Below are 144,179 nucleotides of genomic sequence, written 5' to 3'. Positions count from 1 at the left end.
ATCCTACGTTGGACACGTTCAAGTAAATTTATATCCATTCTATAATACGGCGACCAAAACATAAGAACATAAGAACAAAGGTAACTGCAGAAGGCCTATTGGCCCATACGAGGAAGATCCTATTTATAACCACCCAATCCCACTCATATACATGTCCAACCCATGCTTGAAACAATCGAGGGAACCCACCTCCATAATGTTACGCGGCAATTGGTTCCACAAATCAACAACCCTGTTACTGAACCAGTATTTACCCAAGTCTTTCCTAAATCTAAACTTATCCAATTTATACCCATTGTTTCGTGTTCTGCTTGTGTTGATACTTTTAATACCCTATTAATATCCCCTTTGTTATGTCCATTCACCCACTTGTAAACCTCTATCATGTCACCCCTAAATCTTCGCCTTTCCAGTGAATGCAACTTAAGCTTTGTTAATCTTTCTTCATATGAAAGATTTCTAATTTGGGGAATTAACTTAGTCATCCTACGCTGGACACGTTCAAGTGAATTTATATCCATTCTATAATATGGCGACCAAAACTGAACTGCAAAATCTAAATGGGGCCTAACTAGAGCAAGATATAGCTTGAGAACCACACCAGGTGTCTTGTTACTAACGCTGCGATTAATAAATCAAAGTGTCCGATTTGCCTTATTACGAACATATATGCATTGATCCTTTTGTTTTAAATTCTTACTAATCATAACTCCCAGATCCCTTTCGCAATCCGACTTCGCAATCTCAACACCATCTAGCTCGAATCTTGTAACTCTATCATCATTACCTAACCTCAGAACTTTACATTTATCAGCATTAAACTGCATCAGCCAATCCTTTGACCATTTCAAAACCCTATCTAGATCAACTTGAAGTGATAGTGAGTCCTCCGAATTAATTTCCCTACCGATTTTCGTATCATCGGCAAATTTGCAAATGTTGCTACTCAAACCTGAATCGAAATCGAAAGGAATCCCGATCATATGTGGCATTCTTCCAAGAAAGGGAGTGGGAAATGAATGGATGTCGAGGGCACTTGGTGTCAATTGCCGCCTGGAAAGATATTGCAAATCAAATGCAATATCTTTCAGAGACAACTGGGAACGCTTCTATGGAAGAAATGAAATGTATGCTCGCGATGGGGTGCATCTATCGAGGGCTGGGGTTGTTGCTGTTGCGAACTCGTTGGAACCAGTGGTTAGAGGTGTTTGTTTGGGTTTAAACTGTTAGCAGATAGTGGTATGGGAATTGATTTGGAGGAAGGAGGTAATAAAAGTATGTGTTTGTGGGAGAAAAGAATGGGCAAAATGATCAGGGAAAGAAAAGGGCCTCAAAATAACAATTCAAGGGTATATTACACTAACAGTAGAAGTCTAAGAAATAAAATTAATGAATTAAATGCTCTTGTCTGCACAGAAAAAAATAGATATTATTGCACTTACCGAAACGTGGATGAACGTAGAAAATAGAGAACTATTAGCTGAATATCATATAAATGGATTTAAACTATTTCACACAGATAGATATATTAGACGAGGAGGGGGAGTAGCCATATATGTTAGGGACAATTTGAAATGTAGTCTCAAAGAGGGAATCAAAACTGAGCCACACACAGAAACTATTTGGATAGAATTGAACGAAAAGCAAATAATATTATAATAGGAGTTATATATAGGCCACCAAATTTAGACAGAATGGAAGCAAAGCATCTATGGAATGAAATTTCTAGAGCATCTAGATATAACAGTATTTGTCATGGGTGACTTTAATTTTAGTGGAATAAACTGGGTGAACAAAACAGGGAATAGTGAAGCAGAAGATTTTCTAGAATTAATTGACGATTGCTTTCTTACGCAACACATTAAGGAACCAACGCGGGAAAATAATATTTCAGATTTAGTGTTAACTAACAGGGAAACACAAATTAATGACATCGAAATAGGGAGTGAGCTAGGGAACAGTGATCACAAAGTAATCAGATTTAGCATAGAATGGAATAGACCTGTAGGAGAAAATTCTGTTAAAGTGCCTGATTTTCGAAAAGCTGATTTTAATAGCCTAAGAAATTTTTTGGGTCAAATAGATTGGAAACTCTTGGGTATGGGGTGTGGGCCGGTCTTAGAGCGAGACATGAACCCAGCGATAGGTGACGTAAAAGGGGATTTCGATGTGGATTTAATATATAACTTATTTAAGAATATTCTAAACAAAGCACAGGAACGTAGTATACCATACAAATTGAATAGGTCGAATACTATAGGTGCTAGAGAGAATAGAGAGAATAGGTGCTAGAGATAGGGGGAACAGGTTAAGGGTTTGCTATCCCGGAGCTGGCATTGGTGATATTATAAACAACATGAATGATATTATGGCTGGTAATGGGAACAATCCCATTATTTGCATTAGCGTGGGAGGAAATGATGTTGGTCGAATCAGGAGTGAGGAACTGATTCAGAGGTATAAAACAGCCATAGAGTTAGTTAGGAGCAAGGGAGGAATCCCGATCATATGTGGCATTCTTCCAAGAAAGGGAGTGGGAAATGAATGGATATCGAGGGCACTTGGTGTCAATTGCCGGCTGGAAAGATATTGCAAATCAAATGCAATATCTTTCATAGACAACTGGGAACACTTCTATGGAAGAAATGAAATGTATGCTCGTGATGGGGTGCATCTATCGAGAGCTGGGGTTGTTGCTGTTGCGAACTCGCTAGAAGAAGTGGTTAGAGGTGTTTGTTTGGGTTTAAACTGTTAGTAGATAGAGGTATGGGAATTGATTTGGAGGAAGGAGGTAATAAAAGTATGTGTTTGTGGGAGAAAGGAATTGGCAAAACGATCAGGGAAAGAGAAGGTCCGCAAAATAACAATTCACTTAGGGTATACTACACTAACAGTAGAAGTCTAAGAAATAAAATTAACGAATTAAATGCTCTTGTCTGCACAGAAAAAATAGATATTATTGCACTTACCGAAACGTGGATGAATGTAGAAAATAGAGAACTATTAGCTGAATATCAAATATATGGATTTAAACTATTTCACACAGATAGATATATTAGACGAGGAGGTGGAGTAGCCATATATGTTAGGGACAATTTGAAATGTAGTCTCAAAGAGGGAATCAAAACAGAGCCACACACAGAAACTATTTGGATTGAATTAAACGAAAAAGCTAATAATATTATAATAGGAGTAATATATAGGCCACCAAATTTAGACAGAATGGAAGCAAAGCATCTATGGGATGAAATATCTAGAGCATCTAGATCTAACAGTATTTATGTCATGGGTGACTTTAATTTTAGCGGAATAAACTGGTTGAACAAAACAGGGAATAGTGAAGCAAAAGATTTTCTAGAATTAATTGACGATTGCTTTCTTACGCAACACATTAAGGAACCAACACGGGAAAATAATATTTTAGATTTAGTGTTAACTAACAGGGAAACGCAAATTAATGACATCGAAATAGGGAGTGAGCTAGGGAGCAGTGATCACAAAGAAATCAGATTTAGCATAGAATGGAATAGACCAGTAGGAGAAAATTCTGTTAAAGTGCCAGATTTTCGAAAAGCTGATTTTAATAGCCTAAGAAATTTTTTGGGTCAAATTGATTGGAAAGGCTTGGGTATGGGGTGTGGGCCGGTCTTGGAGCGAGACATGAACCCAGCGATAGGTGACTTAAATGGGGATTTCGATGTGGATTCAATATATAACTTATTTAAGAATATTCTAAACAAAGCACAGGAACGTAGTATACCATACAAATTGAATAGATCGTATACTAATGACCCAAAGTGGATAACAAAGAATTTGAAGAACCTTATAGGTAAAAAGAGAGCTTGGTACAAAAGGATTAAAAATGGGGAGGTCACTTTAGAACAGGAATTCGTACAACTGGTTAGAAATGTTAAAAAAGAGATAAGGAAAGCAAAAAGAAACTATGAAGTTCGCATAGCAGGGCAAGCAAAGACAAATCCTAAAGGGTTTTTTCAGTTATATCGTACTAAGACTAGGGAAAGGATAGGTCCATTAAAAACTGAGACAGGTCAAATAACAGATAGTGATGAAGAGATGAGTAGTATTTTTAATAAATATTTTGTATCTGTATTTACTAAAGAGGAACTTAACAATATGCCTTCAGCCGAACAAGTCTATGTGGGTTGGGACGAGGACAGGTTGACGAGTTTAGCAGTTACCAGGGAGGATGTTCTTAAACAAATAGTAAAACTCAAATCAAACAAATCCCCAGGGCCGGATGAAGTGTTTGCTAGGGTGCTTAAAGAATGCAAAGAGGAGCTTTGTGACCCACTGTCAACCATATTTAATAAATCAATAGAGTCAGGCAGAGTGCCAGAGTTTTGGAAAGTTGCTAATGTGATACCAGTTTTTAAGAAAGGAGATAGATCACTTGCGTCTAACTATCGACCAATTAGCCTAACGTCTATTGTGGGAAAGTTACTCGAATCTATAATAGCAAATAAAATTCGTCTTCATCTTGAAAAACATAAATTAATAATTGAGTCGCAACATGGTTTTATAAATGGCCGTTCATGTTTAACAAATTTGTTATCTTTTTATTCTAGCATTGTTGAGGCAGTTGATAGTGGTAAGGATTGCGATGTTGTATACCTTGACTTTAGCAAAGCTTTTGATACAGTGCCACATGAAAGACTGATTAAAAAAATAGAGTCTCATGGTATTGGGGGTGCTATATTAAGCTGGATTAGGGCATGGCTATACCAAAGGAAACAGAGAGTTAGTATAAATGGAATCAAGTCAGAGTGGGAAAATGTTGTAAGTGGAGTGCCTCAAGGCTCTGTCCTGGGACCTCTGTTGTTTATAATATATATAAATGATTTAGATTCAGGTTTGAGTAGCAACATTTGCAAATTTGCCGATGATACGAAAATCGGTAGGGAAATTAATTCGGAGGAGGACTCACTATCACTTCAAGTTGATCTAGATAGGGTTTTGAAATGGTCAAAGGATTGGCAGATGCAGTTTAATGCTGATAAATGTAAAGTTCTGAGGTTAGGTAATGATGATAGAGTTACAAGATACGAGCTAGATGGTGTTGTGATTGCGAAGTCGGATTGCGAAAGGGATCTGGGAGTTATGATTAGTAAGAATTTAAAACAAAAGGATCAATGCATAAATGTTCGTAATAAGGCAAATCGGACACTTGGATTTATTAATCGCAGCGTTAGTAACAAGACACCTGGTGTGGTTCTCAAGCTATATCTTGCTCTAGTTAGGCCCCATTTAGATTATGCAGTTCAGTTTTGGTCGCCATATTATAGAATGGATATAAATTCACTTGAACGTGTCCAGCGTAGGATGACTAAGTTAATTCCCCAAATTAGAAATCTTTCATATGAAGAAAGATTAACAAAGCTTAAGTTGCATTCACTGGAAAGGCGAAGAGTTAGGGGCGACATGATAGAGGTTTACAAGTGGGTGAATGGACATAACAAGGGGGATATTAATAGGGTATTAAAAGTATCAACACAGGACAGAACACGAAACAATGGGTATAAATTGGATAAGTTTAGATTAAGGAAAGACTTGGGTAAATACTGGTTCAGTAACAGGGTTGTAGATTTGTGGAACCAATTACGGCGTAACGTGGTGGAGGTGGGGTCCCTCGATTGTTTCAAGCGCGGGTTGGACAAGTATATGAGTGGGATTGGGTGGTTATAGAATAGGAGCTGCCTCGTATGGGCCAATAGGCCTTCTGCAGTTACCTTTGTTCTTATGTTCTTATGTTCTTACTAATGACCCAAAGTGGATAACAAATAATTTAAAGAACCTTATAGGTAAAAAGAGAGCTTGGTACAAAAGGATTAAGAATGGGGAAGTCAGGTTAGAACAGGAATTCATACAACTGGTTAGAAATGTTAAAAAAGAGATTAGGAAAGCAAAAAGAAACTATGAAGTTCGCATAGCAGAGCAAGCAAAGTCAAATCCTAAAGGGTTTTTTCAGTTATATCGAACTAAGACTAGGGAAAGGACAGGTCCATTAAAATCTGAGACAGGTCAAATAACGGATAATGACAAGGAGATGAGAAGTATTTTTAACAAATATTTTATATCTGTATTTACTAAAGAAGAACTTAACAATATGCCTTCAGCCGAACAAGTCTATGTGGGTGGGGATGAGGACAGGTTGACAAGTTTAGCAGTTACCAGGGAGGATGTAATTAAACAATTAGAAAAACTAAAACCAAACAAATCCCCAGGGCCGGATGAAGTGTTTGCCAGGGTGTTTAAAGAATGCATGTCCTCCATGTCCTCCTCCGAATTAATTTCCCTACCGATTTTCGTATCATCGGCAAATTTGCAAATGTTGCTACTCAAACCTGAATCTAAATCATTTATATATATTATAAACAACAGAGGTCCCAGGACAGAGCCTTGAGGCACTCCACTTACAACATTTTCCCACTCTGACTTGATTCCATTTATACTAACTCTCTGTTTCCTTTGGTATAGCCATGCCCTAATCCAGCTTAATATAGCACCCCCAATACCATGAGACTCTATCTTTTTAATCAGTCTTTCATGTGGCACTGTATCAAAAGCTTTGCTAAAGTCAAGGTATACAACATCGCAATCCTTACCACTATCAACTGCCTCAACAATGCTAGAATAAAAAGATAACAAATTTGTTAAACATGAACGGCCATTTATAAAACCATGTTGCGACTCAATTATTAATTTATGTTTTTCAAGATGAAGACGAATTTTATTTGCTATTATAGATTCGAGTAACTTTCCCACAATAGACGTTAGGCTAATTGGTCGATAGTTAGACGCAAGTGATCTATCTCCTTTCTTAAAAACTGGTATCACATTAGCAACTTTCCAAAACTCTGGCACTCTGCCTGACTCTATTGATTTATTAAATATGGTTGACAGTGGGTCACAAAGCTCCTCTTTGCATTCTTTAAGCACCCTGGCAAACACTTCATCCGTCCCTGGGGATTTGTTTGGTTTGAGTTTTACTATTTGTTTAAGAACATCCTCCCTGGTAACTGCTAAACTCGTCAACCTGTCCTCGTCCCCACCCACATAGACTTGTTCGGCTGAAGGCATATTGTTAAGTTCCTCTTTAGTAAATACAGATACAAAATATTTATTAAAAATACTACTCATCTCTTCATCACTATCTGTTATTTGACCTGTCTCAGTTTTTAATGGACCTATCCTTTCCCTAGTCTTAGTACGATATAACTGAAAAAACCCTTTAGGATTTGTCTTTGCTTGCCCTGCTATGCGAACTTCATAGTTTCTTTTTGCTTTCCTTATCTCTTTTTTAACATTTCTAACCAGTTGTACGAATTCCTGTTCTAAAGTGACCTCCCCATTTTTAATCCTTTTGTACCAAGCTCTCTTTTTGCCTATAAGGTTCTTCAAATTCTTTGTTATCCACTTTGGGTCATTAGTATTCGATCTATTCAATTTGTATGGTATACTACGTTCCTGTGCTTTGTTTAGAATATTCTTAAATAAGTTATATATTGAATCCACATCGAAATCCCCATTTAAGTCACCTATCGCTGGGTCCATGTCTCGCTCCAAGACCGGCCCACACCCCATACCCAAGACATTCCAATCAATTTGACCCAAAAAATTTCTTAGGCTATTAAAATCAGCTTTTCGAAAATCTGGCACTTTAACAGAATTTTCTCCTACTGGTCTATTCCATTCTATGCTAAATCTGATTTCATTTCTTCCATAGAAGTGTTCCCAGTTGTCTATGAAAGATATTGCATTTGATTTGCAATATCTTTCCAGCCGGCAATTGACACCAAGTGCCCTCGATATCCATTCATTTCCCACTCCCTTTCTTGGAAGAATGCCACATATGATCGGGATTCCTCCCTTGCTCCTAACTAACTCTATGGCTGTTTTATACCTCTGAATCAGTTCCTCACTCCTAACTCCACCAACATCATTTCCTCCCACGCTAATGCAAATAATGGGATTGTTCCCATTACCAGCCATAATATCATTCATGTTGTTTATAATATCACCAATGCCAGCTCCGGGATAGCAAACCCTTAACCTGTTCCCCCTATCTCTAGCACAAAACGTTCTATCCAAATACCTTATCTGGGAATCTCCCACAACTAATGTTTGCTTAGGTACTTCCTTTACTTTCTGAGGGGCCTGCGCTTCCTTTCTCTTCGTTGCTTTCCCTTTTGCGCGATCCACAGTCTCTCCACAGCACTCGTCCTCCAAATGGTCAAATGATTGGCAAATGCAATTTAATGCTGATAAATGTAAAGTTCTGAGACTAGGTAATGATAGAGTTACAAGATACGAGCTAGATGGTGTTGAGATTGCGAAGTCGGATTGCGAAAGGGATCTGGGAGTTATGATTAGTAAGAATTTAAAACAAAAGGATCAATGCATGAATGTTGGTAATAAGGCGAATAAGACACTGGGATTTATTAATCGAAGCGTTTGTAACAAGACACCTGGTGTGGTTCTTAAGCTATATCTTGCTCTGGTTAGGCCCCATTTAGATTATGCAGTTCAGTTTTGGTCGCCGTATTATACATTGGATATAAATTCACTTGAACGTGTCCAACGTAGGATGACTAAGTTAATTCCTCAAATTAGAAATCTTTCATATGAAGAAAGATTAACAAAGCTTAAGTTGCATTCACTGGAAAGGCGAAGAGTTAGGGGTGACATGATAGAGGTTTACAAGTGGATGAATGGACATAACAGGGGGGATATTAATAGGGTAATAAAAATATCAACACAAGACAGAACACGACACAATGGGTATAAATTGGATAAGTTTAGATTTAGGAAAGACTTGGGTAAATACTGGTTCAGTAACAGGGTTGTTGATTTGTGGAACCAATTGCCGCGTAACGTGGTGGAGGTGGTGTCCCTCGATTGTTTCAAGCGCGGGTTGGACAAGTATATGAGTGGGATTGGGTGGTTATAGAATAGGAGCTGCCTCGTATGGGCCAATAGGCCTTCTGCAGTTGCCTTTGTTCTTATGTTCTTATGTTCTTATCATTAAAATTGTAACAGGACTACAACATGAGTTGGTACATAATAGGAATTTGAAATAATTCTTGCCTTCGTGTACAAATATTTCTCTAGAGATGTAAATATAATTGTCAGTTTCCAGTTTCTAACAATGCTGTTAGTCGTTAGTTAATGCTGAATGAATGTCGATAGTTCCTTCATCGTATGAATCACTGAGACTCCTCTACAACGACACTCTGCAGAGTTAAGTCCTCTACAACGACACTCTGTAGAGTCAACTCCTCCACAACGACACTCTGTAAAGTCAACTCCTCCACAACGAGAAGTAACGAAGGAGGAGACCAGCAGTAAAGGGACCTCGTCTTGGAGAGTTGTGAAAGACAGGGGTTTAAGAAGACTTTGATAAAGCCGCCTTCAAACGCCATAGCAACTTCTAATTCATTTGACGTTTTGGAGGACGAGTGCTGTGGAGAGACTGTGGATCGCGCAAAAGGGAAAGCAACGAAGAGAAAGGAAGCGCAGGCCCCTCAGAAAGTAAAGGAAGTACCTAAGCAAACATTAGTTGTGGGAGATTCCCAGATAAGGTATTTGGATAGAACGTTTTGTGCTAGAGATAGGGGGAACAGGTTAAGGGTTTGCTATCCCGGAGCTGGCATTGGTGATATTATAAACAACATGAATGATATTATGGCTGGTAATGGGAACAATCCCATTATTTGCATTAGCGTGGGAGGAAATGATGTTGGTCGAGTTAGGAGTGAGGAACTGATTCAGAGGTATAAAACAGCCATAGAGTTAGTTAGGAGCAAGGGAGGAATCCCGATCATATGTGGCATTCTTCCAAGAAAGGGAGTGGGAAATGAATGGATATCGAGGGCACTTGGTGTCAATTGCCGGCTGGAAAGATATTGCAAATCAAATGCAATATCTTTCATAGACAACTGGGAACACTTCTATGGAAGAAATGAAATGTATGCTCGTGATGGGGTGCATCTATCGAGAGCTGGGGTTGTTGCTGTTGCGAACTCGTTAGAAGAAGTGGTTAGAGGTGTTTGTTTGGGTTTAAACTGTCAGTAGATAGGGGTATGGGAATTGATTTGGAGGAAGGAGGTAATAAAAGTATGTGTTTGTGGGAGAAAGGAATTGGCAAAACGAAAACAGGGCTCCCACTCTAGCACGTTTTGTGCTAGAGATAGGGGGAACAGGTTAAGGGTTTGCTATCCCGGAGCTGGCATTGGTGATATTATAAACAACATGAATGATATTATGGCTGGTAATGGGAACAATCCCATTATTTGCATTAGCGTGGGAGGAAATGATGTTAGTCGAGTCAGGAGTGAGGAACTGATTCAGAGGTATAAAACAGCCATAGAGTTAGTTAGGAGCAAGGGAGGAATCCCGATCATATGTGGCATTCTTCCAAGAAAGGGAGTGGGAAATGAATGGATATCGAGGGCACTTGGTGTCAATTGCCGGCTGGAAAGATATTGCAAATCAAATGCAATATTATGGGGATTTCGATGTGGATTCAATATATAACTTATTTAAGAATATTCTAAACAAAGCACAGGAACGTAGTATACCATACAAATTGAATAGATCGTATACTAATGACCCAAAGTGGATAACAAAGAATTTGAAGAACCTTATAGGTAAAAAGAGAGCTTGGTACAAAAGGATTAAAAATGGGGAGGTCACTTTAGAACAGGAATTCGTACAACTGGTTAGAAATGTTAAAAAAGAGATAAGGAAAGCAAAAAGAAACTATGAAGTTCGCATAGCAGGGCAAGCAAAGACAAATCCTAAAGGGTTTTTTCAGTTATATCGTACTAAGACTAGGGAAAGGATAGGTCCATTAAAAACTGAGACAGGTCAAATAACAGATAGTGATGAAGAGATGAGTAGTATTTTTAATAAATATTTTGTATCTGTATTTACTCAAGAGGAACTTAACAATATGCCTTCAGCCGAACAAGTCTATGTGGGTGGGGACGAGGACAGGTTGACGAGTTTAGCAGTTACCAGGGAGGATGTTCTTAAACAAATAGTAAAACTCAAACCAAACAAATCCCCAGGGCCGGATGAAGTGTTTGCTAGGGTGCTTAAAGAATGCAAAGAGGAGCTTTGTGACCCACTGTCAACCATATTTAATAAATCAATAGAGTCAGGCAGAGTGCCAGAGTTTTGGAAAGTTGCTAATGTGATACCAGTTTTTAAGAAAGGAGATAGATCACTTGCGTCTAACTATCGACCAATTAGCCTAACGTCTATTGTGGGAAAGTTACTCGAATCTATAATAGCAAATAAAATTCGTCTTCATCTTGAAAAACATAAATTAATAATTGAGTCGCAACATGGTTTTATAAATGGCCGTTCATGTTTAACAAATTTGTTATCTTTTTATTCTAGCATTGTTGAGGCAGTTGATAGTGGTAAGGATTGCGATGTTGTATACCTTGACTTTAGCAAAGCTTTTGATACAGTGCCACATGAAAGACTGATTAAAAAAATAGAGTCTCATGGTATTGGGGGTGCTATATTAAGCTGGATTAGGGCATGGCTATACCAAAGGAAACAGAGAGTTAGTATAAATGGAATCAAGTCAGAGTGGGAAAATGTTGTAAGTGGAGTGCCTCAAGGCTCTGTCCTGGGACCTCTGTTGTTTATAATATATATAAATGATTTAGATTCAGGTTTGAGTAGCAACATTTGCAAATTTGCCGATGATACGAAAATCGGTAGGGAAATTAATTCGGAGGAGGACTCACTATCACTTCAAGTTGATCTAGATAGGGTTTTGAAATGGTCAAAGGATTGGCAGATGCAGTTTAATGCTGATAAATGTAAAGTTCTGAGGTTAGGTAATGATGATAGAGTTACAAGATACGAGCTAGATGGTGTTGTGATTGCGAAGTCGGATTGCGAAAGGGATCTGGGAGTTATGATTAGTAAGAATTTAAAACAAAAGGATCAATGCATAAATGTTCGTAATAAGGCAAATCGGACACTTGGATTTATTAATCGCAGCGTTAGTAACAAGACACCTGGTGTGGTTCTCAAGCTATATCTTGCTCTAGTTAGGCCCCATTTAGATTATGCAGTTCAGTTTTGGTCGCCATATTATAGAATGGATATAAATTCACTTGAACGTGTCCAGCGTAGGATGACTAAGTTAATTCCCCAAATTAGAAATCTTTCATATGAAGAAAGATTAACAAAGCTTAAGTTGCATTCACTGGAAAGGCGAAGAGTTAGGGGTGACATGATAGAGGTTTACAAGTAGATGAATGGACATAACCGGGGGGATATTAATAGGGTATTAAAAGTATCAACACAGGACAGAACACGAAACAATGGATATAAATTGGATAAGTTTAGATTTAGGAAAGACTTGGGTAAATACTGGTTCAGTAACAGGGTTGTTGATTTGTGGAACCAATTGCCGCGTAACATTGTGGAGGTGGGGTCCCTCGATTGTTTCAAGCACGGGTTGGACAAGTACATGAGTGGGATTGGGTGGTTATAGAATAGGAGCTGCCTCGTATGGGCCAATAGGCCTTCTGCAGTTACCTTTGTTCTTATGTTCTTATGTTCTTATATCTTTCATAGACAACTGGGAACACTTCTATGGAAGAAATGAAATGTATGCTCGTGATGGGGTGCATCTATCGAGAGCTGGGGTTGTTGCTGTTGCGAACTCGCTAGAAGAAGTGGTTAGAGGTGTTTGTTTGGGTTTAAACTGTTAGTAGATAGAGGTATGGGAATTGATTTGGAGGAAGGAGGTAATAAAAGTATGTGTTTGTGGGAGAAAGGAATTGGCAAAACGATCAGGGAAAGAGAAGGTCCGCAAAATAACAATTCACTTAGGGTATATTACACTAACAGTAGAAGTCTAAGAAATAAAATTAACGAATTAAATGCTCTTGTCTGCACAGAAAAAATAGATATTATTGCACTTACCGAAACGTGGATGAATGTAGAAAATAGAGAACTATTAGCTGAATATCAAATATATGGATTTAAACTATTTCACACAGATAGATATATTAGACGAGGAGGTGGAGTAGCCATATATGTTAGGGACAATTTGAAATGTAGTCTCAAAGTGGGAATCAAAACAGAGCCACACTCAGAAACTATTTGGATTGAATTAAACGAAAAAGCTAATAATATTATAATAGGAGTAATATATAGGCCACCAAATTTAGACAGAATGGAAGCAAAGCATCTATGGGATGAAATATCTAGAGCATCTAGATCTAACAGTATTTATGTCATGGGTGACTTTAATTTTAGCGGAATAAACTGGTTGAACAAAACAGGGAATAGTGAAGCAGAAGATTTTCTAGAATTAATTGACGATTGCTTTCTTACGCAACACATTAAGGAACCAACACGGGAAAATAATATTTTAGATTTAGTGTTAACTAACAGGGAAACGCAAATTAATGACATCGAAATAGGGAGTGAGCTAGGGAGCAGTGATCATAAAGAAATCAGATTTAGCATAGAATGGAATAGACCAGTAGGAGAAAATTCTGTTAAAGTGCCAGATTTTCGAAAAGCTGATTTTAATAGCCTAAGAAATTTTTTGGGTCAAATTGATTGGAAAGGCTTGGGTATGGGGTGTGGGCCGGTCTTGGAGCGAGACATGAACCCAGCGATAGGTGACTTAAATGGGGATTTCGATGTGGATTCAATATATAACTTATTTAAGAATATTCTAAACAAAGCACAGGAACGTAGTATACCATACAAATTGAATAGATCGTATACTAATGACCCAAAGTGGATAACAAAGAATTTGAAGAACCTTATAGGTAAAAAGAGAGCTTGGTACAAAAGGATTAAAAATGGGGAGGTCACTTTAGAACAGGAATTCGTACAACTGGTTAGAAATGTTAAAAAAGAGATAAGGAAAGCAAAAAGAAACTATGAAGTTCGCATAGCAGGGCAAGCAAAGACAAATCCTAAAGGGTTTTTTCAGTTATATCGTACTAAGACTAGGGAAAGGATAGGTCCATTAAAAACTGAGACAGGTCAAATAACAGATAGTGATGAAGAGATGAGTAGTATTTTTAATAAATATTTTGTATCTGTATTTACTAAAGAAGAACTCAACAATATGCCTTCAGCCGAACAAGTCTATGTGGGTGGGGACGAGGACAGGTTGACGAGTTTAGCAGTTACCAGGGAGGATGTTCTTAAACAAATAGTAAAACCCAAACCAAACAAATCCCCAGGGCCGGATGAAGTGTTTGCTAGGGTGCTTAAAGAATGCAAAGAGGAGCTTTGTGACCCACTGTCAACCATATTTAATAAATCAATAGAGTCAGGCAGAGTGCCAGAGTTTTGGAAAGTTGCTAATGTGATACCAGTTTTTAAGAAAGGAGATAGATCACTTGCGTCTAACTATCGACCAATTAGCCTAACGTCTATTGTGGGAAAGTTACTCGAATCTATAATAGCAAATAAAATTCGTCTTCATCTTGAAAAACATAAATTAATAATTGAGTCGCAACATGGTTTTATAAATGGCCGTTCATGTTTAACAAATTTGTTATCTTTTTATTCTAGCATTGTTGAGGCAGTTGATAGTGGTAAGGATTGCGATGTTGTATACCTTGACTTTAGCAAAGCTTTTGATACAGTGCCACATGAAAGACTGATTAAAAAAATAGAGTCTCATGGTATTGGGGGTGCTATATTAAGCTGGATTAGGGCATGGCTATACCAAAGGAAACAGAGAGTTAGTATAAATGGAATCAAGTCAGAGTGGGAAAATGTTGTAAGTGGAGTGCCTCAAGGCTCTGTCCTGGGACCTCTGTTGTTTATAATATATATAAATGATTTAGATTCAGGTTTGAGTAGCAACATTTGCAAATTTGCCGATGATACGAAAATCGGTAGGGAAATTAATTCGGAGGAGGACTCACTATCACTTCAAGTTGATCTAGATAGGGTTTTGAAATGGTCAAAGGATTGGCAGATGCAGTTTAATGCTGATAAATGTAAAGTTCTGAGGTTAGGTAATGATGATAGAGTTACAAGATACGAGCTAGATGGTGTTGTGATTGCGAAGTCGGATTGCGAAAGGGATCTGGGAGTTATGATTAGTAAGAATTTAAAACAAAAGGATCAATGCATAAATGTTCGTAATAAGGCAAATCGGACACTTGGATTTATTAATTGCAGCGTTAGTAACAAGACACCTGGTGTGGTTCTCAAGCTATATCTTGCTCTAGTTAGGCCCCATTTAGATTATGCAGTTCAGTTTTGGTCGCCATATTATAGAATGGATATAAATTCACTTGAACGTGTCCAGCGTAGGATGACTAAGTTAATTCCCCAAATTAGAAATCTTTCATATGAAGAAAGATTAACAAAGCTTAAGTTGCATTCACTGGAAAGGCGAAGAGTTAGGGGTGACATGATAGAGGTTTACAAGTGGATGAATGGACATAACCGGGGGGATATTAATAGGGTATTAAAAGTATCAACACAGGACAGAACACGAAACAATGGATATAAATTGGATAAGTTTAGATTTAGGAAAGACTTGGGTAAATACTGGTTCAGTAACAGGGTTGTTGATTTGTGGAACCAATTGCCGCGTAACATTGTGGAGGTGGGGTCCCTCGATTGTTTCAAGCACGGGTTGGACAAGTATATGAGTGGGATTGGGTGGTTATAGAATAGGAGCTGCCTCGTATGGGCCAATAGGCCTTCTGCAGTTACCTTTGTTCTTATGTTCTTATCAGGGAAAGAGAAGGTCCGCAAAAAAAACAATTCACTTAGGGTATATTACACTAACAGTAGAAGTCTAAGAAATAAAATTAACGAATTAAATGCTCTTGTCTGCACAGAAAAAATAGATATTATTGCACTTACCGAAACGTGGATGAATGTAGAAAATAGAGAACTATTAGCTGAATATCAAATATATGGATTTAAACTATTTCACACAGATAGATATATTAGACGAGGAGGTGGAGTAGCCATATATGTTAGGGACAATTTGAAATGTAGTCTCAAAGAGGGAATCAAAACAGAGCCACACACAGAAACTATTTGGATTGAATTAAACGAAAAAGCTAATAATATTATAATAGGAGTAATATATAGGCCACCAAATTTAGACAGAATGGAAGCAAAGCATCTATGGGATGAAATATCTAGAGCATCTAGATCTAACAGTATTTATGTCATGGGTGACTTTAATTTTAGCGGAATAAACTGGTTGAACAAAACAGGGAATAGTGAAGCAGAAGATTTTCTAGAATTAATTGACGATTGCTTTCTTACGCAACACATTAAGGAACCAACACGGGAAAATAATATTTTAGATTTAGTGTTAACTAACAGGGAAACGCAAATTAATGACATCGAAAATTCCCTAAATTCTAGGGAAATTAATTCGGAGGAGGACTCACTATCACTTCAAGTTGATCTAGATAGGGTTTTGAAATGGTCAAAGGATTGGCAGATGCAGTTTAATGCTGATAAATGTAAAGTTCTGAGGTTAGGTAATGATGATAGAGTTACAAGATACGAGCTAGATGGTGTGATTGCGAAGTCGGATTGCGAAAGGGATCTGGGAGTTATGATTAGTAAGAATTTAAAACATAAGGATCAATGCATAAATGTTCGTAATAAGGCAAATCGGACACTTGGATTTATTAATCGCAGCGTTAGTAACAAGACACCTGGTGTGGTTCTCAAGCTATATCTTGCTCTAGTTAGGCCCCATTTAGATTATGCAGTTCAGTTTTGGTCGCCATATTATAGAATGGATATAAATTCACTTGAACGTGTCCAGCGTAGGATGACTAAGTTAATTCCCCAAATTAGAAATCTTTCATATGAAGAAAGATTAACAAAGCTTAAGTTGCATTCACTGGAAAGGCGAAGAGTTAGGGGCGACATGATAGAGGTTTACAAGTGGGTGAATGGACATAACAAGGGGGATATTAATAGGGTATTAAAAGTATCAACACAGGACAGAACACGAAACAATGGGTATAAATTGGAGAAGTTTAGATTTAGGAAAGACTTGGGTAAATACTGGTTCAGTAACAGGGTTGTTGATTTGTGGAACCAATTGCCGCGTAACGTGGTGGAGGTGGGGTCCCTCGATTGTTTCAAGCGCGGGTTGGACAAGTATATGAGTGGGATTGGGTGGTTATAGAATAGGAGCTGCCTCGTATGGGCCAATAGGCCTTCTGCAGTTACCTTTGTTCTTATGTTCTTATGTTCTTATGAAATAGGGAGTGAGCTAGGGAGCAGTGATCACAAACATAAGAACATAAGAACATAAGAACAAAGGTAATTGCAGAAGGCCTATTGGCCCATACGAGGCAGCTCCTATTCTATAACCACCCAATCCCACTCATATACTTGTCCAACCCGTGCTTGAAACAATCGAGGGACCCCACCTCCACAATGTTACGCGGCAATTGGTTCCACAAATCAACAACCCTGTTACTGAACCAGTATTTACCCAAGTCTTTCCTAAATCTAAACTTATCCAATTTATATCCATTGTTTCGTGTTCTGTCCTGTGTTGATACTTTTAATACCCTATTAATATCCCCCCGGTTATGTCCATTCATCCACTTGTAAACCTCTATCATGTCACCCCTAACTCTTCGCCTTTCCAGTGAATGCAACTTAAGCTTTGTTAATCTTTCTTCATATGAAAGATTTCTAATTTGGGGAATTAACTTAGTCATCCTACGCTGGACACGTTCAAGTGAATTTATATCCATTCTATAATATGGCGACCAAAACTGAACTGCATAATCTAAATGGGGCCTAACTAGAGCAAGATATAGCTTGAGAACCACACCAGGTGTCTTGTTACTAACGCTGCGATTAATAAATCCAAGTGTCCGATTTGCCTTATTACGAACATTTATGCATTGATCCTTTTGTTTTAAATTCTTACTAATCATAACTCCCAGATCCCTTTCGCAATCCGACTTCGCAATCACAACACCATCTAGCTCGTATCTTGTAACTCTATCATCATTACCTAACCTCAGAACTTTACATTTATCAGCATTAAACTGCATCTGCCAATCCTTTGACCATTTCAAAACCCTATCTAGATCAACTTGAAGTGATAGTGAGTCCTCCTCCGAATTAATTTCCCTACCGATTTTCGTATCATCGGCAAATTTGCAAATGTTGCTACTCAAACCTGAATCTAAATCATTTATATATATTACAAACAACAGAGGTCCCAGGACAGAGCCTTGAGGCACTCCACTTACAACATTTTCCCACTCTGACTTGATTCCATTTATACTAACTCTCTGTTTCCTTTGGTATAGCCATGCCCTAATCCAGCTTAATATAGCACCCCCAATACCATGAGACTCTATTTTTTTAATCAGTCTTTCATGTGGCACTGTATCAAAAGCTTTGCTAAAGTCAAGGTATACAATATCGCAATCCTTACCACTATCAACTGCCTCAACAATGCTAGAATAAAAAGATAACAAATTTGTTAAACATGAACGGCCATTTATAAAACCATGTTGCGACTCAATTATTAATTTATGTTTTTCAAGATGAAGACGAATTTTATTTGCTATTATAGATTCGAGTAACTTTCCCACAATAGACGTTAGGCTAATTGGTCGATAGTTAGACGCAAGTGATCTATCTCCTTTCTTAAAAACTGGTATCACATTAGCAACTTTCCAAAACTCTGGCACTCTGCCTGACTCTATTGATTTATTAAATATGGTTGACAGTGGGTCACAAAGCTCCTCTTTGCATTCTTTAAGCACCCTAGCAAACACTTCATCCGGCCCTGGGGATTTGTTTGGTTTGAGTTTTACTATTTGTTTAAGAACATCCTCCCTGGTAACTGCTAAACTCGTCAACCTGTCCTCGTCCCCACCCACATAGACTTGTTCGGCTGAAGGCATATTGTTAAGTTCCTCTTTAGTAAATACATTTTAGTAAATATTTTCTAGAATTAATTGACGATTGCTTTCTTACGCAACACATTAAGGAACCAACACGGGAAAATAATATTTTAGATTTAGTGTTAACTAACAGGGAAACGCAAATTAATGACATCGAAATAGGGAGTGAGCTAGGGAGCAGTGATCACAAAGAAATCAGATTTAGCATAGAATGGAATAGACCAGTAGGAGAAAATTCTGTTAAAGTGCCAGATTTTCGTAAAGCTGATTTTAATAGCCTAAGAAATTTTTTGGGTCAAATTGATTGGAAAGTCTTGGGTATGGGGTGTGGGCCGGTCTTGGAGCGAGACATGAACCCAGCGATAGGTGACTTAAATGGGGATTTCGATGTGGATTCAATATATAACTTATTTAAGAATATTCTAAACAAAGCACAGGAACGTAGTATACCATACAAATTGAATAGATCGAATACTAATGACCCAAAGTGGATAACAAAGAATTTGAAGAACCTTATAGGTAAAAAGAGAGCTTGGTACAAAAGGATTAAAAATGGGGAGGTCACTTTAGAACAGGAATTCGTACAACTGGTTAGAAATGTTAAAAAAGAGATAAGGAAAGCAAAAAGAAACTATGAAGTTCGCATAGCAGGGCAAGCAAAGACAAATCCTAAAGGGTTTTTTCAGTTATATCGTACTAAGACTAGGGAAAGGATAGGTCTATTAAAAACTGAGACAGGTCAAATAACAGATAGTGATGAAGAGATGAGTAGTATTTTTAATAAATATTTTGTATCTGTATTTACTAAAGAGGAACTTAACAATATGCCTTCAGCCGAACAAGTCTATGTGGGTGGGGACGAGGACAGGTTGACGAGTTTAACAGTTACCAGGGAGGATGTTCTTAAACAAATAGTAAAACTCAAACCAAACAAATCCCCAGGGCCGGATGAAGTGTTTGCCAGGGTGCTTAAAGAATGCAAAGAGGAGCTTTGTGACCCACTGTCAACCATATTTAATAAATCAATAGAGTCAGGCAGAGTGCCAGAGTTTTGGAAAGTTGCTAATGTGATACCAGTTTTTAAGAAAGGAGATAGATCACTTGCGTCTAACTATCGACCAATTAGCCTAACGTCTATTGTGGGAAAGTTACTCGAATCTATAATAGCAAATAAAATTCGTCTTCATCTTGAAAAACATAATTTAATAATTGAGTCGCAACATGGTTTTATAAATGGCCGTTCATGTTTAACAAATTTGTTATCCTTTTATTCTAGCATTGTTGAGGCAGTTGATAGTGGTAAGGATTGCGATGTTGTATACCTTGACTTTAGCAAAGCTTTTGATACAGTGCCACATGAAAGACTGATTAAAAAGATAGAGTCTCATGGTATTGGGGGTGCTATATTAAGCTGGATTAGGGCATGGCTATACCAAAGGAAACAGAGAGTTAGTATAAATGGAATCAAGTCAGAGTGGGAAAATGTTGTAAGTGGAGTGCCTCAAGGCTCTGTCCTGGGACCTCTGTTGTTTATAATATATATAAATGATTTAGATTCAGGTTTGAGTAGCAACATTTGCAAATTTGCCGATGATACGAAAATCGGTAGGGAAATTAATTCGGAGGAGGACTCACTATCACTTCAAGTTGATCTAGATAGGGTTTTGAAATGGTCAAAGGATTGGCAGATGCAGTTTAATGCTGATAAATGTAAAGTTCTGAGGTTAGGTAATGATGATAGAGTTACAAGATACGAGCTAGATGGTGTTGTGATTGCGAAGTCGGATTGCGAAAGGGATCTGGGAGTTATGATTAGTAAGAATTTAAAACAAAAAGATCAATGCATAAATGTTCGTAATAAGGCAAATCGGACACTTGGATTTATTAATCGCAGCGTTAGTAACAAGACACCTGGTGTGGTTCTCAAGCTATATCTTGCTCTAGTTAGGCCCCATTTAGATTATGCAGTTCAGTTTTGGTCGCCATATTATAGAATGGATATAAATTCACTTGAACGTGTCCAGCGTAGGATGACTAAGTTAATTCCCCAAATTAGAAATCTTTCATATGAAGAAAGATTAACAAAGCTTAAGTTGCATTCACTGGAAAGGCGAAGAGTTAGGGGTGACATGATAGAGGTTTACAAGTGGATGAATGGACATAACCGGGGGGATATTAATAGGGTATTTAAAGTATCAACACAGGACAGAACACGAAACAATGGGTATAAATTGGATAAGTTTAGATTTAGGAAAGACTTGGGTAAATACTGGTTCAGTAACAGGGTTGTTGATTTGTGGAACCAATTGCCGCGTAACATTGTGGAGGTGGGGTCCCTCGATTGTTTCAAGCACGGGTTGGACAAGTATATGAGTGGGATTGGGTGGTTATAGAATAGGAGCTGCCTCGTATGGGCCAATAGGCCTTCTGCAGTTACCTTTGTTCTTATGTTCTTATGTTCTTATGTTCTTACTACCCATCTCTTCATCACTATCTGTTATTTGACCTGTCTCAGTTTTTAATGGACCTATCCTTTCCCTAGTCTTAGTACGATATAACTGAAAAAACCCTTTAGGATTTGTCTTTGCTTGCCCTGCTATGCGAACTTCATAGTTTCTTTTTGCTTTCCTTATCTCTTTTTTAACATTTCTAACCAGTTGTACGAATTCCTGTTCTAAAGTGACCTCCCCATTTTTAATCCTTTTGTACCAAGCTCTCTTTTTACCTATAAGGTTCTTCAAATTCTTTGTTATCCACTTTGGGTTATTAGTATACGATCTATTCAATTTGTATGGTATACTACGTTCCTGTGCTTTGTTTAGAATATTCTTAAATAAGTTATATATTGAATCCACATCGAAATCCCCATTTAAGTCACCTATCGCTGGGTTCATGTCTCCCTCCAAGACCGGCCCACACCCCATACCCAAGCCTTTCCAATCAATTTGACCCAAAAAATGTCTTAGGCTATTAAAATCAGCTTTTCGAAAATCTGGCACTTTAACAGAATTTTCTCCTACTGGTCTATTCCATTCTATGCTAAATCTGATTTCTTTGTGATCACTGCTCCCTAGCTCACTCCCTATTTCGATGTCATTAATTTGCGTTTCCCTGTTAGTTAACACTAAATCTAAAATATTATTTTCCCGTGTTGGTTCCTTAATGTGTTGCGAAATCAGATTTAGCATAGAATGGAATAGACCAGTAGGAGAAAATTCTGTTAAAGTGCCAGATTTTCGAAAAGCTGATTTTAATAGCCTAAGAAATTTTTTGGGTCAAATTGATTGGAAAGTCTTGGGTATGGGGTGTGGGCCGGTCTTGGAGCGAGACATGAACCCAGCGATAGGTGACTTAAATGGGGATTTCGATGTGGATTCAATATATAACTTATTTAAGAATATTCTAAACAAAGCACAGGAACGTAGTATACCATACAAATTGAATAGATCGAATACTAATGACCCAAAGTGGATAACAAAGAATTTGAAGAACCTTATAGGTAAAAAGAGAGCTTGGTACAAAAGGATTAAAAATGGGGAGGTTACTTTAGAACAGGAATTCATACAACTGGTTAGAAATGTTAAAAAAGAGATAAGGAAAGCAAAAAGAAACTATGAAGTTCGCATAGCAGGGCAAGCAAAGACAAATCCTAAAGGGTTTTTTCAGTTATATCGTACTAAGACTAGGGAAAGGATAGGTCCATTAAAAACTGAGACAGGTCAAATAACAGATAGTGATGAAGAGATGAGTAGTATTTTTAATAAATATTTTGTATCTGTATTTACTAAAGAGGAACTTAACAATATGCCTTCAGCCAAACAAGTCTATGTGGGTGGGGACGAGGACAGGTTGACGAGTTTAGCAGTTACCAGGGAGGATGTTCTTAAACAAATAGTAAAACTCAAACCAAACAAATCCCCAGGGCCGGATGAAGTGTTTGCCAGGGTGCTTAAAGAATGCAAAGAGGAGCTTTGTGACCCACTGTCAACCATATTTAATAAATCAATAGAGTCAGGCAGAGTGCCAGAGTTTTGGAAAGTTGCTAATGTGATACCAGTTTTTAAGAAAGGAGATAGATCACTTGCGTCTAACTATCGACCAATTAGCCTAACGTCTATTGTGGGAAAGTTACTCGAATCTATAATAGCAAATAAAATTCGTCTTCATCTTGAAAAACATAAATTAATAATTGAGTCGCAACATGGTTTTATAAATGGCCGTTCATGTTTAACAAATTTGTTATCTTTTTATTCTAGCATTGTTGAGGCAGTTGATAGTGGTAAGGATTGCGATGTTGTATACCTTGACTTTAGCAAAGCTTTTGATACAGTGCCACATGAAAGACTGATTAAAAAGATAGAGTCTCATGGTATTGGGGGTGCTATATTAAGCTGGATTAGGGCATGGCTATACCAAAGGAAACAGAGAGTTAGTATAAATGGAATCAAGTCAGAGTGGGAAAATGTTGTAAGTGGAGTGCCTCAAGGCTCTGTCCTGGGACCTCTGTTGTTTATAATATATATAAATAATTTAGATTCAGGTTTGAGTAGCAACATTTGCAAATTTGCCGATGATACGAAAATCGGTAGGGAAATTAATTCGGAGGAGGACTCACTATCACTTCAAGTTGATCTAGATAGGGTTTTGAAATGGTCAAAGGATTGGCAGATGCAGTTTAATGCTGATAAATGTAAAGTTCTGAGGTTAGGTAATGATGATAGAGTTACAAGATACGAGCTAGATGGTGTTGTGATTGCGAAGTCGGATTGCGAAAGGGATCTGGGAGTTATGATTAGTAAGAATTTAAAACAAAAGGATCAATGCATAAATGTTCGTAATAAGGCAAATCGGACACTTGGATTTATTAATCGCAGCGTTAGTAACAAGACACCTGGTGTGGTTCTCAAGCTATATCTTGCTCTAGTTAGGCCCCATTTAGATTATGCAGTTCAGTTTTGGTCGCCATATTATAGAATGGATATAAATTCACTTGAACGTGTCCAGCGTAGGATGACTAAGTTAATTCCCCAAATTAGAAATCTTTCATATGACGAAAGATTAACAAAGCTTAAGTTGCATTCACTGGAAAGGCGAAGAGTTAGGGGTGACATGATAGAGGTTTACAAGTGGATGAATGGACATAACCGGGGGGATATTAATAGGGTATTAAAAGTATCAACACAGGACAGAACACGAAACAATGGGTATAAATTGGATAAGTTTAGATTTAGGAAAGACTTGGGTAAATACTGGTTCAGTAACAGGGTTGTTGATTTGTGGAACCAATTGCCGCGTAACATTGTGGAGGTGGGGTCCCTCGATTGTTTCAAGCACGGGTTGGACAAGTATATGAGGTTGCTCATATACTTGCACGGGTTGCTCTAGTTAGGCCCCATTTGCTCTAGTTAGGCCCCATTTAGATTATGCAGTTCAGTTTTGGTCGCCATATTATAGAATGGATATAAATTCACTTGAACGTGTCCAGCGTAGGATGACTAAGTTAATTCCCCAAATTAGAAATCTTTCATATGAAGAAAGATTAACAAAGCTTAAGTTGCATTCACTGGAAAGGCGAAGAGTTAGGGGCGACATGATAGAGGTTTACAAGTGGGTGAATGGACATAACAAGGGGGATATTAATAGGGTATTAAAAGTATCAACACAGGACAGAACACGAAACAATGGGTATAAATTGGATAAGTTTAGATTTAGGAAAGACTTGGGTAAATACTGGTTCAGTAACAGGGTTTTAGATTTGTGGAACCAATTGCCACGTAACGTGGTGGAGGTGGGGTCCCTCGATTGTTTCAAGCGCGGGTTGGACAAGTATATGAGTGGGATTGGGTGGTTATAGAATAGGAGCTGCCTCGTATGGGCCAATAGGCCTTCTGCAGTTACCTTTGTTCTTATGTTCTTATGAGTGGGATTGGGTGGTTATAGAATAGGAGCTGCCTCGTATGGGCCAATAGGCCTTCTGCAGTTACCTTTGTTCATATGTTCTTATGTTCTTATGACACTCTGTAGAGTCAACTCCTCCACAACGACACTCTGTAAAGTCAACTCCTCCACAACGACACTCCGTAGAGTCAACTCCTCTACAACTACACTCTGTTGAGTAAAGTTCTCGGCTACGACCCTCTGTAGAGTAACGTTCTCGGTTACGACACTCCGTAGAGTAAAGTCCTCGGCTATGACACTTCTACAACACTCTGTAGGGTAAAGTCTTCGGCTACGACCCTCTGTAGGGTAAAGTCCTCGGCTACGACCCTCTGTAGGGTAAATCCTTGGCTACGAACCTCTGTGAGTGAGAGGTTGTGTTAGCTGGAGCTCCGATTCTAATAACATTATTATTGCAATAATGGAAGGATTTGGTGAGTCTGGTTGGAGCTCTGAGAGCAGAGATGGATTCCCTGCGGGAGGAGGTACGACGGCTAAGACTTCGGGAGGAAACGAAGGAGGAGGCCAGTGTTGACGGGAATCTCATTAAGAAGGACTGACGGGACCAGTATTAAGAAGTCCTCGTCTTGGCAAGTTGTGAAAGACAGGGGTCTTAAGAAGACCTTGGCAAAACCGACTACTAATAGCCTACACCTAAGGACTTTCAATGCATTTGACGTATTAGAGGACGAGTGCTGTGTTGAACCTGTTGTTCAACGAGGTGGCAAAGACAAACTAACGGTGAGCACTGAAGCGCAGGCCCCTCAAACTGCTCAAAAGGAAAAGGGAGAATCGAAGCGAATTTTGGTTGTGGGAGATTCCCAGGTGAGGTATTTAGACAGAACGTTTTGTGCCAGAGATAGGGGGAACAGATTAAGGGTTTGCTATCCGGGAGCTGGAATTGGTGGTATTGTTGGAAACATGAATGATATTACGACAGGAAATGGGAACAAACCCATTATTTGTATTAGTGCAGGGGGTAATGATGTTGGACGAGTTAGGAGTGAGGAACTAATACAGAGATTCAGGACAGCCATTGAATTAGTTAGGAGCAAGGGATGAATCCCGATCATATGTGGCATTCTTCCAAGAAAGGGAGTGGGAAATGAATGGATGTCGAGGGCAATTAATGTCAATTGCCGGCTGGAAAGATATTGCAAATCAAATGCAATATCTTTCATAGACAACTGGGAACACTTCTATGGAAGAAATGAAATGTATGCTCGTGATGGGGTGCATATATCGAGAGCTGGGGTTGTTGCTGTTGCGAACTCGTTGGAAGAAGTGGTTAGAGGTGTTTGTTTGGGTTTAAATTGTTAGTAGATAGAGGTATGGGATTTGATTTGGAGGAAGGAGATAATAAAAGTATGTGTTTGTGGGAGAAAGGAATTGGCAAAATGATCAGGGAAAGAGAAGGGCCTCAAAATAACAATTCACTTAGGGTATATTACACTAACAGTAGAAGTCTAAGAAATAAAATTAACGAATTAAATGCTCTTGTCTGCACAGAAAAAATAGATATTATTGCACTTACCGAAACGTGGATGAATGTAGAAAATAGAGAACTATTAGCTGAATATCAAATAAATGGATTTAAACTATTTCACACAGATAGATATATTAGACGAGGAGGGGGAGTAGCCATATATGTTAGGGACAATTTGAAATGTAGTCTCAAAGAGGGAATCAAAACCGAGCCACACACAGAAACTATTTGGATAGAATTATACGAAAAAGCAAATAATATTATAATAGGAGTTATATATAGGCCACCAAATTTAGACAGAATGGAAGCAAAGCATCTATGGGATGAAATATCTAGGGCATCTAGATCTAACAGTATTTACGTCATGGGTGACTTTAATTTTAGTGGAATAAACTGGTTGAACAAAACAGGGAATAGTGAAGCAGAAGATTTTCTAGAATTAATTGACGATTGCTTTCTTACGCAACACATTAAGGAACCAACACTGGAAAATAATATTTTAGATTTAGTGTTAACTAACAGGGAAAAACAAATTAATGACATCGAAATAGGGAGTGAGCTAGGGAACAGTGATCACAAAGAAATCAGATTTAGCATAGAATGGAATAGACCTGTAGGAGAGAATTCTGGTAAAGTGCCAGATTTTCGAAAAGCTGATTTTAATAGCCTAAGAATTTTTTTGGGTCAAATTGATTGGAAAGTCTTGGGTATGGGGTGGGGGCCGGTCTTGGAACGAGACATGAACCTAGCGATAGGTGACGTAAATGGGGATTTCGATGTGGATTCAATATATAACTTATTTAAGAATATTCTAAACAAAGCACAGGAACGTAGTATACCATACAAATTGAATAGATAGATTACTAATGACCCAAAGTGGATAACAAAGAATTTGAAGAACCTTATAGGTAAAAAGAGAGCTCAGTACAAAAGGATTAAAAATGGGGAGGTCACTTTAGAACAGGAATTCGTACAACTGGTTTGAAATGTTAAAAATGAGATAAGGAAAGCAAAAAGAAACTATGAAGTTCGCATAGCAGGGCAAGCAAAGACAAATCCTAAATGGTTTTTTCAGCTGAGGTACTTCCAGAAAGTAAAGGAAGTACCTCAGCAAACATTAGTTGTGGGAGATTCCCAGATAAGGTATTTGGATAGAACGTTTTGTGCTAGAGATAGGGGGAACAGGTTAAGGGTTTGCTATCCCGGAGCTGGCATTGGTGATATTATAAACAACATGAATGATATTATGGCTGGTAATGGGAACAATCCCATTATTTGCATTAGCGTGGGAGGAAATGATGTTGGTCGAGTCAGGAGTGAGGAACTGATTCAGAGGTATAAAACAGCCATAGAGTTAGTTAGGAGCAAGGGAGGAATCCCGATCATATGTGGCATTCTTCCAAGAAAGGGAGTGGGAAATGAATGGATATCGAGGGCACTTGGTGTCAATTGCCGGCTGGAAAGATATTGCAAATCAAATGCAATATCTTTCATAGACAACTGGGAACACTTCTATGGAAGAAATGAAATGTATGCTCGTGATGGGGTGCATCTATCGAGAGCTGGGGTTGTTGCTGTTGCGAACTCGCTAGAAGAAGTGGTTAGAGGTGTTTGTTTGGGTTTAAACTGTTAGTAGATAGAGGTATGGGAATTGATTTGGAGGTAGGAGGTAATAAAAGTATGTGTTTGTGGGAGAAAGGAATTGGCAAAACGATCAGGGAAAGAGAAGGTCCGCAAAATAACAATTCACTTAGGGTATATTACACTAACAGTAGAAGTCTAAGAAATAAAATTAACGAATTAAATGCTCTTGTCTGCACAGAAAAAATAGATATTATTGCACTTACCGAAACGTGGATGAATGTAGAAAATAGAGAACTATTAGCTGAATATCAAATATATGGATTTAAACTATTTCACACAGATAGATATATTAGACGAGGAGGTGGAGTAGCCATATATGTTAGGGACAATTTGAAATGTAGTCTCAAAGAGGGAATCAAAACAGAGCCACACACAGAAACTATTTGGATTGAATTAAACGAAAAAGCTAATAATATTATAATAGGAGTAATATAAAGGCCACCAAATTTAGACAGAATGGAAGCAAAGCATCTATGGGATGAAATATCTAGAGCATCTAGATCTAACAGTATTTATGTCATGGGTGACTTTAATTTTAGCGGAATAAACTGGTTGAACAAAACAGGGAATAGTGAAGCAGAAGATTTTCTAGAATTAATTGACGATTGCTTTCTTACGCAACACATTAAGGAACCAACACGGGAAAATAATATTTTAGATTTAGTGTTAACTAACAGGGAAACGCAAATTAATGACATCGAAATAGGGAGTGAGCTAGGGAGCAGTGATCACAAAGAAATCAGATTTAGCATAGAATGGAATAGACCAGTAGGAGAAAATTCTGTTAAAGTGCCAGATTTTCGAAAAGCTGATTTTAATAGCCTAAGAAATTTTTTGGGTCAAATTGATTGGAAAGGCTTGGGTATGGGGTGTGGGCCGGTCTTGGAGCGAGACATGAACCCAGCGATAGGTGACTTAAATGGGGATTTCGATGTGGATTCAATATATAACTTATTTAAGAATATTCTAAACAAAGCACAGGAACGTAGTATACCATACAAATTGAATAGATCGTATACTAATGACCCAAAGTGGATAACAAAGAATTTGAAGAACCTTATAGGTAAAAAGAGAGCTTGGTACAAAAGGATTAAAAATGGGGAGGTCACTTTAGAACAGGAATTCGTACAACTGGTTAGAAATGTTAAAAAAGAGATAAGGAAAGCAAAAAGAAACAATGAAGTTCGCATAGCAGGGCAAGCAAAGACAAATCCTAAAGGGTTTTTTCAGTTATATCGTACTAAGACTAGGGAAAGGATAGGTCCATTAAAAACTGAGACAGGTCAAATAACAGATAGTGATGAAGAGATGAGTAGTATTTTTAATAAATATTTTGTATCTGTATTTACTAAAGAGGAACTTAACAATATGCCTTCAGCCGAACAAGTCTATGTGGGTGGGGACGAGGACAGGTTGACGAGTTTAGCAGTTACCAGGGAGGATGTTCTTAAACAAATAGTAAAACTCAAACCAAACAAATCCCCAGGGCCGGATGAAGTGTTTGTTAGGGTGCTTAAAGAATGCAAAGAGGAGCTTTGTGACCCACTGTCAACCATATTTAATAAATCAATAGAGTCAGGCAGAGTGCCAGAGTTTTGGAAAGTTGCTAATGTGATACCAGTTTTTAAGAAAGGAGATAGATCACTTGCGTCTAACTATCGACCAATTAGCCTAACGTCTATTGTGGGAAAGTTACTCGAATCTATAATAGCAAATAAAATTCGTCTTCATCTTGAAAAACATAAATTAATAATTGAGTCGCAACATGGTTTTATAAATGGCCGTTCATGTTTAACAAATTTGTTATCTTTTTATTCTAGCATTGTTGAGGCAGTTGATAGTGGTAAGGATTGCGATGTTGTATACCTTGACTTTAGCAAAGCTTTTGATACAGTGCCACATGAAAGACTGATTAAAAAAATAGAGTCTCATGGTATTGGGGGTGCTATATTAAGCTGGATTAGGGCATGGCTATACCAAAGGAAACAGAGAGTTAGTATAAATGGAATCAAGTCAGAGTGGGAAAATGTTGTAAGTGGAGTGCCTCAAGGCTCTGTCCTGGGACCTCTGTTGTTTATAATATATATAAATGATTTAGATTCAGGTTTGAGTAGCAACATTTGCAAATTTGCCGATGATACGAAAATCGGTAGGGAAATTAATTCGGAGGAGGACTCACTATCACTTCAAGTTGATCTAGATAGGGTTTTGAAATGGTCAAAGGATTGGCAGATGCAGTTTAATGCTGATAAATGTAAAGTTCTGAGGTTAGGTAATGATGATAGAGTTACAAGATACGAGCTAGATGGTGTTGTGATTGCGAAGTCGGATTGCGAAAGGGATCTGGGAGTTATGATTAGTAAGAATTTAAAACAAAAGGATCAATGCATAAATGTTCGTAATAAGGCAAATCGGACACTTGGATTTATTAATCGCAGCGTTAGTAACAAGACACCTGGTGTGGTTCTCAAGCTATATCTTGCTCTAGTTAGGCCCCATTTAGATTATGCAGTTCAGTTTTGGTCGCCATATTATAGAATGGATATAAATTCACTTGAACGTGTCCAGCGTAGGATGACTAAGTTAATTCCCCAAATTAGAAATCTTTCATATGAAGAAAGATTAACAAAGCTTAAGTTGCATTCACTGGAAAGGCGAAGAGTTAGGGGTGACATGATAGAGGTTTACAAGTGGATGAATGGACATAACCGGGGGGATATTAATAGGGTATTAAAAGTATCAACACAGTACAGAACACGAAACAATGGATATAAATTGGATAAGTTTAGATTTAGGAAAGACTTGGGTAAATACTGGTTCAGTAACAGGGTTGTTGATTTGTGGAACCAATTGCCGCGTAACATTGTGGAGGTGGGGTCCCTCGATTGTTTCAAGCACGGGTTGGACAAGTATATGAGTGGGATTGGGTGGTTATAGAATAGGAGCTGCCTCGTATGGGCCAATAGGCCTTCTGCAGTTACCTTTGTTCTTATGTTCTTATGTTCTTATGTTCTTATATCGTACTAAGACTAGGGAAGGGATAGGTCCATTAAAAACTGAGACAGATCAAATAACAGATAGTGATGAAAAGATGAGTAGTATTTTTAATAAATATTTTGTATCTGTATTTACTAAAGAGGAACTTTTTATTTATTTATTTATTTATTTATTTATTTATTTATATATATACAAGAAGGTACATTGGGTTTGTGAGAATACATTGGATAGTACAGTATTTACACTCTTGTAAAGCCACTAGTGCGCGCAGCGTTTCGGGCAGGTCCTTAATCTAGCAGATAATTTTAAGTAGGTAATTTCAATCAGAATTGATAAATGAAAGATACATTACAAGAGAAAAATGAGATGAGAGAGATAAGTAAGTATATTAAAGCACATTGTTATATTAAAGCTCTGATTGATTACATTGACAGCTTGATTAGTAATTTAAACAAGATTAATAGACGCCATACAGCAGATTGACAGCACATATAAGACAGCAATGATCACAATGGTAAAGATGTTCAAAATGGGTACATAAAGATTGGGAGACTGGGTAGCAAAAGATACAGATAAACAAGATTTATAAACACTATACAACAGATTGGCAGCACATATAAGAAAACAGCAATGATCACAATGGTAAAGATGTTCAAATTGGGAACATAAAGGTTGGGAGATTGGGTAGTAATAGATACAGTGCAATTTTAAGGCAAAAAGTGAAAAACTATGAAGATGAAATTAGGTACTTTTTAGTATTGATTTTGAATGATGTAAAAGTTGGACAGCTTTTCAATTAAGTAGGGAGTGAGTTCCATAAACTGGGTCCCTTTATTTGCATAGAGTGTTTACACAGATTAAGTTTAACTCTGGGGATATCGAAGAGATATTTATTTCTGCTGTAGTGATAATGGGTCCTATTACATCTGTCCAGGAAGAGTTTCAGACAAGGATTTGCATTTAATCAATTTGCATATCAACTTAACAATATGCCTTCAGCCGAACAAGTCTATGTGGGTGGGGACGAGGACAGGTTGACGAGTTTAGCAGTTACCAGGGAGGATATTCTTAAACATATAGTAAAACTCAAACCAAACAAATCCCCAGGGCCGGATGAAGTGTTTGCCAGGGTGCTTAAAGAATGCAAAGAGGAGCTTTGTGACCCACTGTCAACCATATTTAATAAATCAATAGAGTCAGACAGAGTGCCAGAGTTTTGGAAAGTTGCTAATATGATACCAGTGTTTAAGAAAGGAGATAGATCACTTGCGTCTAACTATCGACCAATTAGCCTAACGTCTATTGTGGGAAAGTTACTCGAATCTATAATAGCAAATAAAATTCGTCTTCATCTTGAAAAACATAAATTAATAATTGAGTCGCAACATGGTTTTTATAAATGGCCGTTCATGTTTAACAAATTTGTTATCTTTTTATTCTAGCATTGTTGAGGCAGTTGATAGTGGTAAGGATTGCGATGTTGTGTACCTTGACTTTAGCAAAGCTTTTGATACAGTGCCACATGAAAGACTGATTAAAAAGATAGAGTCTCATGGTATTGGGGGTGCTATATTAAGCTGGATTAGGGCATGGCTATACCAAAGGAAACAGAGTTCGTATAAATGGAGTCAAATCAGAGTGGGAAAATGTTGTAAGTGGGGTGCCTCAGGGCTCTGTCCTGGGACCTCTGTTGTTTATAATATATATAAATGATTTAGATTCAGGTTTGAGTAGCAACATTTGCAAATTTGCCAATGATACGAAAATCGGTAAGGAAATTAATTCGGAGGAGGACTAACTATCACTTCAAGTTGATCTAGATAGGGTTTTGAAATGGTCGAAGGATTGACCAATTCCATTGACCAGAAGGATTGTGTTGAGTGAGAGGTTGTGTTAGCTGGAGCTCTGATTCTATTAACATTATTATTGCAATAATGGAAGGATTAGTGAAGGATTTGGTGAGTCTGGTTGGAGCTCTGAGAGCAGAGATGGATTCCCTGCGGGAGGAGGTACGACGGCTGAGACTTCGGGAGGAAATGAAAGAGGAGGCCTGTGTTGACGGGACCTCATTAAGAAGGACTGACGGGACCAGTATTAAGAAGTCCTCGTCTTGGCAAGTTGTGAAAGACAGGGGTCTTAAGAAGACCTTGGCAAAACCGACAACTAATAGCCTACACCTAAGGACTTTTAACGCATTTGACGTATTAGAGGACGAGTGCTGTATTGAACCTGTTGTTCAGTGAGGAGGCAAAGACAAAGTAACGAGGAGCATTGAAGCGCAGGTCCCTCAAACTGCTCGAAAGGAAAAGAGAGAATCGAAGCGAATTTTGGTTGTGGGAGATTCCCAGGTGAGGTATTTAGACAGAACGTTTTGTGCCAGAGACAGGGGGAACAGATTAAGGGTTTGCTATCCGGGAGCTGGAATTGGTGATATTGTTGGAAACATGAATGATATTATGACGGGAAATGGAAACAAACCCATTATTTGTATTAGTGCAGGGGGTAATGATGTTGAACGAGTTAGGAGTGAGGAACTAATACAGAGATTCAGGACAGCCTTTGAATTAGTTAGGAGCAAGGGAGGAATCCCGATCATATGTGGCATTCTTCCAAGAAAGGGAGTGGGAAATGAATGGATGTCAAGGGCACTTGGTGTCAATTGCCGGCTGGAAAGATATTGCAAATCAAATGCAATATCTTTCATAGACAACTGGGAACACTTCTATGGAAGAAATGAAATGTATGATCGTGATGGGGTGCATCTATCGAGGGCTGGGGTTGTTGCTGTTGCGAACTCGTTGGAAGAAGTGGTTAGAGGTGTTTGTTTGGGTTTAAACTGTTAGTAGATAGAGGTATGGGAATTGATTTGGAGGAAGGAGATAATAAAAGTATGTGTTTGTGGGAGAAAGGAATTGGCAAAATGATCAGGGAAAGAGAAGGGCCTCAAAATAACAATTCACTTAGGGTATATTACACTAACAGTAGAAGTCTAAGAAATAAAATTAACGAATTAAATGCTCTTGTCTGCACAGAAAAAATAGATATTATTGCACTTACCGAAACGTGGATGAATGTAGAAAATAGAGAACTATTAGCTGAATATCAAATAAATGGATTTAAACTATTTTTCATACAGATAGATATATTAGACGAGGAGGGAGAGTAGCCATATATGTTAGGGACAATTTGAAATGTAGCCTCAGAGAGGGAATCAAAACTGAGCCACACACAGAAACTATTTGGATAGAATTATACGAAAAAGCAAATAATATTATAATAGGAGTTATATATAGGCCACCAAATTTAGACAGAATGGAAGCAAAGCATCTATGGGATGAAATATCTAGGGCATCTAGATCTAACAGTATTTACGTCATGGGTGACTTTAATTTTAGTGGAATAAACTGGTTGAACAAAACAGGGAATAGTGAAGCAGAAGATTTTCTAGAATTAATTGACGATTGTTTTCTTACGCAACACATTAAGGAACCAACACGGGAAAATAATATTTTAGATTTAGTGTTAACTAACAGGGAAACACAAATTAATGACATCGAAATAGGGAGTGAGCTAGGGAACAGTGATCACAAAGAAATCAGATTTAGCATAGAATGGAATAGACTTGCAAGAGAAATTTCTGTTAAAGTGCTAGATTTTCGAAAAGATGATTTTAATAGCCTAAGAATTTTTTTGGGTCAAATTGATTGGAAAGTCTTGGATTTGGGGTGGGGGCCGGTCTTGGAGCGAGACATGATCCCAGCGATTGGTGACGTAAATGGGGATTTCGATGTGGATTCAATATATAACTTATTTAAGAATATTCTAAACAAAGCACAGGAACGTAGTATACCATACAAATTGAATAGATCGAATACAAATGACCCAAAGTGGATAACAAAGAATTTGAAGAACCTTATAGGTAAAAAGAGAGCTTGGTACAAAAGGATTAAAAATGGGGAGGTCACTTTAGAACAGGAATTCGTACAACTGGTTAGAAATGTTAAAAAAGAGATAAGGAAAGCAAAAAGAAACTATGAAGTTCGCATAGCAGGGCAAGCAAAGACAAATCCTAAAGTTTTTTTTCAGTTATATCGTACTAAGACTAGGGAAAGTCCATTAAAAACTAAAACAGGTCAAATAACAGATAGTGATGAAGAGATGAGTAGTATTTTTAAAAAATATTTTGTATCTGTATTTACTAAAGAGGAACTTAACAATATGCCTTCAGCCGAACAAGTCTATGTGGGTTGGGACGAGGACAGGTTGACGAGTTTAGCAGTTACCAGGGAGGATGTTCTTAAACAAATAGTAAAACTCAAACCAAACAAATCCCCAGGGCCGGATGAAGTGTTTGCCAGGGTGCTTAAAGAATGCAAAGAGGAGCTTTGTGATCCACTGTCAACCATATTTAATAAATCAATAGAGTCAGCCAGAGTTTTGGAAAGTTGCTAATGTGATACCAGTTTTTAAGAAAGGAGATAGATCACTTGCGTCTAACTATCAACCAATTAGCCTAACGTCTATTGTGGGAAAGTTACTCGAATCTATAATAGCAAATAAAATTCGTCTTCATCTTGAAAAACATAAATTAATAATTGAGTCGCAGCATGGTTTTGTAAATGGCCGTTCATGTTTAACAAATTTGTTATCTTTTTATTCTAGCATAGTTGAGGCAGTTGATAGTGGTAAGGATTGTGATGTTGTGTACCTTGACTTTAGCAAAGCTTTTGATACAGTGCCACATGAAAGACTGATTAAAAAGATAGAGTCTCATGGTATTGGGGGTGCTATATTAAGCTGGATTAGGGCATGGCTATACCAAAGGAAACAGAGAGTTAGTATAAATGGAGTCAAGTCAGAGTGGGAAAATGTTGTAAGTGGAGTGCCTCAAGGCTCTGTCCTGGGACCTCTGTTTTTTATTATATATATAAATGATTTAGATTCAGGTTTGAGTAGCAACATTTGCAAATTTGCCGATGATATGAAAATCGGTAGGGAAATAAATTCGGAGGAGGACTCACTATCACTTCAAGTTGATCTAGATAGGGTTTTGAAATGGTCAAAGGATTGGAAGATGCAGTTTAATGCTGATAAATGTAAAGTTCTGAGGTTAGGTAATGATGATAGGGTTACAAGATACGAGCTAGATGGTGTTGAGATTGTGAAGTCGGATTGCGAAAGGGATCTGGGAGTTATGATTAGTAAGAATTTAAAACAAAAGGATCAATGCATAAATGTTCGTAATAAGGCAAATCGGACACTTGGATTTATTAATCGCAGCGTTAGTAACACGACACCTTGTGTGGTTCTCAAGCTATATCTTGCTCTTGTTAGGCCCCATTTAGATTATGCAGTTCAGTTTTGGTCGCCATATTATAGAATGGATATAAATTCACTTGAACGTGTCCAGCGTAGAATACCTTGCCTTGAGGTTACCTTGAGGTGCTTCCGGGGCTTAGCGTCCCCGCGGCCCGGTCGTCGACCAGGCCTCCTGGTTGCCGGACTGATCAACCAGGCTGATGGACGCGGCTGCTCGCAGCCTGACGTACGAGTCACAGCCTGGTTGATCAGGTATCCTTTGGAGGTGCTTATCCAGTTCTCTCTTGAACACTGTGAGGGGTCGGCCAGTTATGCCCCTTATGTGTAGTGGAAGCGTGTTGAACAGTCTCGGACCTCTGATGTTGATAGAGTTCTCTCTCAGAGTACCAGTTGCACCTCTGTTTTTCAACGGGGGTATTCTGCACATCCTGCCATGTCTTCTGGTCTCATGTGATGTTATTTCTGTGTGCAGGTTTGGGACCAGCCCCTCTAATATTTTCCACGTGTAAATTATTATGTACCTTTCCCGCCTGCGCTCAAGGGAGAAATGTTAAAGGTTTTAGAGTTTTAGGCTCTTTAGTCGGTCCCAATAGTTTAGATGTTTTACTGAGTGGATTCTAGCAGTAAAGGATCTCTGCACGCTCTCCAGGTCAGTAATTTCTCCAGCTTTGAAAGGTGCTGTCATTGTGCAGCAGTACTCCACTCTAGAGAGCACAAGCGTTTTGAAAAGTATCATCATCGGTATAGCATCTCTAGTGTGAAAAGTTCTTGTTATCCAACCTGTCATTTTTCTTGCAGTTGTGACGGCTACTTTATTGTGTTCTTTAAAGGTAAGGTCTTCCGACATGAGTACACCCAGATCCTTTACATTGCCTTTTCGTTCTATGTTATGATTTGCCTGAGTTTTGTACGTGGTTTCCGTTTTTATATTTTCATTTTTTCCATAGCACATGAGCTGGAACTTATCTTCGTTAAACACCATATTATTTTCTGTAGCCCATAGAAAGACCTGATCTACATCTGACTGGAGGTTCGCCGTGTCCTCTATGTTGCCTACTCTCATGAAGATCCTAGTGTCATCTGCAAAGGATGATACAGTGCTATAGGTTGTGTTCTTGTCTATGTCCGAAATGAGGATGAGAAAAAGTACTGGAGCAAGCACAGTACCCTGGGGGACTGAGCTCTTCACGGTTGATGGGCTGGATTTTATTTTGTTGACTATTACACATTGGGTTCTGTTGGTCAGGAAATTGTAGATCCATCTGCCTATTTTTCTGGTAATTCCTTTTGAACGCATTTTATGTGCAATAACACCATGGTCACATATATCAAAAGCTTTTGCGAAATCTGTGTAAATTACATCCGCGTTATGTTTGTCTTCCATAGCATCTAATGCCATATCATAGTGGTCCAGCAACTGCGACAGGCAAGAGCGCCCTGTTCTGAAACCATGTTGTCCGGGGTTATGGAGTTGCTGTGATTCCATGTATTTTGTGATTTTACTTCTTAGCACTCTCTCAAAAATTTTTATGATGTGCGATGTTAGCGCTATCGGTCTGTAATTTTTTGCCTCTGCCTTATTTCCTCCTTTATAAAGTGGTGCTATCTCTGCTGTTTTTAGTATATCAGGAATAACGCCAGTATCTAGGCTTTGTCTCCACAGAATGTGGAGGGCCTGCGATAGTGGTTTTTTACAGTTCTTTATGAATATGGAGTTCCAAGAATCCGGGCCTGGTGCAGAGTGCATAGGCATACTGTTTATGGCTTCTTCAAAATCCAGTGGGGATAGGGTGACGTCTGATATATGATTTGATGTTGGTATCGTATCCATGAAAAATTCATTTGGGTTATCAATCTTTAGTGTGTTTAATGGCTCGCTGAAAACAGAGTCGTACTGCGTCCTCGTAGCTCGCTCATTTCTTTGTTGTCATCGGTGAAAGTTCCATCTCCCTTTCGCAGGGGCCCGATACTAGATGTGGTTTTTGATCTTGATTTTGCATAGGAGAAAAAATATTTCGGATTTCTTTCTATTTCACTGATGGCCTTTTGCTCTCTTTGCCTCTCCTGGGTTCTGTATGATTCTTGTAGCTTCCGTTCAATTGTTTCTATTTCTCTACCTAACCTTCGCCGTTCTTGAGATAGGGTGCGACTCTCAAGTTGTTCCGCGATTCGTTTTCTTCGCCTATATAGGGAACGACGTTCCCGTTCCAATCTGCATCTCTTCCTCTTTTTTCTTAGAGATATGCGGTTTGAACATATTTCTAGTGCTACTGAGCTTATTTTTTCCAGGCACTGGTTCAGGTTTGCATTTCCTAACTGTTCTTTCCAGTTTATTTCTGTGAAGTCCTGGTTTATTCGCTCCCAGTTTATCTGTTTATTATTGAAGTTGAATTTGCTGAAATCTCCTCCACCGGGAATCTGGACTGGTTTTGAAGGTCTACTCCCCATGGTTGTCATAACTTCAATTAAGTTGTGATCTGAGTAACAGGAATTTGTAATCATTATGTTCCTGATCAATTCATCATTATTAGTGAAAATGAGGTCCAGCGTGTTCTCCTTCCTAGTTGGTTCTACTATTTGCTGGTTTAAGGCAAACCTGTCGCACATCCGTAGCAGGTCATTTGCATGTGCCTGTTCATTTAGGCTACTTCCTGGTATTCTTTCTGATATTACTGTACTAGCCAGGTGCTTCCATTTCAGGTGCCGTAGGTTGAAGTCCCCAAGCAGGATGATGTTCGGAGCTGGATTTGTGAGGTTTTCCAAGCAGTGTTCTATTTTCATTAGTTGGTCTTTAAACTGCTGAGGGTTTGCCTCCGGTGACATATACAAGGACAATAACTACATTTAGAATCTCTATTCTGATTATCAGCACTTCCACCATATCATTTGAGGTGTTTAGCAGCTCAGTACAGATGAGTGTGTCTTTGATGTAGAGGTTGACCCCACCCTGAAGCCGGTGTTTCCTATCACATCTGAAAAGATTGTACTCTGAGATCCATATTTCACCATCATGGTAGTCCTTTGTGTGGGTTTCTGTTAGGGCTGCAAACACTGCATTTGCCTCATGAAGGAGACCATCTATAAATTGAACTTTGTTGGTTTTGCGTGTTTTTATACCCTGGATGTTGGCAAATATAAATGATGTTATCGTGTTAGTGGAAGTGCTGGAAGCCTTACTTAGTGTTAATATCTGAGGCTCTGATAAGGAGGCCACTGTGTTTGCGTCCAGGGTGTGTCGTTTTGGAAGTGATTCGTCCAGTTTTGGTAGTAGGACGGGTGTTGTCTGGTGTAGTACCTGTGTGCTTGTTGGTAATTTGAATTCCAGTCTTGTGGGTATCTCCGTTCCCCTCTGTAATCCTGTAGTGGTTCCATCTGACTGTTCCTCTCTCTTATATTTACTACTCTGTTTCTGCCTTCCTCTAAAAAATTTCCAGTAGTGTCATATTGATCTTCCCGTCTATAACGCTCTGTACCTCTCACATGGAATTCCGGACACTGAAGATTGTAGCATTTTTTGTCCCTAATTGAAAATTGACATAATTTAGGGTGGAAGTATCTACACCCTGTTCCAAAACGGCATGTACCCCTCGCCAACATGTTCCTGCATTTTCGAGGATGCAGAAAATGGCATTTTGCTCCTAATTTTCCATATTTGCATATTCCTTTAGCGTAGAATTTGCAAATGTGTTCCGGTTTTGCGTTTTTCAAGGTATTTATATCTGTGACTGTCTTGTCTACCTCTTTATTGGAGCCATCTCCGTCTTTCGTCCCAATTCCTTCATCTATGCACTCACTGTTGCTCTCATTGTTTATATTATCTGGCTCTGTAATATTGCTGTTATTTTGTACCACAATACCCTCTTCCTCCACACTACTGCTGCGGTTCTCTAAACTATCTGTTCCTGAGTTTTGGTCGTTATCCAATGTTGACTTTTCCCAGTCCGCATATATCAATGGTAGCCTGTCTGTGAATGATAATCTCTGTGACTCGGGAATGTTTTTCATCAGTTTAATTATGTTCTCTAACATTAATCTGTCATCTTTGCAAACCTAGTAAATTCCTTGCCTTTTTATGCATCCTGGAGCTAAGTCTGTACAGCCCAGGTGGAATCTTATGTTACAGATGCAGCACGTTACGCCTGCATTTCATTTTCCCAGTACTCCCGAACACTCGCCACACCTCTCCATTGTCTGGTGTATTGTGTTGTATTTGAGAGTCACTGTATGGATCACTTGTTGATGTCAGTCCTTTTAACTCTTTATAAAATTATATGTATATATATTTATATGTTTAATATTTATAATATTATATGTATACCGTATATTAGTAATATTATGTATGTTATTTTGTTCAGACTTTATGGCAGGTACTTAGCGTAGAGTAGCGAAGCTGGTCCCCGGTGAATACAGGTGACCTCTTGTTGTCCCAGGTTGATGTCACCTGTTTCCAGTTACCCGATTTATAACTACTGATGCCGCCTCTTGCCACTATTCTATATTTCTAGTATTCTATATTTATAATATTCTATGCACAATTTTCCTTCACTTCCAACTTATATGTTGTTGTGATACCCGTTCCACTTCACTGTTCCACGAATCACCGTTCACTATTTTTTCCCTAATACACGCATGTACACAAAGCCTCGTTCACTGGCTCACACGTGTCTCGATCCCGTTTATTCTCTATTTAGCACAAAGTTCTATTGTTAATGACTATTTTCAATTTTCCAGCGGGTCACTATGCACTTTGTTATGTCTGTAATCAGTAATCCACGGCAGTAGTCCTAAAAATCCCGGTTAATGACACGATTTTTAACGGAGCGTGCACGGTACGTCTTCCCCCTCCCTCGACCTCGACTGGACGGTCGACTAAGGATGACTAAGTTAATTCCCCAAATTAGAAATCTCTCATATGAAGAAAGATTAACAAAGCTTAAGTTGCATTCACTGGAAAGGCGAAGAGTTAGGGGTGACATGATAGAGGTTTACAAGTGGATGAATGGACATAACAGGGGGATATTAATAGGGTAATAAAAATATCAACACAAGACAGAACACGAAACAATGGGTATAAATTGGATAAGTTTAGATCTAGGAAAGACTTGGGTAAATACTGGTTCAGTAACACGGTTGTTGATTTGTGGAACCAACTGCCGCGTAACGTGGTGGAGGTGGGGTCCCTCGATTGTTTCAAGCGCGGGTTGGACAAGTATATGAGTGGGATTGGGTGGTTATAGATAGGAGCTGCCTCGTGTGGGCCAATAGGCCTTTTGCAGTTACCTTTGTTCTTATGTTCTTATGTTCTTATGTGGGGTAAAGTCCTTGGCTACGACCCTCTGTAGGGTAAAGTCCTCGGCTACGACCCTCGGAGGGGTAAAGTTCTTGGCTACGACACTCTGTGGGGTAAAGTCCTTGGCTACGACACTCTGTGGGGTAAAGTCCTTGGCTACGACACTCTGTGGGGTAAAGTCCTCGGCTACGACACTCTATTTATTTATTTTTATTTATTTATTTATGCATATACAAGAATGTACATAAGGAATGTGAGGATACAATTATGGTAATTACAGTCTTGTAAAGCCACTAGCACGCGCAGCGTTTCGGGCAGGTCCTTAATCTAAGAAAATTTTAAGGAGGTAAATACTTGCAAAATTTATAGACAAAAAAATGATAACAGATTACATGGAATGAAAAAAAAAAAAAGATGAGAGAAAATTATAGGTACAGTATATTAAAGCACATAGGTAGCTATGATTGATTGCAATGACAGCTTAAAATGGTAGTTGACAACAAATTGGTAGGCACAATACAGCAGAAACAATATAAGATTGATTGCAATGACAGCTTGAATGGTAGTTGACAAAAATTGGTAGTCACAATACAGCATATGGCTAGCACATAAAAGAAGACAGCAATGAACACAATGATAAGGTTGTTTGATATTACATAAAAATTAGGAGATTGGGTACCACTAGGTACAGAGCAAATTTAAAGCTCAGTGTAGGAAACTAAATAGATGAAGTTAGGTACTTTTTGGTTTTGCTTTTAAATAAGGCAAAAGTTTTACAGTTTTTCAATTCACTAGGGAGTGAGTTCCATAGACTAGGTCCCTTAATTTGCATAGAGTGTTTACACAGATTAAGTTTGACCCTGGGGATATCAAAGAGATATTTATTTCTGGTGTGGTGATAATGGGTCCTATTACATCTGTCCAGGGAGAGTTTCAGAGCATGGTTTGCATTTAAGAACAGGGTTTTGTAAATGTAGTTGACACAAGAGAATGTGTGGAGGGAGTTAATATTTAGCAAGTTTAGAGATTTAAACAAGGGAGCTGAGTGTTGTCTGAAAGCAGAGTTAGTTATTATTCTGATAGCAGATTTTTGCTGTGTGATGATGGGCTTAAGGTGGTTTGCAGAGGTAGACCCCCATGCACAGATACCATAATTAAGATAGGGGTAGATTAGTGCATAATATAGTGAGAGGAGAGCAGAGTTAGGAACATAATATCTGATTTTGGAGAGTATACCAACTGTCTTAGAGACTTTCTTAGTTATGTGTTGAATGTGGGTGCTGAAGTTGAGTCTCTTGTCTAGGAATAGGCCAAGAAACTTGCCATCATTTTTATTACTGATGTTAATGTTGTCTATCTGTAGCTGAATTGCATTTGATGATTTGCTTCCAAATAAGATGTAGTAAGTCTTTTCGATGTTTAATGTTAGTTTGTTCGTTGACATCCATAAGTGGACTTTTTTTAATTCATTATTCACAACATTATTTAGTGTATGTGGGTTGAGGTTTGAGTAGATAAGGGTAGTATCGTCAGCAAACAATATAGGTTTGAGAATATTAGAGACATTAGGCAGATCGTTTATATATATAAGAAATAGAAGAGGTCCTAAGATGCTGCCCTGTGGCACTCCAACGGTAATTGGTAGAGTGGAAGAAGTTGTATCATTGATGGTTACATATTGGTGTCTGTCACTAAGATAGGATCGGATGTAGTCAAGGGCAAGGCCTCGGATTCCATAATGCTGGAGTTTAAATAAGAGGTAGTTGTGATTAACAGTATCAAAGGCTTTTCTTAGGTCAATGAAGAGTCCAATCGGAAACTCATTTTTGTCAAGGGCTGAGTAGATAATGTCAAGGAGACTAATGATTGCATCATTGGTACTCTTTTGGGACCGGAAGCCAAACTGGCAGGGGCTGAGTATGTCGAATTTTACGAGGTAGGAATAGAGCTGTTTGTAAATAATTTTTTCAAATATTTTTGATAGAATGGGTAGATTTGATATTGGTCTATAATTGTTTATGTCCGCCGGATTGCCTCCTTTATGGACTGGCGTTACTCTTGCTTTTTTGAGGATATCAGGGAAGGTGTGACACTCTATAGATTTGTTGAACAGTAGTGCTATGGGTGGGGCAAGGGCATGGGAGGCTCTCTTGTACACAATGGACGGAATTTCACTGGTGTTCCCTGCCTTGGTTTTTAGAGAGTGTATGATGGACACAATATCTGCCGGGCTGATTGGTGAAAGGAGAAGAGAGTTTGGATAGCTGCCTGAGAGATATGTGTTAATATGTGTCTGAGTCTGTGGGATTTTACTGGCAAGATTAGCACCAACCGATGAAAAGAAACTATTAAATTCATTTGCCATTTCTAAATCAGTTGACGGTATATCCCCATCCTTGTAGAGTTTTATTTGGTTATGTGAGTGTTAGAACATAAGAAGAACATAAGAACAAAGGCAACTGCAGAAGGCCTATTGGCCCATACGAGGCAGCTCCCATTCTACAACCACCCAATCCCACTCATATACTTGTCCAACCCGTGCTTGAAACAATCGAGGGACCCCACCTCCACAATGTTACGCGGCAATTGGTTCCACAAATCAACAACCCTGTTACTGAACCAGTATTTACCCAAGTCTTTCCTAAATCCAAACTTATCCAACTTATATCCACTGTTTCGTGTTCTGTCCTGTGTTGATACTTTTAACACCCTATTAATATCCCCCCGGTTATGTCCATTCATCCACTTGTAAACCTCTATCATGTCACCCCTAACTCTTCGCCTTTCCAGTGAATGCAACTTAAGCTTTGTTAATCTTTCTTCATATGAAAGATTTCTAATTTGGGGAATTAACTTAGTCATCCTACGCTGGACACGTTCAAGTGAATTTATATCCATTCTATAATATGGCGACCAAAACTGAACTGCATAATCTAAATGGGGCCTAACTAGAGCAAGATATAGCTTGAGAACCACACCAGGTGTCTTGTTACTAACGCTGCGATTAATAAATCCAAGTGTCCGATTTGCCTTATTACGAACATTTATGCATTGATCCTTTTGTTTTAAATTCTTACTAATCATAACTCCCAGATCCCTTTCGCAATCCGACTTCGCAATCACAACACCATCTAGCTCGTATCTTGTAACTCTATCATCATTACCTAACCTCAGAACTTTACATTTATCAGCATTAAACTGCATCTGCCAATCCTTTGACCATTTCAAAACCCTATCTAGACCAACCTGAAGTGATAGTGAGTCCTCCTCCGAATTAATTTCCCTACCGATTTTCGTATCATCGGCAAATTTGCAAATGTTGCTACTCAAACCTGAATCTAAATCATTTATATATATTATAAACAACAGAGGTCCCAGGACAGAGCCTTGAGGCACTCCACTTACAACACCTTCCCACTCTGACCCGATTCCATCTATACTAACTCTCTGTTTCCTTTGGTATAGCCATGCCCTAATCCAGCTTAATATAGCACCCCCAATAAGAACATAAGAACATAAGAACAAAGGTAACTGCAGAAGGCCTATTGGCCCATACGAGGCAGCTCCTATTCTATAACCACCCAATCCCACTCATATACTTGTCCAACCCGTGCTTGAAACAATCGAGGGACCCCACCTCCACAATGTTACGCGGCAATTGGTTCCACAAATCAACAACCCTGTTACTGAACCAGTATTTACCCAAGTCTTTCCTAAATCTAAACTTATCCAATTTATATCCATTGTTTCGTGTTCTGTCCTGTGTTGATACTTTTAATACCCTATTAATATCCCCCCGGTTATGTCCATTCATCCACTTGTAAACCTCTATCATGTCACCCCTAACTCTTCGCCTTTCCAGTGAATGCAACTTAAGCTTTGTTAATCTTTCTTCATATGAAAGATTTCTAATTTGGGGAATTAACTTAGTCATCCTACGCTGGACACGTTCAAGTGAATTTATATCCATTCTATAATATGGCGACCAAAACTGAACTGCATAATCTAAATGGGGCCTAACTAGAGCAAGATATAGCTTGAGAACCACACCAGGTGTCTTGTTACTAACGCTGCGATTAATAAATCCAAGTGTCCGATTTGCCTTATTACGAACATTTATGCATTGATCCTTTTGTTTTAAATTCTTACTAATCATAACTCCCAGATCCCTTTCGCAATCCTACTTCGCAATCACAACACCATCTAGCTCGTATCTTGTAACTCTATCATCATTACCTAACCTCAGAACTTTACATTTATCAGCATTAAACTGCATCTGCCAATCCTTTGACCATTTCAAAACCCTATCTAGATCAACTTGAAGTGATAGTGAGTCCTCCTCCGAATTAATTTCCCTACCGATTTTCGTATCATCGGCAAATTTGCAAATGTTGCTACTCAAACCTGAATCTAAATCATTTATATATATTATAAACAACAGAGGTCCCAGGACAGAGCCTTGAGGCACTCCACTTACAACATTTTCCCACTCTGACTTGATTCCATTTATACTAACTCTCTGTTTCCTTTGGTATAGCCATGCCCTAATCCAGCTTAATATAGCACCCCCAATACCATGAGACTCTATCTTTTTAATCAGTCTTTCATGTGGCACTGTATCAAAAGCTTTGCTAAAGTCAAGGTATACAACATCGCAATCCTTACCACTATCAACTGCCTCAACAATGCTAGAATAAAAAGATAACAAATTTGTTAAACATGAACGGCCATTTATAAAACCATGTTGCGACTCAATTATTAATTTATGTTTTTCAAGATGAAGACGAATTTTATTTGCTATTATAGATTCGAGTAACTTTCCCACAATAGACGTTAGGCTAATTGGTCGATAGTTAGACGCAAGTGATCTATCTCCTTTCTTAAAAACTGGTATCACATTAGCAACTTTCCAAAACTCTGGCACTCTGCCTGACTCTATTGATTTATTAAATATGGTTGACAGTGGGTCACAAAGCTCCTCTTTGCATTCTTTAAGCACCCTAGCAAACACTTCATCCGGCCCTGGGGATTTGTTTGGTTTGAGTTTTACTATTTGTTTAAGAACATCCTCCCTGGTAACTGCTAAACTCGTCAACCTGTCCTCGTCCCCACCCACATAGACTTGTTCGGCTGAAGGCATATTGTTAAGTTCCTCTTTAGTAAATACAGATACAAAATATTTATTAAAAATACTACTCATCTCTTCATCACTATCTGTTATTTGACCTGTCTCAGTTTTTAATGGACCTATCCTTTCCCTAGTCTTAGTACGATATAACTGAAAAAACCCTTTAGGATTTGTCTTTGCTTGCCCTGCTATGCGAACTTCATAGTTTCTTTTTGCTTTCCTTATCTCTTTTTTAACATTTCTAACCAGTTGTACGAATTCCTGTTCTAAAGTGACCTCCCCATTTTTAATCCTTTTGTACCAAGCTCTCTTTTTACCTATAAGGTTCTTCAAATTCTTTGTTATCCACTTTGGGTCATTAGTATACGATCTATTCAATTTGTATGGTATACTACGTTCCTGTGCTTTGTTTAGAATATTCTTAAATAAGTTATATATTGAATCCACATCGAAATCCCCATTTAAGTCACCTATCGCTGGGTTCATGTCTCGCTCCAAGACCGGCCCACACCCCATACCCAAGCCTTTCCAATCAATTTGACCCAAAAAATTTCTTAGGCTATTAAAATCAGCTTTTCGAAAATCTGGCACTTTAACAGAATTTTCTCCTACTGGTCTATTCCATTCTATGCTAAATCTGATTTCTTTGTGATCACTGCTCCCTAGCTCACTCCCTATTTCGATGTCATTAATTTGCGTTTCCCTGTTAGTTAACACTAAATCTAAAATATTATTTTCCCGTGTTGGTTCCTTAATGTGTTGCGTAAGAAAGCAATCGTCAATTAATTCTAGAAAATCTTCTGCTTCACTATTCCCTGTTTTGTTCAACCAGTTTATTCCGCTAAAATTAAAGTCACCCATGACATAAATACTGTTAGATCTAGATGCTCTAGATATTTCATCCCATAGATGCTTTGCTTCCATTCTGTCTAAATTTGGTGGCCTATATATTACTCCTATTATAATATTATTAGCTTTTTCGTTTAATTCAATCCAAATAGTTTCTGTGTGTGGCTCAGTTTTGATTCCCTCTTTGAGACTACATTTCAAATTGTCCCTAACATATATGGCTACTCCACCTCCTCGTCTAATATATCTATCTGTGTGAAATAGTTTAAATCCATATATTTGATATTCAGCTAATAGTTCTCTATTTTCTACATTCATCCACGTTTCGGTAAGTGCAATAATATCTATTTTTTCTGTGCAGACAAGAGCATTTAATTCGTTAATTTTATTTCTTAGACTTCTACTGTTAGTGTAATATACCCTAAGTGAATTGTTATTTTGCGGACCTTCTCTTTCCCTGATCGTTTTGCCAATTCCTTTCTCCCACAAACACATACTTTTATTACCTCCTTCCTCCAAATCAATTCCCATACCTCTATCTACTAACAGTTTAAACCCAAACAAACACCTCTAACCACTTCTTCTAGCGAGTTCGCAACAGCAACAACCCCAGCTCTCGATAGATGCACCCCATCACGAGCATACATTTCATTTCTTCCATAGAAGTGTTCCCAGTTGTCTATGAAAGATATTGCATTTGATTTGCAATATCTTTCCAGCCGGCAATTGACACCAAGTGCCCTCGATATCCATTCATTTCCCACTCCCTTTCTTGGAAGAATGCCACATATGATCGGGATTCCTCCCTTGCTCCTAACTAACTCTATGGCTGTTTTATACCTCTCATAGAGTCTCAATACCATGAGACTCTATTTTTTTAATCAGTCTTTCATGTGGCACTGTATCAAAAGCTTTGCTAAAGTCAAGGTATACAACATCGCAATCCTTACCACTATCAACTGCCTCAACAATGCTAGAATAAAAAGATAACAAATTTGTTAAACATGAACGGCCATTTATAAAACCATGTTGCGACTCAATTATTAATTTATGTTTTTCCTAGGATAGTTTATAGTTTATAGAGTGTTGTTTAGTTCCTAGGATACTAGAGATAGTTTTCCAAGTGTTTTTCATGTTGCCTTTTGCTTCATTGAATCTATTCACATAATATGCAAGTTTTGCCTTTCTTATGATACTGGTAAGCATTGATGAGTACCTTTTAGCTACTTCCTTTGAAACTAGGCCAATCCTAACTTTCTTTTCATATTCATGTTTCTTGTTGATTGGGTTGAGAATGCCATTTGTGAGCCATGGATTGTTTAATCTTTTGTCAGTTACTTGCTTTGTAAGAAGGGGACAATGAAGGTTGTAGAGGCTTAGAGTTTTGGAGAGGAAGAGGTTAGCTAATGAACTCTGTGGGGTAAAGTTCTTGGCTACGACACTCTGTGGGGTAAAGTCCTTGGCTACGACACTCTGTGGGGTAAAATCCTTGGCTACGACACTCTGTAGGGTAAAGTCCTTGGCTACGACACTGTGGGGTAAAGTCCTTGGTTACGACACTCTGAAGGGTCAAGTCCTTGGCTTCGACACTGTAGGGTAAAGTCCTTGGCTACGATACTGTAGAGTAAAGTCCTCGGCTACTTAGTCACTACGTTCAACGTAGTGACTAAGTTAATTCCCCAAATTAGAAATCTTTCAAACAAATTAATGACCCAAAGTGGATAACAAAGTGGATAACAAAGAATTTGAAGAACCTAATAGGTAAAAAGAGAGCTTGGTACAAAAGGATTAAAAATGGGGAGGTCACTTTAGAACAGGAATTCGTACAACTGGTTAGAAATGTTAAAAAAGAGATAAGGAAAGCAAAAAGGAACTATGAAGTTCGCACAGCAGGGCAAGCAAAGACAAATCCTAAAGGGTCTTTTCAGTTATATCGTACTAAGACTAGGGAAAGGATAAAGGATTCCAAATGCCTCCCAACACCTCAAACCAATTCTATTTGCTGACGACACAACCTTCATTTACTCCAGTCCAGACCCTCTTGCTCTAAATGCCACAGTAAATACTGAGCTAAATAAAGTCCATCTTTGGCTAACTGCCAACAAACTCACCCTTAACATTGACAAAACCTTCTATATTCTGTTTGACAATAAATCCTCTAGTCTTATAAATCTCAAAATAAACAATACCCAAATTTGTAACAAATTAGATGGCAAATTCCTTGGCATTCTCATTGACCACAAGCTGAATTTCCAGGGACACATTCTAAATATATCAAAAAAAGTTTCAAAAACTGTGGGCATTCTTTCTAAGATCAGATATTATGTACCACGCCCTGCCCTGGTGACTCTCTATTACTCCCTTATCTATCCTTATCTCAACTATGGTATTTGTGCTTGGGGTTCTACTACCCAAAATCACTTACGTCCTCTAATTACCCAACACAAAGCCGCTATTAGAACAATATCCAACTCTGGCCCCAGACATCACTCGGTACCCCTACTCAAATCTCTTAATATGTTAGATATTAAGTCACTGCACATTCTCTCATGTGTATTATACATATATAAAACGCTAAACTATAATGCAAATCCTGATCTTAAAAGCCTCATAGAAGGTTGTAACAGAACCCATGAGCACCACACCAGAAATAAATACAGTTTTGATATTCCTAGAGTACGTCTTAATCAAACTAGAAATGCTCTGCAAATCAAGGGGCCCAGAATGTGGAATGACCTTCCCAACCATGTTAAAGACTGTACCTCTCTCAACCAGTTTAAGATAAAAACTAAACACTACCTAATAAATTCCCTGTAATCTACCTCACTCCTCTATTGTCAACCCATGTCTGTTATTTTCTTTCTTTTTTTTTTTTTTTTTAATCAACACTGTTTGTCAACCTATTGTATTTGTGCTGCTTTTTCAGTCATGTTCCCCCTTTTTTTTTATCTTTATTTGTATTTGTTCTCAACATCTTTTATTCTTTATGCTCAATTAGTATTAAGTTCTAGATATTAATGTTTTTCTTGCCCGAAACGCATTGCGTAATAGTGGCTTTAGGCATTGTATGTACTAGCTCTATCTATATATCAATCCATTAATGTAACATCACTTGTATGTATATACCTTACCTGAATAAACATCTGAATCTGAATCTGATAGGTCCGTTAAAAACTAAGACAGGTCAAATAACAGATAGTGATGAAGAGATGAGTAGTATTTTTAATAAATATTTTGTATCTGTATTTACTAAAGAGGAACTTAACAATATGCCTTCAGCCGAACAAGTCTATGTGGGCGGGGACGAGGACAGGTTGATGAGTTTAGCAGTTACCAGGGAGGATGTTCTTAAACAAATAGTAAAACTCAAACCAGACAAATCCCCAGGGCCGGATGAAGTGTTTGCCAGGGTACTTAAAGAATGCAAAGAGGAGCTTTGTGACCCACTGTCAACCATATTTAATAAATCAATAGAGTCAGGCAGACTGCCAGAGTTTTGGAAAGTTGCTAATGTGATACCAGTTTTTAAGAAAGGAGATAGATCACTTGCGTCTAACTATCGACCAATTAGCCTAACGTCTATTGTGGGAAAGTTACTCGAATCTATAATAGCAAATAAAATTCGTCTTCATCTTGAAAGACATAAATTAATAATAGAGTCGCAACATGGTTTTATAAATGGCCGTTCATGTTTAACAAATTTGTTATCTTTTTATTCTAGCATAGTTGAGGCAGTTGATAGTGGTAAGGATTGTGATGTTGTGTACCTTGACTTTAGCAAAGCTTTTGATACAGTGCCACATGAAAGACTGATTAAAAAGATAGAGTCTCATCGTATTGGGGGGGGCTATATTAAGCTGGATTAGGGCATGGCTATACCAAAGGAAACAGAGAGTTAGTATAAATGGAATCAAGTCAGAGTGGGAGAATGTTGTAAGTGGAGTGCCTCAAGGCTCTGACCTGGGCCCTCTGTTCTTTATAATATAAATAAATGATTTAGATTCAGGTTTGAGTAGCAACATTTGCAAATTTGCCGATGATACGAAAATCGGTAGGGAAATTAATTCGGAGGAGGACTCACTATCACTTCAAGTTGATCTAGATAGGGTTTTGAAATGGTCAAAGGATTGGCAGATGCAGTTTAATGCTGATAAATGTAAAGTTCTGAGGTTAGGTAATGATGATAGAGTTACAAGATACGAGCTAGATGGTGTTGAGATTGCGAAGTCGGATTGCGAAAGGGATCTGGGAGTTATGATTAGTAAGAATTTAAAACAAAAGGATCAATGCATAAATGTTCGTAATAAGGCAAATCGGACACTTGGATTTATTAATCGCAGCGTTAGTAACAAGACACCTGGTGTGGTTCTCAAGCTATATCTTGCTCTAGTTAGGCCCCATTTAGATTATGCAGTTCAGTTAACATCTAGAACTTAATACTAATTGAGCATAAAGAATAAAAAGTGTTGAGAACAAATACAAATAAAGATAAAATAAAAAAAAGGTGGAACATGACTGAAAAAGCAGCACAAATACAATAGGTTGACAGTGTTGATTAAAAAAAAAAATAACAGACATGGGTTGACAATAGAGGAGTGAGGTAGGTTACAGGGAATTTATTAGGTAGTGTTTAGTTTTTATCTTAAACTGGTTGAGAGAGGTACAGTCTTTAACATGGTTAGGAAGGTGATTCCACATTCTGGGTCCCTTGATTTGTAGAGCATTTCTAGTTTGACTAAGTCGTACTCTAGGAATATCAAAACTGTATTTATTTCTGGTGTGGTGCTCATGGGTTCTGTTACAACCTTCAATGAAGCTTTTGAGGTCAGGATTGGCATTACAGTTCAGCGTTTTATATATGTATAATACACAAGAGAGAATGTGCAGTGACTTAATATCTAACATATTCAGAGATTTGAGTAAGGGTACCGAGTGATGTCTGGGGCCAGAGTTGGATATTGTCCTAATAGCAGCTTTGTGTTGGGTAATAAGAGGACGTAAATGATTTTGGGTAGTAGAACCCCAAGCACAAATACCATAGTTGAGGTATGGATAGATGAGGGAGTAATAGAGAGTAACCAGGGCAGGGCGGGGTACATAATATCTGATCTTAGAAAGAATGCCAACAGTTTTTGAAACTTTTTTTGATATATTTAGAATGTGACCCTGGAAATTCAGCTTGTGGTCGATGAGAACGCCAAGGAATTTGCCATCTAATTTGTTACAAATTTGGGTATTGTTTATTTTGAGATTTATCTGATTAGAGGATTTATTGCCAAACAGAATATAAAACGTTTTGTCAATGTTAAGGGTGAGTTTGTTGGCAGTTAGCCAAAGATGGACTTTCTCTAGCTCAGTATTTACTGTGGCATTTAGAGCAAGGGGGTCAGGACTGGAGTAAATGAAGGTTGTGTTGTCAGCAAATAGAATTGGTTTGAGGTGTTGGGAGGCATTTGGAAGGTCATTAATGTAGATGAGAAAGAGGAGAGGGCCAAGTATGCTGCCCTGAGGAACACTAATGTTGATGGGTAGGGTGAGAGAAATTGAATTATTCACAGAGACATACAGACATATTTTTATAAACATGCCTGACGACGAGTGTTTTGAATATAGTAAAGTCAGGGAACAGATTTTAAGGGCATATGAAACTACACCTGAAGCTCACCGCCAAGCTTATCGCAACCTTAGGCCTACTCACAACCAACCTCTCACTAAATTTGCTAATGACCAAATTAGATTGTTTGAAAAATGGATTCGCTCGGCTAAAGCCGAAACATACGAGGCACTTACAAATTTAATTTTAGTGGAGAATTTTATAGATAATATGCCAGAGAATGTAGCACGTTACATTAGAGGAAGGACAGAGGTAGATTCTAATATAGTGGATTTGGCCAAGATGGCAGAAAACTACCAGTTGGTGGGCAAAAGACCAAACAGAAATAATTATATCTCACAGAGTAACAAAACTTATACCCATAGCCATTCCAGATCAGCCAATTCCAACCCTATAACTAATGCACCTTCTGTTTCAGACATAACTAACCCTGTTAAATTGTCTAACCCCACGGCAGCTAAAGGTGAACCAAAGGGCAATCATGTTAGTAATGTCTCTTCTCCCCGACGTGTCTGTGGTCACTGCAAACATGCAAACCACCCTACTAGCCGTTGTTGGCAACTGTACCCGAAAAAAGACCCAATGCTCTTGTTGTGACACAGGGCTTGAGGCCTTCTGAAGGGTTAGGGAGTAAAACCTCCAATCCACAGTGGTTGGACTTGCTTACCCCATTCTTATCGAATGGGAGACTACTTTTGTCTGAAGGTTCTTCCTGGAAGGACGTGGTGATCTTCAGAGACACCGGTGCCATCCAGACTTTAATTTTAGAGAGTGCATTGCAAGGTGCCAACACTGGAGAGGAAGTACTGATCGAGGGTGTCACTAATGATACTCGAGCAGTACCCCTCCGTAAGGTTACCCTGGAATCTGATTTCCACAAGGGTGTTTGTACAATCGGAGTCACTTCTTACCTACCTTTCCCTAATGTTGATGTAATATTAGGTAATGATTTAGCAGTGGATAAGGTAGGGGACTCCAGACTGCCTATTATGTTGCCTACCCCTAAGATTTCCCTGGATCTACCCGCCGCAGAGGATAATGTTGTGTACCCTGCATGCGCGGTGACCAGGTCTATGGAACTTAAATGTAAGGGCAGCCTTGTGCTTGCCAAGGTGGTAAATCCCGAGGACACAAGGAACTTTCCGAGTGGTGAAAGCCAAGTGGACCTTGCGGACACATTCATGGTCCGACTCGATGACATGGCCGAGGACACTGGAGAGCCTGCCACTGCCACCTACCAAGAGTAGTGGGGAGGTGGAGGAGAACACTGTTGAGCCTCGGCCAATGGCATCTGACCAAGGCCTGGACGCCTCGTTGAGTTAGTTACAGAAAGCTGACCCGAGTCTTGCAGAATGTCACGAAGTAGCCCTCTCTAACGAGGAAATTGTAGACGCAGCAACTGGGTACTACTACAATGATCAGATTTTGATGAGAAAATGGAGACCACAGAGTGCTCCCTTGTCAAATGAGTGGGAGGTAGTCCACCAGGTTATGTTGCCGACCTGCTATAGAGAGAGAGTTTTGACAGCTGCTCATGATGATCCTATGGGGGGACATCTAGGTATTAATGTTACTTATCACAAAATTTTCAAATATTTTTTTTTGGCCCAAGCTGAAAAGCGATGTGGCAAAATTTTGTAGTTCATGTAATGCTTGTCAGCTTGTTGGGAAACCAAACCAGACACCACCTAAAGCTCCTCTAAGGACTATTGTCGTGCCGGAGGAACCATTTTCTCATGTGGTAATGGACTGTGTTGGTCCATTACCTAGAACTAAGTTTGGTAATATTTACCTAATCACGATGATGTGTATCACGATCCGTTACCCAGAGGCTTTTGCTGTAAGGAACATCCGAGCAAAGACTGTTGTTGCTCGCATGTTGCAATTTTTTTCTACCTTTGGACTGCCTTGGGTCATGCAAACTGACAATGGTGCTAATTTTAAGTTTGAAATTTTTGAACACTTCTGTAAGGACCATGGAATAACTCATAAGGTTTCCAGCCCATACCATCCACAGAGTCAGGGGGTAATTGAGTGGTTACATCAAACTTTGAAGCAGATAACATTACCGTTACCGTTCGTCTTGCGTAATGCCCCTGCCACATTCCAGAGGCTAATGAACTCTCTGCTCGCTAATGTGCCAAATTGTCGGGCGTATCTAGATGACATTGTGCTTTTTGATAGTAATTGGACTGACCACATAGCTAGGTTACACCAATTGTTCACAGTTTTGAAAAATGCCTATATAACCTTAAATGCAAAAAAGTGTCATTTTGGCCAAGGCACAGTGACGTACCTCGGTTATGATTGGCCAAGGAAAAGTGTTACCTCGGCAAGATAAAATCATTGCCATTCTGGAGTATCCAGTGCTCCAGTCTAAAAAGGACGTTCAAAGGTTTATCGGTATGTGTGTGTACTATCGACGCTTTTGTCAGAACTTTTCCAGTGTCGCCACTCCTCTCACAGATTTGTTGCGGAAGGCTGTTAAATTTAAGTGGTCATCAGACTGTGCAGAGGCGTTTAAAAATTTGAAATTGATCTTAGCTTCCACCTCAGTGCTCGCTAGTCCAAGGTTAGACCAATCGTTTAAAATTCATGTTGACGCGTCTGACTCAGGTGCTGGTGCAGTGTTGTTGCAAACTGGGGATGATCAAGTGGAGCATCCAGTATACTATTACTCTGAAATTTGACAAGGCGCAACACAATTATTCAGTGGTAGAAAAAGAGGCGTTGGTGCTAGTGTTGACATGTAAAAAGTTTGAAGTATACCTCACAGGTAATATAGTGGAAGTGTACACGGACCATAACCCACTAGTGTTCTTAAACCAGATGAAGGCGAAAAATAAACGCATCCTCAGGTGGGCATTGTACCTACAGGACTTCAATCTTTCCATTACCCACCTATCGGGCCGGCTCAACATGATAGCCGACGCTCTGTCCCGGTTACCTGATTAACATTCTTTTGGGCCACAGGAAGCCATATACCAACTGTCATGCTTTAGTTATTTTTTTTTTTTGGTTCTCCTGTGACATTCAATATTCTGTGTCAAATTTATATACTTCCCATTTTTTTTTTTGTATGTGCTTTTTTCTTTCAGATAATTCCTTTGTGTGTTTTTTTCAGAAAATTTAGTTCTGTGTGCTTTTTCTTTCAAAGAATTCCGTTGTGCTTTTTTTTTCAGATAAATTTTAGTTTTTGGTTGATTTTCTTTTGTGGCATAGATTTTCCTTTTTATTTTCTGTATACTCTTACAAAAAAAATATGACTACCTGTACTATTCTAGTAGCCACATTTTTTTTTTATCTATGAAGGGGGGGAGGAGTGTTACGACCCTGGGTTCCTCAGTGGAAACCAGAGGTCAAATTTGAACTCTAAATAATTTACTTTACATTATTTGATGCGCTTGTCGATGCGTGTTCCTATCTTCCTTGCCAGACGTAAGATGAATCTTGTTCACACAGAGCATTCAGACTCTTGAGCTTAATGTGGATTAAGTATAACAGTGAAGTAATTATTAACTATTCTTAGAACTAGTAAAGTAACGAAGGCCGGTGAAGACTTGTATTGTTTGTAGCTGCACGATCAATTAGGCTCTTCCCGGCAACCACAACAACAACTCGGGAGCTCTGCGACTGGACGCTGGCTCCTTCTTCTCTGTTCAGACTGTGTGGTGTCAAGACCTTCCTGTGGGGGCTCTGCCTTGATTCTCTTCCTCCTCCTCCTCCTTCTCCCTTTCCCTTACCTTAAGTTCCTGTAACTACAAAGGTAAGTACCTTTATGTGTAACCGTGCTAACTGCTCGGCTTGTAAGACTTGTGTAGATATTATGTAGTATAAGCCAGTGTTTTGGGTATCCCTAAGTGTTGTGTTGTGATAGGGTCCCACATGGTACTCACTACCCAAGCTGCCTCAAGCTTTCAAGTTCTTCACTAGTAGACTTTACCCTAGCTTGTCCTAATTGTAAAACCTTGTATCTTGCCTAAGTGGACCAAGGCTTTTAAAGTAAGATAGTGTGGTAAAGTAGTTATTGTTATTGTTATTTAATGTATATGGGGGGTTGTTAAGAGGGTTTAATAAATAAGTTAGTTTTTGAGGTGTATCCATTACTCCTGTTGTAGTGGCGTAGATGATTGTATCCCAGACGACAGATCTGTTCTAAAACCTTAAAGCATAAACAGGAACCTATGTTCCTTGGGGCCCGGGCCTATTTGTGCCACTAACTCTGATACATCTTGATTCTAACTGCTGGCCCTTCTCCATAATCTCAATACCCCCATAACAGCTGTTAAATTTATAACAAGCACAAGGGGACGATGGAGTGGGGAGGACAGAGGGATGGGGGGGGTGGAATGGTGGGGAGGACGAGGGGGCGGGGGAGTGGGGAATAGTTCAGCAGTCTCCGTGGTGTAGTGGTAAGACACTCGCCTGGCGTTCCGCGAGCACTATGTCATGGGTTCGTATCCTGGCCGGGGAGGATTTACTGGGCGCAATTCCTTAACTGTAGCCTCTGTTTAACGCAACAGTAAAATGTGTACTTGGATGAAAAAACGATTCTTCGCGGCAGGGGATCGTATTCCAGGGACCATAGGATTAAGGACTTGCCCGAAACGCTACGCGTACTAGTGGCTGTACAAGAATGTAACAACTCTTGTATATATCTCAAAAAAAAAAAAAAAAAAAAAAAAAGTTGGGAGGATGAGGGGATGGGGGAGTGAGGAGTGGTTGGGAGGACGAGGGGACGGAGAGGGGGGAATGGTGTCTCACTCTCAAGGGAGACAGGGGGAGATTGCTGTGGCCACAGCAAAGCGTGGCCGGGTACAGCTAGTAGTGAATAAGAGTAAAAACAGTATGATGGGAAGAGGAATGATGGCAAGTGAGGTGTTGTTGAGGGAGGGAGTCGCAGCGAGTGGCCGGGTGGGTGGTGTGGCGGCCACTACTCGTTGCTTTTTGACTCGCAATACCAACTTGATGGTTCGTTATGGTGAACAAAACATGCAGATACTTATATATAATGTGTGTGTATATAGTGTAATAACAGCAAAACTATTTGTTTATTATTTTATGAACATAATTGAATCACTAATATGCACACCATAATTTTGAATTTAGAGATGGTTCACACATTTTATTATATAAATATATCACACTACACACTATTGAATAATATTATTGCCAAAAAAACTAAGAAAAAATCAGAGACATTGAAATAATTAGGTAATATCATCTTTATGTCAACTCCCACCTGACAGCTTGGGCGGAGCAGACCACCTCCGAAGCTTGCTGTGTCAACCCCTCTTTTATTTTGTCGGACTTTCCCGCCTTATTGCAGCCAAAATATCCCACCTACGATTTTTTTTATTATGTTCCCCATGTTCAAGGAACAAAAATTAACACTTTTATAAGACAAAAAAAATTCTGAATTTTTTTCTTGCTCCTGGCGGTGTTGAAAGCATTAAGGCCCAGAGCAGCTCAAGAGTTAAGGACCTGCCAAAACGTTACACCTGCTAGTGGCTTTATAAGACTGTAAGAACTCTTGCATCACCAAGCAAAATTGCTGAGAATATGTATAATTTACCACACAATATTTTAATGGCCTCTAGTGTTTTCTCACATAGTAGCAGTGTAAAATAAAGTCTAGGGGAATTGGGCTGCATTTTATTATATATAATTGCATATAAATATTATATAGTATTATCACATTGTGTAAGTAATGAATATCCATCCTGCACACAACACAGTAATACCCGAGAACACTTACACAAGTTGATTCCAAATCAACACAGGGAGAACCTAACCTCAACAGCGTCACATTACGTACCTCAGCTATTGTTACGTAATGTGACAATATTACGTACCTGTAATTGTACTTCTAATATACACCAAGTACACAACTGTACTACTTGTATGTTGCATATATACCAAGTACACAACTGTACTACTCATATGTTGCATATACACCAAGTACACAACTGTACTATTCATATGTTACATATACACCAAGTACACAACCGTACTACTCGTATGTTGTATATACACCAAGTACACAACCGTACTTCTCATATGTTACATATACACCAAGTACACAACCGTACTACTCATATGTGTATACAACAAGTACACAACTGTACTACTTGTATGCTGTGTACACAACAAGTATACAACTATATTACCTGTATGTTGTGTACACAACAAATGCACAACTGTACTATGTTGTGTACACAACAAGTACACAACTGTACTACCTGCATGTGTACACAACAAGTACACAACTGTACTACCTGCATGATGTGTACACAACATGTACACAACTGTACTACCTGCATGACTACTTATGTTGTGTACACAACTGTGCTACCTATGCTGTGTACACAACTGTATTACCTATGTTGTGTACACAACTGTATTACCTATGTTGTGTACACAACTGTATTACCTATGCTGTGTACTCAACAAGTACACAACTGTACTACCTATGCTGTGTACTCAACAAGTACACAACTGTACTACCTATGCTGTGTACTCAACAAGTACACAACTGTACTACCTATGCTGTGTACTCAACAAGTACATAACTGTATTAACTGTACGCTGTGTACAAGTACACAACTGTACTCTGTATATTGTGAACACAACAAGTACACAACAGTACTACCTGTATGTTGTGTACACAACAAGTACACAAATGTATTACCTGTATGCTATGTATACAATTGTAATACCAATACTGCAAACACAACATGTACATAACTGTACTATCTATGCTTTGTACTCAAGTACACAACTGTACTACCTATGCTGTGTACTCAACAAGTACACAACTGTACTACCTATGCTGTGTACACAACTGTACTACCTATGCTGTGTACTCAACAAGTGCACAACTGTACTACCTATGCTGTGTACTCAACAAGTACACAGCTGTACTACCTATGCTGTGTACAAAACTGTACTACCTATGCTGTGTACACAACTGTACTACCTATACTGTGTACATAACTGTACTACCTATGTGCTGTACATAACTGTACTACCTATGCTGTGTACTCAACAAGTGCACAACTGAGTATCATTAGATGTGAGAATTCTTTACTGGAACAAAATGTGAATACTCCCTTGTGAATAATATGAAGTAAAGAGAAGTACATTACCAAGTACTCAATATAATGTAACACAACTCCTGAGAGATTATATATCTCACTCTATATATAGTGTACTATAGCATGTATTGTACTACCCAACCAATAGGATGTATTGTACTACCCAGCCAATGGGATGTACTGTACTACCCAACCAATGAATATGATTATGATCTATATGTGTTCAACCACAATGGTCAATGTTCAAAATTACAGTACCTAGAAAATTTGTAATAACTTTCATTACTTAATTAGAATCATAAATGTGTCATTACACAACCCGTTCTCGCAAATTTAATAAGTCAATATTGACTTATTAAATATGTGCATAGGTGACATACTTAACATAATAGATACCCTTAAAAAGATTCATAGAAAACACCGATCTTACCTAACCTTGTTAGTATCTTAAGATAAGCATCTTATTGCTTCGTAATTACAATTATTACCTAACCTATAATAGGTATAGGTTAAGTAATAATTGTAATTACGAAGAAATAAGATGCTTATCTCAAGATACTAACAAGGTTAGGTAAGGTCGGTGTTTTCTATGAATCTTTTTAAGGGTATCTATTATGTTTAGTATATCACCTATGCACGTAGTTAATAAGTCAATATTGACTTTACGAATTTGCGAGAACGGGTTGCATTACAACTGGTAGTTGTAAAGACTGTTAAAACATTAAACATAGAGCAAACATATAATTATAACTTGCATGAGGATACATCTTTGGTTTCTACATACTGTGACTATGGTCTCAATGGTTGCGACTAGCTCAATGAGAGGCTTGTTGAGATAAAGCTCGCATGGAAACAACATCTTAACAATAAACGTCTCAAACACACAGGAGTTTTCTCAACTCAAAGATACACAAGTGTGTCTCTTGAAGCTGAAAGAGCTATGAGTTATACATATTTTCACCAAACAGTTTATTTCCACATTGTATGTTTCTTATGTGTGTCAGTAGTTGTTGCTTTGTGACCAAATACTAATAAATTCATGTTTTACATCAAACTTAATACTGTACATATACAAAAATATTTTACTGTATTTCCATTTTCTCAAAACTACACACACACCTCAGGTTTACCATTTGCAACTGTTGTATTCACACCTGAACTTTTATCATCTAATAAACCATCATTCACAGTTTCATTGAGAATGTCCACCAATTTGATTGGTTGGCGTGCACCTTCTCTTCCCTGCTGCTGGCATGGTTGCTGAGACTCTGGGCACATCTCTTCAGTCTCTTCTGACTTAACTTCAACATCTTGAGCGCAAGGGTAAGGTGCAGGTCCAATGAGTGACAGCAGCACAGGAAGAAAAACAAGTCCATGGAACAACCCGTACAACACAACACCAAAGAAGATCTGCAAAGAAAAGGTTCAAAATGTCAGCCAAGCAGCTCAATGGAATCTAGGTGTTGTGAGGCCTAATGAGGGTGATTACATAAGGTATCCATCCCCCAGTCAAACATCTCCAGATATTAACAAATGGTTTAATGATTACAGTGTGTGTAATGAGTACAGGATGGTTAACAAGTGCAATAACAGCATGAGTGCAGGATGGTTAACAAGTGCAATAACAGCATGAGTGCAGGATGGTTAACAAGTGCAATAACAGCATGAGTGCAGGATGGTTAACAAGTGCAATAACAGCATGAGTACAGGATGGTTAACAAGTGCAATAACAAGAGTACAGGGTAGTTAACAAGAGCAACAACAGCATGAGTACAGAATGATTAACAAGTGCAATAATAGCAAGAGAACAGGATGATTAACAAGTGCAATAACAGCAAGAGTACAGGATGATTAACAAGTGCAATAAAAACAAGAGAACAGGATGATTAACAAGTGCAACAACAGCAAGAGAACAGGATGATTAACAAATGATTAGTGTAACGAGTGCAGAGTAGTGTAACAATGACAAGGTAGTTTAACGTGTACAGGGTAGTGTAACAATAACAAGGTAGTTTAACGAGTACAGGGCAGTGTAATGAGTACAGGGCAGTGTATTGAGTACAGGGTAGTGTAATGAGTACAGGGTAGTGTAATGAGTACAGGGTAGTGTAATGAGTATAGGGTAGTGTAATGAGTACAGGGCAGTGTAATGAGTACAGGGTAGTGTAATGAGTACAGGGCAGTGTAATGAGTACAGGGTAGTGTAATGAGTACAGGGTAGTGTAATGAGTACAGGGTAGTGTAATGAGTACAGGGCAGTGTAATGAGTACAGGGTAGTGTAATGAGTACAGGGTAGTGTAATGAGTACAGGGTAGTGTAATGAGTACAGAGTAGTGTAATGAGTACAGGGTAGTGTAATAAGTACAAGGTGGTGTAACGAGTACAGAGTAGTATAACATATAAAGTATGCTCTAACAAGGGGGTGTACATCAAGGAGTGCCTGACCAAGGCAAAACAGGAACTCCTCTACCATCTGTGGCAAAACCGTAAACAAAACAGAGTGATCCATCAATGCTGTGTTAAAGATGGCATAATAAAAGTGAGGGAAAACTCCTACAGGGAAAATTTTAGTGTTATCAAATGAGGATAACCTCAATAAATTCCTCTCCTAATGTAGTCTATCTGAACTGACTGACCCTATCAGTGCCTCATCTTAATTACCCCTTGTTACCCCTTGCAGGCTAGGTAACCTAGGTTACATTGTTACCTTGGTTACCTTGCCTATCTATACGCCCTTGCTCCATTGTACTATGGCTATGCCTGCACCAGTTCCGTTTGAGAGCGGCACCAATTTTTCTCTTGAGTCCGCGTAAGTGACGCACTCACAAGTCACGAGAAAAAATATTTCTATAAAATCTATTTTTTATCCGATCGACTTGGGGATAGTTTCAAAATGCACGTCATGAAATTCCCGTTCTCCCCAATAGGCCGCATGGTAATTACCTAAGTGTAATTACCTAAGTGTAGTTACAGGATGAGAGCTACGCTCGTGGTGTCCCGTCTTCCCAGCACTCTTTGTCATATAACGCTTTGAAACTACTGACGGTCTTGGCCTCCACCACCTTCTCCCCTAACTTGTTCCAACCGTCTACCACTCTGTTTGTGAAAGTGAATTTTCTTATATTTCTTCGGCATCTGTGTTTAGCTAGTTTATATCTATGACCTCTTGTTCTTAACGTTCCAGGTCTCAAGAAATCTTCCCTATCGATTTTATCAATTCCTGTTACTATTTTGTATGTAGTGATCATATCACCTCTTTTTCTTCTGTCTTCTAGTTTTGGCATATTTAATGCCTCTAACCTCTCCTCGTAGCTCTTGCCCTTCAGTTCTGAGAGCCACTTAGTAGCATGTCTTTGCACCTTTTCCAGTTTGTTGATGTGCTTCTTAAGATATGGGCACCACACAACTGCTGCATATTCTAGCTTTGGCCTAACAAAAGTCGTGAACAATTTCTTTAGTATATCGCCATCCATGTATTTAAATGCAATTCTGAAGTTAGAAAGCGTGGCATAGGCTCCTCGCACAATATTCTTTATGTGGTCCTCAGGTGATAGTTTTCTATCTAGAACCACCCCTAGATCTCTTTATCAGAATTCTTTAAAGATTTCTCACATAATATATAGGTTGTGTGGGGTCTATGTTCTCCTATTCCACATTCCATAACATGGCATTTATTAACATTAAATTCCATTTGCCAAGTGGCGCTCCATGTACTTATTTTGTCCAGGTCTTCTTGAAGGGCATGACAATCATCTAAGTTTCTTATCCTTCCTATTATCTTAGCATCATCAGCAAACATGTTCATATAATTCTGTATACCAACTGGTAGATCATTTATGTAGACAATAAACATCACTGGTGCAAGAACTGAACCCTGTGGTACTCCACTTGTGACATTTCTCCAGTCCGATACATTGCCTCTGATCACAACCCTCATTTTTCTATCAGTCAGAAAATTTTTCATCCATGTTAGAAGCGTACCTGTCACTCCTCCAATATTTTCCAGTTTCCAGAACAACCTCTTATGTGGAACTCTGTCGAAAGCCTTTTTTAGGTCCAGATAGATGCAGTCAACCCAACCATCTCTTTCCTGTAATATCTCTGTTGCTCGATCATAGAAACTGAGTAAATTCGATGGTGATGGAATAGCGTGGCCTATTCTCTTTCAAGGTGTACAATCCCAACAAAATCGCTGTTTGACGCTCACGGCTAGTGATCGACGTAGTTTTTAATTTGGTGTCGGTCTAACACATCTTTGTGTGACTTTTTATACTTATGTTCTTCTAGAACATTCTATTGCGAACACATTGCTACAAAAATGAAATATGTACATCGAAAATTAAGGTCAGAACAGAGAAAAGAGTATACACTTTTCAATAGGGGTCTCGCCGATGTGCCATCGGGTGTGCAGTATCGGGAAACACTTGAGCCACTTCCCACTCTCTTGCGGGTGGGCCGCGATCGCGATTCTACATTTATATGCATATGCCCGCATAGGGAATTTTATTGAGATCTCAGTGATATCAAATTTAACACTGTAGGACAAGTGTGGAGTTGACAACCCTGAAAAGAGTAGAAACATTTCGTCGATGTTTGGCGCTCATGGCTAGTGATCGACGTAGTTCTTTATTTGGTGCCGGTCTAACTCATGCTTTGGTGACATTTTATATGTATGTTCTTCTAGAACATTCTATTGCGAACACATTGCTTCAAAAATGAAATACGTACATCAAAAATTAAGGTCAGGACAATGAAAAGAGTATACACTTTTCAGTGTTGCCACTTGATTGCCTGAAACGCCCCGCGCACAAGGGGCAAGTTTTTTTCTCGTTTGCCAAGAGCGCGAAAATGTTATATTAATTAAATTAAATTAAACATTTAATCTTTATTGAATTCATTTTTGAACTTGTCATCTGTATCCTACATGTCTAATTACTTTGATTCTTATTTCATCTTTACTTGTTCCATAATCTTACTGAATATTAATCTTGTCAATCATTATTGAATCCTTAATTTTATTTGTCATTTGTATTCTTTCATGTAATATTGACACGTACAGTATTTACAGTATTTAATTTTTAACTTGTTATGCACAGAAATCAGAATTGCATGATATATCAAATGAGCAAATCCACAAGGGCCGTGATGAGGGCTCAAACCTATGCCCGGAATGATCCCAGACGCGTCTTAGTCAACTGTGCCATAACATGGTTTATCATGGCACAGTTGACTAAGGTGCGTCTGGGATTATCCCGGGCGTAGGTTCAAACCCTCATCACGGCCCTTGTGGATTTGTTCATTTAACCTGTTCTTATTATATTTGCATTTTTTGCTATAGTTTTTATCTATTAATAACTAAAGCAATATAGTAATTATATATTGAATATTGATCTTGTCTATCTCAATATAGAATACAGTGGTACCTCGGAATACGAGTTTTTCGGAATACGAGCAGGATTTGCTCCGAAAATGTGCCTCGAAAGGCGAGGGTTACCTCGGAACACGAGTTTGTTGATAAGTGTACAGGCCGACTAGCGCGTGGTGGCACGGCGATCGCGCCTCAGTTTACCAGTGTCTCGCGCCCAGTGACTATCCCACCTGAATTCTTCACAAGGATTTACAGTTTTTTGGCCATTTGAGCATAAAAGTTGTCATTATATATCTCGCCATGGGTCTCAAGAAAGCCATTGGTAAGGTTCAACCTAAGAAAAAAGTTGTGAGTAGAGGCAGTAGAGGATGTCCCTTCTTGATTAAGAAAACGTGTGAAGTATGGGAAGAACTGCAAAGTTTTCTTGAAAAAACTCACCCAAATAAAGCTGTAGCAGGCCGTTGCATTGACCTTTTAAATGACAATGTGATGTCTTACCACAGACAAGTGTTAAAATGTAGTGAAAAACAAGTGTCTTTAGACAGATCCTTAGTAAGGCAAGCAAGTCCTAGTGGTATGCAGGCAAAATGTGCCAGAGTGTACATACCAGTGAAGTCCTCACTGCCCAATGTTATAATGGAAGGGGACTCCCCTTCCAAACAGTAACACCTCTCCTCCTCCCTCCTCCTCACATCTTCCATACACCAACAGCAGTCATCAGCAAGGGTAAGTAATAACTTGAACATAGTTTTGAAGGTTTATTTAGATGAATTAGGTATAAAATTTAGTTTGAAGTAAGGGTTTTTGGGTAGTCAGGAACGGATTAATTCATTTCCCATTATTTCTTATGGGAAAATTAGCTTCAGATTACGAGCTGTCTCCAGGAACGGATTAAACTCTTAAACCGAGGTACCACTGTACAGTACCTGTATTATCCTTGTCAATCTATATTTAATCCCTTTTTTATTACTTGTCATCATTCTTATCTAATTACATTGATTCTCGTTTTACTTAATTGTTCCTATTGTAAGTGTATTTGCATTTTTTGCTAGTTATTTTTATATTTAGAATTTGTTTGTGATTGCTTCTAAGTTTTACTATTCTACTGGATTTATTTATATTTTTATGATTATTTTATTCTAGTGTAACTTTGCTAATTTGATTTTATTACAAACCACTGTGCTGCACTGTGTTTAGTGGGACATTCCCCCTGTGCGCCGAATATCAAGTGTTTACAATTTTTTTTTTATCTTTGTAAAATGATAAATTTGCTTCCCTGAACACGTACATGTAAAAAAACAAATAAATTCAACTTACTTTGGTTGAATTTTGTCAAGTCGATTGACAATCGACTTGAGAATGGTCCAGGACGGACCGAAACGTCATCGTCCCTTCAACTTCTAGTGTGTGGTCTGGTCAACTTACTTTGGTTGAACTGGCTTGCACTGGCTTTAGTACCTGTATGTGTTATGTAGCCAAGCTTGTGAAGTGTAAGGTGGTCTTGAAAAGATCACTTTGTAAGATATTCTGGAAGAGATTCAGGTATTGAGGAAGAGATTCAGTTATTTAAAAAGAGGTTCAACCATTCTTGAGAAGATCGATGGAAAACACCATCATGGAAACTGCTAACACTGTTCATCTATGCTACTTGTTTCAGATGCATCATCACTGAACCCAGGAAATGATTTATCTATGTATCATCTATAAAAAAAATTGGAGATAACACGGGTGAGCAAGGAGTGGTGCTCAGCTACAACTGGATACGCTTGCTGTATTGTCCTCACTGGTGCTGTATCGTCCTCACTGGTGCTATATTGCTTGCATCCGACCTTTGTGATAGGTCCTTATTGTGCCTAGCTTCATCAATATCATGACCCTTATGCTCTTCAAACAATATGGTCTGAATTTCACTGTCGGAGAGCGATCTTTCAACACTGTGTCCGACAGGTGTTAGGGAGCCAGAGGTGTGTGCACCACCCTTTGTTGCTCATTCAGAACTGATCCTGCCAGCAGCCCTAGGGAAATCTGGGATTTTTTTTTTTCAAGATTGCTGCCTCTCACTGAAGGTCCCAGGAGTCCATTTCGTACCCAACCTACCGCGCTCACATTTCAACTGTGTACGAAAAAATAAAAAAATACTTTTGTTGGATGGAGCAGTAATGGGCAAACAGTATTTGTTGTTTGGTGCAGAACAGTGGCTAATCATATGCATTCATTTTTATATTCCACTTTCATCTCACTGTGATTATTTTTTTAAGTTGAATTTTTATTGTAATTGTTTATTGAAATTGTTATTGCAATTTACTGTTACACACCTCCCCCCATATTCTAATCACAATATCTTTAAAGTCTTCTCTATTCTTACTCTATGCAAACTGCCATTGACCCTGAACTAAATCTGCTGTCACATATCTACCATAACCAGCATCACTACTGATCATCATCATCACTATTGCAATTACTGTATTATAAAAAAAAAAAAAACTTGGGTATGCCGCAGAGGCTCCCTGAAGCTATCCAAATTGACAAGTGCCATATCAGTTTGGTGTCATCAGTCCCTGGAATTTTGTGTGGTCCACTCAGAGAGGTGCAGGGAGCAATAGCCATATGAGCACTCGACATTTAGAGTATGTAATTTCTGCCATCAACCAAGAAAAGCCCGCAGGAAGGTAGGCAAAACAATACAAGCCCTATACTGATGAAAATTGCATCCTACATCCAAAAAGAGCCAAAGAACGCCCCCAAAAGAAAACAAGCAAGCAAAGTGATATCCAACTAGTGCACCCGCTCGTTAGAGCCCGCCATCCCCCGAGAGGGGGGGGTGGGGAAAGCCCGCTCCAGTAAGCCCGACACTCACCTACCAGTTCAAAGAATGATGAAAAACTGCCGATTGGAGGGATGGAGGGTGTCAAGGAGCCTCTGGGGCTCTCATAGAAAATGGTGTTTCATTACATTCAACACTGGTGACACCCCTAGGGTCAACACTTGCAGCAGAGGAGCTCCAGCATATTTCAACAATCCTAAGTATTGTAGTACAGGTTGATGGTAGTGAGTGGTGTCCCAGAGAAAATTAATGTATAGTGCTCTTGAAAAAAAGGTGAGATAACAGGAAAGTGCTAAGGGAAGTGAAAAATCGAATGAGAAAAAGTTGCCCTAGTGTTTACAGTGCAGAGAAGAACATTCAAGATGGCCACTGGCAAGGGGAAAAACAAAACAGAGCTTGATTTTGAGGGATTCAATGAAGAAAGCATTGATATTAGCAGTCTACATAACAAGTTGGTAAATTTAGAGGGATGGTGTATTCATTCAACTGTATGAATTCCTGCTTCCTCATACCCTTAATCACTAGACCAACTAGAATCACTGATAGTACTGCTACGACTCTTAGATCACATCTGGACCAACATAACCTTTCCGCTTACTTCAGGTATAATCACCGATAGCACTACAGACCATTACCCCACATTTCTCTTAACTAACATTATCAAACCACCTCTTGAGTCAAGGGAGTTAAGCTTTAGGCTGCACAATGAAACTGCTATAAACAATTTTATAACTGCTGCTGATAATGTCAACTGGGAAGTCCGAGTTAGGTAACATAGGGGACATCAACCTAGCAGTGCAATCTTTTCTACAAACAACTCTTAGCCTTTATAACACCCACTGTCCTATGCTTACAAAACAAGTCACAAACAACAGGCTTAACAATCCTTGGCTTACAAAGGGAATACTTAAATCCATTAACAAAAAACACGACCTTGAGAAGAAGTATAGGCTAGGAACCGTCTCCAAAGAATTCTCAAAGAATTATTCGTTATTGCTATCTAAAATAATTAGACGAGCCAAAACTAAATACTATGAAGATAAATTTACCCAAATAAAGAGCAACATTAAAAAAACTTGGAGCACAATTTCACAAATATTGGGATCAAAGAAGATTTTAAATAACAAACCAACACTCCTGTCCAATAACGTTGGTCAGCTTTCAGCCTCTGATTCTGCTATTGAGTTCAATAGGTTCTTCTCTTCCATTGGGCCATCCCTTGCAAATGATATTCCATCTTCCAGTACTGATGTTAAGGACTATCTTACAGGTAACTATCCACAGTCTCTGTACCTAAAGCCTACTAATTCCACTGATGTCAATGAGATAATCCTTTCCCTTAAAACCAAGTCTAGTGCCCTCGAGGAGATACCAACTTTAATTTACAAAAAAGCCTCCAGATCTTTAGCCCCTGCTATTGCATTGCTCTTCAACAAGTCACTTGAACTCCAAACCTTTCCAGACATTCTAAAAAAAGCAAGAGTAACCCCTGTCCACAAATGTGGTGATCTCACAGATGTTCACAACTACAGACCTATATCAATCCTGCCTAACTTGTCAAAAATATTCGAAAAACTAATCTACAAGCAGCTTTACTCTTTTCTAGCCAAACACAATATACTTAGCTCTTGTCAATATGGCTTCAGACCCAAAAAAAGCACTAACGATGCACTTATTAGTATGATTAACTTGATTCACGCAGCTCTTGATAAAAAGGAGTTCCCTGTTGGGTTATTTGTGAACCTGCGTAAGGCTTTTGACACTGTCAACCACCAAAACCTTCTTCTTAAATTACATCATTATGGAGTCAGAGGACACTCCCTGCAATACCTCAAATCTTATCTTACTGACAGGCTCCAGTATGTTTCTGTGAATAATACAATTTCTCCCACCCTACCCATCAACATTGGTGTTCCTCAGGGCAGCATACTTGGCCCTCTCCTCTTTCTCATCTACATTAATGACCTTCCAAATGCCTCCCAACACCTCAAACCAATTCTATTTGCTGACGACACAACCTTCATTTACTCCAGTCCTGACCCCCTTGCTCTAAATGCCACAGTAAATACTGAGCTAGAGAAAGTCCATCTTTGGCTAACTGCCAACAAACTCACCCTTAACATTGACAAAACGTTTTATATTCTGTTTGGCAATAAATCCTCTAATCAAATAAATCTCAAAATAAACAATACCCAAATTTGTAACAAATTAGATGGCAAATTCCTTGGCGTTCTCATCGACCACAAGCTGAATTTCCAGGGCCACATTCTAAATATATCAAAAAAAGTTTCAAAACCTGTTGGCATTCTTTCTAAGATCAGATATTATGTACCCCGCCCTGCCCTGGTGACTCTCTATTACTCCCTCATCTATCCATATCTCAATTATGGTATTTGTGCTTGGGGTTCTACTACCCAAAATCATTTACGTCCTCTAATTACTCAACACAAAGCTGCTATTAGGACAATATCCAACTCTAGCCCCAGACATCACTCGGTACCCCTACTCAAATCTCTGAATATGTTAGATATTAAGTCATTGCACATTCTCTCATGTGTATTATACATATATAAAACGCTGAACTGTAATGCCAATCCTGACCTCAAAAGATTCATTGAAGGTTGTAACAGAACCCATGAGCACCACACCAGAAATAAATACAGTTTTGATATTCCTAGAGTACGACTTAATCAAACTAGAAATGCTCTTCAAATCAAGGGACCCAGAATGTGGAATGATCTTCCCAACCATGTTAAAGACAGTACCTCTCTCAACCAGTTTAAGATAAAAACGAAGCACTACCTAATAAATTCCCTGTAACCTACCTTACCCCTCTGTTGTCAACCCATGTATATTTTTTTTTTTCAAAACAACGCTGTTGGAATGTAATTTTCTGTAACAATTTGTAATTGTATTTGTGCTGCTTTTTTAGCCATGTTCCCCCCTCTTTTACCTCTATTTTTATTTGTTCTCAACACATTTTATTCTTTTTACCCATTAGTATTAACCCTCAAACCGCTAGGGGCTCAAATGGAATTCACACCCACAGGCGCAACAAAACAAAAAAATCCAAAAAATTCTTTCGTCTTATAGAAGTGTTCATTTTTGTTCCCCTGATCACGGAAAAAATAACAAAAAAATCGTAGGTGGCATATTTTAGCCGCAATAGGGTAGGGAAGTGTGGCAAAAAAGGGGCGTTGGCAGAGCCTTCGCCAGACGAGGTCTACTCCGCCCGAGCTGTCAGACGGCAGTTGCCACAAATATATTATTACCTAATTATTTCAATGTCTCTGACTGATTTTTTCTTAGTTTTTTTGCAGTAATATTATTCCATACAGTGAATTGTGGTATATTTATATTATAAAATGTTTGAACCATCGCTGTACTCAAAATTATGGTGTGCATATTAGTGATTCAATTATTATGTTCATAAAACAATAAACAAATAGTTTTGCTGTTGTTACACTATATACACAGGTTATATATAAGTATTTGCATGTTTTGTACACCATAACAAACTACATAGTTGGTCTTGTGAGTCAAAAAGCAACGAGGAGTGACCGCCAAACACCAGCGAGCCACTCACTGCCACTCTCACTGCCACTCCCTCCCTCAACACCACCTCACTCACCCTCATTCACCTTCCACAATACTCTTCCTGTATTTATTCACTATACACAGACGTAATATATACGTATTTACATGTTCTGTTCACCATAACTGTACATCTAAGCTTGTATGGTGAGTAAGGCCATAAGACGTAGCTACTCACACAGTCAGCTGATCGGCGGCTGCCCTCAAGGCCAGACGCACTAATATTTGTCCTCCAACAATATTGTTTGTGGTGTTATTACGCTATATACACACATTATATATAAGTATCTACCTGTTTTATGCACCATACCTGTACAAATAAGCTGGTATGGTGCCCAAAGACCATAGTAACCATCAGTAAACAACATGCCAAGTCGTGCAGACGACGCTCCTCCCTCACCAAAATGGCGGCTCCCAACCTACTCCTCTCACTGTTATCTCACACTATACACACGTTATATATAAGTATCTACATTTGTATTCACCATATCGAACCACTAAGCTGGTATGGTGAGTGCAGTCAATAAATGGTGGCCACACACAGTCAGAAAACGACGCCACAACCCTCCCTCCCACAGCCTTACTCCTCCCTCCATGGAGCACAGCGCTAAATATCACCACAATCCTGCTATTATCAGAATCCTGGTCAGTTTTATCACAGTCAGGGGGCTTCAGTAATACTATCACTGCTAAATAATAGCAGTATCATTTATATTATGGTATTTGTAGGCGATGCTGTGGTCACAAGCTGAACAGCGGTGCTGTGAGCTCGTGCTGCGTGCGCCAGCCTTGGTGGCTTGCTCAATACTGACGCTGTAACACCCAAGAATGTTAGCCTGGATTTTTTTTCTAGGTGGCATCTGGCAACTATCGGTTGTGGCTGTACTATAGCTGCCCCTATCCCAGGCGGGGCGTTTAAATTATAGCGCTAGACACGAAATCATATATAAATGATGTGTGCGGTTTCGGTTTTGTCACTGATATCATTTATATATGATATGCGCGGTTTGAGGGTTAAGCTTTAGTCATTAATGTTTTTCCTGCCCGAAACGCTTTGCGTAATAGTGGCTTTAGGCATTGTATGACTAGCTCTATCTATTAATCCAACAAACTTTGTAAAATCTCTTTATGTATGTACCTTACCTAAATAAACATTTATTTATTTATTTATTTATTTATTATAGATACTATAGTGAACTCTCATGCAGAAATAATTAGTAAATTGAAAGAAAGTAATGACCATTTGAATAGCAAAGTTTTATGTCTTGAGGGTTTAGTGAAAGACTTGCGCAAGGATAAGAATCAATTGGAAACAAATTGCAAAGCCATGGAAGAAGAAAATAAACTCTTAAAAATAGCTTTGGAAGAAGTTAAAGTAAATTTAAACATAAATGACTACAATAGGTTAGGTAAGGAAATTCAACAGGAGAAACAGCTTTTGTCAGCACAGATGGAGGAAGTTACACAGGAAATAGAACAGTGCAAGAAAGATATGCAACTCACTTATGCACAAGTGGCCAAGGAGAAGGAAAAAATAGAAGAAGCAGTAAAGGAAGCCAAACACTGCAGCAACCAAGATAAAACAAACATTAGGCTGGAAGTGAGAAAAGAATTGGCATCTAACCCGAAGTTGGTGCAAAACACAGTTGATCGGAGTAAGTCCCTGATCATTTTTGGCTGCAAAGAAAAGGCGATAACATCTAGGTCAGAAAGAGCTGTAGAAGAAGTTAAAGTAGTAGATAAAATTGTTGGCCTCGTGGAAGGTCTTACAACCATAGAGAATGTGTGCGACTACAGGAGAATAGGCAGGTACGTAAAAGGGAAAGATCGACCTTTGAGGATCACCCTAAACGGTGCCAAACAGATGGAAGAAGTACTAAGGAATGCTAGAAAATTGCAAAGTGATGAGGATGGGAAAGGGTGGTCGTTAAGACGAGATCTTTCAAAAGAAGATAGAGAGAAGCTGAAACTGAACCTCGCCGAGGCAAAACATTTAAATGAGAGCAGGAATGAAGAAGAAATAAATTCTTTTTTCTACAAAGTGATAGGGGTAGGCAAACCAGTAAAGTGGTACATAAAGGCAAACCAACAAAATCAATAGAGAGAGGGGGAGTGAAGAATAAGGAGAGGGGGAACAAGTTCCTGAAGATTGCATACACCAACATAGATGGAGTGAGATCGAAGATACTGGAGTTAAGTGATGTAATACAGCTGCAGACACCAGACATTGTTGCACTCACGGAGACAAAACTTGAAGATGTAATTTTAAATGAGGTCATATTCCCAAGGGGCTACTCAATTTGGAGACGGGACAGAAAAATTAGGAAAGGCGGTGGCATTGCTGTGCTGGTAAAAGAACACCTAAAGGTGAACGAAATAATGACTGCCAATCCACAAGAAGTTGACATAATAGCACTAGAGATCTGCCATGAGGATGATAAACTAATGATAATAAATGCATATAGTCCACCGCCAAGCAGCACATGGTCAAAGGAGGAGCTAGATAGTAAACGTGAAGATCTTATAACAATAATGAGAGAGATTATACCGAGAGCGGATAACGATAGATCACGACTGTTGATAGTCGGTGACTTCAACTTGAAATCCATAGACTGGGAAGCATATGAAGCTAAAACAGAAGATTTTTGGACCTGTAAATTTGTAGACCTCATCCTGGAAACATTCTTGTATCAACATGTTAAACAAGCTACAAGGATGAGGGTAGGGGACGTTCCCTCCATGCTAGATTTGATATTTACCAGGAAGGAGGAAGAGATATTTGACATTCAGTACCTTCCTCCCTTGGGTAAAAGTGACCATGTCTTTTTGGGAATAAAGTATGCAATGCGTTATAAGCTGGAAGAAAATAAGGAGGTTGAAGCAGTTGAAAAACCAGACTTCAGGAGAGGACATTATGGTGACCTTAGAAATTTTTTTAGTGAGTATAATTGGACAGACTTGATGCTAGGCAAGGAAGTGAATGAGATGTATGACAAGTTTTGTGAAATACATGATAAAGGCACAAAAAATTTATACAAAAACAGAGATGCAGAACTAGGAAACAGGATTGGTTCAATAGAAATTGCGAGAGGGCTAGAGACCAAAAGACACAAAAATGGAATCAATACAGGAAGAGGCCGAACCCTCAAACATACCAGCGATACAAAGATGCGAGAAACAACTACACGGCAGTGAGGAGAGAGGCAGAAAGAAATTTTGAAAAAGGGATTGCAGACAAATGTAAAACAGAACCAGGTCTATTCTATAAATTCATAAACAACAAATTGCAGGTAAAGGATAATATTCAGAGGTTGAAAATGGGAAATAGATTCACGGAAGATGAAAAGGAAATGTGTGAAACACTAAACGATAAGTTCCAAAGTGTGTTTGTACAAAATGAAATCTTTAGGGAACCAGATACAATAAGAATTCCAGAGAACAACATAGAGCACATAGCGGTGTCTAGAGACGAAGTGGAAAAAATGCTCAAGGAGCTCGGTAAGAACAAAGCAGCTGCCCCAGATGGCGTTTCACCTTGGGTTCTGAGAGAATGTGCATCTGAGCTCAGCATTCCACTTCACCTGATCTTTCAGGCATCCCTGTTTACAGGAATCGTAGCAGACGTGTGGAAACAGGCTAACATAGTTTCAATCTACAAAAGTGGCAGCAGGGAAGACCCCCTCAATTATAGACCTGTATCATTGACAAGTGTAATAGTGAAAGTATTGGAAAAACTAATCAAAACTAAATGGGTAGAACACCTAGAGAGAAATGATATAATATCAGACAGACAGTATGGTTTTCGATCTGGAAGATCCTGTGTATCGAATTTACTCAGTTTCTATAATCAAGCCACAGAGATATTACAGGAAAGAGATGGTTGGGTTGACTGCATCTATCTGGACCTAAAAAAGGCTTTCGACAGAGTTCCACATAAGAGGTTGTTCTGGAAACTGGAAAATATTGGAGGGGTGACAGGTAAGCTTCTATCATGGATGAAAAATTTTCTGACTGATAGAAAAATGAGGGCAGTAATCAGAGGCAATGTATCGGAATGGAGAAATGTCACAAGTGGAGTACCACAGGGTTCAGTTCTTGCACCAGTGATGTTTATTGTGTACATAAATGATCTACCAATTGGTATACAGAATTATATGAACATGTTTGCTGATGATGCTAAGATAATAGGAAGGATAAGAAATTTAGATGATTGTCATGCCCTTCAAGAAGACCTGGACAAAATAAGTACAGTGGAACCTCTATTAACGAGTGGCTCTATTAACGAGTTTTTCCAGTAACTGAGCAAGCCACTCGCAGCAAATTTGTCTCTATTGACGAGCTCGCCTCTATTAACGAGTGAAACCACATGGCGCTTCCTAGCGTCTCGCGGGTTCTCGCAAATTCTCGGACGCCTCCGACGCCAGTGTTGTTGTTGTATCTCACACGACAAGCATCCCTCTGGATTTATTTGAGCTTTTCTTTGGGTTTTTAGTGGTTTTGCGACTGCAATTTGTAACACACGATGTCTCCAAAGAAGCTGCTTGCTAAAGATAGTGTTGTCAAGAGGAAGAAAGACACAATTACTGTGGATTTAAAGAAGGAAATTATAGCAAAGCATGAGTGTTGTGTCTGTGTGATTGATCTCACAAGGAAGTATGGCAGGTCCTCATCAACAATTTACACTATTAGTAAGGGAATGAGGAGGTAAGGGAGGATGCTGCCTCTTCCACTGAGATCAGGGAAGTGTTTGGAATGTTTGAAAAGGTGAACGCATTCTTGGAAAAGCTGCCCTGATAAAGCAGTGACAACCCGGTGTGTGAAAATGTTTAATTAATTTATCACTTTGTGATAATACTTTATGAAAGTGTTATCACTTTCGCAGGTATATGTCGCTTGAACATAACACACTTTTTTTCTCTTGAATGCACCCAAACACCGCGCTCAAGCGTCATTTGAGCAAATATTTCTATAAAATCCAATTCTTATCCGATCGTACTTGGGGATTGTATACATGTTTGCCATGAAATTTCCGTTTTCTTTAATAACCACATTGCCTATTTGAGAAAACGGCATTGTATTGTATCTTCGTGGTAAGACTATTATATTGTTGACACAACGAGTGTAATCAACGTAGTTTTTTATTTGGTGCTGGTCTAACGCATCCTTGTGTGACATTTGAAATGAAATTTGGGTGAAATTCCCAAGAAGAGAGAGTCCGCCTGACTCAGAGGTGGATTCTCCTTCCACACCATAACTCCTCTCATCCTTCCCACCTCCCCATCGTCTCCCTCAAGCCAGCAACTACTCCTCATAAGGTAAAGTAAATATTAAAACACTACAACAAAACATTTATATTTACATGTGCAATATTATATTTACATAAAAAAAAGTCATACAAGTATGGATGTTTTGGGGAGTGGAACGGATTAAATTTATTTCCTTTATTTTAAATGGGGAAATTTGTTTCCAAAGACGAGTTTTCCAGGTAACTGAGCTCGGTGCCAGAACGGATTAAACTCGTTAATAGAGGTTCCACTGTAGATGGAGCACCACTTGGCAAATGGAATTTAATGTTAATAAATGTCATGTTATGGAATGTGGAATAGGAGAACATAGACTCCCACACAACCTATATATTATGTGAGAAATCTTTAAAGAATTCTGATAAAGAAAGAGATCTAGGGGTGGTTCTAGATAGAAAACTATCACCTGAGGACCACATAAAGAATATTGTGCAAGGAGCCTATGCTATGCTTTCTAACTTCAGAATTGCATTTAAATACATGGATGGCCATATACTAAAGAAATTGTTCATGACTTTTGTTAGGCCAAAGCTAGAATATGCAGCTGTTGTGTGGTGCCCATATCTTAAGAAGCACATCAACAAACTGGAAAAGGTGCAAAGACATGCTACTAAGTGGCTCCCAGAACTGAAGGGTAAGAGCTACGAGGAGAGGTTAGAAGCATTAAACATGCCAAAACTAGAAGACAGAAGAAAAAGAGGTGATATGATCACTACATACAAAATAGTAACAGGAATTGATAAAATCGACAGGGAAGATTTCCCGAGACCTGGCACTTCAAGAACAAGAGGTCATAGATTTAAACTAGCTAAACACAGATGCCGAAGAAATATAAGAAAATTCACCTTCGCAAATAGAGTGGTAGACGGTTGGAACAAGTTAAGTGAGAAGGTGGTGGAGGCCAAGACCGTCAGTAGTTTCAAAGTGTTATATGACAAAGAGTGCTGGGAAGACGGGACACCACGAGCGTAGCTCTCATCCTGTAACTACACTTAGGTAATTACACTTAGGTAATTACTGGTTTTCTGTGGATAGCCCCGACGGCTCCCTGAAGCTAACTACCCACAGATAAGTAAAAGAGGGACTTATCCGGGAGTCAGCAGTACCGCAGATCTCAGGACGAAGATAAAACAACCAGCTGCGACAGACGTCCCAAAGCAACACAAGGCCTCAAGGGCCCAGAACATTGACAAGATATCTGGCAGCCAAGACCATGTTCGATTTCCAAAACTCCCGTGCCCGAATGTTGACCCAAGACATATTCCCAAAGATAAGAGAGAGAAGCATTCATCCTCACATCTTAGGCACAAAGGTGGACCGCAGTCTGGCTAGACTTATTAACTCTGCGGACAACTTGAAAGACATGAGCCTTGGAACAGGGAACCAGGGAAACTGGATACACTCAGAGTGTGTCAATGGTCGCTGTACGAATAACACACATGTAGCGACATAAAGCTGCAACAAGACACAAAAAACGATGCATCCCCAGCCAAATCAACCAAGCATCAACAACCCACGGATCTCCTCCAGAAATCAGCCATCTCATTCTTCGCCAGAAAAAGAAGATGGCTGCATATGAACAAAACGACCCCCAGGACCAAAGGAACAGAAACCCCCTGTGCTGGAGAAAAGCATAAGTTCACCAACCTGACCTCCAGAGGCTAATAAGAATAGTAGTAAGAAGTGTCCACAAAGTGGATATGCAGGTGGTGCCTTTATAGCATTGCTGAGTACACAAATAATAATGAGTATTTTACTATGTTCTATTTTGTTATATATCATATAAATACATTGCCCAATGTTAATAACTGTTACTTTCACCAGTGTCCAAAAAATATATACCCTGTTTTTTTTTTTTTTGGGGGGGGGTATTTGTTTTTCTCCTTTGTTTATTATCTGATTTTGTTGTAACTTTTACAGACTGGAGAGTGCATACCAATCCCTAACTATGTGAAAATTTAATGATATTGGCCAACAAATAAATCAGTCACAACTGGAAGAACTTGGGACATTGACTTTTGTTTTTGGCTGATTTTTTCAGATTTCAAACTATTTTCTTTGTCTCTTAACCACTGCACTGTGCAATGTGCCTTAAGGCTCTTGACAGGTGGTGCGCAACGTGCCTCAGGGATCTTATAGGTATAGCGTATGATTCAAATCTCCCGCGGCTACATGGGGTTCACATCAGCTTCCTCAAGGCTCTAGTAAACAGACGCTATATTTTTTTTTTATCGTGGGCAACATCCCAGGTGTGGGAGCCTCAGTACTGAGTGAGTAACCAAGGCTGGCGCACACAGCATGAGCTCACAGCACTGCTGTTCAGCCTGTGACCACAGCATCGCCGAAAAATGTCAAAATAAATATATAATTGCTATTATTTAGCGATGACAATATTACAGATGACCCCTGACTGTGATATAAATAACCAGGGTTGTGATAATAGCAGGATTGTTGTAACAATTAGTGCTGTGGGACGAGTGATGCTGAGAGACGGAAGGAGATGGCATCGTTTACTGACTGTGTGGCCACCTGTTATTGTCTGCATTCACCATGCCAGCTCAGTGGTTTTCTATGGTGAACACAAATGTAGATACTTATATATAATGTGTGTATTAGTGTAATAACAGCAAAAGGATTATGCTTGGAGGAGCCATTTGGGTGACGGAGGTGACATCGTCTGCACGATTTGTCTGGCTGTGCAGAGGGTGGCCACTGTGCTCTTTCGGCGCACTACAAGCATAGGTGTACAGTTACAGTGCATACAACATGTAGATACTTATATATAATATGTGTATATAGTGTAATAACACTGCAAACAGTATTGTTGGGGGAGAAAGTTTAGTGCGTGTGACCTTGAATGAGTGAAGGAGCCGCCAGCTGTGTGTATAGCGACGATTTTTAGTGCCTGAACTAATTATATCAGCGTAGCTGTACAGTTGTGGTGAACAAAACATATACATACTTGCAAACAAGCCTGAATGGTCCCCAGGACTATATACAACTGAAAACTCACACCCCAGAAGTGACTCGAACCCATACACCCAGGAGCAACGCAACTGGTATGTACAGGGACGCCTTAATCCGCTTGACCATCACGACCGGACATAAGGAAGTGATAGCCGAGGCTATTTGAACCACTTCCCCGCCGCCACTCGGATGGTAATCTTGGGCATAGCATTCAGGCTTGTTTGCATTTGTGTTCCTCACGTGTGCCCCAAAGAATGAGGTGATTTGATAAAATGCTATGCCCAAGATTACCATCCGAGTGCCGGCGGGGAAGTGGTTCAAATAGCCTCGGCTATCACTTCCTTATGTCCGGTCGTGATGGTCAAGCGGATTAAGGCGTCCCTGTACATACCTGTTGCGTTGCTCCTGGGAGTATGGGTTCGAGTCACTTCTGGGGTGTGAGTTTTCAGTTGTATATAGTCCTGGGGACCATTCAGGCTTGTTTGCATTTGTGTTCCTCACGTGTGCCCCAAAGAATGAGGTGATTTGATAAAATGCTATGCCCAAGATTACCATCCGAGTGCCGGCGGGGAAGTGGTTCAAATAGCCTCGGCTATCACTTCCTTATGTCCGATTGTGATGGTCAAGCGGATTAAGGCGTCCCTGTACATACCAGTTGCGTTGCTCCTGGGAGTATGGGTTCGAGTCACTTCTGGGGTGTGAGTTTTCAGTTGTATATAGTCCTGGGGACCATTCAGGCTTGTTTGCATTTGTGTTCCTCACATGTGCCCCAAAGAATGAGGTGATTTGATAAAATGCTATGCCCAAGATTACCATCCGAGTGCCGGCGGGGAAGTGGTTCAAATAGCCTCGGCTATCACTTCCTTATGTCCGGTCGTGATGGTCAAGCGGATTAAGGCGTCCCTGTACATACCAGTTGCGTTGCTCCTGGGAGTATGGGTTCGAGTCACTTCTGGGGTGTGAGTTTTCAGTTGTATATAGTCCTGGGGACCATTCAGGCTTGTTTGCATTTGTGTTCCTCACATGTGCCCCAAAGAATGAGGTGATTTGATAAAATGCTATGCCCAAGATTACCATCCGAGTGCCGGCGGGGAAGTGGTTCAAATAGCCTCGGCTATCACTTCCTTATGTCCGGTCGTGATGGTCAAGCGGATTAAGGCGTCCCTGTACATACCAGTTGCGTTGCTCCTGGGAGTATGGGTTCGAGTCACTTCTGGGGTGTGAGTTTTCAGTTATATACATACTTATATATAACGTCTGTATATAGTGTAATAACACCACAAACGGTTTTGTTGGGGGAGAAATTTTAGTGCGTGTGGCCTTGAGTGAGTGAGGCAGCCGCTAGCTGTGTGTATAGCGACGGCTCTTAGTGCCTAAACTAACTATATCTGCTTAGTTGTACACTTGTGGTGGACAAAACATGTAGTTTCTTATATATAACATCTGTATATTGTGAATAAAATATAAAACAGGATGGTGGGAGGAAAAAGTGGGCGAGTGAAGCGTTGTTGAGGGAGTGGCAATGAGTGGTTGCTGGTGTGTGGCGGTAACTCCTCGTTGCTTTTCGACTCTCAATACCAACTTAGTGGTTCGTTATGGTGAACAAAACTTGCAGAAACTTATATATAACCTGTGTATAGAGTGTAATAGCAGCAAAACTATTTGTTTATTGTTTTATAAACATAATAATTGAAACACTAATATGCACACTATACTTTTGAGTACAGCGATTATTTACCACTTTAACCCTCAAACCGCTAGGGGCCCAAATAGAATTCACACCCACAGGCGCAACAAAAAAAAAAAATCCAAAAAATTCTTTCGTCTTATAGAAGTGTTCATTTTTGTTCCCTGATCACGGAAAAAATAATAAAAAAATCGTAGGTGGCATATTTTAGCCGCAATAGGGTAGGGAAGTGTGACAAAAAAGGGGCGTTGGCAGAGCCTTCGCCAGACGAGGTCTACTCCGCCCGAGCTGTCAGACGGCAGTTGCCACAAATATATTATTACCTAATTATTTCAATGTCTCTGATTGATTTTTTCTTAGTTTTTTTGCAGTAATATTATTCCATACAGTGAATTGTGGTATATTTATATTATAAAATGTGTGAACCATCGCTGTACTCAAAATTATGGTGTGCATATTAGTGATTCAATTATTATGTTCATAAAACAATAAACAAATAGTTTTGCTGTTGTTACACTATATACACAGGTTATGTATAAGTATCTGTATGTTTTGTACACCATAACGAACTACTAAGTTGATCTTGTGAGTCAAAAAGCAACGAGGAGTGACTGCCAAACACCAGCGAGCCACTCACTGCCACTCCCTCAACACCACCTCACTCAGCATCATTTACCTCCCACAATACTCTTTCTGTATTTATTCACTATACACAGACGTTATATATACGTATTTACATGTTTTGTTCACCATAACTGTACATCTAAGCTTGTATGGTGAGTAAAGGCAGAAAGACGTAGCTACTCACACAGTCTGCCGATCGGCGGCCGCCCTCAAGGCCAGACGCACTAATATTTGTCCTCCAACAATATTGTTTGTGGTGTTATTACGCTATATACACACATTATATATAAGTATCTACCTGTTTTATTCGCCATACCTGAACAAATAAGCTGGAATTAGCCCAAAGACCATAGTGGCCATCAGTAAACAACATGCCAAGTCGTGCAGACGACGCTCCTCCCTCACCAAAATGGCGGCTCCCAACCTACTCCTCTCGCTGTTATCTCACACTATACACACGTTATATATAAGTATCTACATTTGTGTTCACCATGGCGAACCACTAAGCTGGTATGGTGAGTGCAGTCAATAAATGGTGGCCACACACAGTCAGAAAACGACGCCACAACCCTCCCTCCCACAGCCTTACTCCTCCCTCCATGGAGCACAGCGCTAAATATCACCACAATCCTGCTATTATCAGAATCCTGGTCAGTTTTATCACAGTCAGGGGGCTTCAGTAATACTATCACTGCTAAATAATAGCAGTATCATTTATATTATGGCATTTGTAGGCGATGCTGTGGTCACAAGCTGAACAGCGGTGCTGTGAGCTCGTGCTGCGTGCGCCAGCCTTGGTGGCTTGCTCAATACTGACGCTGTAACACCCAAGAATGTTGGCCTGGATTTTTTTTCTAGGTGGCATCTGGCAACTATCGGTCGTGGCTGTACTATAGCTGCCCCTATCCCAGGCGGGGCGTTTAAATTATAGCGCTAGACACGAAATCATATATAAATGATGTGCGCGGTTTCGGTTTTGTCACTGATATCATTTATATATAATATGCGCGGTTTGAGGGTTAATTATATAAATATATTACAATACACACTATTAAATAATATTATTGCAAGAAACTAAGAAAAAATTAATCAGAGACATAGAAATAATTAAGTGATAATATCTTTGTGGCAACTCCCATCTGTCAGCGCGGGTGATGCTGACCGGCTCTGACAACTGCTCTGTCAACGCCCACTTTCTGGGGGGAGCCCCGTCGGCTCCCCGGAGCTTTACCAGGCTGATATGCTAATGTCAGACTTTGGCATCAGTCATGTGTATGGAGTTCTAAGGTCTACCGGGGACCACGGCCAGAACCTGGCCCCCTCAGAGAGGCAAGGGGAGCAATGGCCTATAGAAACCCCGTGTGGTTGGAAGCATTCTATGTCTGCCATCGACCGGGTCAAGCATCCAGAAAGGTAAGCATTCCAAAACAAACCCCTATTCTGGTGAAAATTGCTACCTAAAGCCGAACTAGTGGACAGAATTCCTCAACAGAAAACAAGCAAACTAGTATGACGTCACACGTCACCGTGCCACTGTCTGCGCAGCTCCCCCCTCCCCGAGAGGGGGAAGGGGGAGCCCCAGACCTCCCACGCCGGCTATCCACCCATCAGTTCTTCGGCTGATGCTATAGGCACCGGTTATGTGCTCCGGCTTCAGTAGTTGTTTCAGCACTGTACCTAGAGTGTGGTGTCTGTCTTCTAGGTGGTGCGTGAGCCGGGAGTGATTCTCCAGTACTCGGGCTGCATGCGCCTAGGGTTCCCTTCCCTAGGTGCCCTGTAAGTACTGCCCTTGGGGCTTGGGGCCACCTTCCACAAGTTCCTTGGGTCCTGCCCCTGCTAGGCCGTTTACTGCTTGGTTTTCGGCCGCTCTTTGTGTGCTCGGGTGTTCTGTCTCCCTTGTTTGCCTTAGAGTAAGGGGCAGTTTTGCGCTGGAGGGGCGCAGGGTACTGTGCAGCTTGTCTTTACCAATCATGGCGGCCGTCTCTGTTCCGCTTGGGTACGCTGTTCTCTTGCGGGTTTTCTTTTTCTTTTTGTTTATCTGCCTGGTGGGGGGTCTGCCTTCGTTCTTGCCCCTTGTGTCCCTTGTGTTCTGAGTATTTTTTGGTGGTACCCCCTGCTAGGTCCCTGTGAGTGTACATGTCCCAGGGGTTCAGCTCTTAGAAAGTTGTTTGGTAGCTTTGTGTGCCGGTTAGCAGTACCCTGCCTGTGATTACCTGAGCGCGAGTCCTCTTATAGTAAACGCTCAGGACCCTGGAAACCCCTGGGGGCGCGCGGGTCCGATGGATGTGACCCCAGAGTCCCCCCTCGCTTCCAGCGAGTTTGAGGGTTGCTCTCACCCTTTTTCTCTGGGTGACTCTCTGTTTTGCCTCCGTCTGCTGCCTGTGGGGTCAGTGACACCTTTGACCCGGAGTCCTGCGAGTTTGGTTGCTCGTTGTGGCTCTGTTACCCAGTTGTGCTGCCTAAGCGGGTGCGGGCAGCAGGGGCGTTGCACTTTGAGCCTTGGTGGTGGCAACGCTCTCGTGGTTACTCCCCTGGAGCCCCGGGGCTGCCCCGTTTTGGTTCGTGTTGGGACTTGGGGGGTGTTGGTTGCTTCGGTTCCTTCCACAACCCCTTGTCTTTCCCCTGGATCCCCCATCCTGCCTGCATCCAGTTCCTTACCGTCTGTAGGTTCGGGGCGGGGTTTGATGGTGTTGAGACTCAGGCAGTCTCGGGGAATTCCCCTTCCGGGGTAGTAGTGTGACGGGGGCATTTGAGACTGTTCCTCCAGCCGTGTTGTAAGAGTCTGCCAGTGGGCTCCCTTCCTTAATGTTTTCGCGGCTGCCCCAGTTTTCTGGTACGGCCGGGGCTTTGGGGGGACGGCTCGGCTCCAGGGCCTGTCATGTAGGTTCCCGGGGCTGACTTGGGGGGCCTTGACCCCGTAGACCCCGTGGGGTTTTTTATCCCCCTCTAGGCGGGGCTTGTGGTTACGCGGAGTGGGGTCTTTCCTCCCCACTCGCCGTACGTGCTGTTGGGCGTTGGCCCCTCCCCGGGCTCGGTTCCTTGGCCTTTGAGTTGGTTGGTTCCATCCTGTGGGTGGATGTTTCCTCTCACCCTTATTGGGACGGTGTTTTCGTCATGTTTCCCCGTTCTTCGGGTTCTACCTGACTTCTGGTCTCGGGTGCGCCTGCGCCTTTGTGTGCTTTCGGGACTAGTGTTGGCTTCTGTGTTCTCGAGGGTTCGGGAAGGTTTTCGCTATTTCCCGCGTTACTGCAACGTCTGTCGGCTCCTCGTCCTTGTAGCCTTGTTGGGCTGCTTGTGGCCCGGTTGGGTACCTTTTTGGACTGTCTTCGCTTTGTTGGCCGGTTTTATTGTTCCTGCTTCCTCTTTTGGCTACTTTTCTAGTCCAGTAGTCCTGGTTGGCACCTTCCCGCAGAGAGGGTTGTGCAGTTCGGCCAGCATGTCATCCGCATGAGCCGTGGAGTTTGCTTTGGTCTGGGCGGTGTGTTTCAGTGCTGGTGTTTGGCACCCTTTTTGCTCAAGTGCTTCACCTCTCGCTCTTCTCCCTTGCTGCGGTATGTGCCCCTTCGCTCCGGGGGTGTCCTGGTTTCCAGTTGTAGATAGGCCGCCGAGGTTTTCCCTGTGTCATGGGTGTGGGCCGCCTCCTTCGCCTCTACCCTGCTCTCCTGCGGGTCCGGCTCTGGCGTCTTGAACCTGGCGAAGAACCTGGGAGCACCGCCAGGTGCTCCCAGGTTCTTCTGGACATGGTTGAGTCGTGTCACGTTCGTGCCACCGTTCGCCAGGTGAGTTTCTGCGGTCTGGCGTCTTTTGGCCAGGCGCTGGATGCGGTGTTGTTTATATACCTGTCTTTATTTAGGTATATTTTTGTACGACTGAGACCGTTCACACACCAGTGACTGTCCCTTTTTTCAACCCTTCCTGTCCCACTCATGTGCATGTCCAACCCATGCTAGAGTCATTCAGAGGACCCACCTTTTTTCGTGTTATGAGGTAATTACCTAGGTGTAATTACCTAAGTGTAGTTACAGGATGAGAGCTACGCTCGTGGTGTCGCGTCTTCCCAGCACTCTTTGTCATATAACGCTTTGAAACTACTGACGGTCTTGGCCTCCACCACCTTCTCCCTTAACTTGTTCCAACCGTCTACCACTCTGTTTGCGAAAGTGAATTTTCTTATATTTCTTCGGCATCTGTGTTTAGCTAGTTTATATCTATGACCTCTTGTTCTTAAAGTTCCAGGTCTCAGGAAATCTTCCCTATCGATTTTATCAATTCCTGTTACTATTTTGTATGTAGTGATCATATCACCTCTTTTTCTTCTGTCTTCTAGTTTTGGCATATTTAATGCCTCTAACCTCTCCTCGTAGCTCTTGCCCTTCAGTTCTGGGAGCCACTTAGTAGCATGTCTTTGCACCTTTTCCAGTTTGTTGATGTGCTTCTTAAGATATGGGCACCACACAACTGCAGCATATTCTAGCTTTGGCCTAACAAAAGTCGTGAACAATTTCTTTAGTATATCGCCATCCATGTATTTAAAAGCAATTCTGAAGTTAGAAAGTGTGGCATAGGCTCCTCGCACAATATTCTTTATGTGGTCCTCAGGTGATAGTTTTCTATCTAGAACCACCCCTAGATCTCTTTCTTTATCAGAATTCTTTAAAGATTTTTCACATAACATATAGGTTGTGTGGGGTCTATGTTCTCCTATTCCACATTCCATAACATGGCATTTATTAACATTAAATTCCATTTGCCAAGTGGCGCTCCATGTACTTATTTTGTCCAGGTCTTCTTGAAGGGCATGACAATCATCTAAGTTTCTTATCCTTCCTATTATCTTAGCATCATCAGCAAACATGTTCATATAATTCTGTATACCAACTGGTAGATCATTTATGTAGACAATAAACATCACTGGTGCAAGAACTGAACCCTGTGGTACTCCACTTGTGACATTTCTCCAGTCCGATACATTGCCTCTGATCACAGCCTTCATTGTTCTGTCAGTCAGAAAATTTTTCATCCATGTTAGAAGCGTACCTGTCACTCCTCCAATATTTTCCAGTTTCCAGAACAACTTCTTATGTGGAACTCTGTCGAAAGCCTTTTTTAAAGGTGTGGGTGGTTGTGGTGTTGGTTCTGTACTCACTTGGTAAGGCTCCTGGCTGTGCTTGCTACGGGTTTGAGCTCTGGCTCTTGGGTCCCGCCTATCTGGTAGAACTTGCGAGATAGTACCAGTGGAGTGCAGTGGTTCTATAGGCACAATAGGGGAACACTGTATAACCGTCAGAGGTCTGCTGTTGTTACACGACCTACTTGCGAGCATACGCCTTATTGCTGGTACGTCCCTGGACTTCCGGGCACACTAGCCTGTTTTCGAATAGAATTTCCGGCCCATCCTGGTTGTGGGGGGTATGTGGGCCTCCCTCTGGCCGGTCTAGCCTGGCCTCGGGCCGGGCTTGGGGTGTAAATGAGCTCCCAGTACTCCATCCAGCAGGTATCGAGCGGGGTTTCTCTGCCGTCGGTCGCCTGGTGTGCAGGTTTCTGGGCCTGCTGGGTTCTGTCGTGTCTCCGTTGGCACTGTCTGGGGTCTGCCTGCTCCGTTCTGCCTTTGCAGAAGCGAGTTGCTGTTTACATGTTGCATGTTGCGGTGGTGCCTGTTGCTGCTACTGCACGTGTGCATTGGTACCGTGTTTCGCGGTGGCGTGTCCTTGTTTCTGTGTCCGGTTGCGGTGTGGCACTTTGCTGCTGTTTTGTGCCTAAGGTTTGCATATGGGGGTTTGCTTGTAGTTTTTCATGGTCTTCGGGTCCCTGGTTTGGCCCTCTCATGTGCGTGGGGTTTTTCTGTCCCTGCCTGATTGTCCACCCCTGGTTGTTTTCCTGTTTTTTTTGTGCTTCTGCTCTTTTGTCCTGTCTCTCCCCAGTCGTTTTCCTGGCATCTCCTTTGGTCGGTTTTGCCTGCACTTTCTACTCTGTTGGGGGGCGTGGTCGCTTTCCACCGCTTTCATTTTCTTGTGCGTTTCCTTGTGTCCTCCTCTGCAGCAGGGGTGTTCTGCGTGTGTTCCTTGGCTTCTTGGGCGTTTTTCAGCCTGTGTCCTGTGGTGTGCTTCTTTGTCTTGGTCTGTTGCAGTTGCTCGTACCCTTTGGTTCGGGTACTGTTTTCTGGCGGCAGCCCTTCCGCCTTCTTTGGTTTCCTAGCTTGCCCTGCCGGTTGGTTTTTCGGGGTCTTGCGATGTCTCGCGTTGGACCCGTCGTTTCTGAACTCCTGGCGAGCTTGCTTGCTTTGGAGTTTTTCTGTTCGGCAGACGTTCCATCTTCTTGTGCCACCTGGGTTTCGGTGGTCGCGCCTGAGATCCTCCCGCGGCTCCGCCTTTTCCTGAGCTCGGAGGGGCCTTGTCGGGGCTGCTTACGTTCTGCCTTGCGGTCTCGCCTCCGGTTGGTGGTCAGATGGCTTCGTGGTAGGTGTTCCACCTGCGTACTTCTCTTGGGGGCAGTATGGGGTATTTTGGCGGTCCTTCCTTTTCCTGTCCCTTCTTAGGTGGTTACTCTAGTTAGCATCGGCTTGGTTTTCTGGTGGGGGTTGGGGGCCGTCGTCTTGCCACATACTGTCGCCTCTTTTCGTGCGTCGCTGGCGGAGCCGCTTCGGCTTGCTTTCGGTCTTGGTCTTACTACTGCGCCGTTAGTAAGCTGTCTCGTGTGTCGTTTCACCTCCGGCCTGTTTGTGCGCCGCTTGTACCATCCTGGTCTCTAGTCAGCGTGCTCTGTCTTCTCCTTGGTTGGTTGTGCCCCTTCGGTTCCGGTTTGTTTTTCGTCGGCTCTTTTTTTTCCTTTTGGCATTTGCCTCTGGGGGTCGGGTCTCTTAGTTTTCTTGCTCCTTCGGTTTTAGTGTTTTGGTTGTTTGGTGGCAGCAGTCTCCAGCTTTTCTGGCGCGGGGTGGAGCTGCTGCGTTCTGGAGGGGTCCATGGTTTGTTGGTGCTTCGTTGGTCGGGACGGGGATGTGTCGTGTTTTGTGTTCAGTGGCGGCCCTCCACTGTTTGCGTGCCATGGCGTCTGTGTCCGAAGCGAGTTTTGCATTGATCTGGTTCTGTTCTTCCCGGTTCGCAGGTGATGGTGTCCCAGGTTGTCAGCCGTGTTCTTGCGGCTCAGTTGCCTGTGTTCTTCCCTCATGCCCGTGGCGTTCGTGGCTTCACTGCTCTCACTGCCGTCTGGGCGACATGTCCTAGCAGTCTTTTGGGCATGGATCTTTGGTGTTCGTACAGGGGCCTTGCTGCTCGTTGTTCTCGTGTTGTTCCCGGGACTTTTCGGAGCTGTGGCGCCTTGGGTTGGCGTTTGCTGCCGGTTGTCTCGCTTCCGTGGGGGGTGCGTGGTGTCTGCCTCCCGGTTCTGTCCCTTTGACCTTCCTCTGTGGGTAGTTAGCTCCAGGGAGCCGACGGGGCTCCACCCAGGAAACCAGCGTTGAATGTAATGAAACGCCATTTTCTGGGCGAGACCCAGAGGCTCCCTGGCAACCTTCCCTCCCTCCGGTCGGCGGTTTTTCGCGTGTTTTGACATCCAGCCTCAGAACTGATGGGTGCATAGCCGGCGTGGGAGGTCTGGGGCTCCCCCTTCCCCTTCCCGGGGAGGGGGGAGCTGCGCAGACAGCGGCGCGGTGACGTGTGACGTCATACTAGTTTGCTTGTTTTCTGTTGAGGAGTTCTGTCCACTAGTTTGGCTTTAGGTAGCAATTTTCACCAGAATAGGGGTTTGTTTTGGAATGCTTACCTTTCTGGATGCTTGACCCGGTCGATGGCAGACAAAGAATGCTTTCAATCACACGGGGGTTTCTATAGGCCATTGCTCCCCTTGCCTCTCTGAGGGGGCCAGGTTCTGGCCATGGTCCCCGGTAGGGCTTAGAACTCCATACACATGACTGATGCCAAAGTCTGACATTAGCATATCAGCCTGGTAAAGCTCCGGGAAGCCTCCAGGTCTCACCCAGAAAATGGGTTTCATTACATTCAACGCTGGTTTTTTGCGAGACTTCCTCGGTCAATTGCGCCCAAAATATGTCACCTACGATTTTTTTTTTATTTTTCCTGTGCTTAGGGAACACAAATTAACATTTTAAGAAGACGAAACAATTTTTTAGAATTTTTTTTTTCTTGCGCACATGGGTGTAAATGTCCTCAGGACCCCTGAGCAGTGGAATGGTTAAGGGTTAACCCTCAAACCGCGCATATTATATATACAGTGGAACCTCGATTAACGAGTGGCTCTATTAACGAGTTTTTCCAGTAACGAGCAAGCCACTCGCAGCAAATTTGTCTCTATTGACAAGCTCGCCTCTATTAACGAGCAAAACCACATGGTGTTTCCTAGCATCTCGCAGGTTCTCGCAAATTCTCGGACGCCTCCGACGCCAGTGTTGTTGTATCCCACACGACAAGCATCCCTCTGGATTTATTTGAGCTTTTCTTTGGGTTTTTAGTGGTTTTGCGACTACAATTTGTACCACATGATGTCTCCAAAGAAGCTGCTTGCTAAAGATAGTGTTGTCAAGAGGAAGAAAGACACAATTACTGTGGATTTGAAGAAGGAAATTATAGCAAAGCATGAGTGTGGTGTCTGTGTGACTGATCTCACAAGGGAGTATGGCAGGTCTCATCAACAATTTACACCATTAGTAAGGGAATGAGGAGGTAAGGGAGGATGCTGCCTCTTCCACTGAATTCAGGGAAGTGTTTGGAATGTTTGAAAAGGTGAACGCATTCTTGGAAAAGCTGCCCTGATAAAGCAGTGACAACCCGGTGTGAAAATGGTTAATTAATTTATCACTTTGTGATAACACTTTATGAAAGTGTTATCACTTTCGCAGGTATATGTCGCTTGAACGTGATACACTTTTTTCTCTTGAATGCACCCAAACACCGCGCTCAAGCGTCATTTGAGCAAATATTTCTATAAAATCCAATTCTTATCCGATCGTCTTGGGGATTGTATACATGTTTGCCATGAAATTTCCGTTTTCTTTAATAACCACACTGCCTATTTGAGAAAACGGCATTGTATTGTAGCTTCGTGGTAAGACTATTATATTGTTGACACAACGAGTGTAATCGACGTAGTTTTTTATTTGGTGCTGGTCTAACGCATCCTTGTGTGACATTTGAAATGAAATTTGGGTGAAATTCCCAAGAAGAGAGAGTCCGCCTGACTCAGAGGTGGATTCTCCTTCCACACCATAACCCCTCTCCTCCTTCCCACCTCCCCATCGTCTCCCTCCAGCCAGCAACTACTCTTCATAAGGTAAAGTAAATATTAAAACACTACAACAAAATATTTATATTTACATGTGCAGTATTATATTTACATAAAAAAAAGTCATACAAGTATGGATGTTTTTGGGAGTGGAACGGATTAAATTTATTTCCTTTATTTTAAATGGGAAAATTTGTTTCTTAAGACGAGTTTTCCAGGTAACGAGCTCGGTGCCAGAACGGATTAAACTCGTTAATAGAGGTTCCACTGTAAATGATATCAGTGACAAAACCGAAACCGCGCACATGATTTATATATGATTTCGTGTCTAGCGCTATAATTTAAACGCCCTGCCTGGGATAGGGGCAGCTATAGTACAGCCACGACCGATAGTTGCCAGATGCCACCGAGAAAAAAAATCCAGGCCAACATTCTTGGGTGTTACAGCGTCAGTATTGAGCAAGCCACCAAGGCTGGCGCACGCAGCACGAGCTCACAGCACCGCTGTTCAGCTTGTGACCACAGCATCGCCTACAAATACCATAATATAAATGATACTGCTATTATTTAGCAGTGATAGTATTACTAAAGCCCCCTGACTGTGATGAAACTGACCAGGATTCTGATAATAGCAGGATTGTGGTGATATTTAGCGCTGTGCTCCATGGAGGGAGGAGTAAGGCTGTGGGAGGGAGGGTTGTGGCGTCGTTTTCTGACTGTGTGTGGCCACCATTTATTGACTGCACTCACCATACCAGCTTAGTGGTTCGATATGGTGAACACAAATGCAGATACTTATATATAACGTGTGTATAGTGTGAGATAACAGCGAGAGGAGTAGGTTGGGAGCCGCCATTTTGGTGAGGGAGGAGCGTCGTCTGCATGACTTGGCATGTTGTTTACTGATGGCCACTATGATCTTTGGGCACCATACCCTGATGCAACGCTGGCATCAGGGCCAGATATGATGTTGGCGTCGGGGCCAGATGCGACGTTGGCGTCGGGGCCAGATGTGACGTTGGTGTCGGGGCCGGATGCGACATTGGCATCGGGGCCGGATGTGACATTGGTGTCAGGGCCAGATGCAATGTTGGTGCCGGGGCCGGATGCAATGCTGCCACCGGGACCGGATGCTATGCTGGCGCCAGACGTGATGTTGGGGTCGGGTGCGCTATCGGTGCCTAAACCGGGTGCGATATTGGCGCCAAGGTTTTTGACACAAATAAAACAAGGACCCAAAATCTGCCGATATTATAAATGGGGTATCTGTAAGCATGGGATATCCGGGAGAACAAATGGACAATGTAAATATGATCATTCCAGAAAGCTCAGGACCCTTCTTAGTACAGTGGTACCTCGGCTTACGAGTTTTTCAGGTTACGAGCAGGATTTGCTCGGAAAATTTGTATCGGGATGAGAGTTGCCTCAGGATACGAGTTTGTTGATACGCGTACGGGTTGACCTAGCGTGTGGTGGCACAGCGATCGCCGCTCAGTTTGCCAGTGCCTCGCGCCCAGTGACTATCCCGCCAGAATTCTTCACAAGGATTTACCGTTTATTTTCAGAGCTTTTGTTATTTGAGCATAAAATTTGTTATAATATACATCGCAATGGGTCCCAAGAAAGCCAGTGGTAAGGTTCAAGGCAAGAAATCGCATGTGAGGATGACAATAGAGGAAAAGCAAGAGATCATTCAGAAGCATAAAAATGATGCACCTGTTGTTGAACTTTGTAGGCAGTACAACAAATCCACGTCAACGATATGCACTATACTTGCCAAGAAAAAGGACATTACGAGTGTTAAAGTGGCAAAAAAAGTATCAACAATCACAAAACAAAGACCACAAATACTTGAGGAAGTGGAAAAGTTATTATTAATTTGGATACACAACAAGGAGTTAGCGGGTGAAAGTGTTTCAGAGGCCATAATTCGTGAGAAAGCCAGGGTATTGCATGAAGACCTTGTAAAGAAAACCCCTGGAACGAGTGATGCAGATACGAAAGACTTTAAGGCAAGCAGGGAATGGTTTGAGAAATTTAAAAAAAAGAAGCGGTATTTATAGTGTTGTGAGGCATGGCGAGGTTGCCAGCTCAGACAAACCAACGGCTGAAAAATTTATTGAAGAATTTAAAGAGTTTGCAGAGGCTGAGGGATACCTACTGCAACAGGTGTTTAATTGTGATGGAACAGGACTGTTCTGGAAAAGATTGTCAAAGAAGACATACATTACCAAGGAGGAAAAAGCATTGCCTGGACACAAGCCTATGAAAGATAGGTTTACGCTTGTGCTGTGTTCAAATGCATGTGGCGATTTGAAAAGTAAACCCTTGCTAGTGTATCATTCTGAAAATCCAAGGGTTTTCAAACAGTATAAAGTGCAGAAAAACCAAATGTGTGTGAGGTGGAAGGCTAATAATAAGGCATGGGTGACTAGGATTTTTTTTCAGAGTGGGTGAATGAAGAGGTGTGCCCTGCCATAGAAAAATATCTGCAGGAGAAACATTGTTGCACAGATACAGTAAATTTCTCACAGTAAATTTCCTTCCTCCTAACACCACTCCTCTAATTCAGCCTATGAACCAGAAAATCATAGCGAATTTTAAGAAACTTTATGAAAGGGCACTTTTCCGGAAATGTTTTGAAGTAACTGAAGCCACAAACCTCACCCTCAAAGAGTTCTGGAAACACCATTTTAACACTTGTAGTTCTTCAAAACTCGTTGACAAAGCCTGGCAAGAAATGAATCAAAGAACCCTGATCTCTGGCTGGAGAAAATTGTGGCCTGAATGTATGCCAGAACTAGACTTTGAGTTGGAGCCTGTAAATGATGTGCCCATTGTTGAGGAAATTGTTACTCTGGGCTGGCAAATGGGCTTGGAATTGGATGGTGATGATGAGGAGTTGGTGGAAGAACACAACGAAGAACTGACCACCGAAGAACTCCAAGCCCTTCAAAAGGAACAGCAAGAAGACCCAGCTGAGGATGTTTCTCCAGTGGAGGAGAATGAGGCAGTAGCAAATGTCCCTTCCACAACCATTAAGAAGTGGTGTCAGATGTGGGAAGATGTGCAAACTTTTATTGAAAAGACTCACCCAGAGAAAGATGTAGTAGGCCGTTGCATTAACCCTCAAACCGCTAGGGGCCCAAATGGAATTCACACCCATAGGCGCAACAAAAAAAAAAATCCAAAAAATTCTTTCGTCTTATAGAAGTGTTCATTTTTGTTCCCTGATCACAGAAAAAATAACAAAAAAATCGTAGGTGGCATATTTTAGCCACAATAGGGTAGGGAAGTGTGGCAAAAAAGGGGCGTTGGCAGAGCCATCGCCAGATGAGGTCTACTCCGCCCGAGCTGTCAGACGGCAGTTGCCACAAATATATTATTACCTAATTATTTCAATGTCTCTGATTGATTTTTTCTTAGTTTTTTGCAGTAATATTATTCCATACAGTGAATTGTGGTATATTTATATTATAAAATGTGTGAACCATCGCTGTACTCAAAATTATGGTGTGCATATTAGTGATTCAATTATTATGTTCATAAAACAATAAGCAAATAGTTTTGCTGTTGTTACACTATATACACAGGTTATATATAAGTATTTGCATGTTTTGTTCACCATAACAAACTATTAAGTTGATCTTGTAAGTCAAAAAGCAACGAGGAGTGATCGCCAAACACCAGCGAGCCACTCACTGCCACTCCCTCCCTCAACACCACCTCACTCACCCTCATTCACCTCCCACAATACTCTTTCTGTATTTATTCACTATACACAGACGTTATATATATGTATTTACATGTTTTGTTCACCATAACTGTACATCTAAGCTTGTATGGTGAGTAAAGGCATAAAGACGTAGCTACTCACACAGTCAGCTGATCGGCGGCCGCCCTAAAGGCCAGACGCACTAATATTTGTCCTCCAACAATATTGTTTGTGGTGTTATTACGCTATATACACACATTATATATAAGTATCTACCTGTTTTATTCACCATACCTGAACAAATAAGCTGGTATGGTGCCCAAAGATCATAGTGGCCATCAGTAAACACCATGCCAAGTCATGCAGACGACGCTCCTCCCTCACCAAAATGGCGGCTCCCAACCTCCCTGTTATCTCACACTATACACACGTTATATATAAGTATCTACATTTGTGTTTACCATGGCGAACCACTAAGCTGGTATGGTGAGTGCAGTCAATAAATGGTGACCACACACAGTCAGAAAACTAAGCCACAACCCTCCCTCCCTCCCACAGCCTTACTCCTCCCTCCATGGAGCACAGCGCTAAATATCACCACAATCCTGCTATTATCAGAATCCTGGTCAGTTTTATCACAGTCAGGGGGCTTCAGTAATACTATCACTGCTAAATAATAGCAGTATCATTTATATTATGGTATTTGTAGGCGATGCTGTGGTCACAAGCTGAACAGCGGTGCTGTGAGCTCGTGCTGCGTGCGCCAGCCTTGGTGGCTTGCTCAATACTGACGCTGTAACACCTAAAAATGTTGGCCTGGATTTTTTTCTAGGTGGCATCTGGCAACTATCGGTCGTGGCTGTACTATAGCTGCCCCTATCCCAGGCGGGGCGTTTAAATTATAGCGCTAGACACGAAATCATATATAAATGATGTGAGCGGTTTCGGTTTTGTCACTGATATCATTTATATATGATATGCGCGGTTTGAGGGTTAATCTTTTCAATGACAATGTGATGCCTCACTAGAGAGACATCTTGTAAAGAATGGAAAAAACAATCTTCCATGGACAGATTTGTTGTGAGAACTTCGAACAGTGAGCCACAACCAGGACCTAGTGGTATGCATGCAAAACGTGCCAGAGAATGCACCCCAGAGAGGTCCTCACTGCCTGATGTTATAATGGAAGGGGACTCCCCTTCCAAACAGTAACACCTCTCCTCACCATCTTCCATATGCCTACAGCATTCATCAGCAATGGTAAGTAATAACTTGAACATAGTTTTGTAGTGTAGATTTTGATGAATTAGGTATAAAATTTAGTTTGAAGTGAGGTTTTTGGGTAGTCAGGAATGGATTAATTCATTTCCCATTATTTCTGAGGGTGAAATTAGCTTCGGGTTATGAGTTTTCTGGTTACGAGCTGTCTCCATAAACGGATTAAACTTTTAAACCGAGGTACCCCTGTACAGGTAAATATACCAAAAGCTGTGATCTCTTTCACTCAGAACTGTGCAAGAACTCTTTAAAAAAAAAAAAGTTTCAACACAGAATGTCCAGCTTTTCATATAAAAGGTACCAAGCGAATAAGACCGAGAAAACCACCTCAATGAAAGCAGCCACAACAATATTTACCAGGATGATTTTTTAGCAAAAGGAGGAGGAGGAGAAGAATGGCTAAAAATGTCCAGACTCTACCACCAACTCGGTCAAATGCTAGAGAGGACGCAAACACAGTGGCCTTACCAGAACCTCAGATATTAACATCAAATAAAGCATCCAGCACTTCCACACATAATAGCATTTTTATTTGCCAACATTCAGGGTATAAAAACACGCAAATGTAACAAGTGCACTGCATAGATGGCCTCTTACAAGAGGCAAATGCAGTGTTTGCAGCCCAAACGGAAACTCACACCAAAGACTACCATGATGGTGAAATATGGATTTCGGAGTACAATCTTTTCGGATGTGACAGGAAACACAGGCTACAGGGTGGGGTCAGCCTGTACATCAAGGACACACTCATTTGCATTGAGCTGCTAAACACCACAGATGATATGGTGGAAGTGCTTATAATCAAAATAGAGATCTTAAATGGGCACTGCTTGTACAAAAGCGGTGGAATTTTGGTGAGGGAGGAAAAACATATGAGTAGCGCCTTGCGGCAAACGCTGCACGCGCAGTAAGGGGGTATACTTGAGCGAGCGCGGGAGAGGCTTCAATAATCATTTGTCCTATCAATTTGTTACTGGCCGCATCCGGAGCTTTCCTTACATCTTTGACATCATGTCGTTCACTATTTATCTGCGTTCCCACCAAGGGCGCTTTAATGCTTGTTCCCTAGTTCGCTTTATTATAGTTTTAATAGCAGTAACATTACTAGGCTTCTAAGTTACCCGTTTCAGCGACTTACAATGGTATTTAACACTATCGCTCACCGGGCAGGCGCGCGGTAAACTTAGGGATCATGTACCGAGCGTGCGGGTAAGTGCGCGGTGACAACTAAATGTGCATACTCGTTTCAGCTTTCTCACCTTAACTCTCGTGCTACGTCGCTCGTTTTAGTATCATTGTGTTCGCAATTAAATTCCCTATAGGTGTGTATAAATATACTGTAACCCCGCGATTATCCGGGATTCGAACATCCGGAATACCCCCTTATACAGCCAAAATCGTGACCGGATAAAGTTATCTCAATATCCGGCCAAAATGGCCACAGAAACCGGATAAAAGCTGGTTTGGCCGGATAAAAATTTGTACCGTATTAATCCCATCTGCCTGTGGCTCTAGACGCATGGTGGAGGAGGGGGTGGGGTGGGTGGGTGGTGTCGGGAGGGTGGGAGGGGAGCGTCGGGAGGGACCACCTGGGTACAGGAATTACCATTAATTTTAGAACAATTAATCATTAGCCAAAAACAAATGAAATAAGTACTAGTAATTATGTAATAACAAACAAGTAAGTTTCCTAAAAGCAATGTGCACAGGCTGAAGTTTCCTTAAAAAATATTGCGATGTTTTTTCCTCCTGGCGGCCTAGTAACATGCTATAACTGCCCCCAAGTGGACCCGTCCAACACTGGTCAACCCATGTGCTCCCGTCCCTCGTGTTATACCACAGTGCTGCGCCATTAGTGAAATAGTTTTTTAAATAACTTTTTTATTTTCATAGTAACTTTAAACATTTTTGGCCAAGACTATGTCTGGTAGCAGCATCAATTGTTCTGGAGGTGTTAAGAGGAAGAAGGTTGTCCTAGCAATTAAAGACAAGTTACGTGTTGTTCAACCAGTGAGGCGTCACAGGCAGCCAAATGCCTTCAACCAGTGAGGCGTCACAGGCAAGCCAAGCGCCTTCAACAAGTGAGGCGCAAGCAAGCGCCTTTAACAAGTAAGGCATCAGAGGCAAGCCAAATGCCTTCAACAAGTGAGGCTTCACAGGCAAGCTAAGCGCCTTCAACAAGTGAGGCACAAGCAAGCACCTTTAACAAGTGAGGCATCAGAGGCAAGCCAAGCGCCTTCAACAAGTGAGGTGAATGCAAGTGCCTTCAACAAGTGAGGCCTCACAGGCAACCCAAATGCCTTCAACCAGTGAGGCTTCAGCAGCTGGCAGTCAAAACTAACTTTGTTTAACCCTTAACATGCTCGGGGTCTAATATCCTGCTATCCACACAGGCGCATGTCATTTTGAAAAAAAAAAAAATTTTTTTTTTTTTGCTAATCTGTTAAGTTCTGTTCACTGATCACGGGAAAAATAAAAAAAAAATTCTATTGTACTTACTTTTGTTGCAATAGAGCCGAGAAGCTCGGTGATGACGTCACAATCTGCATGTTCGCTCATGCAGTACACGCCCGGGAGGTGTTGCGCGCGGTCCTCAAACAGCCAGAGTTGCCACAAATATATTTTCGCGCTATTTATTTACAATGTCTAAGCGCATTTTATCTAATTTTTTTTCACTAATTGTGTTTCAAATACTGTTTGAACATATTTTGTATCAATATTTGTTGCATATTTGAGTATACACAGGCGCACACAAATGTTTTCAATTACGGCAATATAATATGTCATTACAGTCTATTATATTGTATGTTCTGCTTATATTTGTATATATTTACACACACGCACACGCTATCTGCTTATATGTTTACATATTTACACACACACACACGCTATACACACTTTGAAGCACACTTAGAAGATTTCTAGACTGTGGTAGTCATTGAAGCAGTCGACAGCACATAATGGGATACCACACGTTTCACACCATGTTTGCACAAGCTTCCGTTTCTTGTCTCTACGTGTCGTTGTTTTACACACCAAGCAATCACGTTGGGCTATTGCACGCTTCACACCAGGTGGCAAATACTTAAGTTTGTGTGCTAGGAAGCCTTCAGTGTGAGCGAGGCGTGGAGTACCAGCATGCTGCAACAGTGGGTTTATGATGGGCCGCTGAATACCTGGGACATCTTTTGCAAACTTTCCTAATAACTGTATTGCAGCATCAAATACAAAGTCACGGAAAGTGGGCTTACGTCCAGTTCTCACAAGGTACATGTTGAAACAGTTCAGCATGCTCATGTCCACAAGATGGAAGAACACTTTTTTCGTCCACCTACATGTCTTCCGCACACACTCTGCAGTGCCAATCATCATGTCTGATTTATCAATCAACCGCATGTTGATATTATAGTCTAAAACACAGTCTGGCTTATATAGTGGTGCGTTTGTTTTATGGCTCACTTTCCCACTGTTCACCATTGTTCCATCATGAATTGTTGTCAGCAAGTTCACCTCTCTTTTGTCTTTCCACCGAACTGACAGAATGTTATCACTTTTCCTTCTCTGACACTCACCAACTGCAATGTCGTTGTCAAACACAGGCATTTCCCTTCGTTGTGGCTTTACTGTACCAACCAATCCGGTTCTATTTTCTAGCAAGAACCGAGCTAGCAAGGGACTTGTATAGTAATTATCTGTGTATAAAATGTGTCCCTTGTTCATCCACGGAGCCATGATGGTCTTCACTACACTCCCCGAGAATCCATGTTCGTTGTTACCGGGAATGTCTACATCACTAGCCGAGTACAGAATCATGTGTAACACGTATCCTGTCTCACAATCACAAAGAACAAAAAATTTCAGGCCAAATCGGTTTCGTTTTGAGGGAATGTACTGTTTGAATGGAACACGTCCCTTGAAAAGTATGAGAGATTCATCAACCACCAGCTTCTGTGCTGGTACGTAAAAATCTCTGAATTTTCCAATAACATCGTTCATGTAGTGCCTCACTCGCCACAGTCTATCATCAGGTGTTCGGTCCTGAACACTTCCAAAATGTAGACACCTGAGGAGTATCTGAAACCTGTCTCGTGACATATATTTCCCGAATAAAGGTGTTGGTATTGTCTTGTCCTTGCTCCAATAGTCATTTATTGCATGTTTGTGACAGTGCTTCATCAACAAACGGAGTGCCAAAAACACATACATTTCCGCCACTGTGGTATTTTTCCAACGCTGCAGTCGTGAAAATTCTGTGATTTCCCTCTCAATCAGGTAAGCAGCATGCAGGTTCGTTTGGTGTACAATGTATTCCATGAGTGGTTCATCATAGAATGCTGTAAAATATTCCATCTCAGCCATGTCCTCACCTTGATTAGGGAAAAGGTTTGTAATCCCTACATCTTTATCGTCAAAGTGAGGAATATTAGGAATAAAATTGTCACCATCACTCCACTCAAGTACACCAGGCGTCCTGCGAGATGCAGAGGAAAGACGGCGAGGAAGCGATGCATACCGGCGACCAGGAGCTGAATACTGTCTGCGAGAAGCACGGCGGCTACGTGCACGTGAGGTGGGTGCACGTGAGGTGGGTGCACGTGAACACAAGGGTCTTGGTCCCTCATGTGGTGCCATGCGGTGGCGCTTGGCCGGGCGAGATGCTGCTGACGCGACAATTTCTCGCCCAGTTACACCACTGGTACCAGCCACAGGCTCAATAAAACTTTGATCTGAGTCACTAAACCCAGAAAAGGAGTCACCTCCCTCTGACTCGTCACCCTCAAACAGAAAATATCCACAGGAACTGTGAGGTCGTGGTAGAATTGGGGTAGAAAATGGGTGAGGAGGCATGGGAGAGCGTATAGGCCTCGCCATGGCATGGCGGTCATTCTCACTTTCACTGCTGCTGCTACTATCACCCGACAACTGTGTATAATCCTCATCGTTGTCTGAATCGTCAAACACACTTTCTTCACCTTCAGAGAATAATTCGTGGGCTATTTGCTCTGGGGAGAGGGACTGAGTGGTGCGTGCCCGTGAGGCGTTTGACCGTGCGCTCGCCATGGTGACTCTCGCTAAACTGAGGCCTCCCATGCCATCGGATCGTGAGCTGGATTTTTTTTCAAAATGGCCGCTGTTTACTAGAGCCCCTGGGCAGCGTATGGGACCCCCAGCTACACCGCGGGCCATTCAAATCGTGCGCGGTACCCATACACTTCATATGAAGTGAAGCACAGTTGACTGGTAAAACGAATTACACTTCATATGAAGTGATGCGCACTTTAAGGGTTAATGAACTGTACAGTAATTTTAAGTGTTAATTTTAGTGTTGTGTTAGTATAGGTTACGTAAATTGTTAAGAATTCTTAACTTCAAGATGTGTAGCATCAATCAAGAAGATGAACACCAACAAGGTAAGTTGAGGTTTCTAGTTGAATAGTTAATAATTGTATGTGGCAAGGCAATTCAAATTATGTTGTTTGTAGTATAAAAATAGTTGGAAATGGTCACTTTTGGACTCGTAGGCGAGAAAGTACCATTATCCGAAAAATGTGATAATCCGGCTGGAGGTCCTTCCCATATAGTCCGGATGATCGAGTGGAGACAGTAATGTCCAAAAGCCTGGCGTGATTCCCAACAGCAAAGCCTAAAGTCGGTAAAAGTTACCCGTGAGCGCACAAAATCAGTAACATGTGCATACTCGTTCCATTTTTCTCACCTTAATTTTCGTGCTACGTTGCTCGTTTTGGTATCATTGTGTTCGCAATTAAATTCCCTACAGATGTGTATGAATATAATGTACAAAAGCCTGGAATGCCTCCCAGCAGAAAAGCCTATATTTACCCGTGAACGAGCACCAATTTGTACACTGCAACCTAATGTGTATACTCGTTCAATTTGATAACATCAAATTTCGTGTTATGTCTTTCATTTTGGTATAAAATTGTTCGCAATAAAAAGACGCGTATTTTAAAACTAGTCCCATAATAATAGAGCAATAACTGGAATTTTAACAAATATTTTAATTCTGGATGTTCATCATCACAAAATTATTTATATCTTTCCAGTGATCTGACATAAATTTTTGTGTTACATCTTTCATTTTGGTATCAAATTGTTCGCGACGTAAAGGCGCTCATTTTAAAACTAGTCCCAAGATAATTGGACAATAAATAGAATTTTAACAAATATTTTAATATTTTGACCAAAAGCCTATTTATAATCTTTCAAGTGTTTGGATATCAAGTTTCATGTTATATCTTTCATTTTGGTATCAAATTGTGTGCAATCTAAAGGCGCTAATTTTGATACTAACCCGAGGTCGATTGGATAAAAAATGAATTTTATACAAATATTTTTTGTAGTGGACGCAAGTCCGGTTCAAAGTTAGGACTCAGGAGAAAAATATTGGACGTGAGTCCAGTCAAAAGTTACCGATAGTGTTAATTGTGCATGGGTTCTGCGATGTGACTACGTTTCTCCGGCGACGCACAGAAATGACATCCAGGCACTCTGCTGCAGCCATTAACCCTTTAACTGCGCAACGCGCCTGCAGGCCCTGGCTTCGGGTGTGCAACGCACCTCCGGGTGGGTGTTTTTATTTTTCACGTTCCATTCAAAACTCCCGCGGCTACATGGGGTTCACATCAGCTTCCTCAGGGCTCTTGTAAACAGACGCCATCTTTAAAAAAAATCATGGTCCACATTGCCGGGTGTCAGAGCCTCAGTAGTGAGTGAGCAACCAAGGCTGGCGCTCGCAGCATGAGCGCACAGCACTGCTGTTCAGCGTGTGACCACAGCATCGCCTAATATTGTCAAAATATATATATAATCTGTTTTATTTAGCCATGATAGTATTATAGAAGAGCCCGAGTGTGATAATGACTGGGTACAATGTTCAAATATCAGTGATTCAATGCTGTTCACGATGTTCACAGCACTAGCCACAGCACCACAGCATTATTTCGTCCATCTTCAAACGACTTTTTAGGTTCCTTTTCAAAATAAACTTGTGGTCAATTATTCATATACAGGTATTAGTGACCAGGATTGTGGTTATAATTAGCATTGTGCATAGGAAGGAGGAATTTTGGTGAGGGAGGGAGGAAGGGAGAGGATTGAGGTAGCCTCACTGTGTGGCAGTAACTCTTGTTTTGCTCACCATACTAGCTTCGTGGTTCACTATGGAGAACACACATGTACATGGGTATACAGTGTGTGTGAATCAAATCAAATCAAACTAAATGTTTATTTAGGTAAGGTACATACATACAAGAGATTTTACAAAGAGTGATGGATTTATAGATAGGGCTAGTACATACAATGCCTAAAGCCACTATTACGCAAAGCGTTTCGGGCATGAAAAACTTAAATGACTAAAGCTTAATACTAATTGAGCATAAAGAATAAAATGAGTTGAGAACAAATAAAAAAAAAGATATAAAAAAGGGGGGAGCATGGCTGAAAAAGCAGCACAAATACAATTCTGTCAACAAACAGCGCCATTTAAAAAAAAAAGACATTGGTTGACAAGAGAGGGGTAAGGTAGGTTACAGGGAATTTATTAGGTATAGCTTCATTTTTATCTTAAACTAGTTGAGAGAGGTACAGTCTTTAACATGGTTGGGAAGGTCATTCCACATTGTGGGTCCCTTGATTTGTTGAGCATTTCTAGTTTGATTAAGTCATACTCAAGGAATATCAAAACTGTATTTATTTCTGGTGTGGTGCTCATGGGTTCTGTTACAACCTTCTATGAAGCTTTTGAGGTCAGGATTGGCATTACAGTTCAGCGTTTTATATATGTATAATACACATGAGAGAATGTGCAGTGACTTAATATCTAACATATTCAGAGATTTGAGTAAGGGTACCGAGTGAATAGTGTAATAACAGCACCAGGAGTATGTTGTGAGGAGCTATTTTGGTGAGGGAGGTGACGTCGTAATCGTGACATCGTCTGCTGTGTGATTTGTCATGTAGTGTATGGTGGCCACTGTACTGTTTGGACACAATACCAGCTTACTTGCATAGTTCTGGCAAATAAAACATGCAGATAGGTATATATAACATGTGTAATTAGTGTAATAAGAACAATAACAGAATGGTGGGAGGAGCAATGTTGGCGAGTAAGATGTTGGAGTCAGGGAGGGCTGGCTGGGTGTGGCTGCTCACACTCGCGGTGTTCTGAGTGTGTTGATGGTGAATGTGTATAGTGTGTGACAGTGTATAGTGTGTACATATGTTGTAAATATACATAAATGAACATGAAACATTGGTGTGAATAACTGTATAATTTGGAGGAGTAATGTTGGTGAATACAATGTTGGAGGAGCGAGGGAGACTGGCTGGGTGTAACAGCTCACACTCGCGGTGTTCTGAATGTGTTGATAGTGAATGTATATAGTGTGCGACAGTGTATAGTCTGTAAATAGATTGTATATATACATTAATTAGCATGATACATGGTAAATATGTGCAACAAATGTGTACACAAGTGTCATGCACGTAACACAGTGTCCTCAGACAGTACGGATGTTTTACTACCATAATGTAGTGTATGTGTTCATTATACATAGGATTAGCACGTAAAAACAAATAAAATGTATTTGGAACTGTGCACAAAAAAATGAACAAAAATATATTCGCAGCAACTCGCGCGCCCCGCCCCGGGCGCCCCACCTGCCCCCGGGAGCATACTGCTCTGGCGCACGGGGAATGAATGATGACGTCACGCCCCACCTTTCGGACCCCATAGCAGCCAAAGTAAGTACAATTTCAAACTTCCGTTGCTATACCCATATACAGGGAGAGGTTTTTGACACTTTCAGAAGAAAAAAGAATTTTTTCCCAAGGTTTCATTTCTTGCATACTAGAGGGGTGTCATATTTATAGGCCGTGCAGTTAAAGGGTTAACCCTCAAACCGCGCATATCATATATAAATGATATCAGTGACAAAACCGAAACCGCGCACATCATTTATATATGATTTCGTGTCTAGCGCTATAATTTAAACACCCCGCCTGCGATAGAGGCAGCTATAGTACAGCCACGACCGATAGTTGCCAGATGCCACCTAGAAGAAAAATCCAGGCCAACATTCTTGGGTGTTACAGCGTCAGTATTGAGCAAGCCACTAAGGCTGGTGCACGCAGCATGAGCTCACAGCACCGCTGTTCAGCTTGTGACCACAGCATCGCCTACAAATACCATAATATAAATGATACTGCTATTATTTAGCAGTGATAGTATTACTGAAGCCCCCTGACTGTGATAAAACTGACCAGGATTCTGATAATAGCAGGATTGTGGTGATATTTAGCGCTGTGCTCCATGGAGGGAGGAGTAAGGCTGTGGAGTGAGGGTTGTGGCTTCGTTTTCTGACTGTGTGGCCACCATTTATTGACTGCACTCACCATACCAGCTTAGTTGTTCGCTATGGTGAACACAAATGTAAATACTTATATATAACGTGTGTATAGTGTGAGATAACAGCGAGAGGAGTAGGTTGGGAGCCGCCATTTTGGTGAGGGAGGAGCGTCGTCTGCACGACTTGGCATTTTGTTTACTGATGGCCACTATGGCCTTTGGGCACCATACCAGCTTATTTGTACAGGTATGGTGAATAAAACAGGTAGATACTTATATATAATGTGTGTATATAGCATAATAACACCACAAACAATATTGTTGGAGGACAAATATTAGTGCGTCTGGCCTTGAGGGCGGCCGCCGATCAGCTGACTGTGTGAGTAGCTACGTCTTTATGCCTTTACTCACCATACAAGCTTAGATGTACAGTTATGGTGAACAAAACATGTAAATACGTATATATAATGTCTGTGTATAGTGAATAAATACAGAAACAGTATTGTGGGAGGTGAATGAGGGTGAGTGAGGTGGTGTTGAGGGAGGGAATGGCAGTGAATGGCTCGCTGGTGTTTGGCGGTCACTCCTCATTGCTTTTTGACTCACAAGACCAACTTAGTAGTTCGTTATGGTGTACAAAACATGCAGATACTTATATATAACCTGTGTATATAGTGTAACAACAGCAAAACTATTTGTTTATTGTTTTATGAACATAATAATTGAATCACTAATATGCACACCATAATTTTGAGTACAGCGATGGTTCACACATTTTATAATATAAATATACCACAATTCACTGTATGGAATAATATTACTGCAAAAAAACTAAAAAAAAATCAATCAGACACACTGAAATAATTAGGTAATAATATATTTGTGGCAACTGCCGTCTGACAGCTCGGGCGGAGTAGACCTCGTCTGGCGAAGGCTCTGCCAACGCCCCTTTTTTGCCACACTTCCCTACCCTATTGTGGCTAAAATATGCCACCTACGATTTTTTTGTTATTTTTTTCCGTGATCAGGGAACAAAAATGAACACTTCTATAAGACGAAAGAATTTTTTGGATTTTTATTTTTTGTTGCGCCTATGGGTGTGAATTCCATTTGGGCCCCTAGCAGTTTGTGGGTTAATGGGGCCAATTATTTATTATGATAATTTCTTCTTTATAAATTAGTATTGTTTGCAGTATTAGTATTCACCTATATTAAGGTAATGTCTGGGGTGGCCCCCCCCCCTTTTTACTACGGTAGGATGCTATAGGGAATTTATCTCACTTATTAGGCTTCGTGCTATTCTGAACAATTTAAATTTCTCCTCTAGGAAATCCTTAGGACCACAAACACGATTTTTGCAGCGAATTTTCCCCATAAGAATCCGTTAAGACCTTAGCTAAAACTGGGACCCTGAATTTCTCCCATAAGAATCCTTTAGGACCTTAGCTGAAACCGACCCCGAAAATTCTCAGTTTCAGCTAAGCAGTCATCCCTACTACTAGGGTTAGCCTTCCCACCAAGGGAAGGGGGCCCCTTCAGGTTACTATGCCCCAGGGTGGGCTACTTCAGCTTATTATCCCCCAGGATGGGCTGCTTCAGTTCATTTTGCCCCAGGCTGGGTCACTTCAGTTATTATGCCCCAGGATGGCACCACCAAGGCCAGGCCCCACGCCCCCCTCTGCTTCACTACGCTCCGCAATGAGCCCCGCCAGGCCACCTTCCGCTTCGCTGTGCCCCAGGCTGGGCCACTTCAGTTATTATGCCCCAGGCTGGGCCGCTCTAGTTTATTATGCCCCAGGCTGGGCCGCTCTGGTTTATTATGCCCGAGGCTGGGCCGCTCCAGTTTATTATGCCCCAGGCTGGGCCACTCCAGTTTATTATGCCCCAGGCTGGGCCACTCTAGATTATTATGCCCTAGGCTGGTCTGCCTCAGTTTATTCTGCCCCCGAGCTGGCCCCCCCCCCTTCAGTTTATTATGCCCAGGCCAGGCCACCCCCCGAGTTCTTCCCTGTGCCTGGCACAACTGCAACTCCACTGTCTACGTGGGGTACTGCTGCATCGTTACGCTCCTGACTGGCCCGCAACGACTTTGGTAGCTAAGTTATTTTGTTACCATCATAAATTACTGTTGTATGGTTTATTGTAATAATTTCTTGTTATTGTTGCATTGGTTGCAGTGTTAGTATCCCCAATACTACGGTTATGTCCCCTTCTACTGCAGTGGGCTGCGATCAAACGTTCCCTCTCTTATTAGGCTTCATAGCTGGGCCGACTACTTTAGCCCTCTTAAATTTATTGGAACGAATTCCCGGCTTGAGCTGTGCAATTTATCTGCACTCTTCCAGGAATGTTTCCTTTTACTTCAGTTTACTATGCCCCAGGCTGAGCCACCCCACGAGTTTTATGCCTGGAGCAGGGCCGCGCTACATCACTACGCTCCACGACTGGGTCCACGACTGGTGACAACCTCTGCTGGTCATGTTAAGACACTGGAGCTGGGCGACATGGAACCGCCCATTGGCTTCAGCTCGCCACGCCCGATTCACCGACTCTAGCAGCTATGTACTTTGTTACCCTTCATCTCACTACAGTTTTACTAGAAGTTGATAGTTACCTTACATTGCTACAGTGTAGTTATTCTGCAATATATTATTCTCCTTTCTCCAGCTGGATACTCCTTGGTCCCACAATGCCTTTCCGGCTTTTAGCAGCTTACCTTGCGCATCAAATGCACGTCTTTTTCTACAATACAGTTATTCTGCTGTATATTCTCTTTCTTCATTGAGGTTCTTCATTCTGGCCCTTACTTGCCTCCGGGTCTTGGCAGTATCTCTACGCTGGTGTGCATTTCTTCAGCAGCTGTAATATTATGCATTTTGGTACACCACACCCCCTAATTACTTATGTCATCATATAACTGTTGTAACGTTTGCTTAGTCTTCCTTTATTCTTAATATTGTACAGAAACGTAAAGGCGGGGATCCCCCTTCTCCAGGACAAAGACGAGGGCGCGGCCCACAGCAGCGCGGGGACGATGGCACACGGGCGCGCACACGCGGCCGCCAAGGGTAAGGGCGCCCGTGTGTGCAGCATGCTGGGGTGCGCAACACAGTATGCGAACTCAGGTCAGTGGCCAAAGGTTGAATTGGACCCAACGGTCTGGGTACCTCATTTTTGATTCAGATATCCTCTCCACCACACACTTGCATGGTGGAGTGCATCTCTACTGCCCCCCCCCCCTTGTCAGGAGGAACACAACACCCCGCAGACCTTATGCATAGATTATTACTGTAGGATTCTAATTACCACCCTTAATTCAATTTACTAGGATGGTACATTGTAGGATGAAGAATCTATTCTGCCACCATGCCTGAGTTCCCTTATGCTAACGCCCCATCTCCACAGAATCATCAAGGTGGGGGACACCCCTGGCTGCTGGGACAAGGGAAAGAGTGCGCCCATGGCTATGCGGGGATACGGCATACAGCATGTCGGGGCGGAAGCTTGACGAGTTGGCCTCTTCAGTCTCGGTAACTCATTCTTCGATTCTGATGTCCTGCAGATGTCCCCTCCGATGTCCTCTGACTCTGATGTCTTCTCCACCACACAAGTGCGTGATGACGGGCACCCCGCCAGTCCCCCACCCCCCGTTGGGATGTACTAGCTGGTCTACGGTCTGCTCACATACTTTGTCTAACCTTTGGCTTACCAATCAATGGCGTTTATCCACAGCTTAGTGCTGGTTACAGACTGCCTTCCCACTGTGTTCGACTGCTGAATGTTAATCGACTGCCATCACTGATATAGCCCTAATGCATTCCTTTTCTCTATGTTTAACAGTTTCACTTCGGCTTGATTGCCCAGGCGGTTCAGTTTGTCTCCCTACTTTCCAGCATGCCGCCTTCAGGCATTTGCTTCCCGCAGCTTCTGGCGTATCACCAAGGCACTTTGTCTATACTCAGAACTTCAATCATTAAACTTACTTCAATTCCAATTCATCTATGTAATTTAATGCAGCTGTCATAAAAGACATTTACGCTTCATTTCCGGTGTTGTTATCTATGGATGCTCTCACACGTATTGCCTTCATATCTTGCCGCTTAGGGTGAGCATAATAGCTCGTCCTTAGTTTTACACTAGAACGCTGACTCCCCTGTGCCTGTGGTTTTGCTTCTCTTCTCTCTGTGCCTGTGGATGTGCTTCTCCTCTCTCTGTGCCTGTGATTTTGCTTCTCCTCTCTCTGTTTACCATCCAGGTTCTTGTCCATTACTGACATTTCTCCTCGGTTTCGCACCCTTAATTTACCACAGCCACCATGGATGGTATTTACGCCTCGTCTTCAGCCTATTTCACCAGCAGTGGCCTCCAGCTGTAGGAGGATACTCCAGATGATACTCTCCAAATGGCTACTGAACTCCCGAAGGACACGCCACGAACGGTGAACATTGGATGGAGCCCGGGGATCGCTTTCAAGGAACGGGGAACCGCAAGGGTTGGAGCCCGCAGGGCCTCCACACCTCCGATACCCACCCTGGGGCCTGCCTTGGAGGGCTAGTCTCGGCGCAGGTGGGCTACAGCGACGACGACGCTCAAGAGGACGCCCCGGCGTGCATACCAGGAGGCGGGGCACAGCATACCCGCCGCAGTATAACCACTTCACACGGGCATCCAGTGGTCCGCCTGTCCATACTCCAGATGGCGCTACATTGGCCCCTTCCCGGATGCTACTTACATAGCAGTGTCAGCCTCGTACGCCCGACTCTACCTTTTTCAGTTCAGGTAATCCTGTTTTTTAACGGCAGACGTAATGGGTGTACAGACGCAGATGTGAGTGCAGCCCAGGCAAGCACCAACGGCCAAGGATGCTTGCAACGTCACACGGCAAGGCGGCTTATCCTGATGTAGCGGGGTCAGCATAGGCAGGGCCACGCTGATGTACCTGGATGGCCTCTCGCATACGTCTATCATGGCGGTAGGCAGGTGAAAGAGCTACGCGTTCGTCGCTTACATACGGCAGGATGTCATCCAACTCCCTAGGTGATGGTGACTGCCACAGGCAGCGGGCACCTGCCCTGCAGGGTGGGGGGATCTGGCTTCGCTGGCCTGCAGGGTGGGGGTGCTCCGCCGGAACCCCAAAAGTGTATCAGTACCTCAGCTAGTTCATATTTGTCCAAGAGCAGTCTTAATACTAATACACATAAAACCAAGAAAGTACGAATGCTAGCAACATGCAATCATAATTAACACATTAACTCATCAGCCATAAATGCACTCTTAAAGACACTAGTAGGCTCTACCATTAAAACCAAGAAAATGGAAATATAACTATCCCTTTATACCTTGGACGGCTAAGCCTAATAAACTATGTAAAAATTTCCTTCGTATTTAGCAATAAGCATATACTTACAGTTACTTATGTATTATTCTACCTGGATCTTAGTTATTACTTTGTACCTACTATCATTTATGTTTAAAACACTTAATCATAAATGAAATACTTATGGCTAATTATATTTATACTGTATAATAAAATGTTACTACACAATATTATTCAGAATAACTTATAAATATCTATAATACTTAACTACATATAATAAATAAGTACCCCCCCATACTAGGCACGAGTTTTTCTCACCCGAGCCGAAAATGTAGTTATTGTATTTGTATATAAGTCACCGGAGGCAACACATCAGCAATTTAAAGACCAACTACTGTAATGAAAATAGAACACTATTTAGAAAACCTCACAAATCCAAACCCAAACATCATCCTGCTTGGGGACTTCAACCTACGGCACCTGAAATGTAAGACTATAGCTGATATAGGTTTATCAGAGAGAATTCCAGGAAGTAGCCTAAATGAACTGTCACATGAAAATGACCTGCTATGGATGTGCGACAGATTTGCCTTAAACCAGCAAATAGTAGAACCAACTACAGTATCCACTCAATTTAACGGACTCTTTTATACCAAAATGCCAGTAATAACGACCGGTTTGGGAGACCGGTATCTAGAGCCTCATATACCAGTCTAGTGGTTGATATTACCGAAGGTCGGTATTGGGTTTGTTTTGGCATCAGGGGGTCCTCACATGGCAAACAGGCCGCCTACCTCTATTGTCCCCTCCCTCACCCTCACTGAACCTCTCCCTCACTCCCTCTCTCCTGCTCTCCCCCACACCCTCACTTCCTGTTTCCCCCCCCCCCCCCAAGACTGTTTTGGGAAATGGCTCAGTAGATTGCCAGCCAGCCAGAGACAGCCTGGAGAATCTCCATTTAATACAATAAAGCATTCATGAAACAAGTATTTATAACTTTTTATTATCCTAATAATATTATTAAATAAAATCTGTAACCAAAAATATATGATGATGTACATCCAGAATTTAAGAAACAAATCTGGTTAACTGGGTCAAGTGTGTTAGGCTTATCAGTGAGCCAGTCCCTTCCCCACTACCGACACACCTCCCCCACCCGCCCCCCTACATCCTATACACACACTCTCTGCTTCACCTCAACTCAACACCCATCCCTCCATCCATCCCTTCCACCATATATCCCACCATCCATCCCTCTCTCCCTCCCTCCCTCCCTCCCTCCCTCCCTCCCTCCCTCCCTCCTTCCCTCCCTCTCTCCCTCCCTCCTTCCCTCCCTCCCTCCCTCCATCCCTCCCTCCCTCCATCCCTCCCTCCCTCCCTTCCCCCTTCCCTCCCTCCATCCATCCCTTTTTCCTTCCTTCCATCCATCCATCTATCCCTCTCTCCTTCCCTCCCTAAAAAAGGAGGGCATTTATGAACTTAACTTTATTTCTTGACTTTGATTTTAGACCTTGAATGTTGGCAAATATGAATGATTGTCCATATTGTGTGTCACTTCTGGAAGGTTTTGGTAGTTCTCCCTCCTCTCTACCCTGACCCAGGGTGTGCTGGTCTGGCAATGGTTTGTCCAGTTTTGGAAGTGCTACTTATTAATTAAATTATTAAATTAAATTTTTTATTCAGGTAAGGTACATACATACAAGGTAAGATACAAAGTTGATGGATTTATAGATAGAGCTAGTACATACAATGCCTAAAGCCACTATTACGCAAAGCGTTTTGGGCAGGAAAAGCATTAAAGACTAAAACTTAATACTAATTGAGTTTAAAGTTTAAAATGCATTGAGAACAAATAAAAATAAAAATAAGAAAGGGGAAACATGGCTAAAAAAGCAGCACAAATACAATTAGGTCGACAAACAGCGTTGTTTAAAAAAACAGACATGGGTTGACAATAGAGGGGTAAGGTAGGTTACAGGGAATTTATTAGGTAGAGCTTCGTTTTTATCTTAAACTGGTTGAGAGGGAGTGTGGTAGTCTCTGTGTAGTTGGGGGGTGTAGTATGTGTGGGCTTGATAACGAAACGTAGTCCAGTCTTGAGCATTTCCCCCTCCCCATCCGTACTCCTGCAATGTTTCTGCCTGTCTCTTCCTCCCTCTGGTTCTGCTTGCCACTAAAAAACTTCCCGGGCTATTATATTGGGCTTCCTCTCTCATATACCGCTGTGTACCTCTCACGTGGAAATCAGGACAATGGAGATCATAGCATTTCCTCTCATTCACTGAGAGTTTGCATAACTTAGGGTGGAAATATCTACAATCTGTTTCAAAATGACAGCTGCCTAACCAGTTTCGACATTTCCGTGGGTGCATAAATGTGCATTCCGTGCCTCTGGTCCCATATCTGCACTTGTGCGTACTGTGCTTGCTCAGTACTTTTCCTCATCCGCATATCGGACATAGACAAGGACACAATCTATAGTACAGTACTGTCTCATCCTTTGCAGATGACACTAGGATTTTTATGAGAGTAGACAACATAGAGGATGCGGCAAACTTCCAATCAGATGTGAATCAGGTCTTTTTATGGGCTACAGAAAATGTTGTTTCAGCAAAATGTTGTTTCACAGGGACCGGAACCGGGAGGCAGACACCACGCACCCCCCACGGAAGCTAGACAACCGGCAGCAAACGCCAACCCAAGGCGCCACAGCCCCGAAAAATCCCGGGAACAACACGAGAACAACAAGCAGCAAGGCCCCTGAACGAACACCAAAATTCCATGCCCGAAAGACCGCAAGGACACGACGCCCAGCGGCAGCGAGAGCAGCGAAGCCACGAACACCACAGGCAGCTTAGCCGCCAGAACACGGCTGACAACCCGGGACACCATCACCCGCGAACCGGGAAGAACAGAACCGGATCAACGCAAAACGCGCTCTGGACCCAGACGCCGTGGCATGCAAACAACAGTGGAGGGCCGCCACTGAACACAAAACACGACACACCCCCGGCCCGACCAACGAAGCACCAACAAATCCTGGACCCCTCCAGAACGCAGCAGCCCCACCCAGCGCCAGAAGAGATGGAGACTGCTGCCACCGAACAACCAAAACGCTAAAACCGAAGGAGCAAGAAAACTCAGCGACCCAATCCCCAGAGGCAAATGCCAACAAGAAAAAGAGCCGACGAAAAACACACCGGAACCGAAAGGGCACTACCAACCGAGGAGAAGACAGAGCACGCTGACCAAAGACCAGGACGGTGCAAGCGGTGCATGAACAGGCCGGAGGTGAAACAATGCACGAGACAGCTTACTAACGGTGCAGAAGCAACACCAAGACCGAAAGCAAGCCGAAGCGGCTCCGCTGCGGCTCCCTCCGCACAAAAAGAGGCGACAGTATGTGGCAAGACGACGGCCCCTAACCCCCACCAGAAAACCAAGCCGAGAGTAAACCAAGCTAACAAGAGTAACCACCTAAGAAGGGACAGGAAAAGGAAGGACCGCCAAAATACCCCATACTGCTGCTAAGAGAAACATGCAGGTGGGACACCTACCACGAAGCCACCCGACCACCAACTGGAGGCGAGACTGCGAGGCAGAACATAAGCAGCCCCGACAAGGCCCCTCCGAGCCCAGGAAAAGGCGGAGCCGCGGGAAGAACTCGGGCGCGACCACCGAAACCCAGGCGGCACGAGGAGATGGAACGTCTGCCGAACAGAAAAAACTCCCCAAAGCAAGCAAGCCCACCAGGAGGTCAGAAACGACGGGTCCGACGCGAGACATCGCAAGATCCCAAAAACCAACCGGCAGGGCAAGCCAGGAAACCAAAGAAGGCGGAAGGGTAGCCGCCAGAACAGTACCCGAACCAAGGGGTACGAACAACTGCAATAGACCGAGACAAAGAAGCACACCACAGGACACAGGCTGAAAAACGCCCAAGAACACATGCAGAACACCCCTGCTGCAGAGGAGGCAGGAAGAAAGAGGAGAAGCACAAAAAAAAACAGGAAAATAACCAGGGGTGGACAATCGGGCAGGGACAGAAAAACCCCCACGCACATAAGAGGGCCAAAACAGGTACCCGAAGACCACGAAAAAACACAAGCAAACCCCCATACGCAAACCCCAGGCACAAAACAGCAGCAAAGTGCCACACCACATCCGGACACAGGAACAAGGACACGCCACCGCGAAACACGGTACCAATGCACACGTGCAGTAGCAGCAACAGGCACCACCACAATATGCAACATGTAAAGAGCAACTCCCTTCTGCAAAGGCAGAGAACGGAGCAGGCAGACCCCAGACAGGGCCAACAGAGACACGACAAAACCCAGCAGGCCCAGAAACCTGCACACCAGGCGACCGACGGCGGAGAAACCCCGCGTGATACCTGCTGGATAGGGTACTGGGAGCTCATTTACACCCCAAGCCCGGCCCGAGGCCAGGCTAGACCGGCCAGAGGGTGGCCCACCAGGCAGCCGCTTCGAGCGGCCCACAGGCCCACATACCCCCACAACCAGGAAGGGCCAGAACATCTATTCGAAAACAGGCTAGTGTGCCTGTTACGACCCTGGGTTCTCCAGTGGAAACCAGAGGTCAAAATTGAGCTATTAAACTTTCTGGTAGTACAGTTGAGTGCATCATGAGTGGCAATTGTTTGTATCTTCCCTGCCAGACGTAAGACTATTCTTGTTTCTCAAAGAGCATTTCAAGACTGAGCTGGGGGGTTGATTATTAAATAATAACATAGGCACCAACTTTGCTTACTAATACTTTCTAATCATTTGTAAAGTAACAATACGTTGCATAGGGGAAGATCTTTAATGTGCTTAGCTGCACGATCAATTAGGCTCCTTCCAGCACCACGACATGCGGGAGGCCTAGCTGGTCACGAAGAGCGTTCTTCTCTGGCTGGCGTTCGTGGGGACGAGACCTACTCTGTGGCTGCACCCCTACTCTCCTCCCTTCTCCTCTTACTTATTTCCCTAACCTTAAGTTCCTGTACCATTAAGTTAAGTACTGTATGGTGTTTTTAAGTGTGCCTACTCTGGTAGTAACGATTGGTGAGACCTGGGGGTAGTATTTGCCAGTATTTTGGGTACCCCTAAGTGTTGTGTTCTGTATTAGGGTCCCACGTGGTTTCATTACCCTAAGCTGCATCCAGCTTCAGTGCTTATCCAGTAGTACTTTACCCTAGCTTGTTCTCAGTGTAAACCTTGTATCCAGTCTATGTGGACCAAGGCTTCTAACGTAAGATAGTGTGGTAAAGTTATTATTATTATTGTTATTGGTGTGAGTGTATATGGGGGGCTGTTAAGGGGTTAATAAACAAGTGCATGAATTATAGGAGTATCCCTTCTTCCTGTGTGGGAGTGCATTGATCAACCCTTAGACAAACATATATGGTCTAGTAGCAAGTTATTATTACTGTGGATAGTTTATTTTGGGGGCCGGGCCTTTTAGCTCTCCCATATTCGATACTCTGTCTTCTAACTACTCTTACCCCTTAATAGTACCAGTTCCCCCATAGCAGCCACCACACATTTATTTATAACAAGTGGGGGCCTGTCCGGGAGGAACATTATAAGTGTAAAAAATTAGATTCTTGAGTGCCAAAACTAAAATTTTTTGTTTTCCGCAGAACGGTTGTGTGCTAGCCTAGGGTCCAGCTCTTCTAGCAAAGGACATTCTTGCACTGACTGGACACCCAGCTGGATCCCTTCACGATTAAGGTTAGTGTGGCCTTGTGCTAGGGGCCGTACAAATTTTTGTTTTTTTCCAATTTTTATTTTTTAATTTTTTCTTTGGCTGGGAGCTAAAATTATTAGTGATGTCATCTGAAATGCAGAGACTGGCAATGGAGCCTTCAGCAGTAGAGATAAAGAAACTTACCAAGTCTAATTTAGTATTGTTAGGAAAGGAATTTGGCCTAGAATTAAATGACGCGGATAAAAAGTGGACTTTGGTGAATGAAATATTACAACATTGTATTGATGAAGAACTATTGGCAAGTGATACACCATTATGCCAGCCTAGCCAAGCAGAAAGTGCAACTCATAGGGATAGAGAATTAGCTCTAGAGTTAGCAAAAATAAAATTAGAGGAGCAAAGACTCAAAACCGAGGAGGCTAGAATTAGAGCGAATGCCACTGGACCTCCACCTGCCGGGGATTCAAACCCCAGGCATTATGAGAAAAAGCATAATTTTCTGAGTCAGACCCTGAAAGGTTTTTCAACCATTTTCAGAGATTGGCCATGTCCATGAACTGGCCAAAGGAAGAGTGGGTGAAAATCCTACAGGAAAGACTTAGGGGTAAAGCACAAGATATTTTTATAAACATGCCTGACGACGAGTGTTTTGAATATGATAAAGTCAGGGAATGTATTTTGCGGGCATATGAAATTACTCCTGAAGCTCACCGCCAAGTTTATCGCAACCTTAGGCCTACTCACAACCAACCGCTCACTGAATTTGTTAATGATCAAATTAGATTGTTTGATAGATGGATTCACTCGGCGAAAGCCGAAACATACGAGGCTCTCAGGTACTTAGTTTTAATGGAGCATTTTATAGATATTATGCCAGAGAATGTTTCACATTACATTAGAGGAAGGGTAGAGGTAAATTCTAAAATAGGGGATTTGGCCAAGTTGGCAGAAAACTACCAATTGGCGGGCAAAAGGCCCAATAAAAATAATTATACCCCACAGAGTAGCAAAACTTATACCCACAGCCAGTCCAGACCAGCTCATTCTAACCCTTTAACTAATGCACCTTCTGTTTCAGACATAATTAACCCTGTTAAAGTGTCTATCCCCACGGCACCTAAGGGTGAACCGAAGGGTAATTCTGTTAGTAATGTCTCTTCTCCCCGACGTTTTTGTGGTCACTGTAATCGTCCAAACCACACTATTAGCCGTTGTTGGCAACTGTACCCGGAAAAAAGACCCAATGCTCTAGTTGTGACACAGGGCTTGAGGCCTTCGGAAGGGTTAGGGAGTAAGACCTCCAACCCACAGTGGTTGGACTTGCTTACCCCATTCTTATCGAAAGGGAGACTACTTTTGTCTGAGGGTTCTTCCTGGAAGGACGTGGTGATTTTCCGAGACACCGGTGCCATCCAGACTTTAATTTTAGAGAGTGCGTTGCAAGGTGCCAACACTCTCGACACTGGAGAGGTGGTACTGGTCGAGGGTGTCACTAGTGATACTCGAGCAGTACCCCTCCATAAGGTTACCCTGGAATCTGATTTCCACAAGGGTGTTTGTACAGTCGGAGTCACTTCATACCTACCTTTCCCTAATGTTGATGTAATAGTTGGTAATGATTTAGCAGGGGATAAGGTAGGGGACTCCAGACTGCCTATTATGTTGCCTACCCCTAAGGTTTGCCTGGATCCATCCGCCGCAGAGGATAATGTTGTGTACCCTGCGTGCGCAGTGACCAGGTCTAAGGGACTTAAATGTAAGGGCAGCCCTGTGCTTGCCAAGGTGGTAAATCCCGAGGACACAAGGAACTTTCCGAGTGGTGAAAACCAAGTGGACCTCGCGGACACATTCATGGCCCGACTCGATGACGTGGCCGAGGACATTGTGGAGAGCCTGCCACCGCCATCTACCGAGAGTAGTGGGGAGGTGGTGGAGAACACTGTTGAGCCTTGGCCAATAGCATCTGACCAAGGCCTAGATGCCTCCTTGAGTGAGTTACAGAAAGCTGACCCCACTCTTGCAGATTGTCATGAGACAGCTGTCTCTATGGAGGAAATTGTAGACGCAGCAACTGGGTACTACTACAATGATCGGATTTTGATGAGAAAATGGAGACCACAGAGTGCTCCCTTGTCAAATGAGTGGGAGGTAGTCCACCAGGTTCTGTTGCCGACCTGCTATAGAGAAAGAGTTTTGGCAGCTGCTCATGATGATCCTATGGGGGGACATCAAGGTATTAATATTACATATCACAAAATTTTAAAGTATTTTTTCTGGCCCAAGCTGAAAAGCGATGTGGCAAAATTTTGTAATGCGTGTATTGTTTGTCATCTGGTTGGGAAACCAAACCAGACTCCACCTAAAGGTCCTCTAAGGCCTATTGTCGTGCCAGAGGAACCATTTTCTCATGTGGTAATGTACTGTGTTGGACCATTACCTAGAACTAAGTCTGGTAATATTTACCTAATCACGATGATGTGTATCACTACTTGTTACCCAGAGGCTTTTGCTGTAAGGAACATCTGAGCAAAAACTGTTGTTGCTCGTATGTTGCAATTTTTTTCCACTTTTGGACTGCCTCGGGTCGTGCAAACTGACAATGGTACTAACTTTAAGTCTGATATTTTTGAGCAATTTTGTAAAGACCATGGAATAACTCATAAGGTTTCCAGCCCATACCATCCACAGAGTCAGGGGGTAATTGAACGTTTCCATCTAACTCTGAAGCAGATGTTGAAGACATCGTGCGAGAGTTCCCACACCTTCTGGGATGAGAATTTACCGTATGTTTTGTTTGCGGCTAGAGAGGGATTACAAAGTTCACTGGGTTGTTCTCCTTTTGAGTTAGACTTTGGCCATAAAGTTCGTGGACCCTTGCAAATGTTACAGGAGAATCTGTTAGGGAACGTAACGTTAACCGAAGGTTCGGCTTTCTTTGCGCAACACCACCAGAGACTCAAGGACTGCAAGGCGGCTGCACTAAAGTATCTGGGGAAGGCCCAAGAAAAGATGAAAGAACGTAACGATGCTAAATCTAAGTTGCGGGTATTTCAGCCTGGCGACCCTGTCCTGGTATTAAAGCCTCGACTAGGGAACACTATGTCCCACAAGTACGAAGGCCCCTACATTGTGACAGAAAAGACTGGGGACCTCACGTACAAAGTGAGGCACTCTGACAAACGTAACCAGGTAATGCTCATACATGTAAATCGGCTGAAGAAGTTCCAGGGCCCCAGGCCCATTGCACTAACCAATGTTTCCATTTCCAGTGAGAGAGGGGATGATTGTTCTGGGGACCCAGCTAATCTCATTTTCAATAATTCTAGTTCTGTGAATGCTGTGGAGGAGGGACTGTCCCATTTGCAGATGGCCCAATGTGAAGAGGTGCAGTCGTTGGTTGATGAATTCTCCAGTCTGTTCGGGGAGGTCCCGACCCAGACTGATGCCATTTGCCATGATGTCGAGTTGACGGACTACACTCCCATTCGCCTTCAACCCTATCGGATGAGTCCAGAAAAGAGGGCCATCGTACGGAAGGAGGTCGACTTCTTGCTCCAGCACGGCCTCATCCGGCCGAGCCAGGGCTCTTGGTGCTTGCCCTGCCTTTTGGTCCCCAAACCAGACGGCTCCTGGCGATTATGCACCGACTATCGGCAGCTCAACAAGGTGACCATTGTGGATGCCTATCCGCTGCCCCTCCTCGAGGACTGCATCGACGAGCTGGGAAACGCCAAGTACGTCTCGAAATTCGACCTCTCGAGGGGGTATTATCAAATCCCACTCACTGAACGTGCTAAACAACTAACTGCGTTCGTGACACCCGAGGGTGTTTTTGAGTATCAAGTGTTACCGTTCGGCTTGCGTAATGCCCCTGCCACGTTCCAGAGACTTAGGAACTCTCTGCTCGCTAAGATGCCAAATTGTCGGGCGTATTTAGATGATATCGTGCTCTTTGACAGTAATTGGGCTGACCACATAGCTAGGTTACGCCAGTTGTTCGCAATCTTGAAAAAGGCAAATCTTACCTTAAATGCTAAAAAGTGTCATTTTGGCCAAGGCACAGTGACGTACCTCGGTTAAGAAGTGGGCCAAGGAAAAGTGTTACCTCGGCAAGATAAAATCGGTGCCATTCTGCAGTATCCAGTACTAAAGTCTAAAAAGGACGTTCAAAGATTTATCGGTATGTGTGCGTACTATCGACGTTTTTGTCAGAACTTTTCCAGTGTTGCCACTCCTCTCACAGACTTGTTGCGGAAAGCCGTTAAATTTAAGTGGTCATCAGACTGTGCAGAGGCATTTAAAAATTTGAAATTGATCTTAGCTTCCGCCCCAGTGCTTGCTAGTCCAAGGTTCGACCGACCGTTTAAAATTCATGTTGACGCGTCTGACTCGGGTGCTGGTGCAGTGTTGTTGCAAACTGGGGATGATCAGGTGGAACACCCAGTATATTATTACTCTGTGAAATTCGACAAGGCGCAACACAATTATTCAGTGGTAGAAAAAGAGGCGTTGGCGCTAGTGTTAACATGTAAAAAGTTCGAAGTTCACCTCACAGGTAATATAGTGGAAGTGTACACGGACCATAACCCACTAGTCTTCCTGACTCAGATGAAGGGTAAGAATAAACGCATCCTCAGGTGGGCATTGTACCTACAGGACTTCAATCTTTCCATTACCCACCTACTGGGCCGACTCAACGTGATGGCCGATGCTCTGTCCAGATTGCCGGAATAACATTCATCTAGGCCACAGGAAGCCATTTACCAACTGTTATGCTTTAGTTATTTTTTTTTAGGTTCTCCTGTGACATTAAATATTCCGTGTCCAATTTATTTACTTCCCTGTTTTTTGTGTGTGTGTGTGTTTTTTTTTTTCTTTCAGAGAACTCCTTTGTATTTTTCTTGCAGAGAAATTGTTGTTTTTGATTGATTTTTTATTTTTTGTCATATATTTTTTTTTCTTTTTATTCTCTGTATACTCTTACAAAAGAAAATATGACAAAATATGAACAAAAGAAATTCTAGTAGTCACATTTTTTTTTTCTCTGAAGGGGGGAGGAGTGTTATGACCCTGGGTTCTCCAGTGGAAACCAGAGGTCAAAATTGAGCTATTAAACTTTCTGGTAGTACAGTTGAGTGCATCACGAGCGGCAATTGTTTGTATCTTCCCTGCCAGACGTAAGACTATTCTTGTTTCTCAAAGAGCATTTAAAGACTGAGCTGGGGGGTTGATTATTAAATAATAACATAGGCACCAACTGTGCTTACTAATACTTTCTAATCATTTGTAAAGTAACAATACGTTGCATAGGGGAAGATCTTTAATGTGCTTAGCTGCACGATCAATTAGGCTCCTTCCGGCACCACGACATGCGGGAGGCCTAGCTGGTCGCGAGGAGCGTTCTTCTCTGGCTGGCGTTCGTGGGGACGAGACCTACTCTGTGGCTGCACCCCTACTCTCCTCCCTTCTCCTCTTACTTATTTCCCTAACCTTAAGTTCCTGTACCATTAAGTTAAATACTGTATGGTGTTTTTAAGTGGTCCTACTCTGGTAGTAACGATTGGTGAGACCTGGGGGTAGTATTTGCCAGTGTTTTGGGTACCCCTAAGTGTTGTGTTTTGTATTAGGGTCCCACGTGGTTTCATTACCTTAAGCTGCATCCAGCTTCAGTGCTTATCCAGTAGTACTTTACCCTAGCTTGTTCTCAGTGTAAACCTTGTATCCTGTCTATGTGGACCAAGGCTTCTAACGTAAGATAGTGTGGTAAAGTTATTATTTTTATTGTTATTGGTGTGAGTGTATATGGGGGGCTGTTAAGGGGTTAATAAATAAGTACATGAATTATAGGAGTATCCCTTCTTCCTGTGTGGGAGTGCATTGATCATCCCTTAGACTAACATATATGGTCTAGTAGCAAGTTATTATTACTGTGGATTGTTTATTTTGGGGGCCGGGCCTTTTAGCTCTCCCATATTCGATACTCTGTCTTCTAACTACTCTTACCCCTTAATAGTACCAGTTCCCCATAGCAGCCACCACACATTTATTTATAACAGTGCCCTGGAAGTCCACGGACTTACCAGCAATAAGGTTTATGCTCGCAAGTAGGTCATGTAACAACCGCAGACCACTGATGGTTATACAGTGTTCCCCAATTGTGCCTATAACACCACTGCACTCCACTGGTACTATCCCGCAAGTTCTACCAGATAGGCGGGACCCAAGAGCCAGAGCTCAAACCCTGCAAGTACAGCCAGGAGCCTTACCAGGTGAGTACAGAACCAACCCCACAACCCCCACACCACACAACAGGAAAAAAGGTGGGTCCCCAGAATGACACTAGCATGGGTTGGACATGCACATGAGGGGGACAGGAAGGGTTGAAAAAGGGACAGTCACTGGTGTGCGAACGGTCTCAGTCATACAAAAATATACCTAAATAAAGACAGGTATATAAACACCGCATCCAGCGCCCGGTCAAAAGACGCCAGACCGCAGAAACTCACCTGGCGAACGGTGGCACGAATGTGACACGACTCAACCATGCCCAGAAGAACCTGGGAGCACCGCCAGGTGAAGACGCCAGAGCCGGACCCGGCCGGACCCGGCCGGACCCGCAGGAGAGCAGGTAGAGGCGAAGGAGGCGGCCCACACCCATGACACAGGGAAAACCGCGGCGTCCTCCCCACAACTGGGAACCAGGACACCCCCGGAGCGAAGGGGCACAAACCGCAGCCAGGGAGAAGAGCGAGAGGCGAAGCACTGTAGCAAAAAGGGCAGCAAAACACCAGCACTGAAACACCGCCCAGACCAAAACAAACTACGGCGCATGCGCATGACACACTGGCGGAACCGCACAACCCTCTCTGTGGGAAGGCACCAACCAGGACTACTGCACTAGAAAAGTAGCAAAAAGAGGAAGCAGGAACAATAAAACCGGCCAACGAAGCAAAGACAGAGCCCAAAAAGGAACCCAACCGGGCCACAAGCAGCCCAACAAAGCAACAAGTAGCCCAACCGGGCAACAAGTAGCCCAACCGGGCTACAAGTAGCCCAACCGGGCTACAAGTAGCCCTATCGGGCTACAAGTAGCCCAACCGGGCCACAAGTAGCCCAAAACGGCGACAAGGACGAGGAGTCGACAGACGTTCCAATAATGCGGGAAGTAGCGAAAAACCTTCCCGAACCCTCGAGAACACAGAAGACAACACTAGTCCCGAAGGCACACAAAGGCGCAGGTGCACCCGAGACCAGAAGTCACATAGAACCCCAAGAACGGGGAAACATGACGAAGACACCGTCCCCAAAAAGGGTGGGAGGAAACATCCACGCACAGGACGAAACCAACTGACTCAAAGGCCAAGGAACCGAGCCCGGGGAGGGGCCGACACCCAACAGCACGTATGGCGAGTGGGGAGGAAAGACCCAACAGCACGTACGGCGAGTGGGGAGGAAAGACCCCACTCCGCGTAACCACAAGCCCCGCCTAGAGGGGGATAAAAAAAACCCCACGGGGTCCAACGGGGCCAAGGCCCCCCAAGGCAGCCCCTCCCCAGCCCCGGGAACTTACATGACAGACCCATGGTCCCCGGTAGGCCTAGAATTCCATCCACATCGACTGATGCCAAAGTTAGGGATATCCATATCAGCCTGGATAGCTCCGGCAAACCGAAGGGTCTTCCCCCAAAAAAACAGCTTTTCATCATTATTTTATACTGGTCATTCATTCCCAACATTATTTGTTACACTATTTCATTCGTTTTTGTCTTGCTTCCGTCACATAAGTGTTTGTACCACAATATCATTTGTAAAAAAATTTAATAAACATGTCTGTACTTACCACCCAATGAAGTTTGTAGAGCATGAGTTGAGCATTAGGTTGAACTACTCCACCTGCTCCGGGAAAATGTTTCCTGAAGTTTCTCAACCCATGTTTTATACGTGGCATGGATGGGAGTAAGCATTACTGCTTATCCACCCAGTATGTCCTCTTGCGACGATACAAGCCAGAGCATGGTGCAGGACACAGTGCCAAACCACACGACTTGCACTTATACTTGGTGTCCTTCCTTTTACCAGACTTGTAGCAGACATGACACTTCGGACCTTTCTCGATGCAAACTAGTTAAGTTTCTGTTCAGACGTTCTGGTTTATTCACAATACAAGGTCTTCTCCTAGCAACAGCACCACTAGGAATTGTCTGAACCTCGTCTTCTGAGTCAGATAATGATTTTTCATTTCGAAGTGAAGAGGGGAAGAGTGGCCGTCTCACACCTGATGGTCCGGGGGCTGCAACGTTGTTGCCAGTAGATCGGCTCTAATCGTCACGTATATCACCAGCATGTATGATGTTGTCATTTTGGAGAGGGCAATTCTTACACTCAAAGGTCAACAGTGACGAAATGATTACTTTGTGGAACTGGAGCAATAAGAGTTTCTTTGTATCAGATGTGTAGTACAGGGGTACCTCAGTTTAAGAGTTTAATCTGTTCCTGGAGACAGCTCGTAACCCGAAAACTCATAAACCAAAGCTAATTTACCCATAAGAAATAATGGGAAATGAATTAATCCGTTCCTGACTACTCAAAAACTTCACTTCAAACTAAATTTTATACCTAATTTATCCAAATCTACACTACAAAAGTATGTTCAAGTTATTACTTACCCTTGCTGATGGAGTAAAGAAAGATGGTGGTAAGATGCTCGCCTGGCATTCCGCGAGCGCTATGTCATGGGTTCGTATCCTGGCCGGGGAGGATTTACTGGGCGCAATTCCTTAACTGTAGCCTCTGTTTAACGCAACAGTAAAATGTGTACTTGGATGAAAAAAACGATTCTTCGCGGCAGGGGAACGTATTCCAGGGGCCTTGCCCGAAACGCTACGTGTACTAGTGGCTGTACAAGAATGTAACAACTCTTGTATATATCTCAAAAAAAAAAAAAAATACTTATCAGGTTTATTTGGATTATAAACCTTGAAAGATAGATGGTCCCTCCATGACATTGTGCTTTCATCCAAAAACAGATTTTTCTGAGGCATGTATAATGTTTTGCATTTATGTGTTAGATATTCCATTATTGTTTTAACTTTTATTAGTCTGTCTTGATTGTCTTTGGGAATGGCATTATTGTTATGAGTATGAAAAATACTTTGCAATTGTTACATATCATTTTGCCATCATAAGTGTACTGAACGAAGGTACATGCCACAATTTAGCCGTTTGCCAGTACATAGTCATTTTTGCCATCTTCATAATGCCCATCAACATTGTCAGTCCCAAATATCTGGCAAGGTCTTAACACTCACTTCATCCCACTCATTGTTTGTGTTGTTAGAAGAATTGGACATGTTTTGTGATGCATACAAGATGGTTTCATATACTATATATTTCAGCCAATCTCGCGTAGTAAATAACCGTAAAAATCTCCGCGGAGTGCTTGGTACTGGTATAGTCAAGCCTGGTGTTCTAGTAAAACTGTCTACAAATGGTGCAGCATTGTCAGTAGACCAGGCTTCACCAGAACTGGTGCGTGGGTACGTGGGATATGTGTGGTATGAGTTCTAATAGCAGGGCCTGCACAAGTGGCTGTATAATCATCACCACCACCACTCCCCTCACTTTCATTTTCATCATCACCTGCTGTTTCAGTTTCAATTACCTCACTATCTATATTGCTGTTACTTCCGGCACTTTCAAGATCAAGATCAGAAAATTCATCAACTAAATTTTGGAATTTTGTAGGCGAGAGTTTCACTTTTCTGTATTTTTGGCGAACACTACTTAGCTTTTCCCTCACACGTGTTTCTTTCCCTGCTTTCGTCCTTGACTGGCTCTGTTCTTGATCACTATCTATCTTGGAGAAAATGTAGTGTTTATAAAGGCAAACAACAAATATAGTTGAAAAAAAAAACAGAACGGGCACACGTTTTTGCGCAAGGGGAGGCCGCAGCGGTCACAAGCTTGAACACAATAACAATAGGCTTACAGTGTGGGTGGCGGTGCTATGATGTCACATGGGCCATCACAGAAAATGGAAAGACGTTGGCACACTTTTTAAAACAAGTCCCATAACGATCGGAAAAAAATGGATTTTTAATTAATATATTAATTTAGGATGCAGTGTGTGTCCTCGCCCAGACTGAGTACAGTGTGCCCTCACTTGAACGAACTATATGGGGTGAAGATCATTCGTTCCAGTGCGGAATTCGTTCCATCCATCCTGCCTCAACAACCCTCTTAAAAAAAAAAATAATAATACATATGTCAGGACACATTTGCATTAGGAAAAATTGTACCTGACTCACGAAGAGAGTCCTTGCTAGCGCTGGATGCTGGTCCTGTAGGCCTACTGTGAAACCATATAAAAACTTTTGAATCTTAGTTGGTTTCTTCGTTGTGTGCTGCTTCATTATAATATCTTTCATGCCCTTTAGGTGTCGATAATAATCTGCCAGCTCTTCATCATCAGTCACCTCTGACTTCATCCCCCACCACTGACATCATCCCCCACTACCAGACTTCTCTTGGCACCACCCCCCCCCCCCCACCACTGACACCATCCTCCACCAACAGACTTCTCTTGACACCATCCCCCACCACCAGACGTCTCTGACACCATCCCCCACCACTGACACCACCAGACTTCTCTGACCCCCCCCCCCAACCACTGACACCATCCCCTACCACCAGACTTCTCTGACACCACCCCCCACCACTGACACCATCCCCTACCACCAGACTTCTCTGACACCACCATTTATTATGAATTCTTCATTTTGGCTACAAAATATAATAAAGCAATGTTACAAGCAACTGAAATTGTAAAATATTCTCAAGTTTAGAACAGGCTGTATTGAGGCATCAGCAGGGAGTCACGTGGAGCAGAAGTCAGCTGGTCACTCAGGCCAGATTTGGAGGCGTCTCTCACCACGCCGCCCGACACTCCCATACAGGCTAGCTGACCTCCTAACCCCTCTAATACATCCCCTCACTACTCACACACTCATATATTATGAATTCTTCATTTTGACTATGGAATACAATAGAACGGTGTTACAAACAACTGAAATGGTAACATTTTCTCAGCTAACTTATTGACAAAAGCAGAGTGAGTGAAACATCGAGGTGGTGGCAGCCGGCACCAGCCATGTGGTTGCCAATTACTGTAGCTGAGATCTCACCACCACTGACACCACCTGCCTCCTTTAACAACAGCTTCCACCACTGATGTTACAACCCTGGGTTCCTCAGTTGGAAACCAGAGGTCAAATTGAGCTAAATAAACTACTTTATATTATTTGATGCGCTTGTCGACGTGTGTCTGTTTGTATCTTCCCTGCCAGACGTAAGACGATTCTTGTTTCTCACAGCATTTAAAGACTGAGCTTGTGGTTGATTATTAATTAATAAAATAGGCATCAACTATGTTTACAAATGATTAGAAAGTATTAGTAAAGTAGATCTGAGTAAACTTGGATATAGGGCTGCTGTACGATTAGCTGAGTAGTCGGCCGACAGCAAGTGAGCTGAAAAAAGCTGAGCATCGACGCTGGCTTCCTTCTCTGGCTGGCGTTCGTGGTGTCAACATCTCTGCTGAGTTGCTCTGCACCCCTCTACCCTTCATCCTACTTCTTTCCCTTACCTTAAGTTCCTGTAACCACTAAGATAAGTACTTTGTATATAATAATGCCTCCTCTGGAATTGCAAGACTTGTGTAGACCTTGGGTAGTATTTGCCAGTGTTTTGGGCACCCCTAAGTGTTGTGTTGTATTAGGGTACCCCACGTGGGCTCACTACCCTAAGCTGCCTTAAGCTTCAAGTTCTTCACTAGTAGACTTTACCCTAGCTTGTGCTAATTGTAAAACCTTGTATCCTGCTTACGTAGACCAAGGCTTTTAATGTAAGATAGTGTGGTAAAGTAATTGTTGTTATTGTTATTTAATGTATATGGGGGTTGTTAAGGGGTTAATAAATAAGTTAGTTAGTTTAAAGGAGTATCCATTCTTCCTGTGTAGGAGATCAATGATCTACCTCTAGGCTGACCTTTTTGGAAGCCACTATAGTTCATACTGTTTTCTATTTTTATTGGGGGCCAGGCCTTTAAGATCTCCATTACTTGGGATACCTCTTGATTTTAACTGCTGACCCTACTCCATAATACTAGACCCCACATAGCAGACAATTAATTCATAACAACTGACACCACTTGCCTCCCTTGACAACAGCTTCCACCACTGACACCACCTGCCTCCCCTGACAACACCTTCCACCACTGATACCACCTGCCTCCCCTGACAACAGCTTCCACCACTGACACCACTTGCCTCCCCTGACAACAGCTTCCACCACTGACACCACTTGCCTCCCTTGACAACAGCTTCCACCACTGACACCACTTGCCTCCCCTGACAACACCTTCCACCACTGATACCACCTGCCTCCCCTGACAACAGCTTCCACCACTGACACCACTTGCCTCCCCTGACAACAGCTTCCACCACTGACACCACCTGCCTCCCCTGACAACAGCTTCCACCACTGACACCACTTGCCTCCCCTGACAACAGCTTCCACCACTGACACCACTTGCCTCCCTTGACAACAGCTTCCATCACTGCCACCACCTGCCTCCCTTGACATCACCACCACTGACACCACTTGCCTCCCCTGACAACAGCTTCCACCACTGACACCACTTGCCTCCCTTGACAACAGCTTCCACCACTGACACCACTTGCCTCCCCTGACAACAGCTTCCACCACTGACACCACTTGCCTCCCTTGACAACAGCTTCCATCACTGCCACCACCTGCCTCCCTTGACATCACCACCACTGACACCACTTGCCTCCCCTGACAACAGCTTCCACCACTGACATCACTTGCCTCCCTTGACAACAGCTTCCATCACTGATACCACCTGTCTTCCCTGACAACAGCTTCCACCACTGACACCACTTGCCTCCCCTGACAACAACTTCCACCACTGACATCACTTGCCTTCCCTGACAACAGATTCCAGAACTGACACAACCAGTCTTTTCTGACAACACTAACTCCACCTGCCTCCAATGAGAATAACCTCATCATCTGCCCCCTGACACTAAACCCCAACTACTGACACCACTTGCCCCCTGACACCAACCCTCACCAATGACACCACCTGCCTCCCCTGACACCATTTTATCATCCTTCAATCATTTCTCCTTGGAAACAATGGGTAAGCAAAATAAAACACTGTATAACTGTTTACACTTTGGTGAATCATAGTTGATGACAGCCACCCCTGACACTCAGTCTCGGTAACCGCTTGAACAAACAATCCTCACTTAATCGAACATCTGTGTGTTCCACTGAAAATCTAGTTTCGAATTCAATTTGTTCGGATCATCTGGGAATTCCATAGAGCGGGGTTCGTTAGAGTGAGGATGCACTGTACATTCACATACAGCACATTATGAGTTATCGGCCAGGCACTCTTCTAACGTCGCTGGTGTCCTCCGTTTCTTCCCTCGAGGGTCCGAGTCGGTGACGCGAGCAGCATCCACATTTTAAAAGATTTGTTAAAAATGTAAATTTTATCAATCTGGGAGTAGTTTTAAAATAAGTGTCTTTAGAGTGCGCACAATTTAATACCCAAATGAAAGATGTAACACAAAAATTGATGTCAGAAGACTGGAAAGATTATAAATATGTTTTTGGTCCAAATTTTTTAATATTTCTTAAAATTCTATTTATTGTCCTATTATTATGGGACTAGTTTTATAATGCGTGCCATTAGATTACAAACAATTTGATACCAAAATGAAAGATGTAACATGAAAAGTGATGTGAGAACCCTGGAAAGATATAAATAATTTTGTGATGATGTGCATCCAAAATTTAAAATGTTTGTTAAAATTCAATTTATTGCTCTATTATTATGGGACTACTGTAACCCCGCGATTATCCGGGATTCGAACATCCGAAAAACGCCCTTATACGGCCAAAATCGTGAACGGATAAAGTTATCACAATATCCGGCCAAAATAGCCACAGGGACCGGATTAAAGCATGTTTTCTGCAGAAATTACACTATCCGGTATATAAAAACATGAGGCGGGCCATACGGTATTAATCCCGTCTGCCCGAGACTCGAGGCGCATGGTGTAGGTGGGGGTGGGGTGGGTGGGTGGTGTCGGGAGAGAGGGGAGCGTTGGGAGGGACCACCTGGGGGGATTAGGGGGGGGATGGGGAGTGGCCTATACACTACAGTACAGTAATTACTATCAATTTTAGAACAATTCATCATAGCCAAAATCAAAAGAAATACTAGTAATTATGTAATAAAAAATTCCATACAAGTTTCCTAAAAACAATTTGCACAGGCTGAAGTTTCCTTCAAAAATATATATTTTTTTCCTCCTGGCGGCCTACGTAACGTGCCTCCTTCCTGCCCCGAGTGGACCCGTCCAGGCCCGGTCAAGCCATGTGCTCTCTACCCTCGTGTTACACCACAGTGCCGCGCCATTAGTGAAATATTTTTTTAAATAACTTTTTTATTTTCATAGTAACTTTGAACATTTTTGGCCAAGACTATGTCTGGTAGCAGCATGAATCGTTCTGGAGGTGGAAAGAGGAAGAAGGTTGTCCTAACACTTAAGGACAAGCTACGTGTTATACAACTTTGTGAACATGGCCGGTCGACCTCAAGTGTTGCCATAGAATATAATATAGGCACTAGTACTGTTTCTGATATAAGGAAACAAAAAGAGAAACTTATGCAATTCATTTCAACGTGTGAAAGTGAAGGTGCAAGCACTAGCAGAGGTTTTGTTAGAAAAACTATGAAAACTTCGACGCATGTGCAGTTGGATGAGGCTGTGTACAAGTGGTTTGCTCAGCACCGCACAGTTGGCGTGACAATTCGCGGCCCAGAAATACAAAATGCTGCAAGCAGGTTTGCTGCAAGCCTTGGAATAAAGAATTTCGAAGCGAGTGAAGGGTGGGTTGCAAGGTTCAAGGGTAGGCACAATATTGTGAAGAGGAAAATTGTCGGTGAAAAACTGAGTGCAGATGAAAGCAGTGTAGAACCATTTAAACGTAAATTACGAGAATATATTGTGGCAAATAATATTTATTCGTATCAAATTTATAATGCAGATGAAACTGGGTTGTATTGGAGGAGTTTACCAGAAAAAACTCTAGCAATGAGGAGTGAGGGTTGTGTGCCAGGACGTAAGGTTTGCAAGGACAGGCTCTCAGCCATGATGTGTGCGAATGCCGACGGCACAGACAGAATCTCGTGTGCAATTGTTGGCAAATCTAAGAAACCAAGAGCCTTGCAACATTGCATGGACAGACTGCCAGTGAAATATTATGACTCAAAAAATGCATGGTTTACACAGGAGATCTTTCTTTCCTGGTTTCATGACGTGTTCTGCAGGGAAGTTCGTGCCTATCAAATTAAGAAACTCAAAATAAGGCCAAGCGAAGTTCGGGCTTTACTGTTGCTTGATAATGCGCCTGCCCACCCCAGAATTGACACGTTAACCTCACATGATGGCAAGATAATGTGTATGGCACTTCCTCCTAACACAACCTCTCTCATTCAGCCTATGGATCAGGGAGTTATCTGTGCTACGAAGAGGTTGTACACCAAAAAAATGCTAAACGAAGTTTTGGTGGTTTTGCCTTTTCCGGAAGATATTGAACTCGGTGTGGATAACAGGGCTAAAAAAAACCTTCAGAATTTGAAGAACTATACAATCAAGGAAGCCATCTATAACTGGGCCAAGGTATGGAGTGAAGTAAAGGAATCGACTTTGAAAAATTCCTGGAAAAAACTCCTCACGTCTACGGTCAGAAATGATGAAGAAATGGATTTTGAAGGATTTACAGATGAAATCCATGGAATGTTTAGAAATGCCGGCGAAAACTTAGAAAGACAGGATGTGGTTGATTGGCTTGAACAAGATGCCAATGATCCAGGATATGGTGTGATGAGTGAAGACGAGATTCTACAGTCTGTTACTGGTGAGGTGGACGAAGAGGATGAAGAAGGCAGTGAAGAACCAACACCAATGACCACGAAATACAGTACACTCATGACGTATGTTGACGGATTAATAAATTTTTCATCAAATTGTGCTCATCCAGAGGTTGGAAACATGTATCCGTACCTTAGGCGAACAAAAGAGCTGATCATACAACTGGCCAGTGAACACAGAAGGCAAGCAACACTTGATTCATATATGGTACGAAAATCAAACCAAGCGCCTTCAACAAGTGAGGCGGCACGCGCAACCCAAGCGCCTTCAACAAGTGAGGCTGCACGCGCAACCCAAGAGCCTTCAACAAGTGAGGCGGCACACGCAACCCAAGTGCCTTCAACCAGTGAGGCATCCTCAGCAGACAGTGAGAACTAACTTTGCCTAATGAACTGTACAGTATTTTTAAGTGTTAATTTTAGTGTTGTGTTACTATAAGTTACGTAAATTGTCAAGAATTTTTAACTTCAAGATGAGTCATCAATCAAGAAGACGAACAACAAAAAGGTAAGTTGAGGTTTCTAGTTGAATATTTAATAATTATATGTTGCATGTCTGGCCACAGGAACCAAATAAAAGCTGGTTTGGCTGGATGAAAATACGGCCATACCGTATTAATCCCGTCTGTGGCTCTAGACGCATGGTGGAGGAGGGGGGTGGGGTGGGTGGGTGGTGTTGGGAGGGTGGGAGGGGTGCGTCAGGAGGGACCACCTGGGTACAGGAATTACCATTAATTTTAGAACAATTAATCATAGCCAAAAACAAATGAAATAACTACTAGTAATTATGTAATAACAAATAAATAAGTTTCCTAAAAGCATTGTGCACAGGCTGAAGTTTCCTTAAAAAATATTGTGAATTTTTTTCCTCCTGGCGGCCTACGTAACGCGCTATCCCAAGTGGACCCGTCCAACACAGGTCAACCCATGTGCGTCCGTCCCTCGTGTTATACACAGTGCTGCGCCATTAGTGAAATATTTTTTTAAATAACTTTTTTATTTTCATATTAACTTTGAACATTTTTGGCCAAGAATATGTCTGGTAGCAGCATCAATCGTTCTGGAAGTGTTAAGAGGAAGAAGATTGTCCTAGCAATTAAAGACAAGTTATGTGTTGTTCAAACAGTGAGGCGTCACAGGCAGCCAAGCGCCTTCAACAAGTGAGGCGCCACAGGCAAGCCAAGCCCCTTCAACAAGTGAGGCATTACAGGCAAGCCAAGCGCTTTCAACAAGTGACGCGCCACAGGCAAGCCAAGCGCTTTCAACAAGTGAGGCGCAAGCAAGCGCCTTTAACAAGTGAGGCGTCACAGGCAAGCCAAGCGCCTTCAACAAGTGAGGGCATGCAAGCGCTTCAACAAGTGAGGTGCAAGCAAGCGCTTTCAACAAGTGAGGCCTCACAGGCAACCCAAATGCCCTCAACCAGTGAGGCTTCAGCAGCTGGCAGTCAAAACTAACTTAGCTTAATGAACTGTACAGTAATTTTAAGTGTTAATTTTAGTGTTGTGTTAGTATAGGTTACGTAAATTGTTAAGAATTTTTAACTTCAAGATGTGTGGCATCGATCAAGAAGACGAACACCAACAAGGTAAGTTGAGGTTTCTAGTTGAATATTTAATAATTGTATGTGGCAAGGCAATTCAAATTATGTTGTTTGTAGTATAAAAATAGTTGGAAATGGTCACTTTTGGACTCGTAGGTGAAAAAGTACCATTATCCGAAAAACGTGCTAATCCGGCTGGGGGTCCTTCCCATATAGTCCGGATGATCGAGTGGAGACAGTAGTTTTAAAATACTCCCCCTTTATATTGTGAACAATTTGATATCAAAACGAGCGACGTAACACGAAATTTGATGTTATCAAACTGAATGAGTATACACATTAGGTTGCAGGTGTGCCACTTGGTGCTCGTTCACGGGTAACTTTAGGCTTTGCTAAGGGGAGTCACACCGGGCTTTTGGACAATATATGCATATACATCTGCAGGGAATTTAATTGCGAACACAATGATACCAAAACGAACGACGTAGTATGAGAATTAAGGTGAGAAAACTGAAACGAGCATACACATTTTACTGATTTTGTGAGCTCACGGGTAACTTTTGCTGAATTTAGGCTTTGCTATGGGGAGTCACGCCGGGCTTTTGGACATTATATGCATATACACCTGTAGGGAATTCTATTGCAAACACAATGGTACCAAAACGAACGATGTAGCACGAGAATTAAGGTGAGAAAACTGAAACTAGTATACACATTTCGGTGTCGTCGCACTCTCGCCCACACCGCCGGGGGCGTGACGTCAAAGTTTCCGGCGCGCATGCCCGGGGCATGAAAGTGTTAATGTACTCTAACTTACTCTACCCTAAGCTATCTGAATTGCAACTAACTCCCAAACATACTTCAACTCACAAACTCAGTCTCTTGACTAAACCACACATTTCTCAAAGAACAGCAACACTTCACTACCACTTACAACACAACTCCTCATCTTTGCCGTCCTGAGTCCATTTCCACTCATATGTTTATTTTCATCTTTATCCTCACACAAATAGAAGACATCAGTAACTTTCAACCTCTGCCAAATTATGAACATTATTTAACATTACCACTCGTGTAGTCATCGGAAGAAAAACCTTCACTGCATGTATAATGAAGAAGAAGAAGACATCGGTGGAAGCTGGATATGCAATTGAGTCAAAAAGACATAAGGAAGGTCTTATTCCTGTATGGGTGGTAGGCAAGTGGAATGCTTTAACCACTTAACTGCACCAGCCGAGTATTCTCGGTTGGCAGGAAACTGCGCCAATCGAGAAAACTCTATTTTTATTTTTCCGTACCCATTCTAAATGTGTGAGAGGTTGGTTGTGTACGAAATGGACTCTTAGGACCTCCAATGAGAGGCAGCCATCTTGGAAAAAATTCCCAGAATGCCCTAGGGCTGCTGGCTGGGTTAGTACTGAATGAGCAACCATGGGGGGCGTACGCGCCTCTGGCTCCCAAACACCTGTCCGACGCGGTGTTGAAAGATAACGCTCTGTTGGTGAAATTCAAACCTTATTGTTTGAAGAACATAAGGGTCATAATATTGGTGAAGCTAGGTGCAATAAGGACCTAACACAAAGGTCGGATGCAAGTGATACAGCACCTATGAGGACGATACAGCGAGCGTATCCAGTTGTAGCTCTGAGCGTCACCCTTGCAATCCTATGCTATCTCCAATTTATTTAGATGATACACAGATGAATTGTTTCTGCGTTCAGTGATGATGCATCTGATACAAGTAGCATAGATGAACAGTGTTAGCGGCTTCCATGGTGATGTTTTCCATAGATATTTTCAAGAAACCTAAATCTCTTCCTGACTGATGGACACTCTTTGAGGCTAGCTGAATCTCTTTCTGACTGATGGACACTCTTTGAGGCAAGCTGAATCTCTTCCTGTGTGGGACCATACAAAGCGATCTTTTCAAGACTGCCTTACAAATTAATCTTTTCCTATAATCTTTTCAATACTACCTTATGCTTTACAAGCTTGGCTACTTACAACCTACAAGTACTAAAGCCAAGGGGGTATGTGAGTGCATTATTTGCAAGCACACAGAATGAAGAAACAGGAAGCGAAAATTTATCTGTACCTGGTGCAACAAGAGCCAAGTCGCGCTGTGCACCATGAACTACTTCGTTGATTATTACTCACTTCCGAAGTACTGAGTGTGTAATACAGTGTGTTACTGTGTAAATAGTGTGTGAAATTGTACATATTGTAATTTTAGTGAATTTTTAACAAGTAATAATGAGACAATAAACATTTATTGTTGATACATTACTGACACATGTATCACAGTTCCATGGAACATTATGAACGTTCCACTGTATACATATTGTAAAGGACACAAATATGCATCATATACAATAAAAAACTAATAGAACCACATTGGAAATACATAGAATAAATAATTGAAATAATATTTGTGACAACACCCAGTGCTTGAATGGCCCGCGCGACCATATCTGGCCGATTCATGCACGGGCGACCAGGCCCCGATGACATCACAGCACACCTTGTCCATGTCCCCACAGCCAAAGTAAGTGGAATTTGGTATTTATTTTTACATAGACATGTTCAGGGAAGGGAATTTATCCTTTTACGAAGAAAAAAGAATTTTTTGGGACACTTTATTTCATGCGCACAGGGGGAATTTCACAATAAACTCGGTGCAGCACGGTGGTTAAAGGAACATGTTATTGAAGTCAATTACATCTGCTACTTTATAAAGAATTATGATGGAAACGAACAAATTGAACACTATGATGGAAACATTAATGTTGAGCGGAGAAATTGGTTCAGCAGGCATGAATGACAAGGAGGCGGGGCATAAAGAACTAGATCTCACTACCCTGTAATCACTGAGAGAAGAGTACTGATAGGTAAGCACTGCATATTTATAATGAAATATTAAGCTGTATAAACAAGTTATATCATACAATAAAGTATTCTTATTTAACGTACCTTAAAAAAAGTGATGAAGACATGTGAGTCTGAGTTAGCTAGGAAGATGAAAGCTAGGAAGGTGCTGAAGCCTCCGTTGAGAACAGCCGGACCAATGGTGGCAACTGTAAGTCTTGCACGTTCATCCCTCGTGCCTCTCTTCGTCATGAAGGTATGTCCTATGTGAGCAGCATAGTCAACACACAGACCAATGGCTAAGACAATATCAATGCATGAAACAGTGTCAATAGTGAGGCCCCACCAGTGCATCAGCCCACCCATGTCCACCAGTGTCATCATCACGCACACCAACACCATCACACTTGTGCTCAAGTTGGCAATTAAAATAAGTGTCACAATAAATACAACCATCATAGCAAGCCCCATATTTTGATAGAGCTCATTTTCAATAATCTTGTCAGTTTCCCACCCACTGTATGCTATTGAAAAGGGCTGCACATAACCATTAAATTTCATGCTTTGAATAATATATTTGAGGTTGTCCATTGCTTGGATTTTCTCCCTGGACCCTGAAAGGTACCGATGCCTGTATTCTACACTGGATGCTAAGATTGGTGGCGCTGCTGTTGTGCAGTTCAAAGTGCCATCAAAACGAAAATTTCTAACACGAAACTTTGATCCACTAGGAGAGTGGAGAAACATGCCAAGTTTATCAAGAAACTCCATTTCAGTCTCATCTGGATCAGGCACTGAATATCCTTGCTGTTCCCAATAACTTTTATATTTCAAATACCAGCTATCAACTTCACTAATGTATTCACTCTCCTTCATCTGAATCATTAATTCATCAATTTTGGGTAGCTCATCAAAATAATTCATCTTACCAAAATAAATATATCCCATTTCCCCAGATGATGGATAATAATACTGTTGCTTCATAAAAAATTGGAAGAGGTATGAGCTCTGAGGGAGGAACCATATAGGATTAAACTCTTGTCGAAGATTTGAGAGCCCCCATCCAGACACTGCCAAGAGACCTACTGTGATAAACAGAACAAGTATCTTCACAGGCAGTTTAAAAAGGAACTTGGCATAAATATCACTAAAGAAAGTCTGACATAGATCTTTTTGACTACACTGATTAGGAGTCCAATTCTTAAGCTTCCAGCACCATATATATCCATGACGCTTGTCTTCCAATCTTCTCTGGTCTAATGAGAACCACGCGACAAAGAATGTTGCCTGGAAGAAGTAAACAGCAGCAATGCCCACAGCAGCATACAGGCAGAAGGATCTCAGTGCAGGGAGAACTGTCCCACTGCCTATGGCAAAGGCAGCAAAGTCAGTCACTGAGGTAACTGTTATTGAAACACCTGCATTCTTCACAGCAAACCCAATTCGTTCTGTTAGCTTGTGCTTTTTCTCCCGTTGATTAAGATTGTTCCATGCTTGCATTATTACGAACATATCGTCGATTCCAAGCCCAAGGAGAAGAAATGGTAAGACATTGTTTACTGGTCCAAATGGCACATTAAACATGGAACATATTCCATATGATACAAAAATTGACATTCCAACACAGACGAGTCCCATTAGTGATAACAAGGGTCGTTGCTCTACCATATTAAACTTTCCAAGCATGATCTGAATATATATGAACACTACAAGGAAACCAACACCCAAATATTGTATGTCTCCTACTATTGTGTCTTCACTAATCATCCCAAAGCTTGAAGATGCCATGAGATAAACAGATATGTTATCTGGCCTCTCACTTTTATTTAACACAGCTTTAATAAGTTGTTTTTCCCAGTTAAAGCTTACAGTGTCTACCTCCATGCCTGTTCCTCCATCATCCACAAAATCCCCATCATCTACTGCTGTGAGGTTGATGTGAGTAATCCATACTTGCCGTGAAGCTCCAGCTTTAACTAATCGCCCTTCACTGTCCTTCTCAACTTTTCCCAAAAACTGACTGAAGTTTGTTGGGAACCCAAACACAGCACTTGTTTCTGCAGTGTTTATGTCTTCAATAATCTGATCAGGTGTAAGATTACTGATTACCCCTTCATCATACCCCCAGACCTCAAGGATGCTATGTTCCATGCACTTCTGTTCCATTGCCTTCAATAAACTACAATATGTCTCTGTATCGAGAACAGTACTCCAGTCATACCAAGCGTCCTCTTTGTCCTCTCGCTTTACTCTTGACGAGGCATCATGTGTATTTTGTTCTGAAATTATATCTCGGTTCAAGCTCCTCTTTTTACGACCAAAGAAAGAGTTAACTATCGATGGCATTTTGGCACACACCATGTCCCATGTTGCATCTGCTGTTGAAGCACTAGCAACAGCTTCATGAACTCTTAACATCTCCATCAGTACACTTTTGTCCAATACATTTTCTGCTTCATAAATAGAAACATGAATTCGGAATTCAGAAGGGAAATTTTTCTTTTGCCATTCCATCACATTAATAAAATCAGAATCCTGTGGAATCCAAAGTTTGAATGGACGCTCTTCCACAGTGAAGTTAAGTAGGCCTGCAGAAAAGCCAGCTGTCATAATTACACAAAAAATTATGAAAACAGCTGGGCGGAGAGCAATGGCAGCCCCATAAGTGTAGAAGGCGTGCTCTAGACCATTAATAATGTACAAACTGATTCTACTCAATACATTTTGGGATTTGACTTCATTTTCAACACAATTCATTTTATCAGAGTCTGTTCTGATGCCCATCATGGTCTGACATTCATTTCGTGCCATCTCTGAAACCACAAAAATACATAAAATTATTAATTCTTCTCACTTATTCTATACAATTACTGTTACAATGCAATAAAAATCCACAAACTTATATGAAGAACTCCATATGCTCTGGCTATTATCAAAGTAGTGGACTTATCAATTGAAACACGTAGCCATTCAATTTAATGCAAAAATTAAATAAATGAGGCATTAAGATAATTAAAAAACCAGCATTGAATGTAATGAAATGCCCTTTTCTGGGCGAGGCCATGGAGGCTCCCTAAAGCTATCCAAACTTATACTGTATGTGCTATATTAGTTTGAAGTCATCACAGAGTTCCTATGCCTACCGGGAACCAGAGCCAGAACCTAATCCCCTCAGCAAGGCGCAGGGAAGAATGGCGTATGAGCACTTTAAATTTAAAATATGTCATATTCCGCCATTGACCAGGGTGGGCACCCAGAAAGACAGGCAAACCAAACCAAACAACTAGCTGGTAAAATTGCGACCTACAGCCAGAAAGAACAAATACTGTAAACTCCTGTTAAAAGAAAAGAAAAGAAGAAGAAAATAACAGAAACTAGCCACCCTGCCCTCAACTAGTACTTCTACTTGTTAGTGTATCTCCCCCCCCCCCCCCTGCACCGGGGGAGGAGGAGCTGGCTCATGCGAACCTGTCCTCACCAATTCAGTTCTAGGCCTGATGTAAAACATAAACACCACTGACCGGAGGAAGGGAGGGCATGAAGGAGACTCTGGGGCCTCGCCCAGATAAGGGCGTTTCATTACATTCAACGTTGGTTTTCTGGGGAAGCCCCGTTGGCTTCCTGAAGCTAACCCACAGAGAAGGAAAAACAGGGACTTACCCGGGAGGGGGCAGCAATGCAGGGTTCAAATCGAAGAAGAGACTGAAGGCCGCGACAGATGCCCCAAAGCAATATATGGCCAGAGAGGGCCTGGAACGATCACTAGATATCTGGCAGTCAGGAGCTAGTTCGATCTTCAAAACCTCCATGCCCGAATGTCAACCCAGAACATTAGTGGTGCACATCACCTACTTCAGTACGTCACAGGCACGAGGGAAGACCGCAGGCAGACTGGACTTGATGACACTGCAGACAATCTGTGACACACGAGCCCTCTAGCATCGAAAAAGGGAAACCAGATTCACCCAAAGAGTGTCCACCATGACAAAATCAGTGGTCTGCATGTAGTGGCGTAAAGCCGCCACCGGATACAACACGTGATGTATCCCCGGCCTAACCAACCAAGCATCCACTCACCAACGGACCTCTTTAGAAGCCTGCCGTCTCATTCATCGCCAGAAAAGGAGAAGGCTGCAACCTAACAAAAAGACCACCTGGACCAAAAGAACAGAACCCCTGGCGCAGGAAGAGAGCATGAAGCTCACCAACCTGAGCCCAGGAGGCCAAGGCCAACAAAAATACTGTAAAGCTGCCAGAAAACAATTACCGACTAAAGAGGCCACGACAAAATGAGGAAAAGAAAGAAAAGAAAGAACCCGATCCAAAGACCAGGAAGGTTCAGGCAGCACATGAGCAGGCTGGAGGTGAAAAAGCCAACCTTGAATGTAATGAAATGCCATTTTCTGGGTGTGACCTGGAGGCTTACCGGAGCTATCCAGGCTGATACGGATATATTAGACTTCTGACATCAAAGTGCATGGAGTTCAGGCCTTCCCCAGGGACCACGAGCCAGAATCTGGCCCCCTCAGTGAGGCACAAGGAGCAATGGCCTATAGAAACCCCGTGTGATTGGAAGCATTCAATATCTGCCATTGACCGGGTCAGGCACCCAGAAAGGTAGGCGCCCCAAAGCAAACCCGCTATTTTGGTGAAAATATTACTACCGAAAGCTGAACGAGTGGACAGACCTCCCCAAATGAAAACTAGCAAACTAGCATGACACCACCACGTTGCCATGCCACTGTCTGTGAACACCCCTCCACCCCCACTCCCTGAGAGGGGAAAGAAGGAGCCCCAGACCCTCATGCTGGCGATCCACACCCCTAGTTCTGAGGCAGGATGTCAAAACGCGCGAAAACACTGCCGACTGGAGGGAGGGAGGGTTGCCGGGGAGCCTCTGGGTCACACTCAGAAAATGGAGTTTCATTACATTCAATGCTGGTTTTCTTAGAGGAGCTCCATCGGCTCCCCGGAGCTAACTACCCAAAGATATTAGGGACTAGGGACTTACCCGGGAGGTGGTCAGACATTGCTCCTCAACTCGAAGTCGAGACAACTGGCTGCAACCATGGACCCAATGCGACACAGGCCCTATGAGGCCCCGGAACACTGACAAGGTAGCGAGCAGCCTGGATCCTGTTCGACCTCCAAAAACCCCCATGCCCGAATGTCAACCCAAGACACGTTACCGAAGACCGCAGCCAAAGCAGCAAACTTATGAACGTCATGGGCACGAGGACAAATCGCAGGCTGGTTAGACTTGATAACCTTGCAGATGACCTGGGAAACCCGCATCCTAGAACAGGGAAGAACGGAAACCGGGTCAACCCAAAGCGCATCCCTGGCCACCAAAGCCATGGCGCGCAGATAACGGCAGCGCCTCAATCGGACACAACACATGATGCACACCCGGTCTGACCAACCAAGCATCAATAATCCAAGGACCCCTTCGGAAAGCGGCAGACTCAATCTTCGCCATAAAAGATGGAGACGGCTGCAAATGAACAAAACGACCACCAGGATTTGGCATATGATGGTCTGACACAACCACGAAAGGAAGTACAAGACAAGATCAGAGACTGAAGTATGCGTACGCAGTGATACGAAAAAATGAAAGGACCGCCAGGCAACTTCATACTGTCGCCGAAATGAGGTACGAAGATGGGAAACCAGCAACGAAGCCACCTACATACCATACAAGTGATGATAGACTCGAGTCAGAAAAACCAGACGCAAAGATTCAAGGAGAAAAATGAACTAGCCTCGTACTGGGCTGAACTGATCTGCTGAAAAAGACGGAGCCGCGGGAAGACCCTCGGGTTTGGACACCAAGCAAGCAGCGCCTGAAACCAAGGCTGGGCCGGCCACCAAGGGGCCAAAAGGACTACTCTTCCCTGATAAGTCTCCAAGTGAGCCAGGACCTGAGGCCAGATTCACAATGCAGTTACACAAGCACTTACGAACCTGTACATCTTTCCTCACTCTTTGATTGCTTTGGTTGAATTTATTAAACAGTTTACAAGCATGAAAACTTCCCAATCAACTGTTGTTGTTGTTATAAACAGCTTCCTGGTGCTTTGGAGCTCATTAACTGTTTAATAACTGTAAACAAAGCCACCAAAGACTGAGAAAAGATTACAGGTTCGTAAGTACTTGCATAACTGCTTCGTGAATCTGACCCCTCGAGCAACAGCTGAACCAGGAGGAAGAAATAAGGTAACCCCACCTCGCCCAGTCCTGCCTGAAGGTGTCGATCTTGACGTCGGGGAAGGGCACCAATTATATAGGGAGGCATCTCAACCCCGCTCACGCGAAGAGGTCCACTTCTGGGGTCCCGAACATCCGGCAGAGCTGACTGAATGGCTTCAACCATCCATTCCATTGAAAGGGGAATGAACCGGGACAGGCCATCTGCCAGGACATTGGACATCCCCCG

General features: G+C 41.8%; 1 protein-coding gene across 1 annotated transcript; it reads right to left on the bottom strand.

The window, feature by feature from the left end:
- Positions 1-58,857: 58,857 nt before the first annotated feature.
- LOC123766093 (patched domain-containing protein 3) lies at positions 58,858-140,547 on the bottom strand (the record flags this gene model as incomplete). Its single annotated transcript, XM_045754936.2, is given in 2 exon segments — positions 58,858-61,724; positions 137,849-140,547. Coding segments are annotated over 2 exon segments (3,002 nt in total), but the record flags the coding sequence as incomplete, so codon positions are not given.
- Between the last annotated feature and the right edge of the window lie 3,632 nt (positions 140,548-144,179).

This window comes from Procambarus clarkii, chromosome 9 (genome assembly GCF_040958095.1).
Source record: "Procambarus clarkii isolate CNS0578487 chromosome 9, FALCON_Pclarkii_2.0, whole genome shotgun sequence".
Classification (NCBI taxonomy): Eukaryota; Metazoa; Arthropoda; class Malacostraca; order Decapoda; family Cambaridae; genus Procambarus; species Procambarus clarkii.
The sequence above is the reverse complement of the archived record's forward strand: the minus strand, read 5'-3'. Positions and strand labels throughout refer to the sequence as shown.